The sequence below is a fragment of the Globicephala melas genome, chromosome 4 (assembly GCF_963455315.2).
Source record: "Globicephala melas chromosome 4, mGloMel1.2, whole genome shotgun sequence".
Classification (NCBI taxonomy): Eukaryota; Metazoa; Chordata; class Mammalia; order Artiodactyla; family Delphinidae; genus Globicephala; species Globicephala melas.
In genome coordinates, this window is record NC_083317.1 from 18110450 (window position 1) to 18254628 (window position 144179).

The 144179-nt window shown below is 37.7% G+C and overlaps 1 protein-coding gene across 1 annotated transcript; it reads left to right on the forward strand.

The window, feature by feature from the left end:
- The first annotated feature begins 14311 nt into the window (after positions 1–14311).
- On the forward strand, positions 14312–120040 carry CYYR1 (cysteine and tyrosine rich 1). Its single transcript, XM_030880959.2, has 4 exons — positions 14312–14711; positions 19964–20066; positions 104741–104898; positions 117498–120040. Exons 1-4 carry the CDS (start codon positions 14312–14314, stop codon positions 117620–117622), a joined length of 786 nt encoding a protein of 261 aa, XP_030736819.1. The 3' UTR covers positions 117623–120040.
- The last annotated feature ends 24139 nt before the right edge of the window (positions 120041–144179 follow it).

The window sequence follows — 144179 nt, forward strand, 5'->3', positions numbered from 1 at the left end:
TTCCAGGGTCTCTTACAACTAAATCACAGGCATATGACCATAACCCTGCCCCTCACATGCATTGTTGGTATTAAATGCAAAAGAATATGCCGTGAAGATGAAGGGACACACGGACTCTACATTTTGTGAGGGTTATGTGACATTGCAAAGTCATCCAGGCTAGAGAGGGATCAGTAAGAGAGATTTTTGTATTTGGAACCCAAGATGTAGAGTCCTCAGTTAAGCAGCTTCATGGTCTAATTTGTGCATTTTCTACATTTGTGAGGTCCAATATGGTAGCTAATAGCCATATGTATCTATTGGACTCTTAGACTGTGGCTGGTGTAACCGATAAACAAAATTTTTAAATTAAGATTTCAAAACTGCTGCTTCATTTAGTTATTAGAAAACTTTTACATATATTTGGTATTATACCATATACATTACTTTTTATTTGAAGTCTTCAAAATACTGTGTGTATTTTATGTAACAGTCCATCTCAATCTGGGACATGGGGAGGGGGAAAGCTAAGCTGGGATGAAGTTGAGATAGTGGCATGGAAATACATACACTACCAAATGTAAAATCGATAACTAGTGGGAAGAAGCCACATAGCACAGGGAGATCAGCTCGGTGCTTTGTGACCACCTAGAGGGGTGGGATAGGGAGGGTGGGAGGGAGACGCAAGAGGGAGGAGATATGGGGATATATGTATATGTATAACTGATTCACTTCGTCATACAGCAGAAACTAACACACCATGGTAGAGCAATTATACTCCAATAAAGATGTTAATAAATGAACAAAAATAAAAAGTAACATAAAATATCTCATTAATGATATCTTAATTACATGTTATAATAATATTTTGGATGGATCAAGGTAAATAAAATATATCCTTAAATTAATTTCACCACTTTCATTTTACTTTTTTAACATGGCTATGGAAAACTTTACATACGCGGCTCATGTTATATTTTTATTGGATAGCAATTTTCTAGACCAATTGGTTCTCAAATTTTAATATGCATCTGAATTAACTCGAAGGCATGTTAATCAGTGTTTTAATTGACAGTAACAGAGGGTGAATCAAGGAAGAATCTGAAGAAATAACATTTCAGGTGAGGTCTGAAGTGAAGATTTAGGGAGAAACCTGCTACAGAGTGGTGGAATAGCATGAGCTAGGATTCTGAGGCAAGAAACTGATTGGTATTTCTGGGAAGCCCCAAGAGGCTCTTGAGGCCAGATCATAGCGGGGAAGGAGGAAAAGGTGGTAAGACATTGAGAAAGGCAGATGGGAACCAACCTGTGCATGGTTTCTGTAGGTCTTGGTAAGGAGTCTGAATTTTACTCAAACTGCAAAGGAAATAGATGAAAGAATTTCAGTCAGTGGATTATGGGGATCTGATACAATTTCTAAAAGATTACTCAGGCCAATGCCTGGAAAACTGATTGAATATGAGTAAAGTGGAAATGAAGAGAATAGTAAGAAGTCTATGACAGCAATAAAGGGAGGTCTAAGTAAAATATGCTAAGGCAAGCTAATGGAATTCTAAATCACTACTGACAATAATGATTATGAAGACTGTACAAATACTAAAAAAGTTTAGGACACAGTGTTAACTGAAAAGAGCAGGATAAAAATTGAACAGATATTATGCTTCAATTATGTGAGCTATATATGCATACAAAGTCTTAAATGAGACTACACCCCAACTACGTCAGAAAAGAAAAAAAATATGGATAATATTTTTCCTTTATATTTATATTTTCCTCCAAAATTTTAAATTAATATAATATTACTTTACAACATAAATTGGAAATTTTTCTTTAGTTAACTGGAAGATTTCTCTTGCCTGTCCTCTTAGTAGGGTGAAATATTTTTATCAGCCCAGAAGATAAAATTGTTGATAAGTCAAATTTGCATTTGTGTTTATCATGGTAGAGTGTTTCAGTTTATTTTTTTTAATACAAAGAGGCATTCCATTAGCTTTCCTATATGATTATTTGCATTACAACAACAAAAAAGATATTATCTGCTTGAAGAATTCCTAGTTCTGTTAAAAATAATGCATCAGATCTCCGACTGGAAAACAATGGTGACCATCTGATTTCAAATCTCCCCATATAACCTCTCAGCAACAAAAAGAACATAATATTTTCCAAACAGTTATGATTTATGTACTTAAATGCTTAACAATTGTTATATGCTAATTCTATATCCTCTTACCCTACTACCCTAAAAAAAGAGATCAAAATGTATAGAAACTATACAAGTATGATTATTGAAGGTGAATTCCTCTATAACCTTGGAGTAGAAAAAGGCTTTCTAACTATGACTTCAAAATCCAGATAGCAAAAAATAAAATTTAAAAATTTGACCTCTTAAAAATAAAAATTATTTGCATAGCATAAGCACCACAAGAAAAGCCAAAAGAGAAATGACAAGCTGGGAGAAAATAATTGCAATATATGTCACTTTAAAATATCTAATATATTAATATACAAAGAACTTTAGTTGAGCAAAAGCACACCAAAATCCTACAGAAAAATGGGCAAAGATTTGAACATATAATTAACAAAAAGATGAAAATTAATACCTTATGAAAAGATGTTCAGGGGGGCGCCTTCAAGATAGCAGAGCAATAAGACATGGAGATCACCTTCCTCCCCACAAATACATCAAAACTACATCTACGTGTGGAACAACTCCTACAGAACACCTACTGAATGCTGGCAGAAGACGTCAGACATCCCAAAAGGTGAGAAACTCCCCACGTATCAGGATAGGGTAAAAGAAAAAAGGAAAAACAGAGACAAAAGAATAGGGACAGGACCTGCACCTCTGGGAAGGAGCTGTGAAGCAGGAAAGGTTTCCACACACTAGGAAGCCCCTTCACTGGCGGAGACGGGGGGGTGTGGCAGGGGGGAAGCTTCAGAGCCACGGAGGAGAGCGCAGCAACAGGGGTGCAGAGGGCAAAGCAGAGAGATTCCCACACAGAGGATTGGTGCCGACCAGCACTCACCACCCCAAGAGGCTTGTCTGCTCACCCGCCAAGGCGGGCGAGGCTGGGAGCTGAGACTCAGGCTTCAGAGGTCAGATCCTAGGGAGAGGACTGTGGTTGGCTATGTGAACACAGCCTGAAGGGGGCTAGTATCCACAGCTAGCCAGGAGGGAGTCCAGGGAAAAGTCTGGACATGACTAAGAGGCAAGAGACAATTGTTTTGGTGTGCACAAGGAGAAGGGATTCAGAGCACCGCCTAAATGAGCTCTAGAGATGGGCGCGAGCCATGGCTATCACTGCGGACACCAGAGACAGGCATGAAATGCTAAGGCTGCTGCTACAGCCACCAAGAAGCCTGTGTGCAAGCACAGGTCACTATCCACACCTCCCCTCCCGGGAGCCTGTGCAGCCCACCACTGCCAGGGTTCTGTGATCCAGGGACAACTTCCTCAGGAGAACACACTGTTGCAATGTCATGCAAGCCTCTGCAGCCGCAGGCTCACCCTGAATTCCGTATCCCTCCCTCTCCCCAATCTGAGTGAGCCAGAGCCCCCTAATCAGCTGCTCCTTTAACCCCATCCTGTCTGGGCGGGGAACAGATGCCTGAGGGTGACCTACACTCAGAGGTGGGGCCAAATCCAAAGCTGAACCCCAGGAGCTGTGCAAACAAAGAAGAGAAAGGGAAATCTCTCCTGGCAGCCTCAGGAGCAGTGGATTAAACCTCCACAGTCAATTTGATGTACCCTGAATCTGTGGAATGCCTCAAGAGACAAAGAATCATCCCAAAACTGAGGCAGTGAGTTTGGGAGCAAAGGTAGACTTGGGGTTTGCTTTCTGCATCTAATTTGTTTCTGGTTTTATGTTTAGCTTAGTTTGGTATTTAGAGCTTAATATCATTGGTAGATTTGTTTACTGATTTTGTTGTTCTCTTCCTTTTTTTTATATATATATATTTTTTCCTTTTTCTCTTTTTGTGAGTGTGTATGTGTATGCTTCTTTGTGTGATTTTGTCTGTATAGCTTTGCTTTTGCCATTTGTCCTAGGGTTCTGACAGTCCATTTTACTTATTATTATTATTTTTTTAGTATAGTTTTTAGTGCTTGTTATCATTGGTGGATTTGTTTTTTGCTTTGGTTGCTCTCTTCTTTTTTTCTCTTTCTTTTTCTTTTATTACATTTTAATGTTTTTATTTTTAATTTTTTTCCATTGTAATAACTTTATTTTCTTTTTTTCTTTTTTTCTTTTTTTTCTCCCTTTTCTTCTGAGCTGTGTGGCTGACAGGGCCATGGTACTCTGGACGGGTGTCAGGCCTGAGCCTCTGAGGTGGGAGATCTGAGATCAGGACACTAGTCCTCCAGAGACCTCCAGGTCACACATAATATCAAATGGTGAAAGCTCTCTCAGAGATCTCCATTCCTACGGCAAGACCCAGTTCCACTCAATGACTAGCAAGCTACAGTGCTGGACACCATATGCCAAACAACTGGCAAAACGGGAACACAACCCCACCCATTAGCAGAGAGGCTGCCTACAATCATAATAAGGTCACAGACACCCCAAAACACACCACCGTATGTGTTCCAGCCCACCAGAAAGACAAGATCCAGGCTCATCCACCAAAGCAAAGGCACCAGTCCCCTCCACAAGGAATCCTAGACAACCCACTCAACCAACCTTACCCGCTGGGAGCAGAGACCAAAAACAATAGGAACTGCGAACCTACAGCCTGTGAAAAGGAGACCCTAAATGCAGTAAGTTAAGCAAAATGAGAAGACAGAGAAATACACAGCAGATGAAGGAGCAAGGTAAAAACCCACCAGACCAAACAAATGAAGAGGAAATAGGCAGTCTACCTGAAAAAGAATTCAGAGTAATGATAGTAAAGATGATCCAAAATCTTGGAAATAGAATGGAGAAAATACAAGAAACGTTTAACAAGGAACTAGAAGAACTGAAGAGCAAACAAACAATGATGAACAACACAATAAATGAAATTAAAAATTCTCTAGAAGGAATCAATAGCAGAATAACTGAGGCAGAAGAACGGATAAGTGACCTGGAAGATAAAATAGTGGAAATAACTACTGCACAGCAGAATAAAGAAAAAAGAATGAAAAGAATTGAGGAGAGTCTCAGAGACCTCTGGGACAACATTAAACATACCAACATCTGAATTATAGGGGTCCCAGAAGAGGAAGAGAAATAAAAGGTTCTGAGAAAATATTTGAAGAGATTATAGTTGAAAACTTCCCTAATATGGGTAAGGAAATAGTCAATCAAGTTCAGGAAGTGCAGAGAGTCCCATCCAGGATAAATCCAAAGAGAAACACGACAAGACACATATTAATCAAACTATTGAAAATTAAATACAAAGAAAAGATTTTAAAAGCAGCAAGGGAAAAGCAATAATTAACATACAAGGGAATTCCCAAAAGGTTAACAGCTAATCTTTCAGCAGAAACTCTGCTGGCCAGAAGGGAGTGGCAGGACATATTTAAAGTGATGAAAGGGAAAACCTACAGCCTAGATTACTCTACCCAGCAAGGATCTCACTGAGATTGCACGGAGAAATTAAAACCTTTACAGACAAGCAAAAGCTAAGAGAATTCAGCACCACCAGACCATCTTTACAGCAAATGCTAAAGAAACTTTCTAGGCAGGAAATACAACAGAAGGAAAAGACTTACAATAACAAACCCAAAACAATTTAGAAAATGATAATAGGAACATACATATTGATAACTACCTTAAATGTAAATAGATTAAATGCTCCCACCAAAAATCATGGACTGGCTGAATGGACACAAATAAAAGACCCGTATATATACTTCCTACAAGAGACCCACTTGAGACCTAGGGTCACATACAGACTGAAAGTGAGGGGATGGAAAAAGATATTCCATGCAAATGGAAATCAAAAGAAAGCTGGAGTAACAATTCTCATATCAGACACAATAGACTTTAAAATAAAAATTACCACAAGAGAAAAAGAAGAACATGACATAAGGATCAAGGGATCAATCCAAGAAGAACATATAACAATTGTAAATATTTATGCACCCAACATAGGAACACCACAATACATTAGGCAAATGTTAACAGCCATAAAAGGGGAAATCAGCAGTAACACAATCATAGTGGGGGTCTATAACACCCCACTTTCACCAATGGACAGATCAACCAAACTGAAAATCAATAAGGAAACACAAGTTTTAAATGACATATTAAACAAGGTGGACTTAATTGATATGTATAGGACATTCGATCCAAAAACAACAGAATACACTTTCTTCTCAAGTGCTCATGGAACATTCTCCAGAGTAGATCATATCTTGGGTCACAAATCAAGCCTTGGTAAATTTAAGAAAATTGAAATCATATCAAGTATCTTTTCCAACAACAATACTATGAGATTAGATATCAATTACAGGAAAAAATCTGTAAAACATACAAACACGTGGAGGCTAAACAATACACTACTTAATAACCAAGAGATCACTGAAGAAATCAAAGAGGAAATCAAAAGATACCTAGAAACAAATAACAATGAAAACACGACGACCCAAAACCTATGGGATGCAGCAAAAGCAGTTCTAAGAGGGGAGTTTATAGCAATACAATCCTACCTCAAGAAACAAGAAACATCTCAAATAAACAACCTAATCTTACACCTAAATCAATTAGAGAAAGAAGAACAAAAATACGCCAAAGTTAGCAGAAGGAAAGAAATCATAAAAATCAGATCAGGAATAAATGAAAAAGAAATGAAATAATAGCAAAGATCAATAAAACTAAAAGCTGGTTCTTTGAGAAGATAAACAAAATTGATAAACTGTTAGCCAGATGCATCAAGAAAAAAAGGGGGAAGACTCAAATCAATACAATTAGAAATGAAAAAGGAGAAGTAACAACTGACACTGCAGAAATACAAAGGATCATGAGAGATTATTACAAGCAACTATGTGCCAACAAAATGGACAACCTGGAAGAAATGGACAAATTTTTAGAAAAGCACAACTTTCTGAGACTGAGCCAGGAAGAGACAGAAAATATAAACAGACCAATCACAAGCACTGGAATTCAAACTGTGATTTAAAATCTTCCAACAAACAAAAACCCAGGACCGGATGGCTTCACAGGAGAATTCTATCAAATATTTAGCGATGAGCAAACACCTATCCTTTCCAAACTCTTGTAAAATATAGAGGAGGGAGGAACACAACTAAACTCATTCTATGAGGCCACCATCACCCTGATACCAAAACCACACAAAGATGCCACAAAAAAAGAAAACTACAAACCAATATCACTGATGAACATAGATGCAAAAATCCTCAACAAAATACTTGAAAACAGAATACAACAGCACATTAAAAGGATCATACACCATAATCAAGTGGGTTTTATCCCAGGAATGCACAGATTCTTCAATATACACTATTCAATCAACATCACTAATCATTAGAGAAATGCAAATCAAAACTACAAGGTATCACCTCACACCCATCAGAATGGCCATCATCCAAAAATCTAAAAACAATAAATGCTGGAGAGGGTGTGGAGAAAAGAGAACTCTCTTGCACTGTTGGTGGGAATGTACATTGATACAGCCACTATGGAGAACAGTTTGGAGGTTTCTCAGAAAACTAAAAATAGAACTACCATATGACCCAGCAATCCCACTACTGGGCATATACCTTGAGAACACCATAATCCAAAAAGAGTCATGTGCTACAATGTTCACTGCAGCTCTATTTACAGTAGCCAGGACATGGAAGCAACCTAAGTGTCCATTGACAGATGAATGGATAAAGAAGATGTGGCACATCTATACAACGGAATATTACTCAGCCATAAAAAGAAATGAAATTGAGTTATTTGTAGTGAGGTGGGTGGAGCTAAAGTCTGTCATACAGAGTGAAGTAAGTCAGAAAGAGGAAAACTAATACTGTACGCTAACACATATATATGGAATCTAAAAAAAAAAAATGGTTCTGAAGAACTAGGGGCAGGACAGGAATAAAAACCCAGACGTAGAGAATGGACTTGAGGACACAGGGAGGAAGAAGGGTAATCTGGGATGAAGTGAGAGAATGGCATGGACATATATACACTATCAAATGTAAAATAGATAGCTAGTGGGAAGCAGCCGCATAGCACAGGGAGATCAGCTTGGTGCTCTGTGACCACCTAGAGGGGTGGGATAGGGAGGGTGAGAGGGAGACACAAGAGGGAGGAGATATGGGGATATATGTTTAGCTGATTCACAGTTATACAGCAGAAACTAACACACCATTGTAAAGCAATTATACTCTAATAAAGGTGTTAAAAAAAAAAGAAAGCGTGTTCAATTTCAATCATAATAAGAGGAGTTCAAGAGATACCACCAATCCCATAAAACTGATAAAACAGATAAAATCAAAAGCTTGACAGTATATTTTATTGGCAGAGCTGTGGGCAACAGGCGATCAGATGCATTTCTTGTAGAAATGCGAAATTGTATATTCCCTCTATAAGAGAATTTGGCAATATTTAACAAAACTACACATGCATTTACTGTCTAACCCAGTAATTCCACTTGTGCTTATTTACCCTGAAGATATAGCTGCAACAATAAGAAAATACATATTCTCAAGGTTATTCATGGCAGCATTATTTGCAATTGAAAATACTGGAAACTATCTAAAGATCCAGACATATGAGAAGGCTATACAATGAGATACTACAAAGCATTAAAAAATTAAAGAGGACAATCTTTATGAACTGGTATAGAGTGATTTCCAAAATTCAGTATAAAAAACTGAAGTTCAAAATAGCATGGATGACATGCTACCTTCTGTGTAAGAGAGAAAGGGAAATAAGGACATCTATACCAATAATTCCAATTTCAATCTATCACTCCAGATTTCTCCCTTTCTATTTCCAATTCCACAATCCTATAATACACCTAAAATTTCTTTGCCCACTACAAAAAATAAGCTGCTCCTCTTTACAAACAAAAAGAAACACATGAGAGACAAACTAGAAAATAATGAAGTTGATTCCACTGAAGGCACAGGGAGACTGAGATGAAAGGCATATGGGAAGGACTGACACTTCTCTGAATACATCTTACTGTTTGCTTTTGACTTTCAGAAGCTCTACATATTCAAAAAATAAAATTAAATCAACAAAGATGGGGAAAAAACCCAAAACAAACAACAATGATAACAGCAACAACCTCAAAAAATGAAAACTGAAAACAAATGGAAATAAATGAACCCAACTACATTTCAATTAAATTAAAGTTGGGGCTAGAGAGGGAGAGTTTGACTAATTCAAGTATATTATGAACACACTAATAAATTATATACCCTTAGTCTTGGGTCAAGTAGCGTGGGGGAGTAATGAAAACAATTTCTGAACTCTTTTTAGTGTTGGGTGCTTTTTTTTTTTGCATTATCATTTTTGATAGTGACATAAGCAAAGTAATTCTGAAACAATTTAAAATGTATTATAGGAATGCAAAACTAAGTTAATGTAAAAAGAGAGTTACAGATGTGAAATGGTGGAAATTGAGGAAGAGCCCTATGGTAATGAATTGGAATTGGAGTGTTGGTGTAGACTCATATATAAAACATGCATATATTTCTTATCTCTGTCCACTGGAAGGCCCAAGAAGCAAAGACACTCCAGTAGCAACAAGAACGTCTAGTGATGAGATGTTGATTTCTAATACGATTATCCATTAAAAGGAACCAGGACTCCTCAGAGAAAGACTGATTCCAGGGCTGGGGAAGGTAAGATTCAATATGGACCTGGAACATCTTTTATATCAGGAAGTTAAAAGAAGTGCCTGAAGCAATTATAGGATGTGTCACAAGGACATAGGAGCTAGTTTGAAGGGACTCCACTGGCCAAATACGGGAGATTTTGAGATTAATAAATTATAAACCCTCAAAAATTAGGAATTCATGAGTGCTTATTGATGATCAATCAATCAATCAATAAAGGAGAAACATTCTTGTTTTGAATGCCAAGTGCCAATTGGCCAATGCAGAGACAGATTTGGAGTCTGAAAAATCATCATTCTGCAACCATCACAGTAGAGACTGCTTCAAGCAAAAAACATTCATACGTGTTAAATCTAAGGGGGAGAGGGATTTTGCTGAAGAGCAGGACGTTTGGGAGGTTTAATGCATTCCCACAGATTGCATATTCCTCGGAAAGGAAAAAGCAGCAACTGTATAGTAGAAATTTCCAATAAACTGACCCATACACTAAAGTATTTGGGGGAAAGAGATATGATGTATGCAGCTTACTCTCAAATGGTTCAGTAAAACAATAATGCATACACATATAGAGAAAAAGAGCAAATGATAAACAAATGGGACAAAGTGTTAACTATTGGTGAATCTGAGTAAAGGAAACATGGGTGTCTTTGTACTACTCTTGAAGATTTTCTGTTTGACATTATTTCCAAATAGAAAATTTACAAAAAGCAAAAAATAAATCTACACAAATGCCATTGTTTCATCATCCTCTGAGTAAATGAAAGTGTCACAAATGATAGAACAAACAAGAAAATATCCAAATGGTAAAGTTTCCATCTTGTTCTTTGTCTTTCTTTGAATTAGGGACAGATTGTTGGATATTTTACACAAACTTAAAAAAATGATGAAACATCTGATTTAAATAGTTAAATATAATAGGCTACATTATGTACTTAGTAGCGATACAAGTATATTTCCTCTAAAATGTGAATTTCTTACACTGCAATCTTTTAAGAGCCAAGCATTTAATGCCACACAAGATGGATTACAGAATAAAATTACTTCCCTGTGGATAGACTTTTAAAACTAAATTAATATTTCAAAGCATATGGCTGTTACATGAATTTCTCCCAAATTTCCTTTGAAAAGCTAATATGGTCATATTGAGTGGGAAAAAACCCTCAAACTCAAATCCCACTTTCAATTATGAGATACTTATCAGAAATCCTTGTGAGACGTAAAATTAGAACATTTAAAAGGTGATTTGTAGGGCTGTTAATAGCCGAACTATGGTGAAAATGTGAAGATGAGAAACAGCAGTATACTAAAATGGGTATAAGAGCTAGAAAGAGAAACCTGGATTTAAAACCTGCTTCTTTCTCTTAGAAGTCACTTGAGGCAAGAGGCAAGATTCTCTAAGTCAGAATTTTCTAAACCAGTGGTTTGGTTCTAGTTGTGGTACCCAGCCAGCAGCATCCGCATCAACCAAGAACTTTTTAGAAATGCAAATTCTCGGGTACCACCCTAAACCTACCAAATCGAGTTAGGTCCAGTGACCTGTGTTTTAACAGGCCCTGCAGGTACTTCTGATACACACTAAACTTTCAGAACCATACCGCTAAGCTACAACAAAAATAACAGTAATAAAAAATAGTAATAGTAATGCAATCCATTTTAGGATTATGATGATTAAATGAGATATTACATATGCAGAAATGATTTCTAAACTGTAGCAAAACCCCTCATCATTATTACTGTGTGACATAGAATTGTGAGAGAAAAATCTTAAAACCAATAGTACTTTGTGCTTTTATCAAACTGCCCTTCTACAAAACTTCAAAGAAGGTTAATTCCTTAAAACTTCCCACACTTGGTACTAGGTCTTGAACATAGGATTGCTCATTAAGCTTTATTGATGCTAACTGAAATAAGTTCAGTTGACCAACATCATTGGCAAGTATTTTATCTCTTGTTTTTGATGTGGTCAAACTGGGAATTTTAAACGTCACTGAAACCAACCAAGCTATTAATTTTGAAAGACAATTTAGCTTCTGTGTTTAGGGGCAGATGTTCTGCTTTGGAGTTACACTATTGGGCACCACTCATTGCTGTGTGACTTTGGCAAAGTTATTTACCCACACTGGGCCTCCTGACTTTGCTCATAGAACAAGGGTGATAATAATAATAGTATCCACCTCAATGGGATGTTGAGAGTATTCATTGAAATTTTAAAGAACTTAAAAATGGCCCTGGTACACAGCATTCAATATTCTTTCTACGCCCTGAATGCCATACTTAGTTCATCTCCCTTTTACTGCTTCAGTTTTTCCCTCCTTGCTTTCTTTTGGGTTTTATGCCCATGTCTGCATGAACACTTTCTTTTCTTGGCATCTGCACATCTTTTAATGAAGATGAAGACCAGACACACATAGAAACCTTAAATGTACATAAAATGATGTATATACTCTTATCTCCTATTATGAATTAGCATAGCTTTTGAAATATCAACTTCTTTGAGGTAAAATGTACATACGCTAAAGCATACACATTTTAAGTGTACTGTTAAGTGTACAATTCCATGACTTCAGCACATGTACACACCTGTAGAATAGCCACCATTATCAAGATATAGAACATTTCCATCACTCCAAAACAGTTCCCTCATGACCTTCTGCCATCAATCTCTTCCTACACACACCCTCAGGCAACCATTCATCTGCTTTCTGTCACTATAGATTAATTGTGCCTTTCTAGAATTTCATATAAACAAAATAACACAGTAATTTGTTTGTGTCTGGCTTCTTTGCTCAGCATATTGTTAGCAGAGATTTATCCATGTTGTTGCATGTACTTCAAACTTTCTTTTATTGCTGAGTAGTGTTTCATTGTATGGATATAGCACAATCTGTTTATGCATGGGTTACTTCCAGTTTTCCTTTCCCATTTTTCCTCTTAACTATATATCTTATGGATTTTCCCCATCATTTTAAAGTTCATATATAACGTGCACATATCCTAATTTACTTAATTGTTTTACCTCTGTTGGACATGTAGGCTCTTTACCGTGTTTTAAAATGATAATAAACACTGTTATAAATATCTTCATGAATTCAAATATTAATGGAATCCAATTTGGGAATATGATTCTTGGACTATAGTCTTTATCTTTCAATGGTTTAGAAATATTTTCACTCTCTTTTAAATTCCAAGGTTGCAAATGAGGAGTTTAATGTCTGTCTGATTCTTTTTCTAAGAGACTTTTTAAAAATTATATATGAAAATTTATATGATTTTAATTTATACAAGTTCAAGTAGGTCTCGGGGATATGTATATATGCATGCCTCTTTAAAAAAAAATTTTGGAACTCACCATTTTACATCAGAAAATTCAAATATTATTATAGCTCAGAATTTAAAAAAAATATCATTGCTGTTTGCTTCTTCATTTTTGGTTCTTCAAAAACTGCTTCGAGCCTGCATATTATTCTCATTTGGGGCCTCCTCTCTCTATGTGCCTTGGAGTTTTTTAAAATATTTTTATCCATTATTTCCTCATCTTTATACTTCTTCTCTATGTTACGAATATGTGCTCTGTTTGATTGAACAGTCTAAGTTGTTTTTGAACGTGATCATTTTATAATTTTTCTGTAATTTAAAAAAAAAACAAACTCAAGTCAAACTTTATTTTACTTTCCAGAAACTGTGAGGTTGTAGGACCAAGGGATGAAGTTTCTCAGAAGCCAAGGATTAAATGTTTGGATTCTAACTTAAGGGCAACAGGAAGCCACTGAGTTTTAAACAGGTGAATGAATGTGATTAAATCTGTAGTTTAAGAAGAAATAATCTAGCTTCAGTCTGGCTGATCTCCCTTGAGGCAGGAGAATGGTTATCATGGAGACTACAAGAGCCTATATTAGGGCAGAAATGGAGGCCAAAATGCAAATTCATTTGAGTGGGTATTAGGTGCACAATCAGTGGTACTTGGTGATAGACTGGTTATTGCGGCTGAGGGAGAAGGAGAAATTGACCAGGCTTCTTGTTGGACCTGGTGGATGGTTAGCTCTGCAATGATGCATGAAATACAGTAGGAAGGTCAAGTGATGTTTATTTTGGAGGCGATGTATCCTTGCATCCTCTAATACACATGCAGCAGTATATTTATAAACTCCTAGAGGAGGACTGACTAAAGTGTTTGTGCATTTGAATTTTGATACATATTGCCACAGTGCTCTCCTTAAACCATTCACTGTTTCTGTACTTTCCAATTCTCCTAGGTTTTCCTCACTGGTTTTCTTTGTCTAACATCTTAAACCCTGAAAATTCCCTTCATTTGTGTAAAGATAAAATACAAAGCTTTTCTTCATCCATTACTTCCAAAGGAAAAATTGGAGTGGAGAGCAGAGCGATAAAGGAGCTTATAAAACTCCGTGTCGATAGCCAAAGCAAAGGGTTAGAAAAAGTTCCTTCAGGAGAGGACCAAGCTCCTCGAGTCACTCTATAGAAGGAAGAACTGGAGCGTGGGGAGGAGTCGGGGCCACCCCCGCCCCCAGCCTCGCGTAGGTGCCACCCGCGGAGATGAAATGTGAGCCCGGGTGGCCGAGGACGCTGGATCGGCCGCTTAGCCCGCCGCCCGAGCGCCACGGGGACAGACAAAGAGACCTCCGCCCCAGCGCAGCCCCGCGCGGCGGCCCGGGCTCCCCTCGAAAGCTCCCAGGGCGATGGCCAGGTCTCCGCGCCACCCGGCTCTCCAGAGCGCTGCCCTCTCCATCTGACCGCCCTCCAGCTCCCCCATCCCCTCCCGGTGCCGGGCTCTCCCTTGGCTCCCAGCCCTCTCTACAGACCGGTCTGTCTGTCTCTCTGTCCATCTCTGTCCAGGCGCGCAACCTCCGGCCACCGGCTTGGATGGACGCGCGGAGGGTCCCCGGGTGTCCAGGGGTCTTGCTTCCGAAGTTGGTCCTGCTCTTTGTCTACGCAGGTCAGTGACCTAGGGCGGCGGGAGAGGGGAAGGGGGCTCGGGGCGGCGCTGGGGTCACACTCCGAGCAAACACGGGTTGCGCGGGATGCACGGGACCATGGTGGGAGGTCAGAGACTGTGCGGTCCCCGCAGGCAGGAGCAGAAGCCCGCGCCCGCGCTCTGCAGCCCTGGGCTTGACCTCCACGCGGTTGTTTCGTCCCTTTCCTTACACGTTTCCTTTTTTTTTTTTTTTTTCTTTTCCTTTCTCTCTCTCCACGAAGCAACTACCCCCAACCCCACATTTAGGGGTTATTGTTTTTATTTTCTGGATAGCGTGCATTTTTTCCAGTCGTATGCAGGACTCGGGAATTTGGGGTGAGGGTGGAGACTGAGCTGTGCGAGGAAAGCATGTTTTTTGAAAAGCACCTGAAGTTAGGGAGGCATCGCTGAGGTTTCAAATAAACTAATCTGATGACTTTTCCATTTCAGTAAATGCTACCCACTGGCCCCTCCACCTCCACATTCCGAATATTCCGGATTTTCCCTTTCAGAAATAAAAAAGGCTTAGACCCCTGTTTTTCTTCTTTAGAAGATGATCCTCAAGTGTGGTGGACAGGGTAATTGGAAGCTCTGATTTGAAATATAGGGTTTTCGAGAGGCATAAATTCACCCAGAATCTGATCTGCTTTCGCTGAATTTGTTAAGCGCTTGCTTATAGGTGAAGGGCATCTCATTTCCCTCATCCTAATTATTCTTAGAGAGAATTGCTAATAATTGATGAAGCAAAGCAGTTTTCTTGTTTTGTGACTGATGCTGAGACAAAAATGGCCTTTCATTGGTTATTCATGTATAAAGTTAATTACACATGAGGCTTTGCATCCGCTTCATATTTTAAAAAAACAGGATAAAAGCAGAGTTCTTTGTAAATGTTTTCATGTCTCTAACTTCCTATGACAAACACCACAGGCTTACCTATGACCTTGCAGTAGTAAGTTTATGTATAGCACTGTGCTGGCCTTTTGATACTTACAATGATATTGCAACCAAAATGAAGACGTTCTTCAGCATTCTTACCTGCACATCAGTAGAACTGAATTTCTCATTCAACCTTGCCAGAAATGAATCACAATAACTTCTATAGAAGTTTCCAATCTGTTTATTAAAATGTAAATTAGTGTCTGTCTATAAGTTGTTTTAAAGATATTTTATTGTAGGGGAATAGCTGACCTTCAAATACAGAAATTTATAAAATAGAAAAAGTACTTTCTATTTAATGAGGAGAGTCCACATTATAATGTTTTTCCAGCACTACTTAAGTCATATAATGTTTTTAGAATTTGAGAGTCTAACAGAATCAATTGCATTAATATTTGTGTTATATTAAAATCTTAATGTTAACTTAAAATGTTAAATTAAAATTAGTTCATTTGAAACAATGATAATTCTTTCCACTTCCTCTGTTTACCGAAAGAAAACAAAAATAAGAAAATAGAACACAGCAAATGAAACTTTAATTCCCTTGCTCACCTTATTCACACCACTGAACAACTTTTTCTTGTTCTTTTGTCCATTTTATTCTCTTTGGTGAGCCGAACGCTTTTAATTTGCACTTTTCCTTCCCTTCTTCCTGTTCCCCCAATGTTAAGTGCACAGCACCCCCAGGATTCAGGAAACCCGCCCAGTTGGCCAGCAGCAAGCTTGATCAGTTTAAAAAGTTTTCGTTCCATTCATTTCTTCTCTCCATCCTCATCCCTCCCTAGTACGCTACAAAGTCATTGCAAGCCAATACTAGGTCACGTTATCATCTTTGATAAGAAATGATTAGCTAATGTGCTTTTGATATTAATTCCTGAACTCTATTTCAGAGGCCTTTTTATGCTTGCCGTATTCACTCAACTAATATTTATGCAATGAGAAGTGTTGAATGATACGTAGGACAGAGGCCATGCTTTGAGTCTTGTCTGGGAGATCAGGTGTGCCCTTTACTCTAAGGTATAAAAAGCTGTATTATAGGAGAGATACACCATGTGCTCTAGGTGTTTGAAGGAGACCTTATTGCTGGCTTAGGAGGATATGCTCCATGAAGATGATGTCTATTTTGTTTAGCATAATATTCTCAGAGACTAGTGAAACACCTGGCCCATAAGAGGAACTCAGGAAATATTTGCTCAGAGAAATTAAATTAAGGAGGACATTTTAGGACCTACACCTTTGAATTAGAGGAAGCCTTGGACATAGGAGATATAGTAGGATAGATGTGAACAAAGGCAAAAATCATGAGATTTGTATATGCAAAAACAGATAACACAGTTGGGTTTGAACTAAGAGATAAGGCTGGAAGTGAGGATTGGGATGAGACGGGGGAACACGGAAGACATAGAATTAATCCAGAGATGCTGTTAAATAAATTGCCAGCTTTAATGGGGCAAAAACCTATGCAGATGCACTGTCCGTAACCTGAATTATTTTCTCCAAGGAAAATGCGTTAAATACAGCTTCCATTCGTTAAGGAAAAAACAGCAAGGTTTCTATACCTGAAGCATCATGTCTGACTGTGGAGTCACTTTGGGGAAGGGATTCAATGAAGTGTTTATATTATTAATCCAACTCCCACTGCAGGCTACAAAGACAGGATTCGGCCAAGGTTTTAACCTTCCCAACCCTAGCCAGTGACTTCTGTCTCCTCCTTTTCCTTCCCTTCTGATCCTTAGCTATAGATTACAAGAGCCAATTCTGAGCAAGTGCTTGGAGCCAGATGCTTTCCTGTACTACACATTTCTTAAGATGGGAGTGGGGAAGCTTCTTCCAGATGCTACCTTTAACTAAAGTCATTGATGAAAATTGGAACTAGCTCATTTTCAAGGATGTTAACTTGAATATTAGTAATAATATTATTTATCTTCTGAGGGCCATTGGGATGTTTCATTCTTTCACACGTGAGAAAATGCTTCTGTACTGTCCAAACTGTGATCTTTATAGGATTGTTCTCAAATAGATCGGAGAAAGCAACTAACATATCAAAATAAGTTTGAGGTGTGGTTGACCCCCCAATTTGGAAATGTTGTGATTGTGAATGTATTTGCCATACTATTAAACCTTGCCTTTTCAGTTGTTTAATTCTGGGAAGTAGACAAGAGTGTGGAAAAGGCCATAAAAATAATGAACAATGTGTGGCAGGATCTAGATGTTTGCTGCAGGTATAATCCAGCTTCTTGGCTACAAGATTTGGGGCTTGGTTTCCTGTAACATTGGCTCAAAATATTTTGATAACACCATGTCCTTACAATAGCAGTAATTGAATTTTCGATAATCATGGAGAGCTTAATAAGATGTCACTGTCTTGGGCATTATGCAAAAGGCACCCCATGAAGCTATTTAAAAATCACTTGTCCTGCTCTGACAGAATAAGGCGGGGGTGTCAGCTCTCCCACTATCTGAACGGCTTTTAAGAGCATAAAGCAAAACATCCCAGCTAAGCGCTTGAGATAACTGACTAGTCTAAATATTTGACTTAATTAAACAGTACTAAAAATAAAAGCTATAGAAATTCCCTGGGAAAATGATAAAATAAACTGCAAAAAGCAGACACTGTCAATAAATCATTAGATCGTGTTTTCTGCCCTCAAAATTTTGGATTTAAGTAGAGTTACTGAATCTTACAAAGGTAGTTATTTTTCCCTTTCATGTCTTCTTACCACATCCCAGAAGAAAACATTAAGGTTTGTTCATTTATGAAGTAGAATAAAATTGAGGAAAAGAAAACATGAACTTTTGACTTGTTCCACAGAGGCCATGCATTATTGATAAAGGTGAAAGAACTTTGCTGGGTTTTGATCGCATCAATTTGTAAAGAATCATCTTGTCAGGGAGGTGATTTAAAAGGAAAATCTGTATTTTCCTCTCTAGACAAATCAATTACATGGACGTGTAGGCATATATATAACATTTGCACTTTTATGTTATGACTTTGACAGAAAAGCAAAAGTCTTATATAATTTAGATAGTAGTTATTGCCTTCAGAGATTGAGTTGGAAATGACCTATTTTGTGATTCTTGAACATGTACCTTAAATTATCAGACTGTACTTAATGTTTTCCTACATGTACCTGAAACTCATATATCCATTGTAATTTACACCACTGATTATAACTAAATGATAACCTTAACTTGTTAAACATAAATCATTTAGGAAGAATAAAGAATTTTTTAAAGGTAGGGTAATTTTTATTTAACATTTTGGTATAATTTTCCTTGCCAAAAGCATGGAAAAAAGACAGTAATTTGGTTTTGTCAGCTCTGGTATGTCCTTTTTAATCAGAAAATACATTTCCCTTTTCACATAGTGCTGTTTCATAGCTTATTGATTCTTTTTTTTTTTTTTTTTTTTTTTTTTTTTTTTTTTTTGTGGTACGCGGGCCTCTCACTGTCGTGGCCTCTCCCGTTGTGGAGCACAGGCTCCGGACATGCAGGCTCAGCGGCCATGGCTCACGGGCCCAGACCCTCTGCGGCACGTGGGATCCTCCCGGATCGGGGCCCAAACCCGTGTCCCCTGAATCGGCAGGCGGACTCTCAACCACTGCGCCACCAGGGAAGCCCTCATAGCTTATTGATTCTTAAATCTGGCATCAAATAAACTCTTAATTATTCACCAGTGAATTATCTATAGGAACTTTCCCCCACAGCTAACTAACTCATTATCTTCCAATCCAAATGGATTAACAGGATATGCAGACTCATCTGTGGTACCTTATATATACAAACTGTAATTACGAAGGTAAAAAAATGGTAGGGAAAGGGAAGCATATAATGCATTGTGGTGAAAAATATACATTACTTAAATATTATCTCCAGTTGATATTATTCATGTCAACAACACTTTCCATTAAATGTAGTTGAGAGTAGCACCCTAAAGTCAAAAGACTTTTATCATTTAAAAATTATTGCAAAAACTCTGTTGACGAATTTAATGTCTGATTAGTTGGATCACTCATTCCTCCCTTCAATGTCTCATTCAACCAACTCTGACTACCAATTATGGTGCTCGATGGAGGAGGTTCAAAGACTGGTCTTTGCCTTTTCCAGATTTATGTCTAATAAGGAAGGAAAACTAGTTTAGGTGCTTCCAAATGTTTTAGAATTGTGAGCACGTAAAATGAAAGTCTAAATGTGCTAAAGAGTGGTGGTTGACCGATCAAGATGTGAAATAGAGTGATTTTTCATGAAGGTGGGATTTTCAGAAATGTAACTGCACGGATATGGTTTTTATTTTGTAGAGGATTGCCTTGCTCAGTGTGGCAAAGACTGCAAATCTTACTGCTGTGATGGAACCACGCCCTACTGTTGCTCCTACTATGCCTATATTGGGAATATTCTCTCGTGAGTATTAATCGAATTTGGCCATATTGATACTTTTTCCCTTGCCCGGTTATGTTTTCAAAAAGTACTAAGTTATAGCTATGAGTAGGAAATTCTAAGATTGATTGTTGACATAAAATCTTTACTGGAGACAGTCAACACTCATCACTATCTAGTGTATTGTATTATTTAACTAAATGTGCAAATTAATATACAAAATAAATTGCTTTTGTTAGAAGGGAGTTTAAAGAATATTTTTATTGTCTAATTTGTTTTATGATAATAATAATGTAATAGTAATAATAATGTTTTATCTAGACCATATTCATATATTGATCATTTTTTAACATTGTAAACTATATTTTTTGTCCGTTTTTTGAAGGATTAGTAAGTTAGAATTTGTCATTTAATGATAGCCAGTTTATTTTGCCATGCATATATTTGTCTGCTTCAGCCAGTAGATATCAGGGAAAAGAGACATTATGAATAAAAAACAGTTGAGATATGAAACGTCAGTTTTCTACATGATGCATCTAAAGCAACTTTGGGAAACAAGATTAGATCCCAAGAAATCTAGCCTCAACAGGGTAAAGTGATAACCAACTACAAAAATCAATGAAACATACATGCAGAGAAGGTGTTAAGTATTTCTCTCTAACAAATTAAGGATTTATTTTAGAGATGCTTCTAGGCGAAGGGAAATGGACGAGCAGAAGTTGTCTTCAGGGTTGTATGTCTGAGGACTGTGCAACCCTCTGTTCCTCTACACACACCTTCAAGTTGAGAAATAGAAGGTAGAGAATAGGAACATAAGAATTTCACCCATGGGTGACCATCACCCATGGCTTTCAGGAGTCTGCATTTTGTATTTTTCAAGTGACTGTCAGGATGATTTGAAGGCTGCTCCATTGTGACTTAACTTGTGTTTTATGAAGGCTTACGTGGAGCCAGGAAAGATTAGGCAATAAGTGATGTGTGTCTGGCTATTTTAAGCATATACCCATTGAGATGGCTTATAAGTCATCCTCGGTTTCCTGAGAATAGAAAACCTGGCATCGCATAGACTTTCTAGAATCAAAGTGGGGCTGATCTTAGAGATCATGTCTCCATGAATAAGGCCAGAAAGAATCATACTTCAGGATATTCTTGAAGACTGTCATGGCGATGGAAGAAATGTCAGGCTGTAATAAAGATTGATGAACAGAATTTAAGCATTCTTTGAAATGCAAATAAACTCTAAAATGTTTTAATTTTTTCTCATAGAAGATTTGGTGGAAAAACATTAAGTCCCTTTACATTTAGAAAACAGTCAGAATCAGCTTAGAATATAAATACATAATGATGTTTCTCATTTGTATATCACTTCATACTTTTTAAGTAAATTAAAATACTTCATTACTAAATTCAAATTTGATTCTTCCAATGATCTCCACATGCCAGAGGCTGTTGTTACAGGTAGATGTGTGAGTGGGCCCCAAAGGTGGTATAGATTTGAAGAACCTGGTGTCAGAATGACTCTGATTCTTTGGTTCTGTGGCTCCTGGCCCATTTCTCTGCCCACTAACTACATCACAATGTGTGTGTTGTGCCCTTTTTCTCACCTCATAGATACCTCCAACCTGATAAATATATATAGAAGACATAATTACTTACTAATCAAAATAGTTAAATATTTTTTAATTTACAGTTGTGCTTTTCATGTTTTATATTTGCAATCAGATTCATTTTTTATGGTACCTATTCTTAGAACTAATTTTATCACTTGGTTAAAGTAAAGAGTTTGTTGAGTTATATCTTTATCTGGGTTATTAGGGCCATGTACTTGCTATGTTTGAAAAAAAGAATTGTGTTTTTTGGAGGGCGGAAATAAACACAGATGGCATTATATTTCAGGCAGCTAAACTGAATTTTCTGTTCAAAATAGAAACCACTAAGTAAATCCCTTGCTAAACAATTCTTAGAGAAAAAAAAGAGCTTTAAAGTGTTTTCCCCACTGGATAAAGGAGAATACATTTTCAGGATTTCCAGTTATTGTTTAAGATTTGAAAAGAGTTAACTCCACCCAAAGCTTTTCTCTTTTTTGAGTTAGGGTGGGTGTGTGGGGTAGAGAAAGAGAAAATAATTCCAAGAATGCTTACAAAAGTTCTTTCATACACATGTTTTCAAATATTGCTATTTTGGAACTCATACGCTATGCTTCTTCTCTTCCAAGCATCCAGGCACATTCTTAGTAAAATCATTTTAATCATCTTAACAGAGAACTTAATCTTCATGGTCATCAGTAAGGTAATAGGGAAGAAAGCAATAAACACAGTGGAATGTTTTGTATCCTAAATGAATAATTTTATAAATCTGGCTTCGAGTCTTGTTTATTTTCAAATAGAAAATGTCTTGGCTTAGCCTAAAATGAGCTAAAGAGAGTACAAAACACGATTTGGGTCATTCTAGACTGTGTAAATTGGTAAGGTAAGGCACACTTAATCCTTCTTGCTGAGGCCTCTCTAAAATAATGAGTAGAGGTGTTTAGCCCTTAATTCCATTTACTTCAACTGCTCTTTCTAAACTTCTGCAAATTAATCGTTAAGATTTGTTTTCAAAGATATCACAAGAGCTATCTTTCAATTCACCTTTTATATAGTTGAAAAATATTATTTTACTCAGGTCTCTCCCTTTTACCCCCTTTCTATCAGTTAGGAATCTGAAAATTTATTTGTGTCTTGTGAAAACAATTTAAAAATTAAACTTTAAAAATAACATATATACTTTTTAAAATTGAGATGTAATTGATGTGTAACATTATATTGGTTTCAGATGTACAACATAATGATTTGATATTTGTATATACTGCAAAATGAGCAATACAATAAGTCTATTTGACATAAATCTATTTAAAATGGCATGCCTGCTTTTGCTCATTATGGTCACAGATATTGACTTCCATATAGAAAAGTAACAGTATTATTTTCCAGAATTTAAGAATAATTTTTGCAAAAGTCAGCATATACTATGCAATCAGTTATTTACAAATTCATACTGAGTGCCTGTTACCATGGCAGCATAGGATCCAAAGATGAATAAATGATGTTTCCTGACCTTTACAATCTCACAATCTTGTACGAGAAGAAAATGTAGACAAATAATTCTTCATAGAATTAATCTATGAAGTGTTATTGAAAGGCTGAGAAGAGAGAAAGCAGCTAAATGTGTGTGTGTGTGTTTAGAAAGAGATGTTTAGAGAAAGTCTCATAAATATGAAATTTGAACAGAGTTTTAAAGAAAGAGTAGGTATTTACATAAATGGACAGTGAAGAAAGGGAAGAGCATTCCAGACAGAGACAGTGTCCCCTACAAAGGCAAAGATTTAAGAAAGAAAATGGTCAGTTTGGGAAAACCCATGTTGTTCAGTGTTGCTGGAAGAGGAAGGTTAAACTTTGAATATAACATACAAATAAATAGGTAAGACAAAAGATACATCCTTATTTTACAGACTTTTATTGGTAGACTACATTCTTTTATTGGTCATGTCTAACAAAACTAAAATAAAATAGTTCAGTATTTTTCTGGAAATAAGAGCTGGTTTTATGTAAAATGGACTCACTCTTAGAAACCACTAAGAAAAGGGACAAAGGTGAGAAGGCACCAAATGAACATTATTTTTACTTATTCCATAGAGAAAATATTTAGAGTGAACACTTTGAGATGTTACTCTATTTAATACCATTTATGACAGAATATGTGACTGGAAATTTTTTCTCCATTTTTGATCAGGAGTGTAACTACCTGACAATTAGAAACCTCACTGTGTTTGAAAATGAGAATTGGACCAATTTACAAAGTAAACAATTTCTCATCAAACTGATTCTCAAACATTTCATCCAGCCACTTTTCTCCATGGAAAATAAACATTCTATCATGAATATGGAAATGGGTATTTCAGTTTTGCTGTTGATGAAATTTGACTGACATTTCCTAGAGATAGGATCCAACATAAAGATAAGGTTTATGGAGTATTCTTTAGAACTAGTAGAATTCAAGGGCTCAGAGGATGCAATTGAGTGGCTAATTACCATTAGCAATGGGACAGACTAAAAGCAGGACTTTACTGAAAACGAAGAAAGACTGTTATGTGAATAGGAGAATAATTGTACAATATTGAACATGAACCAAATAATGACTGGGTTGGACGTGGTGAGCCAGATGATAAGATATAAAATTTAATCCCCTCATTCAGAAATAGATTTTTGCTTTTCCATGTTGCTTTCATAGAATGCAGATATGTCTAGGGATCCTTCAGTGTGCCATCTGGCCAACACAAAATTCCCACGGGGAAAAATCAAAAGAAAGAACTAATAATGGAGATGCTGGTGGGATTAAGTTTCTTTTCTTTTCAATGAAATGTAAAAGATGTATTGCCCAAAGTTTTGCAAAGACAGCTAATAAATATCACAACTGTGATGTTAGAACCATGTTATTCATGAAAGCAAAACTGAGTTAAAAGATAAAGGTTTCATATTTCCAAATGGCATTTGAGGTCCCATACTCACTAAGTAGCTGAGCATTCCGAATAAAATAAATGAGGCTGTTCAAATAAGGAGAGAAACGTAATACAGTTTGAAAGGCCTTTGGCATTGGTAAGAACATCATTTAAATTAAATGAATTAAAATGTTCTTAGGACTTAGATATGATAAAACACCTCTAAAAGGTACATTCTGAGCAAATCAAAGTTTGTGGGAGTCTTGTTTTTGTTTTAATAATGACAGAATGATAAATAACTAATATAATGTTAAAATGAATATGAACTTGATTTTAATGTTAATGAGGTGACTTTTGGAAAGCACCTGGGGATGGGGGCTGGTTGCCAGGGAAACCAACCATGTGATTAGGGGGTTGGGACTTTCAATCCCAACCCCTGGACCTCTAGGGAGGGAAGAGGGGCTGGAGATTGATTTCAGTATCAATGGCCAATGATTTAATCAATCATGCCTTTGTAATGAAACCTCCATGAAAATGCAAAAGGACAGGGTTTGAAAACTGCCAGACTGGTGAATACATGGAGATTTGTAGAGAATGGTGTGCTCAGAGAACATTTTTTTTTAGTTTAAGTAATTGAATTAAAAAAAATTAATGTAGTAACAGATAATGTTTGCTATAAGAAGAAAGTCATTGTTTCTCAGAAGACATGTATTTTATGTATTACATAAATACATTTTATGTATTATTAAGAGCAAATATAAAGGTGTAGATATCTAAAATTTTTTGAATCTACTCTATTCAATCATAATTGCCTTTGTAAATTAAGCTTCATTGTTAAGAACATAATTTGTTTTTAGGAAGGGCTAGATAAGTTTCTAGAACATGTTCCCAGCAATTTATTTCTATAATATGTACAGAGATATTCTATGTTCTACAGCTGGTAATGGAGGACATAGCCATGAATCAAACACAGTTCCTGCTCTTGAATTGCTTATAAGCTACTGCGAAACATGAACTTAGAAAACAGACAATTTAGTAGGCTGTGGAAAGGACTAAATGTAGTGGAATCAGAGAGAAGGAGTTTTTAGTCCAACTTTAGGGTGCTAGGAAGACTTCTTGAAGGAGAGCAATTCTAAGAAGATCCTTGAAAGAAACGACAATTGATGAAATCCATCACTCACTTGAGTTAAAAAAACACTTAGCAAACTATGAATATAGGAAATTTTCTTAACTGAATAAAGATCTCAAAAGAAAAAACAAAACCTACCTCAAGAACCATACTCAGTGCTACACTGTTATGACCATTCCCTTTTAAGGCAACTATAAGACAAGCTAGTATCTAGCACCACTCTATTCAGCATCTTACTGGCTTGGTCAGTGTAACCAACAAGACAAATTAAAAAGAAATGATTCCAATTGGAAATGAAAGAACTAAATTGTTATTATTTACCAATGATATGATTGCCTATACTCCTCAGACTATACAAACAAATAAGAGAATTCATCAACGTTGCAAGATGTAAGATCAGTGTACAAAAATTAATGTATCCCTATACATCAACAACACTCAGAAAACGTAATATATATGTGTGTACACAAATCTCACAACACCAGAAACTAAGTACCTAATAAGAAATCCAATAATATGTGCATGGCACTTATGGAGTAATATAAATACATAAAAGTTTCAAGAGATTAAAGGGAGACTTAAAGAAATTAAGAGATACCGAATTGTGGATGGGAATATTGTAAGGTTTTCAATATTGGGATATGTCAATTCTTCCCGAACTATATGTAAAATCAATACAATTCTAATAAAAACCCACAGAACCATTTTTTATTGAGTTTGACAGACTGAGCCTAAAATGTATATGAGCAAGAAAAGGGTGTAGACAAAAGAAAACAGTTATGAAAAACAACAAAGTGAAAAGACATGCCTAGGAGACATCAAGATTTATTATAAAGTTATGGAAAATAAATAGTGTGATACTGGTTCACAGATATATATACTATATATATATAGATATATACACTATATATACTTTATATTCTATATACTGATAGAATATAAAGCTTAGAAGTTGACTCATGTGATAACAGAGATGATTACTGATTACAAACCAGTAGAGGTGGGTGGATTATTTAATAAATGGTGCCAAGACAATTAACTATCTATACAGATAAACGTTAAACTAGATCACTCCATCACACCACACCCCAAAATCTATCCTAATGGGTTAATTACATAAAGGCAAGAAGCAAACATTTACAACATTTTTAAAAAGAGTAGAATGGCATCATAGTATCAGAATAGGAAAGATTTCTAAAATAAAAGCTAGAAAGCACAAACTGTAAAAGAAGAGATATACTAAATCACTGAACTCTACACTTTAAAACAATGAATTTTATGGTATGTGAATTATATATCAATCTTTAAATTTTTAAAAAATATATAAGGCAACAATTCCATAGGCGAAGTGTCAGGCAAATTCCCCACTTGGAGAAGATACTTGCAGTTCATATGATTCACAAAAGATTAGTATCCATAATGCCTCAATAGGAAAATGGGCAATGTGTGTGCTCAAAAGTAGTAGAGAAGAAAACCAGAAGGGCAATAAACACACGGAAGATGCTCCCCCTGGCTAGCTAAAGCAGGGAAATGCATTTCAAAACAGTACAAGACTGTTCAGAGCTGTCAGGCTAGCAGTACTCTGTAAGTCTGATAGCACCAAGCACTGTGGGCCAACGTGAAAGGGAACTCACACTGCTGGTGGGAAAACACAAACCGTTATCAACACTTGGGAGCAATTTGACCACATGCAGAAAAGATGAAGATGGGCATTCTTTAGGATTTGGCAGTTTACCCCTTTTACATATATTCCCTAGAAAATCCTCAAATATGCACAAGGAGACATTGTAATGTTGGTTGATATTATTTAAAATAACATAATATTGGAAGCAACCTAAATTTCTATCAGAGGAGAATGGATAAGTAAATTAGAGTATATTCATACAGTAGAATGGGATATAGCAATTAAATCCATGTATGTTAGTGTATCATTAGAGTAAATCTCAAAACTGTAATGCTGTTTGAAAAAGAGCTAACAGGAAAAGAATGTGCCAAACATGATACTATTTGCATAAAGCTAAACACATAAAATAATTCTGTATATTATAGAAACATGCACATGTGGTAAATGTGTGGTAAATTTGTGGGGGAGGGAAAAGTACAGATGAATTTCAGTATTTCCCAGAACTGAGGGGTTTCCTGGGGTGCAGGACTTTCAGTGCTACAATTTGGGACAGTCCTGGGACAAGTTTGTCACCTTAGGCACAGGAGTAGGAAGGAGACCTTCAACTCTAATATTTTATTACTGAAAAAATACAAATCTGAAACATATTATAAATTATTAACATGCAATAAGTATAGGCAGTGGGTATGTGGGTGTTTTATACTAGTATCTGTAATTCTTATATTTTGGGAAATCCTTATAATTAAAAGAAAGAAAGCAATGGAAATGTTTGATGAAGACAGTAAGAGATCACATGGACACCTAAGATTTTAAGACCAATTTCATTGTGTGGGTTTTCCAACACCACAAGCAATTAACTCAGTTCTGACACTATGTACCTGGAGAGAACATCAGATCCACAGGTTACTGGTCCAGTCCTATAAAACTGCTCCCACCTTCCCCAACTTTAGCCACCAGTTGCAAGTCCATGGTGTCACCTGAGCTTTTGAACTATAAATTAGAGGTTTCAATGACCCTAGGATTCAATAAATTTGCTAGAGCACTCACAGAAGTCAAAGAAACATTTTACTTACTAGAATAAAACATTATAACTAAGAGACAGCCAGATGGAAGAGCTGCATAGGGCAAAGTATGGGGAAAGGTTTGAAGCTTCAATGCTGTCTCCAGTCATGTCTCTCTCCCTAATTTTCCACATGTTCACCAACCCAGGAAGCTCTCTGAACCCTGTCCTTTTGGGGTCTTATGGAGGCTTCATTACATAGACATGATTGATTAAATCATTGACTGTTAATGATTTAACTCAACCTCTAGCCCCTCTTCCCTCCCTGGAGGTCTGGAGGTTGGAATGAAACTTCCAACCCTCTAACCACAAGGTTGGTTTCCCTGGCAGTCAGCCTCCATCCTCAGGTGATTTCTAAAACTCACCTCATTAACATAAACTCAGATGTGGTTGAAAGGGGTTTGTTATGAATATTAAGACACCTTTATTACTCTTATCACTTAGGAAATTCCAGGAATTTTAGGATCTCTGTGCCAGAAATGGGACCAAGATCAAATATTTATTTGTTAATATAAATATCACAGCACCTTGTTAACATGTGGATTCTGATTTGGTTAGGTCTGGTGTGGAACCTGAAATTCTGCATTTTTAACAAACTCCCAGGGGGTCTGATGCTGCCCATGTCTCAGGCATGCTTGTAGAGAGGGCTGGTGCTCTTTGACAATGTCCTGTACTACAGGGCAAAGTGATAAAAGAGACTAAGAATTAGGGCTAAACAAGAGGAACAAGTACAAATCAAGTCTGAAGTTCTGAATGATTGTGTAGATAGTGTGTTCTGGGAACTAATGAGGAACATTCAAGAAGGTTCAGAGAGGGGGATGAATTCCATTTTTAATATGTTGAGTGGTGGGGAGTGGGGGTAATAGGCTTTATAGCCTATAAGACAAATTCAGTGAACCTTTAGTGGGTGGGATGCACCAACTGAACCACATTGGAGAGCCTGGAGCATCACATCTAGATTTGGGAGTAAAAAGCCTAGAGGTGCTGGTTGAAACAGGTGTGGGGGGAGTGAATGGGATGTTCCGAAGAGAAGTGTAAGAAAGAGAACAGCAAGCCCACCATGGAGCCCGTGAAAATTCGGGAATACACTGTATTTCTCCCCTTTCTAGATCTGATCAACCTCCTGAAAAGTGTTCTACATCTATTTCAGCTTCCCTAAAAGTGTTCTCCAGCCCTTCAAAATTCCTTCACTGTTAAAATTGATCTTTCCTTCACTAATCAGCCTGAATATACCTTCCATGGTGGCGGGAACAGTGAATCCCTTAATTCTCTTCTACGTGCTTTTTGTATTTTAAATTATGTAAAAGATAGGATTTGTGGTATTTTGGTTCATTCTGAATTGAATATGTTGCCATAACAAAGCAGTTTATGTGAGGATCCATCTTTATTTATTCATCCATGAGATTGTGCCCCAAACAACTCACAGCTGGTCATATATTCCAGGTTTTAGGGGCTACCTTCATTTGATAGAAGTCAGAGTTGGATATTATAAGGGAAAGAGTGTTTAGCAGTGGCAGAAATTATTAGAGTGAAGGGAACTATCATTTATTTAATGCAATCTCTGTCCCAGATGCTTAAAATATATTAGTTTATTAATCTTCAGAATAGCCCCCATTACCTGGGTATTATTATTCTTCTCTGTACAGATGAGGAAGTTGAGACTCAGAGTTAAGTAATTTGTCTAATTTCACACAGCTATTGTGTAATAAGCTGGCATTTAAAACTATGTGTGCTTGACCTTTTTCTGCTACTCCCCACTGGCTCCTGAAGAACTAATGGTTTCAAGATGGGAAGAATGAAAACTATTTATTGCTATAAGAACTTATGAATATCTAAACATCATATTTTGGGGGGAGCTTTTTCTTAACTTCAATCTGGATTAAATTCCCTCCTATATGTTGCCATATTAGTATCCTTTCTCTGCCCTGCTATTATTTATCACTTTATTCAAGTTCCTAAGTGATCTGTCTGTCCTTCCAAGAGGACAAGAAGCAGGTCTGCCAACCTACTATGGAAGGTACGGGGCCTGACCAACTGAATGATCCAGAGTGGATCATTTAAACACAAGTAATCCTCCATTTAAGGATGAAAAAGCTGACATTTTGTGAGTTCTAAATAAACATGTATCAACTGGGTAAATATTTGCTTAGAAATATCAACTCATAATTCAAATATGTTATTGATTTCAGAGAATTTCTTTCATGGGGTAAAAATCAGGTATGATTACAAAATAAAAGGAGTGATTTCTAGGGAGTCAGCCATCACTTTTGAATCACACTGTTTATAATAAATTATAATCAGATGATAGGAATTAGAACTCAAAAGGCAATTTGATTATAATGATTTAACTTCTTGTCATATTTCATTGTACAGCACATATTTGAATGTGCTCTATCAATGCTCAGTGTTTCAGTGGAAAAAGTTGAAAAATGGCTCCACTACAGAAGATCCAGAACCCAAAGGTAGAAGGTGCTTTGCACTGAAGTTTGCCTCAGGTATATACTAGGAGGCCTAGTTTTGGTCCTACCTACCTCCCATCCAGGTTTTCGCACAATTCACATATTTGAATATGTTCTATCAATGAGACAGTATGATCTGCCAGCCTGTGACTCATCAGGCAACAGACTCCTGTACAACTCCATTCAGTTGCATAATTTTTAGGGATAAAATATTTTATCGATAAAATTGAGGAGGCAAGATTATGCACACACAGTGATTTTTATTCCATTATATTGGAAGAATTCTGATGGACAGCTGCTGGTCAGAGCACACTATCTTCCAGCTGTCTCCCAATTGCCAAATGTTAGGATGAACACACCCATAACTAATGCAAGTTTCAGAGGGAGATGATAACCACATAAAGTATAATAGGATTCCATCATAATGTTCCATGGGTGAAAGCCTTGGCTGTTTAACCCACAGTAGCTCAGAGATAAATAGAATTTGTAGTTTGGATATGCATTCTTAAGGAAAGAGAAAGAAGAAAGAAAATCTTACAGATAACAAAAAGAATGTTTTTTATGCCTTTGGCCAAATCTGACAAAAATAAAGAAAAACATAACAAATTACTTCAAACATACTCTGTATGAATTCACACTGTCAAAAAAGGTAAACAGAATGTTATCTCTCTGTGCTTCATTTTGCAAAAATTGAGTGATACCAGTGCTTGCAAATAACCAACTGTACAGGGAGACCTTCAAGATGGCAGAGGAGTAAGACATGGAGTTCACTTCCTCCCCACAAATACATCAGAAATACATCTACATGTGGACCAACTCCTACAGAACACCTACTGAACACTGGCAGAAGACCTCAGACTTTCCACAAGGCAAGAAAGTCCCCAAGTACCTGGCCATGTGGCTGAAAGTGTCTCGGTGTTCCTGCCAGGTGTTAGGCCTGTGCCTCTGAGGTGGGAGAGCAGAGTTCAGGACATTGGTCCACCAGAGACCTCCCAGCTACATATAATATCAAACGGTGAAAGCTCTCCCAGAGATCTCCATCTCAACACTAAGAGCCAGCTCCACTCAACAACCAGCAAGCTACAGTGCTGGACACCTTATGCCAAACAACTGGCAAGACAGGGACACAACCCCACCCATTAACAGAGAGGCTGCCTAAAATCATAAAAATTTCACAGACACCACAAAACACACCACCAGACGTGGTCCTGCCCACCAGAAAAACAAGATCCAGCCTCATCCACCAGAACACAGGCAACAGTCACCTCCACCAGGAAGCCTCCACAACCCACTGAACCAAACTTAGCCACTGGGGGCAGACACCAAAACCAAGGGGAACTATGAACCTGCAGCCTGCAAAAAGGAGACCCCAAACACAGTAAGTTAAGCAAAATGAGAAGACAGAGAAACACACAGCAGATGAAGGAGCAAGGTAAAAACCCACCAGATCAAACAAATGAAGAGGAAATAGTCAGTCTACCTAAAATAATTCAGAGTAATCATAGAAAAGATAATCCAAAATCTTGGAAATAGAATGGAGAAAATACAAGAAATGTTTAACAAGGACCTAGAAGAACTAAAGAGCAAACAAACAATGATGAACAACACAATAAATGAAATTAAAAATTCTCTAGAAGGAATCAATAGCAGAATAACTGAGGCAGAAGAATGGATAAGTGATCTGGAAGATAAAATAGTGGAAATAACTACTGCAAAGCAGAATAAAGAAAAAAGAATGAAAAGAACTGAAGACAGTCTCAGAGACCTCTGGGACAACATTATATGCACCAACATTCAAATTATAGGTGTCCCAGAAGAAGAAGAAAAAAAAAAAGGGACTGAGAAAATATTTGAAGAGATTATATTTGAAAACTTCCCTAATATGGGAAAGGAAATAGTCAATCAAGGCCAGGAAGAGCAGAGAGTCCCATACAGGATAAATCCAAGGAGAAACACGACAAGACGCATATTAATCAAACTATCAAAAATTAAATATAAAGAAAAAATATTAAAAGCAGCAAGGGAAAAGCAATAATTAACATACAAGGGAATCCCCATAAGGTTAACAGCTGATCTCTCAGAAGAAACTCTGCAAGCCAGAAGGGAGTGGCAAGACATATTTAAAGTGATGAAAGGGAAAAACCTACAACCAAGATTACTCTACCCAAAAAGGATCTCATTCAGATTTGACAGAGAAATTAAAATCTTTACAGACAAGCAAAAGCTAAGAGGATTCAGCAACACCAAACCAGCTTTACAACAAATGCTAAAGGAACTTCTCTAGGCAGGAAACACAAGAGTAGGAAAAGATTTACAGTAACAAACCCAAAACAATTAAGAAAATGGTAATAGGAACATATATATCGATAACTACCTTAAATGTAAATGGATTAAACGTGCCAATCAAAAGACATCAACTAGCTGAATGGATACAAAAACAAGACCCATATATATCCTATATACAAGAGACCAACTTCAGACCCAGGGACACATACAGACTGAAAGTGAGGGGATGGAAAAAGGTACTCCATGCAAATGGAAATCAAAAGAAAGCTAGAGCGGCAATTCTAATATCAGACAAAATAGATTTGAAATAAAGACCATTATCAGAGACAAAGAAGGACACAACATAATGATCAAGGGATCAATCCAAGAAGAAGATATAACAATTGTAAATATTTATGCACCCAACATAGGAACACCACAATACATAAGGCAAATGCTAACAGCCATAAAAGGGGAAATCGACAGTAACACAATCATAGTAGGGGTCTTTAACACCACACTTTCACCAATGGACAGATCAATCAAACTGAAAATCAATAAGGAAACACAAGCTTTAAATGACATGTTAAACAAGATGGACTTAATTGATATTTATAGGACATTCCAGCCAAAAACAACAGAATACACTTTCTTCTTAAGTGGTCATGGAACATTCTCCAGAATAGATCATATCCTCGGTCACAAATCAAGCAAGCCTTGGTAAATTTAAGAAAATTGAAACTGTATCAAGTATCTTTTCCAACCACAATGCTATGAGACTAGATATCAATTAGAGGAAAAAATCTGTAAAAAAATACAAATACATGGAGGCTAAACAATACACAACTAAATAACCAAGAGATCACTGAAGAAAGCAAAGAGGAAATAAAAAAATACGTAGAAACAAATGACAATGAAAACATGATGACCCAAAACCTATGGGATGCAGCAAAAGCAGTTCTAAGAGGGAAGTTTATAGCAATACAATTCTACCTCAAGAAACAGAAAACATCTCAAATAAACAACCTAACCTTACGCCTAAAGCAATTAGAGAAAGAAGAACAAAAAAAAACCCAAATTTATCAGAAGGAAAGAAATCATAAAGTCAGATCAGAAATAAATGAAAAAGAAATGAAGGAAATGATAGCAAAGATCAATCAGACTAAAAGCTGGTTCTCTGAGAAGATAAACAAAATTTAGAAACTATTAGCCAGACTCATCAAGAAAAAAAGGGGGAAGACTCAAATCAATAGAATTAGAAATGAAAAAGGAGAAGTAACAACTGATACTGCAGCAATACAAAGGATCATGACAGATTACAACAAGCAACTATATGCCATTAAAATGGACAACCTGGAAGAAACGGACAAATTCTTAGAAAAGCACAACCTTACGAGACTTAACTAGGAAGAAACAGAAAATATAAACAGACCAATCACAAGCACTGGAATTGAGACTGTGATTAAAAATCTTCCAACAAAAGCCAAGGACCATATTGCTTCACAGGCAAATTCTATCAAACATTTAGAGAAGAGCTAACACTTAACCTTCTCAAACTCTTCCAAAGTATAGCAGAGGGAGGAACACTCCCCAACTCATTCTACAAGGCCACCATCACCCTGATACCAAAACCAGACAAGGATGTCACAAAGAAAGAAAACTACAGGCCAATATCACTGCTGAATATAGATGCAAAAATCCTCAACAGAATACTAGCAAACAGTATCCAACAGCACATTAAAAAGATCATACACCATGATCAAGCAGGGTTTATCCCAGGAGTGCAAGGATTCTTCAATATATGCAAATCAATCAATGTGATAAACCATATTAACAAATTGCAGGGGAAAAACCATATGATCATCGCAATAGATAGTTTTCTACAAAATTCAACACCCATTTATGATAAAAACCCTGCAGAAAGTAGGCATAGAGGGAACTTTCCTCAACATAATAAAGGCCATATATGACAAACCCAGAGCCAACATCGTTCTCAATGGTGAAAAACTAAAACCATTTCCACTAAGATCAGGAAAAAGACAAGGTTGCCCACTCTCACCACTATTATTCAAAATAGTTTTGGAAGTTTTAGCCATAGCAATCAGAGAAGAAAAAGAAATAAAAGGAATCCAAATCAGAAAAGAGAAAGTAAAACTGTCACTGTTTGCAGATGACATAATACAATACATAGGGAATCCTAAAGACGTAACCAGAAAACTACTAGAGCTAATCAATGAATTTGGTAAAGTAGCAGGAAACACAATTAATGTACAGAAATCTCTTTTATTCCTATACATTAATGATGAAAAATCTGAAATAGAAATTAAGGAAACACTCCCATTTACCACTGCAACAAAAGGAACAAAATACCTAGAACGAAACCTACCTAAGGAGACAAAAGACCTGTATGCCGAAAACTATAAGACACTGATGAAGGAAATTAAAGATGATACAAACAGTGGGAGAGATATACCTTGTTCTTGGATTGGAAGAATCAACATTTTGAAAATAACTCCACTACCCAAAGCAATCTACAGATTCCATGCAGTCTCTATCAAACTACCACTGGCATTTTTCACAGAACTTGCACAAAAAAATTCACAATTTGTATGGAAACACAAACCCCAAATAGTCAAAGAAATCTTGAGAAAGAAAAACAGAGCTGGAAGAATCAGTCTCCCTGACTTCAGACTATACTACAAAGCTACAGTAATCAAGAGGGTATGGTACTGGCACAAAAACAGAAATATAGCTCAATTTTACAGGATAGAATGCCCAGAGATAAAGCCATGCACATATGGCCACCTTAGTTTTGATAAAGGATGTAAGAATATACAATGGAGAAAAGACCGCTTCTTCAGTAAGTGGTGCTGGGAAAACTGGACAGCTACATGTAAAAGAATGAAATTAGAACACTCCTTAACACCATACACAAAAATAAACTCAAAATGGATCAAAGACCTAAATGTAAAGCCAGACATTTATAAAACTCTTAGAGGAAAACATAGGCAGAAAACTCTATGACATAAATCACAGCAAGATCCGTTTTGACCCACCTCCTAGAGAAATGGAAATAAAAACAAAAATAAACAGATGGGACCTAATGAAACTTAAAAGATTTTGCACAACAAAGGAAACCATAAACAAGACAAAAAGACAACCCTCAGAATGGGAGAAAATATTTGCAAATGAATCAACGGACAAAGGATTAATCTCCAAAATACATAAACAGCTCATGTAGCTCAATATTAAAGAAACAAAAAACCCAATCCAAAAATGGGCAGAAGACCTAAACAGACATTTCTCCAAATAAGATATACAGATTGCCAACAAACACATGAAAGGATGCTCAGTATCACTAATCATCAGAGAAATACAAATCAAAGTACAATGAGGTGTCACCTCACACTAGTCAGAATGGCCATCATCCTAAACTCTACAAACAATAAATGCTGGAGAGAGTGTTGAGAAAAGGGACCCTCTTGCTCTGTTGGTGGGAATGTAAACTGATACAGCCACTATGGAGAACAGTATGGAGGTTCCTCAAAAAACTAAAAATAGAACTACCATACGACCCAGCAATCCCACTACTGGGCATATATCCTGAGAAAACCATAATTCAAAAAGAGTCATGTACCAAAATGTTCATTGCAGCTCTATTTACAATAGCCAGGACATGGAAGCAATCTAAGTGTCCATTGACAGATGAATGGATAAAGAAGATGTGGCACATATATACAATGGAATATTACTCAGCCATATAAAGAAACAAAATTGAGTTATTTGTAGTGAGGTGGATGGACCTAGCGACTGTCATACAGAGTGAAGTAAGTCAGAAAGAGAAAAATAAATACTGTATGCTAACACATATATATGGAATCTTAAAAAAAAAAAAAAAGTTCTGAAGAACTTAGGGGCAGGGCAGGAATAAAGGCACAGACATAGAACAGACTTGAGGACATGGGGAGGGGGAAGGGTAAGCTGGGACGATGTGAGAGGCGTGGACATATATATACTACCAGATGTAAAATAGATAGCTAGTGGGAAGCAGCCACATAGCACAGGGAGATCAGCTTGATGCCTTGTGACCACCTAAAGCAGTGGAATAGGGAGGGTGGAAGGGAGACGCAAGAGGGAGGAGATATGGGGATATATGTATATGTATAGCTGATTCACTTTGTTATAAAGCAGAAACTGACACACCATTGTAGAGCAATTATACTCTAATAAAGGCATTAAAAAAACATAGCTACCACAAATAATGAAAAAAAAAAGCAACTGTACAATGTTAATACAACATTTTTCCTCTATAAACACCAGGAATAATGCAAGGTCAACTTCCAAAGTATTACATATAGGCAAATATTTGAATTTATATTTATGAAATAAATGGGGAAAACTCTTCTTTATGGTTTCAGTCTCAAGTAATTCCCATCCTCAGATTAAGAAAATAGACCTTCTTGCCCTTTGTCAGGTGAAATTAAACAGGAAACAACTCTCTATGATTCTATTCTTAATTAATAGTTGTTTTAGCAATAGGGGGTGTAGAAGAACAACCAAGTTCACCAAATTGGTCTTGAATTCCTCTTCTTTTTTGCTGTGTAAACTTTATTCTTCTAATATCATTGAGCCTCTTTATTAATTTGTTAAGAGGGTATAAGAGTAACAACTTGCCTATCTCCCAGAATTAGACTGAAGGGTATATTAGCACATAAAAGTACTTAGAAGAGTTTTGAAATATGTTCCTGACATTGGGCTTTGAAAACGTTTGGAGTCTGGGAAAAGAGGAAACAAATGGGGAGCAAAGTGACTTCTCCAAGGTCATTCAGAAAACCTATGACTGAGCTGCAGAGTGCCCCTTCATGTGCGAGGCTCTTTGTCTGGTTCTCTGGGCCAAAACATGGGCATCTCTCCTCAGGAGAGCTTTCTCAGCCTTGAGTGAAATAAACAGCCTTCTTAATCAAATGTGATTGCAGCCTGATAACTGCAAAGGCAGCTAATTAAGTACTGTTTCCTGCTGCTCAGCCATTGCTATAAGCATAATACAGCCAAAAAAGTCATGTGCCTTAAGTAGCAAATCTGCCATGTTGCCCTAGGCTGACCTGTGAATTAGAGAAGCTGACTCAAAAACAGGGTAAACAAGTCTAAATAAAAATATATAAATCAGGTTTATGAAAAAATCATACATGTAATCCCAAAATCAGAGGGCAATGATTTTGCTTTACAAAAGGATTCATTGTAGAGTTCCAATTAAGTTCCTTTTCTTAATTTATTTCATTCACAACTTTTCAGAAATATGTAGTGTGCATATGACTGGTTCATCTCTATTGATGACATGCCAATAATTAATGCAGAAAAAGTATCCTAAGTGCTAGCCATTTCAGTGGAGTGATCCCAGTACGCTATAGAGTTGAGCATGCCTTTGCATATAAAAGTTTAGAATTGCCCTGATTAGACTTTTTTTTTAATTGTTAATCAGCAGTTCTCTCAATATGTCAGTGTTTATGACTTGCAAGAATGAAAAGGGGGATGAGTTTGCCTCCGATGATATCATACCTAACCAACCTTAGCAACAACCGCCAGACAAAGTGTTTTCAGTGCCAGCAAGTAAATGCCAGATGGCATGCTGAATACAGTCATTGATCATAGCACGGGTCAGCTGAGGTCTATCAGTTCTAAAATGAGTTTCCTTTTACTCAGCGTGTTGGCTTTAAACAGCCAGCTTACTATACATGCTATGTGTTTTGCTTAGTGTTTGCTGTAAACTTGTTTTTGTCTCATTACCTTTCTTTGGGATGATTGGCTCCACTTCTGCATAAGACAGAGAGAGCACACTCCACTCTCTGCTCCCCACTGAATGCAGCTATAGAATTTGGATGGAATGAGTGGAACAGCTATTTCAGGTAGATGAAGAGCAATTTTATGCAGATTAAGGAACAAGACCAAAATTCAAAGTACTACCCAACTAGCTATGAGTTTACCAGTTTTTTCCCCTCTGTTTACTCCACTCTGGACCAAACACAGCCCAAAATACATAAGTAGGCTTCAGGACATGGGCAGAGAGAGATACAGGAAAATCTCTCTAGTTATGGCTAAATAAGCAAGATCTCTTCATGCTCAAAGACAGTGGGGGAAGTACCCCCAATAGTTTTCTTTGTTCTCTTGTGTAGCTCCTAAGTGACCTTTTGGTTGCCACAGTAGTGGCAGTGACACTGGCAGCAACAGGAGCTGACAGGAGCCTAGAACTCTGAGAATGGCGAACCTTCCTTTCTGATCAGAATGATGTAATACTAGGAGAATGGGGTGAATCCCCACTGCTCTTTTTAAGCTTTGTCCTCCAACTATTCAACCCTGGAAATGAACCCATTTGAGCAGAGTAAATAAAGCCCCTGTTTCTGACCAGAGAACCACAAAGGGTGGCCCCAGGGAACCAGATCATCAAGATAGAAGAACTTAAGAAAATGACCCCTAAAGTTGCTTGTGAACCCCTGGGCTCATCTCAGGTTGAACATGCATGGATCTGACCCTAAACAGTACACCATAGAACTTAAGAATTGAATACAACATATACAACCACCCAAGTCCTAGATTGGCATTTGAGTGGTGTACGCATGGAACAGATCCAAACATGACTACAGAAGCTTTGAAAATGGAACCTGCATTGAAACCACAACCCACAGAAGTCTGATTGGAATTTGTGGTCTAAATTGAACCTGGCTGGTTGCCAGCTAAAACTAAATTATCAAAATTCCCCATAGACTTAAACAAATCCCAAGGTCTCATAACATAATATTCAAAAAGTTCAAGATATAGTCCAAAAATTACCCAGCATACAGTGAAACAAGGAAATCTCGACTCACAAAGGAAAACACAATCAGGCAACAAAGATGTTGGATTTATCTGATAGAGACTCAGAAGCAGCTCTTATGAAAATGACCCAGAAAGTAAGGGTGAGCACTATTAGTGAAATTAATAGTGAAAAGACTGAATTAGAAAAAAGGAAATAGAAAATATCCAATCTGAACACCATTTTTCCAACAATTGCTCATTTCATATTTCTGTATCATTCTCTCGATATTTAATGTAACTCTTTCAATATTTCAAACCTTTTCATTATTATTATATTTGTTATAGTGATCTGTGATCAATGATCTTTGATGTTACTACTACGACTTACTGAAGGCTCAGATGATGGTTAGCATTTTTCAGCAATAAAACATTTTTTAATTAAGGTAGGTATATTTTAGACATAATGCTATTGCACACTTAATAGACTAGAGTATGGTGTGAATGTAACTTTTATATGCACTTTAAAACTGAAAAATCCATGTGACTTGCTTCATTGTGATATTCACATTATTGCAGTAGTCTGGAACCGAACCCAGTCTCTCTGAGGTATGCCTATAGTCAAAAGAAGGCAGGTAAAGGGAATGAATCAAAGGAGTGAAAAACAGAGAAAATAAGCAGAAATCACTAATAAAATGATGAACCTAAATCCAAACAGATCGATAATTACATTAATGGTCAAAACAACACCAACTGAAGGACGGAGAATGGATTTTTTTTAACTGACAGAAATGTATCCTATCTACATGAAACTCACTCACTTCAACTATAATGATATAAGTAGGTCAAAACTATGGGAGGTGGGGAAAATGGAGTTGGTCAAAGGGTACAAAGTGTCAGTTATGTAAGATGAATAAATTCTGGGGAACTAATGTATAATAATGTGACTACAGTTAACAATACCATACATGTAATTGAAATTTGCTAAGAGGGTAGATCCTACTTTTTCTCAAGACAGGCACAGGCACACACACACAAGAAAAAGGTAACTGCGAGGTGGTCAATATGTTAATTACCTTCATTGCAGTGATCTATTTCACTATATATGTATATAAAGTCATCAAGTTGTACACCTTAAAGGTAAACAATTTTTAATTGTCAATTATACCTTAATAAAGCTGGGGGTGGGGGTGAGCAGAGATGAGCTATCAAGCCAAGAAAAGAAAAATAAATTAAATGGTTGAAAAAAGATTTACCATGCAAACATTAACCAAAAGTAAGAGTGGTTATATTAATATAAGACGAAGTAAAGTCCAGAACAGAGACACCAGAGATAAAAAGTGATATTGCTTAATGAGAAAAGGGTCAATCAACCAAAAAGGCATAACAATCAAAAGGAGAGCTTCAAAATTTTGATATTTGGTTTTTATAAGCAGCAAATAAAGAAACTAATTTTGTTTTTTGAAACTAATCTTCCAAGAGAAAAATAACAATATGTGTATGTTGACTTACATGTAGGATTAAATGAAATTATTTACATTTTCTTTTTCTTTTTCTTCATTTTTAATTATGTCATGTCAGTGAATTGCAGATAATAGCATGGAAGGTTAGATTTACTCTATTCTAATTCTAAACCAACCTAGAACTTAACAATCCCTGGCGTTTTTATGTGTAAACACCTCAACTAGGAAATGAGATCTTTAAGGAAATGGCCCACACATATTGCACCAAAAAGCCATTGGAGTGATGGTAAAAATATTAATTTAACTTACAGCATGGAGAGTATGCCCTGTAGATGACATAGAATAAAGATCAAGACATGAGCAGCAGAAACTTGTATTGATAACTAAATTTTGTGATGAAAATGACTAAAATGATTAATTTCAACTTAGGTTTATTTAGAGAAATATATTGTTTCATGAAATGTGGAAGAGAATTTGGGAAAAGAAAATGTAATATTAAACCCAAGACCCTTTAATCATTGGCAGGATTTCCCAACTATGTTCATACATTTTAAAAAATTCATTAAGCTTTTTAAAAGAATGGTCCTGGCTTTTTTCTTCTAATCTAAGTATTTATGAGAAGAGAGAGCTTACTCAGAACTGCAAGACCCCAAAATTCATTCCTTTCTGGGTGCAGGAAGGAAGTAGTTCATAAGGGAAAAGAGCTTATCCTCAAACAATTTTTCCAAAGCCAGTAAAATCTGTTCTACTTTTTAGATTATGCTATTAGGAAGACTAACCTCCCAGGTGTTTCAATTAATCGATGGTCTGATTTAAAGATCTGCAAAATCTTGTAGTTCTTTTTTTTCCTGTACTGCATCATTTGTTTCAAATAACGCTTTCAAGCCTATATTAGCATACAAGAAACAAAAACATATTTATTCATTTCCTAAATCACATTCAAACTTTTAAATGTCTTGAGATTATAAACACTGGACAATTAGTTATATCTGCTCACTGGAAAGTAAAGTAGAGATTTCACAGCATTTAAATTACTTTAAATTAGGGGTTCCCAAACTTCAGTATGCATTATAATTACCTAGGAGTGCTTGCTAAAAATCCATTTTCTCGGAACCTAATCTAGAAATTCAGATTCAGTAGGTCCAAAATAGGGGCAGAAAACATATTTTTATTAGCCACCTCCCATTAGGAAATTATGGAACAGATGGCCCTTGGACCACACTGGTCTAAATAAACCATACCAGGGCTTCCCTGGTGGGGCAGTGGTTAAGAATCCGCCTGCCAATGCAGGGGACACAGATTCGAGCCCTGGTCCAGGAAGATCCCACATGCCAGAGAGCAACTAAGCCCGTGAGTCACAACTACTGAGCCTGCGTGCCACGACTACTGAAGCCCGAGCACCTAGAGCCCATTCTCTGCAACGAGAAGCCCACGCACCACAATGAAGAGTAGCCCCTGCTCGCCGCAACTAGAGAAAGCCTGTGCGCAGCAACAAAGACCCAACACAGCCAAAAATAAATTAATTAATTAATTTCAAAAAACAAAACCATACGAAAAAACATTTCATTTTGGACTCTTATTATCTTGTTTAGTAATCAAATTAAGAGATATAATCTGTAATTTCATGAACTATGACTTTTTCATACATACATAGACACATAAAGAGTTATATTACTATGGTGAATATATTCAGGAGTCTTGAAAATAAAATCCTATAAAGATTTATTTATGTTTGATCAAAGTAATTGGACGTAGGAGGAGATCAATGAGTTCTCAGTGACCCCATGGACAGTCAAATTTACAAAGCTTTTAGCACTGCCCAAAACAGGGTCGTAAAAGGGTAAGAACATTAGAATTTGTCCCATAGGTGGCTACAAGGAGTAAATTTGTTAATCCTTGAGAACCACTTTAGAACAGCAGCTGGTGCTCAGTAGTCATTAGCTACCGTCTATGTGTGTTTCCATTACATCAGTTATCTCATACGTGATAGGCAAATCAGGGATTGGTATTAGTGTAACAGGAAAGTTATGTTGGTTCAAGCATGATTTTTCCTTGGCAAAGAGAGTCAAAAAAAGTGAGAGTAGAATTACAATCTTCAGCGGGTAAGGACAAGACCTTGAGTTTAAATCAGCAGTCCCCAACCTTTTTGGCACCAGGGACCAACTTCGTGGAAGATAATTTTTCCACGGACCGCTGGGGGCCGGGCGGGGAGGGGAGGGGAGTGGGCGGATACTGGGCGGGGATGGTTCAGACGGTAATGCGGACGCTAGGAGCTATGGGGAACATGAAGCTTTGCTCGCTTGACCACCACTCACCTTCTGCTGTGCGGCCTGGCTCCTAACAGGTTGGGAACCCCTGGTTTAAATGCTGCACAGGCGGGATCCTTTCTTGTACTATTTTAAGCAATATAAAAATGAGTGCTCACATCTGGGGCTCCCTAACCCAAAAAACGCACCCTCAGCCTTACTCAGCCCTTGACTTCTGCCAGATGACATTTCCATCTGCATTGTCTCAGTGCTGGGAAGCTGGCATTTCCACTAGATTGTTTTTGTGCGTTTTTAATATCCTCTGAGGCAGCCTCAGGCCACAATGAGCTTCCTCCTGGAGTTGGGCAAGTTATTTCCTGAGTATCCATCCATTATTGCTGCTGGACTACTCTAAGCCCAGTAGAAGCTATTGTGACATTAATGAAGCGGTCTCTTCAGAGCTCTTATCTTGCAGGGGCCCCTACATTGTATCTAAGAGCGAGTACTCAAATGGTCATGCATTTTTGTACCACTTGCAAAGTACGATATTTTGACTGTCTCTTTTAAGACCACAGTCTCTTTCCACTTCAGTTTCTTCATCATCAGGGGCTTTGGAATGGCTGCACCATTTTGGGGTTCCAGATGGGAGAAGTGGAATTGTGGATGCATTCAGTCTAAGTTTAGTATATATTTAGGTGATTCCTAGTCACTTCCATGTGTAGCTAAATTATTGCAAGTCATTCCACTACGGGAAGGGCTCCCCAAAATCTCCCATTGCGGAGCACAGGCTCCAGACGCGCAGGCTCAGTGGCCATGGCTCACGGGCCTAGCCACTCCGCGGCATGTGGGATCCTACCACACCAGGGCACAAACCCACGTCCCCTGCATCGGCAGGCGGACTCTCAACCACTGTGCCACCAGGGAAGCCCTGCCCAGTGCTCTTGCAGGAAGGGTCAAAGCTGGAGGTCCGGTGGCAACATGAATGTGTAACTGAAGTGTATCTTACAACTATGCAGAATGGAAGTTTATGAGTAGTGATGGAGAAACAAAATTTGACATATAGGAGCCAGAAGAAAGTCTGTGGAAAATTCTTCCAAACACAGTTATACTACTTGTATATGAAAGAAACCGAATAGAAGTTGTCTTAAATTTGATGAGTCCTAAATATTTACACAACATTATCACCAACGAGTTGTGAGGCTAAAGAAAATTTTTACACCAAGAATAACCCCAAGTAAATCTCAATCCCTGCACTAGAATAAAGACTGCGTTATCTTTTTCTTCTCTGTTTGTTGCAAAGTTATTGTCATGTGAAGAAAAGCTGAAAGAATTTGCAGCCAAAAAATATAGTAAAACATATGGGAATTTACCCTGCTGAGCTGTATCAGGCAGTTAGGTAATCTAATGTATTTTCCTTAAAAAGGGTCCTCAAAATTATACAAGTGTCAGACTTCAGGAAACACTGATCCACCACTGGCTTTGATTACCAAGCTGCATAGATCTTAACTGGTCTCTCTCTAGTCTGTTTTTCCCATAAGTCCTATTTTTTTTTTTTTTTTTTTGCGGTACGCGGGCCTCTCACTGTTGTGGCCTCTCCCGTTGCGGAGCACAGGCTCCGGACGCGCAGGCTCAGCGGCCATGGCTCACGGGCCCAGCCACTCCACGGCATGTGGGATCCTCCCGGACCGGGTCACGAACCCATGTCCCCTGCATCGGCAGGTCGACCCTCAACCACTGTGCCACCAGGGAAGCCCAGTCCTATTATTTTTAATTCATGATATTGTAGAATTTTTTTTTCAAGAATGTGTACATCTTGTTATAACAGAAACATCTGTTGTTGCTGTTGTCGTTATTATCATCATCGCTACAATTATTGGACCTTGGGATGAGGAGGGAGGGATACATTTAACCAAACCTCTTCAATAATAGTTTTTAAAGTATGATTTTTGTATTTTACATTTTATTTTGTAGATTAAAAACTTTCCATTTTGTATTTTAAAAATTGCATTTTAAGAAAATATCAAGAGAATGAAAGCCCACAGAAATTTTGTTTTATTTATTTATTTGTTGTATTGAGGTATTGTTGATTTACAATATTATATTAGTTTTAAGTGTACAACATAGTGATTCAAAAATGTCATAGGTTATACTCCATTTAAAGTTATTATAAAATGTTGGCTATATTCCCTGTGCTGTACAATATATCCATGTAGTTTATTTTATACATAGCAGTTTGTACCTCTTAATCCCCTACCCCTAGGAGTCTGTGAGTCTGTTTTGTTATATACATTTGTTCACTTTATTTTTTAGATTCCACATATAAGTGATAACACACATTATTGGCTTTCTCTGTCTGACTTATTTCACTAAGGATAATACCCTCCAGGTCCATTCATGTTGTTGCCAATGGCAGAATTCTTTCTTATGGCTGAGTAATATTCCAGTATATATATGTGTGTGTGTGTGTGTGTGTGTGTGTGTACGCACACACACACACACACACACACACATATATATATATACACACACCATATCTTTTTTATCCATTCATCTGCTGATGGACACTTAGGTGGGTTCCACATCTTGGCTATTGTAAATAATGCTGCTATAAACATTGGAGTGCATGTATCTTTTTGCATTAGTGTTTTCGTTTTCTTCATATATATACCTAGGAATGGAATTGCTGGATCACGTGGTAGTTCTATTTTAAGTCTTTTGAGGAATCCCCATACTGTTTTCCACGGTGATTGCACCAATTTACATTCCCACCCACAGTGTACAAGGGTTCCCTTTTCTCCACACCCTCACCAACATTAGCTAATTGGTAAACCCACAGAAATATTATCCCAACTTTTTCTGAAATTAGAAACTAAGCAGATCATTGTTTGCTTGATATAGTTACTGAACTTGCATTTTGTTTTAAAAGTTACAAACCATTTCTTCCAGCTCTGTTTTATAAATGTCTGATATCTAAAGGTAGCAAGGGCCATGTCCCAACTAAGGAAACACCTTATTTATGGGCTTATTTAAATTATCTGTTTAGTTTTTCATTATTGAGAAGTGAATAAAGTAAACCATCTTTAAGTTTTTTGGGAGTATCATGTTAACCAGAAGATAGAAACTTTACAGGGCTGCTGTTTGCCTGTGTTGTCATTCATTAACTTTCCCATCTTGGAATTAAACTGACAGTTGTTTATTAGCATCTTTCTGTGAAAAAAATAAATAAAGCTGCCTAAAGGAAAGAGAGTGATGTGGGTACCCCTTTAAACTGGATGGTCAGTGATGAGCAGATAAGGGTCCCAAGGAGGTAATATTTGAGCAGAGAACTCATCCAAATGGGAAAACAGCCATGTGAATATTTTGACCAATACCACTTCCCCAGGTGGGAGGCAAATCCAGAGAGTCTAAACAGGATCTGCCAAAGGAGAAAATAGAACTTTAAAAATAAAATATTTCAAAATAGCACAAATATCTTATATCTGTAATGAAATATATTATGTGATTTTAACATAAAATTATTTGCCAAATTAGAAATTTAACACAGACCAGGATTTATAGTAGAGAAATTTTGTCATTTAATGTGTCCTGGAATATTTAACCTGTTCTGAAATGGTTTTGGCATTTAAATTATTTTTTTCATGTCATTTTATAAAGTATAATTTATTTTATTCTCAAAATATTCAAACCCATAAACATTCAAATCTTTGTAATATAAAAAAATAGATTTTTGTTTTAATTATAAACGTATCCTTTAAAATTTACTTAAATAATGTTAAGCAATTTTAATAAAATTATCTTTCCTTCTGACATTGTCATTAATCAGTGTATCCTAAGCATCAGCAGGGTACATCACAATGTGTACCCATCAAGAGTGTCATTAGAGATGTACCATGACTACAAAAGAATTTATAAAATTTAATTTTTTAAGTCAGAAAGGAGATTTATAAACATTGCATTCTTATGGTAGACATTAGGCTAATAAATCCTAAATAAGTCTTGATTTATAAATCCTTTTATTGTCCTTAGGATTCAAGTGACTGATTTATGAGTCAGTATGCTAAAATCTATAATTTGATCAGGCACAAATCTTATTCTGTGATTTCTGTTTTGACATGTAATTCATAAATCCTGGTCAGTGTAGGTTTTTAGTTTTCTAAGTGCTCTGTATTTAGCAGTGTGTCTTATAAGTACATATTTTAGGATGTCGATAATTAAAAGTGATAATTTGCACATAATTCAGTTAAATAAAAACAGCAGCTAAGCAGAACTTTCTCTGAAGTCTACTGGGTGCATTGGTAAAAGTGAGCTCTAAACTTATTGGTGATTTCCAAATACTTTAGCTTTAAGAACAGTAAAATATTATAATTAAAATTATCGTTGACTGTAGCTGCCAGGTTGGGACTGGTGTGTCAAAACCCACTAGATGTCTTCTAATATGCAATCTCTTTTTTTCTGCAATAATATAATTTCCATAGAGCACAATATCTGCCCAAGATAAACACTACATTTGGCAGCCTTCCTTGCAACATGACCATGTGACTAACTTACAGCCAATGGGCTATGAGCAGAGGCAATAGGCACAAACTCAGTACATATACTCTGGTTGGAATGCAAAAGTAGCTCAGGAAAGAGTATGGCCTGTGACATGAGGATACCATCCTTTGAGCCCAGATGCACTTATGCCATGACAGATAGATGAGGGAGAAAACAACTTCTCATATTTTAAGACATTAATTTAAATCTCTGTTATAGCAGATAAATGTTCTTTCATTTTTCAACAAAGTTTATTAAATGTATTCTTTGTCAGCAACTCTGCTAATCATTGTGGATATAAAGGTAAATGTGATTCAATCCCTGCCTTTGTTAAATGTATTCCTAAGCAGTCATTTGTTTCTTAACGCTTGAATACATAAGAATTGTTTTTAATTTTGTTTTCTGTTTGCTGCTATAATATAAAAACATAATCAGTGTTTATATATAAATCCTTATACAATCTTGCTAATTCACTTAGTACTCCTAGTAATTATTTTGTACATTAGTCAGGATTTTCTATGTAAAAAATTGTCTTCTGCAAATAGAGTTATGCTTCTCTCTGATCTGTATGCTTTTTATTTCTTTTTCTTACTTTGTTGCCCTGGAAATATTGAATATAAGTTATTAGAGTAGGCATCTTTGCCTTGTTCTAGAACTTAGGAGTAAAATATTCCATTAAGTTATGATTAATTTAATTTTGTTTGTTGATCCTCTTTGTCAGATCAAGGAAATTCTGTACTGTTCCTAATAATTGGGTGTTGAATTTCATCAAATACTTTTTTGCATGTACTGAAATGATCATATGCTTCGTTCTCTTGTAACGTGAATTATATTGGTTGATTTTCAAATTTTACACCACCCTTGCGGCCCTGGAAGAAACCCTACTTAGTCATGATTTTTAATTTTTTTTAATATATTTCTGAATTTAATTTGGTAGGATTTTGTTATGGATTTTTGCATCTATGTTCATGAGGGAACTTGGTCTATAATTTTACTTCCTTGTAAATATTTTTAGTTTTGTTCTCAGTTACACTAACTTCATACAACTGCCAAGGAAGTGCTCATTCTTCCTCTGTTTTCTGAAAGAAAATGTGTGAAACTGATTTATTTCTGGTTTAAAAGCTGGATGGAATTCATCAGTGAAGCCTCCTGGGTCTGGAGTTCTATTGGGGGAAATATTTTTGATAATGATTTTAATTTTTAATAGGTATGGAACTATTTAGATTTTCTATTCCCACATATATTTTTTTCAAAAATCTTTTTCGTTCCACCTAAGTCTTCAAACTTAATTTTATTAAGTTCATAATATTCCCTTATTGTCCTTTAATATCTCTAAGATCTGTAGTGATAAACCCTCTTTTATTCCCAGTATTGCTAATTTGTATTCTTGTTCGTTCTTTCTTTCTTTTTTAATCAGTCTACCTTATCTAGAGGTTTCTCAATTTTATTACTAGTTTCGAAGAAGCAACTTTGGGCTTTGTTGATGTTCTGTATTTTTTGTTACCTAACTCACTGATATCTGCTCTTTGTTATTTCCTCCTGTTTATTTTATGTTTTCACCGCTCTTCTTTTCCTCTTAAGATGGAAGCTTAGATCATTTAATGTCAGATCTTACTTCTTCTCTAATATAATCATTTAAAGATCATAAGTTTTCTTTTAAGCATTGTATAGTTACATCCCACAAATGTTGCTATGAACTTTCATAATCACTGACATGAAAATTTGTTCTAATTTCCTTTATGATTTCTTTTTTGATTCATCAATTATTTAGAAGTATGTTTCTTAAATTTGAGATATTTGGAGTTTTACTCAATATCTTATTACTATTGATTTCTAATTTATTTCTGTTTTTGTTGAAGAACATACTCTGGGATATTTCAAATTTTGTACTTTAATGGGATTTGTTTGGCCCAGCATATGGCCTCTTTGGTGAATATACGTGTGTACTTGAAAAGAATGTACCTTCTGCATTCCTTAGGTGTAGTGTTCTATAAATGTCAAGTAGTCAAGGTGGTTGACAATGTTCTTCACTTGGTCTGTATCCTTACTGACTTTTTATGTAGTTGTTCTATTAATTGCAAAAAGAAGTTGTTAAAATTCCAACCATAACTGTGAATTTGTCTCTTCATCTCTTTAATTCTACCAATTTTTACCTCATGGATTTTGAAACTCTTTTTGTTCCTAAGTGCAAATGTTCTTCTGAATGTTAAGTCTTCTGATGAATTGACCTTTCAACATTATGAAAATATGTACATATTTTCTTCCCAGTCTTTAAGGGAGTCTTTGAATTCAGGGTGCATCTAACAGAATTTTTGTATTTAAAGTACCTCGGATATACAGAACATATACTTCATGCCTTTTAAGCTATTCTGACAATCCCTGCCTTTTTATTGGAGTATTTAATTTCCATTTGATGTAATTATTGATGTGGTTGGATTCAGGTCTATCGGCTTCCTCTTTGTTTTCTATTTGTCCCTTTTTTTGGGTTCTTCTATCCCACCTCTCCTATCATTTTGAGTTCATTGAAATTACTTTTAGAATTCCGCTTTAATTTATTGTCTTTTTCATTTACCTATTTCTATTATTTTTGTCGTGCTCTACAGATTACAATATATATCCTTAATTTTCAGTATGTTGGAAGTTAAAATATAATAATTTTGCAATCTTTATATATAAAGTGTCTTTTTTCTCTGGATACTTTCAAGATTATCTTTTGTTTTTCACATTTCCAAGGTGGGTTTTGTTTTTTGTTTTTCCTATTTATACTATGTAGGATTCTGAGTTTTTTGAATCTGTTAAATTTTTGAAAATTTTGCCCATTCTTTCTTCAAATGTTGGGTTTACCCAGTTCTGTCTCTTATTTTCTAGAACTCTATATGTATATGACCTTTTGATATAGTCCCACAAATCACTGAGAGTCTGTTATTTTTTTCCTTTTCGTTTTCTCTCTATTCTCCACATTGTATAATTTCAATTGAAAAAAAAATGAAAAAAAATTTCGATTGAGTTGTCTTCAAGTCACTGACTCTTCTTTTACTTGCAATATGCTATTAAGCTCACCCAGTGAATTTTTTGTTTTGGATATTGTATTTTTTTTCCCTAGAATTTCCATTTGGTTCTTTTTTCTTTTCTGGTTTTTTTTTTTTTTTTTTTTTTTAGTTACTATCTTTCTGCTGAGATTTTCTGTTTATCCATTCATTGCAAACATATTTCCTTTGTATCCTTGGGCATAGTTAAAATCCTTATCAGCTAATTCTAGCATCCGGGTCATCTCAGGATCAATGTCTTTAATTGCCTTTCCTCTTGACTATGTATCCAGTAATCTGAGATGTATCCTGAGCACTGTGAAAAATACATGGTAGAAACTGGATTTTGTTATTTCCTCATGTTGATTTTTTGTATGTTTGTTTGATCAGGTAGTTAATGTGGCAAGACTCAAGTCGCAGTCCTTTTCACCTCTGCAATGGATAGTTGCTAAAATCTCTGTTCAGTTCTTTTAGCCTTATCTGACCTGCTGGGAGTTTGCCCCATGCATGTATAGCTCAGAGATGATCCTGAGATTTTCCCACAACTTATGTGCAAAATTTAATGTCTCCTTTCCTCCATCATTTCTCCTTTCCCTGATTTCCACCCTCACTTTCCATTTACTTTGATAGTCCTAAACTCTGTCTTCTGGTTCTTAAAACCAGTACACTACAAGGGTTTCTATCTAAGAGTTAGCTAATTTGCTCAATCTGATTGGGGCATGCCTTTGAACAAAAAGTCTTATCAACAGGAAACACCCAATCCCATTTCCTTGCAAGTTTTGACTCAATTCCAATTTATGTCTGCTTTTGGTTTCTCTCCAGTGACTTCAGGGAGTTGCTTATTTTGGTTTTTTTTTAACATCTTTATTGGAGTATAATTGCTTTACAATGTTGTGTTGATTTCTGCTGTACAACAAAGTGAATCAGCTCTACGTATACATATATCCCCATATCCCCTCCCTCTTGCATCTCCCTCCCACCCTCCCTATCACACCCCTCTAGGTGGTCACAAAGCATGGTGCTTTTTATATTTTGTCAAGAATTCACAGTTGTTTTCTGTGGTAAGGTTGGATCCATAGGAGATACTCTACTTTTACCGTTCTACTGAAAGAAGAAAATGCCCACTCCCTGTTTGTTGCCTTTGAGGAACTCATAGTCTAGTGTTATAAGCAGAGAGATGAAAAGCATCTAGGCAAAGTCTAAGAAAAGTTCTTTAAAGAAATGATTTTCTTAAAACACAAAAGAGATATCTTCCTTAAAGTTGCATTGCCTATAACCTTGTTTTCTCACTTTTATATTAAATAAGAAATAAGGAGATATGCTATTATGAGAGGACAAAAAAGATGTGAATCCCAGACATAATAAAATGCTCTTTATGAATGCATCAAAGCTTCTGATAAAACAGCATTGAATGCAAATGTCTGTTTCTTCCTGAAGCCTCACAAAGCAATGACAGTAAAGAAATTAAGAGAAGAAAAAAAAACCTCACAAGGACAAAGAGAAGATAGCAGACAACAAAACTAACATTTTGAAATCTGGGAAATAGTCTAACTGCTGGCAACTGCTTATACTAGAGAAAGCAATGATCTGAGTGTGTTGCAGCAGAAAGCCAAAAAGCTAGTCATTTCCACACGAAACTACAGAAATCTTCAGGGATTGGAGATAACTGGTGCTTGAAAGGCAGGTGTGCAAAAAAAAAAAAAAAAAAAAGCCTGAAAATTGGAATGTGGACTGAACATCTTTAAAAGAGAAGGTAGACTTCCCATATCCCCTCTCTACCCATGCTTCATCAAGAGAAAACCTGGGGTCGATTTTATCTACAGCCTCTGGATTTGGAGACAGCAAGCACAGTTGAGACTGGAGGGTGAGTTACTGTGCTGAAAACAGAGGGATTATGGGAAAATCTTCCCACTGCAGAGAGATTTGTTCTCCACCTGGCTCCCGAAAGGCCTGCAACCAGGCCCACATACTTGAGGCTGGAGATTGGTGAACTGCCTTCTGCAAAAGAATCGACCCACCCAAAAGTAAAGACCTACAGTAGGGATTTTTTAACCAGAGAGTCTATGAACATGAATGAGAACAATAACTCATTTTTGTTTTCACTAACCTCTGAAAGTTAGCATTTCCGTCATTTCTGAATGTGGGCAAGAAACCATCGTAGTATTAGCAGTATCTGTGACTTTGTCACTAACAGGAATCATAGATATGTTCTTGTCACATTACTCATTGCATATATCTTGAAAGAGTATTTATACTCATCGTTATTTCAACAGTTATTAGACACAACTCTAAAGCTTATTACCTGATACATTAATAAGCACATATTACTGTATCACAGATTTAATTTTTAATATTTGATATAATTGATTTCTTGCATTTAAAAACATTATTCTGAAACAGGCTTCACCAGACTGCTATGGCACCAAAAAAGTTAAGAACCTCTAAACTATGGATACAGGCATTTGGAGATTTCCTCTAACCAAATGAATGATCCCATGATAGCAACCTTACATCGAGACTCACAAAGTGATAAGCCACACTCATGTTTCTGAATAGGGTTTTTCTGGGACTCACTTTTAAATATGATTTGACAGTTAAGGAAGACCAAACATTTGAGGACAACTTCTACTATGAAAGGTAAAGACAGAACAAAACAAAATAGAATCAAATCAGAAACAAAGATGGGAGAGAAACAAAGTGGTGAGAAAATGAACCCATGAAAGTAGAATCATAATTAAATCCTAAGAGAAATAAGAGACTGTATTGTGTTCATAAAAGAAGACCAGGACACTACATACAAAGGAACAAGGAACACGAGGGAGCTCTTAGAAATTCTATTAAGAGAACTTCAGTAAAAAGCTCAACAGACATGCCGAAAATAATATGAAGGACATTTCTGTTTTGCTTCTTCCAGGAAGTAGAGGAAAAAGTCAAAGAGATGGAAATGGTATTTTATCCACCTTACCTATTATCCATTTACAAAACACCTCCTGATCTCCACTTCTGTACACTATCACTGCACTACAATGCCTTCACCCACACCCACCCACCCCTACAGTAGCACATGAGAGAAGGTGAGAAAATGGGTTGGTTGTAGGTAGGGCATCAGTTATTTGCTCTTTCCATAGGCTGCAATATCAGATCAACGTAGGTTCATCTCTGTAGTGATCATTACTGCTGCTCACCAAATACTTCTAATTTTCTACTTACTAGCCTCATGGTAGTAGGATGCTCCCACTGCTGTAGTTTGAAGTTGAGCATTGCTCTGCGACTTGATTTGGCCAGTGAAATGTGCAACACTTCTGGAGAGAAGCTTCCAGAGCTGGTTTACTATTTGGCCTATGTTCTTCTTTGTATTTCAGTGAAGCCTCTGCCAGTCTGGGTCACTGAGTGCAGATACAGGACAAATACCCCTTCCTGCCAACCTCACGTTGGATATAAAGCTTGAGCACTAGATAAACCTTGCTTGGACCAAGCACTGAGAGCTTGAGGTTGTTTGTATTGAGTAAAAACTAGAATCTCTACCGTCTGCCTCCCTGCATAGCTCTTTAAGTGTTCTGAGTTGTGAACCAAAGGGAAATTCCACACAGAAGAATAGGATAAAGAAAGCTGAGTTGGACCCTTTAATAGCCTTGATCTCTTGCGTATGTTACCTGGGTTGCAGTGGTTTCAAGTCAAACACTGCATAGACCCATACCTGATTCCAGCACCACACAGCCACTGAGTCCCTGCACATGCCATTCTTTCTACCTGATGAACTCTCCCTAGACCTTCTCCTATACTCTTCAATCAACTAATTAACTTGTGTTCACCTATCCCAATCCCCTCCAACATCATTTCCCATGAAAACTTCTCTAAACCCAGATGCCATGCAAGGTCCCCAGGCATTATGCTCCTACACTTGTCCTTTTCCTTCACAGTGTTTACAATGATCAGGTTTTACAGTTACAAATTCTTGGCACTTTTGCTTGACTTCATGAGTGCAGCATCTCTGTCTGGGCCTGGCACACAGTAGGTGCTCAATAAATATTTTTTGAATGGAGGAACACATGAAAGTAGCATCCAGAAAGCTGAGAATAAGTCTGGAGAACACAGAAATTATGCGGTATTGGGGAAAATGCAGAAATAAAGGTCAGGGCTGGGATGAAAACAGAACCAGTTCAAGGCCTGCAATTTAGTGGTGCCCCGGTAACATCAAGAAGAAGATCCATTTCCATTCTGGTGCCTCAGGGCTGCTAGTGTTATAAAAATACTGACTAAAAAATCAAAGGGAAAAAGTTATCATTTTCTTTCTACCTAAGTACTGAATTTTAAAAGCAAAGCTTCAGGCCCTTTGTAGTCACATTAGAGTGACTCCTGCCATGCTTTTCTAAAATGAAACTTGAGTATGGAGGAAATGGTGTTTAAAGTGTACTAAGGTGACTTACACAGTCCAAAAAAACGTCTTAAGTTCCTGCCATACCTGATTTTGAAATGTTATAATTTGACATTGCCTTCCTTTGATAATATACACAATTTCCTCATTCACATAGACTATACGTATACCCATACCCATTTGTTAAAAGCATAATAAATCATCATACAGAAAAGCAGGGCTTAATACCTGTAGGGATTTCAAGAATATATCACTTCTGCATTTTTTTTCCCCACATTTCTCTGGCAATTTAAGGCTTATGTGGCGAAGAAGACATACCAACTTACCAGTGGTCTATTGGATAGGCAAGTTGCCAATATCCTCTGGTGGAGATCCCTCAGAGTTCACTCAACTCCTGAACCTGATGGAGAAACTGAGGCAGCCCTTGGAGGGTGGCATCTGAGAGTAGCTACTGAATCACCATGGCATCACATGCAGAGAAAAGAACCCTCACAAAGCAGCCATTGTATGTAAAACAAATGAAATTAGAGAGTCCCCTGGATTTTAGAAAGAACTGTAATAAAACCTGGTTGCAAACTCATTAACTTCACTCCACAGCCACTGAGTGAGGTATTAGTAAAAGTTTCTCATGTCTGCTTGCCACCCACCCCCGCCGTGATCCAACAGAATGAGCAAAACTTCAACAGAACACTTCTTTATAATAGCAAAATTATGCTGAGCTGAGATGCCTCCATTCCTCCTTTCATAGCTTCCCTCCTCCCTCTTTTTGCCATCACTTAGCAAAGAGCACCTTTCAACTGTTTTATTCTTTTATTCAACATGACACCCACTCTGGGCCAGGCTGTCTCTGGGGCCCGTGCTCTGGCAGGGACTACACCTCAGCTGTCACATTGTCAGTAAACAAATTTCCAATGACTTATGGGAAACAAAACGAATGAATGGAAGTAATAAAAGTACTAGGGGTAGAATGTGTTTCTATCACAGTTATTCTGTAAAATGGGAATAGTCTTATTTTCTTTGCCACTGTGTGGAATAAAATTAAATATGTAAGACCTATGCAAGCAGCTGGTACCTGACAAGTTCCCAGAAGGAGACAGCACACTCAAACTGGAAAGTGAAGAGAGTTGAGTAGAAGGACCTTCAATAAAGCTGCAAGCAGGGACTGGAGAAACCAAGAAAAGATGGCGCAGTATTATGGACTGTCAACAGCAGAGAGCTTCTATCATCCCTAACTGGAAAGGGACAAGGGGAGGGAGCAGTAACCAAAATCCAGAGAGACTAGCTCCCATCAGAACTATGGCTGCCTATCGAAGGCAGCCAACTGGCAGGAACTGACTGGATGGGGAGCCAGAACATCATGGGCCCCATTCTCACGCTCCTCTCAGCCTCCAATCTCCCACATCAGGCTTCCATTGGCCAAACCCAAACAGAGGTCAGAGGGCACATTGATCTCTGATGCAGTCATTATGGGTCAGCCTTCCTGATTACTGAGCAAGATGGAGAAGGGTGGAGGGTGGGTCAGAGGGACAAGAAGATAGTATCTAGCACATTGACACATGGTAGAGACTCAGTGTATGGTCACTGATGCTACGGCTGAGAAGTGAGAATCATCGATTCACTCATTTAACATTAACCCTTTGTGAAGCCCTTATTATGTAAAGGAAGTCTGCTAGTTCCTGAGAATACAAAGAAATAAGACATCATTTCTGCCTTGAAAGAGTTGTAATGGAGAAATCAGACATGTAAACAGGCAAAGGACAATAACTCATAGTGATATTAGTGAAATATTGACAGTGTCTTCTTCTAAGGTCATTATTATGAGATTCTGGTTGACAAATTGCTTAAACTGAATTGAAACAAACACTGACAGAGTGCCAGAAATACTGGTGAAGAGCTTACCGCATGTGCTTGAGGCTCCAGGTATGTGGTGCAATGAGAATTTGATCCTGAATTTTACATTATTAGAATCAACCTTGAAGCAAATACATCTGAGTCCTAAATTCTTAACAAAAGCTTGTAGGCCTTTTGCCATGAAAGAATATGTTGGCTGGCTATGTCATGTACGCCAGTGCTGGCTGAAGTTCACTTTTACAGGTCTTTTCACTCTCAGAACCAAGCACTGAACACAAAACACACACACACACACACACACACACACACACACCGCCACCTCCACCACCACCAGCAATGGTAATAGCAACAGCCTGGTCAATGCTTTGTGATAATGTGCTGCCTGTAGTGTGGCCAAAATAACAGGATACTCAACTTTTAGACACCAGTAAAATTTCTCCATTAAAAAAAAGTAATTTTATTATAATGAAACAATCATGCTGGATGATTATGAACAGCTTGGATCCCATAAGCAGTTTTCCAACTCCAGTGACTTCCATAACACACAAATACAGGCAAACTGGCTGACAAATCTAAGCTTCGCAGCACACCCCAAACCCTAGAGCTTGGGTTTGCTCCGGTCTCCAAAGGAAGACCTGGTTATTTACTTACCACGGTTATGGCATTGCTCACCAACACTAGCAAGTCAGCATTCCTGTTGCTAAATATTAGTGTGGCTACACAGTTCATCACTGTCACTGTCACTGGAAATGACGGGTTGAGCACAATAATATAAAATTGTCAAGAAAGAGCTTTCAAAGAACCTTTGTTTCCTTCATTTTGAAGATTCGCTGTTACCATACGTCTAAGGGTTAACTCCTTAGCCACTCCAAATACACCTCTGCCCTTCAGTCTTTCTAGCAAACAAACTTGTTTGTTTTAATAACATAAAATCCAATAGCACTGAACCACAGTGACCTCTGTCAAAAACAATGCTACTTATAGCTGAGATTTTAAATTAAGTGAAATAGAGACTAATGATATTGTTTATGACTATGCAACCCATGTTCCCCTTTGCCTTCAGCATCTGTGTATGGACATGCCATGCTGTTGGTCTATCCATCCTCCAAGCCTGCAGTACTGTGCTCTTGTTCCCAAATTGTGCTAACAGCTGCTGCTAGCTCCAGCAAAACCATGTTTTGTATAGATTTAGGCAAAGCCAAGAGCGATCATTTGTATTTAAAATATATGTATTTAACATATATATATATGTTAATATATGGCTCAATCTATATAAGGTAATTTATATCCAGTTTATCAGAGACTCAATTATTTCACAAAACTCTATATACCTTTTAAAAAATATGTGGAGGGAACATATGTAAGAAAATCTGATGTGATAGACACATGATGGGTTTTGAACTAAGCATACTTCAATTCAAATTGTCAAAAAAAATATTGCCACCTCTGCCACTTGTTAACTAGGTGACCTCAGGCAAGTTAATAAGCCCCTCTGAGCCTTTACTTTAGGTTAAGTGGCAATGACAATATGCATCTATTGTACTGTTGTGAGAAATAAGTTATATATGTGAGGTGTCTTTGTAAAGTGTCATTGAGAAGGACTCAATAATTGTTTTAATCTCACCTATGCCCCTTTGTTTGATCTTAATAGTGGATGAGACGTGTGTGAAATAGATACTAAACCAACAAAACTTTACAGTGTTAGCCTGCCTGCCCCAGAAAAACCTTTGTTGAAAAGGCTCATGAGAGATTTATTTCAATGTTCTTTCTTCTCTTGCACATTTTCTCCTCCAATGGCCACATATAATCAGTAACCGAGCGCCTCAATAACTGTAGGTCAGATTGATTTCTGATCAGGAAATTGCTTCTCTCTGAGTACATAAATAATGGTACCATCCCAACAGACTGAACTGATTCTTAGATTTTACTTACACTTTTTTCTTCATTTTAAAATCTTTCCAAAATTGCATCAACAAATTTCTGGAAAATATTGCTTAACAAGAGATGTCTATAAAGAAACCAAAGGCTTTTAAATGCTAACCTTTGGCTCTGAAAGCAGAAATCTAGCTATTAATCAAAATGATAGTATTTTGGCATAAAATATTCCTATTTCTATTATGTCAAAATGGCTTTTCTGTAATGATATTTGTTTCTTTTTGATTGACACTTGACCAGATTTCTAACAGAACATTTCTGGATTTTTACTCATTTTAAGTGTTGCTGAATTTTTTCCTTGCTCCTTTCTTTATAGGATTACTAGAGTTTATTTCTTGAGCTTTCTATGTGCTGTTTTTATAAAACAATTTACTCTATAATTAGAGCTTTTTTCCCCAAAAGGTAATAATAATGCCTTAACCTTCAGTACCTCTGACTTTGTTGAGTATCGTACTTCTGGAGACCCAACAGGTGAACAGAACTTCTGATCACTGAGCTATTATATTATTTGAACAAAATATTCTCCTGGGACCTGTAAAAGATTCTGATCCCTCAAACCTGAATTTAGTTTTGAAGTTGGCAGCAGAACTCTTTGTAAAATAACAGTGTTCTGGAGGAGCTGAGCTTTCTTTGTATATGATTCATCTGGCCATATTCATGCAAAATAAAAGAAATGTACAGAAGCAGCAATCAAACAGTATATTCATCCCAACTTAGGCCATTTTTACCTCATGATGAAAACAGATCTATTCAACTATCAGCAATTGTTATAAAATGAAAGATTCCTAAATTTAGGGAGAATATAAAAAGCTACTTATTAGATCTTCTTTTTCAGTTGGCCTTCTAAACTTCGAGGTTTATAAAACATTCATTGGGAAAAAATCAGTGATTTGACTTCATGTGGTTATGTAGACTGGATTATTTTACATAATTAAAATATGCTGAGTTTACACAACTTCATGCCTGCAAAAACAAAACAAAATAGAAAGCCATAAAATTTCAGAATTTGGTTAATTCCAAATTCTAAGCCCCAGTTTAATGACAGGACTACTTATTTTGGTAGTATTTTGACCTGTGGAGAAAGAAAAGAGGAAAACTGGCAGTGCTTCTGGCCTTTACTCCGGCTCTAGTTTGCTCTAAATGTACTATTATATGTTTCCTTGGCAGAATAGAGTTATTTAAGGGCAGCTACTCCCTGATCCTTCATGTTATGAACACACTGCTATATTTGCAAGAAAAAAACCTAGAAGAGTCCAGAGCTTCTTCACCTTTAGGGTCAACTTACTTTATTGTCTAATTCATTACGAGTGATTGACCTGAACGCTTGGCTTCTTTTATACAGGGATAGGAATGCTTGGCAGAGGACAAGAGGGCAGAGTTTGAGAATTAACAAGGCCATAGTGTTTGGAGGACATGTGATATGTTCCTAAGTGGGGTTCTTGGATTTTAAAACATGTTCACCTTGCTTATTTCCTTTAATACCTAGAACCCTGAAGTAAGGGCAGGAATTATTCTACCACATCAAATATGAAAACAAATAAAAACCAAGAGCCAAAGAGGTAAAGAACCTTACAGAGGATTTACACAGTCCATCAGCTAATAGAAAGTTGTAGTAGGTCTCAAAAAGAAGATAAATATCTCCACAGACAAAAAAAAAAAAGGAATAGAAAATCACAGGTGTTTGGGCTGAAGCCTCTGGAGAGGACACAGGCAGAGATGGCTAGATTGCTGATCTGAGATGGAAACTTGGTTTTCTGAACTTAACACTAGGATACCAAAGTGGAATATATGTTCGTGGAATCCTGAAGTTGGAACTGGAATTCATTTTTTCATTTAAACACTTATAAATTATTTTAAGTATAGTGGGGATTATCATATTCATCAAATAAATTACAATTAAAAATGGCTGTCATAGTTTCAGGTGCACAGCAAAGCGACTCAGTCATATGTATACATGCATCCATTCTCCCCAAACTCCCCTCCCGGAAACTATCACAACATTGTTAATCAGCTATACTCCAATATAAAATAAAAAGTTTAAAAAAATTTTTTAAATGATGATAGTTTAAAAACATGGCTGTCATGATCTGAACATGGAAGTAGCTTTTACATTACAATAAGAGGTTAAAATGTAACTTTTGTAAAACGGTTTAGCAATAAATTAGCAGCTGCCTATAGTTAACTTTCAGCAAGGTAATAAAACACCTACAAAGTTAGCAGAGTGAAATGGTTTTAAACTGTAGGCAATGATTATAGAGGTTCACAGGGGTCAGAGAGCCTAGAATAGCTTTAATGAATAAGTGGATTTCTTCAAAGAAAGGAATTAATATAGTGCTATAAATCACTCATTAAATATTCCACATACACACTAGAATAACATTTTTTAAATTTAAAAGTTGTTATAGGGCTCAGAAATAAAATAAATAGCTCCCCGGATAAAAAATGAATAGAAATACACAGATCTTTAGTCAGGGCTGAAAACTTTCAGGAGGGAAGCAGGCAAGGATGTCTAGGAATTAGTTTCCAAAGTTCTGTACTCATTGGGGGGACCACAGAGCTGGGGGCTGAAACCAGACTAACTTCTTGAACCTGCAGGCTATTACGAAGCTAAGGTCAGCTCACCCACCTATCAGAGAGGCTGAAATAGCTGCAATAAAATAACATGATAGAGCCGTTGAAAATGGTTCAGAATAAATATTATTTTAGAGTCTCAAAGACATGAGGAAAGCCATTAAAAAATTTGGAAGAGGAACAAATACAAACAGACAGAAACAGAAAGAAAAGTGAAGAAGGTGAAGGAGGAGGAGGAGGAGGAGGAAGAGAGGGAGGAGGGTAGGGGAAAGAAGAAATAATTAGAAATCCTGCAAGTTAATAATGTGGCATTGTCATAAAAGAAAAATTTCATAGAATAAGCTCTGTGTAGAATAAGATCTGTGTAGAATAAGATTCTGTGTAGAATAAGATCTGTGTATGGTTGAAGAGAGATTTAGTGAATTGGAAGATGGTCTGGAGGAATTTATAAGGGACACCAGAAAGGAGATGACAGAGGGAATATTCTAAAATCTTCCAATGTTGGTTATCAATTTATTGTTTCTTAGCTCCAAGTTCACCCTTCAATATATTCTCTGTGAGAACAGGTGGCATTCCTTTAAGCTTTGCCCTTATAAAGTGAGTGTGATGTTAAGCCATCTCAGTAGAGGGCACTAGAAGTACATGGAAGTGGGAGGAGGTCAGCAGTGTGGGTGTGAGGACATAAGGTGGAGCTCTGCTCCAGCCAGCCACCCAGAATGCAAGATCACTCAATACCTCTGCAGCTTTGGCCTGACAATAACCTCTCTCTTGGAGCCTTTAACCACAGAAACCAGAGCCCTGAGAGCTTTCTGCCTGCACAAAAGTTCTCTTGCCCACACAGGTACGTGGATTTCTTCTGCAGGCTCCCTACTTGGCAGAGCATTCCCACCCATCCTCCACTCTCTCTGCAGATGCCCATGCAGTCCACCAGCACCCATAGAATTCCCACTTGCTCTACAAGCCCAGCCCCTGGTTTCTGATCATCTGGCCCAGTCTGCTCTCCAGAGGCGGCCTCCTCATTGCCCAGTGACTGCAGACCACCTCTGGCCAAATTACAAACTTCTCTGCTGTCCAGGGACTGAACTACACCTCCAGCAAGTGAAACTTTCCCAGTCTGTCCTTCCTGGGTACCCTCCCTCAGCCCTAGCATACCATATAGAATTTCCATATATTTTATAGCTATTATTTTATCAACCTTAATAATTCTTTATGTATATACTTCCCCTGTTTAAAACACTGTGTGGTCTCTATATCCGAATACAATCTCTGCACAGTTTTTAAAGTGAACGGAGACACGAATTAACTTTAGACTTACTTATGCCAGCTCTACATGTTAAACCCACTGAAAGAATAAAAATAGAATTTCTGAACTAGCACAAAGAAAAAGGCAATACATTGAATCAATTTAACCAACCTATGAGAAGATAAAAAGGAGGGGGAAAAGCAAAGGGGAACCATGATTATAAACACACACACACACATACGTACACAATAATGCAATAGAAAGGTCCCAAATTATCATAATCACAATAAAGGTGAATTGACTAACTCACATATTAAAGGACAGAGATGTTTAGGTTGGACTTTTTTCATTTAATCCAATGATTGGATTGTTACAAGAGAAAAAATGACCAAAAAATATTTGCATATAAAGGAAGGAAAAAGATACATCATGCAAGTGTTAATTAAAAGAAAGCTTAGCATTATAATTTTAATCAGTAAAAAATCTTTAAAGCAAAGAGCACTGTTAAACAAACTTGAAAGCAAAAGGCTCCATTTTATAAAGAGACTTATGGAAAAAAGGAACAGTGCACCACTTCAGTTATCATGAGGAAGATACACAATCCTACTCCTATGTATCTATCAACATAGGCTTAAATTATATAAAACTAAGGGTGACGGAACTACAAAGAGAAACTGATAATGCCCTATAATGACAATGGGAGATTTTAACACCCTTCTCAGAAACTAGTAGACTTTTCAGACATATAATATATAAAGATCTAGAAGATTAGAATACAGGTGAATATGTTAGAAAACAGAAAATTTACTTTCCCTTGAAGAATATATGTGAGATTTACAAAGCATGAGTACAAAGAAAATTTAAACATATATCAAGAAATAATGTCATACAAACCACTCAAAGTACAATTAAAGTTAACTATCAAGCACATAAAGGTAGTTAAAATACAGCAACCTAAGTTTAGCATCACTCCTAAATAAATTTTGGGTTAAAGAGAGAATCTTACTGGAGATTATAAAATGATTTGTACTTAATAGCATTAAAGGTACTACAGAGTTTTCTGAAATGCAAACTAAACTACTTAGAAAAAATATATAATCTTAAAAAGATTAAAAATAATTGAGTTAAGCACTCATCTCAGGAGGTCTTAAAACAGAAATAGAGGTTCAAATAAAGTAGAAGAAAGGAAATAATAAAAAAACATCTTTTCTGCACCACTAATTGGAATATAAATTGGTAGAACCTTTGACACATGGTGAAAGGGGCATATTCAAAGATGTTTCTTGGAGTCCTATTGTCATGAGAGAAAAAAACAACTAAATAAACCCCAAAATGTTCATCAAGGAGGGAAAAAGTAAATAAATTGTGGGATATTCAGGCAATGCAATAAGCACAGTGGTTAAGAGGAAACGATTTTGAGTAAAAGAAAATAACTTGTAGAAAGATACGCATAAGTAAATTTTTAACAATGAAACACTCTATTATTTATGGATACATATCTTTTAAAAAGTATAAAATGTGAAAATCTGGCCCAGCTAGAGCCCAACCTCATAGCAAGGGATGTCTTTGGAGAAAAACATAAAGAAATAAGACTGTGGAAGGATATATCATAGACATTATCTGCAATTATTTATTTTCTCAGAAAACTGGCTGAGGCAAAATGACAAAATGTTCATGGCATTTTATTCTGGGTGATGGGTGCATGGTTGTTTGTTGAGTGACCCTCTGTATGTTTATGCAGAATGTTAAATTGGCAAAATTTTTAAAATTACAGAAAATAAGAAGGGGAGAGGGGAAGGATTGGGGGAGTGGGAAGGGGAGAATGGGAGGCAAAGAGAGAGACAGAGGGAGACAGAGGGAGACAAAGAGAGTGAGAGAAAGAGAGGGAGGTGGGGAGGAGCAAGGCATCACTGGGCTGCCGACTTCCAGGTTGATGGCCAGGCACCATAAGTTTCTAGGCATCTGGATCCAACAGAACTGCCTAAACCTCAGTTAAGCCTTTATTTCTCCACCACACAGTGCTTTGTTTCAGAATGTCTTGTAGAGTTTGTTGCTGAGGAAAGGAGACAAGGATTTTATATACATAGGCCAAATATCTTTCTGCTTTCCACAACATCAGCTAATGACTGGAGGGACCAAAACATTGAATGCAAGTTGTCTGTGAAATTGTTGGGTTAAATTCAAGAGTAGCAAATTTGAATACCCTCTTGGATTCAAGTTGAGTGTACTCACTTTTTAATGATACTGAGTTGCATTTAATTTCTGTCCAAACTTACATTTTAAGAAATAAAATGGCTAAAGAATAAGAATGTCAAACGGACTATATACAGATACATACATTGTTTGAGGTCTAAGAATACCCAAAACACAAAGGAACCCTCAGTATATGAAATGTTAAAACATAACAAGTATAGGAAACCCCTAACCTCCAAGTGGAATACAAATGTATGTGCATTTATTTGTCTTACTGTCTAATCTGGATCTTAGAACTAAGACACCAACACACAAAGTTTTTGCCAACATTCATTGCTTTGAGGCCCTGCTAACCAAAGCAACAAATGTTGGTGAAAACTTTGTGTGTTGATGTCTTAATAAGCTTGAGTTTTTCTAATAAAATATCATAGCCCAGCTCACTTAAACAACAAACATTATTTCTCACAGTTCTGGAGGTTGGGAAGTCCAAGATCAAGGTGCTGGCAGATTTGGTTCTTGGTTAAGGACATCCTCCCTGTCTTGCAGAGGGCTATCTTCCCACTGTATCCTCACATGGCAGAGAGAGGAAGCTCTGATATCTCTTCCTCTTATAAGCACACTAATTCCATCATGGAGACCCCACCCTCCTAACCTCATCTAAACCTAATTACTTCCCAAAGGTCCTTCCTCCAGATACCATCGCATTGGGGGTTAGGGTTTCAACAAATGAATTTTGGGGAAACACGAGCATTCAGTCCCTGACAGTTGGATATTTATATATTAAAGGTAACAATACTAGAATCTTACAGAATTTTTCTTATTTGAGTAAGATACAGAGTTTTGATTAGTTTCTATGAAATGAGTAGCCACTTACAATGAGGTCAAGTTGAGCAGGTGCTAGTACTTTGCATTTCCCATTCAACAATGTGTTCTTTCCACAAATATTTACTGGTTCTTTTGCAATGGTGGAGATGTTCTGTCTCTGCTCTGTCCAATATGATAAGCACATGTGGTTCTTGAGCACTTGAAATGTTGCTAGTGCAAATGAGGGACTGAATTTTTAATTGTATTTAATTTTAATTAATTTTAACTAATATTTAAACACCACAGGTAGCTGGTGGTTACTGGATTGGACAGAACCACACTAGACACTCTGCCAGAAACAGAGCAAGAAATAATCCAATCAAGATTCCCTGCTTGCTATGGAGCATTTATGGGTGGGGGCACAGAGGGAGAAGAGTAGAGATATCAAACATGCAAATGAATGCACAAAAACATTTATTAAAGGCAGAAGGCTGTAAAGAGATTGGCAACTTCCTTAGAATGAGGGTCAGCAAGACTTTTCTGACAAGAGAACATTTGGTCTGGAACCTGGAAAGTCAGCCATGCAGAGGTGAAGGGCAAGAGCATTTCAGGAAGAGGATTCAGGCAGAAAAAGGTTTGGAATGGTCCAGGAATGGGAAGAATATGGGTGTGGCTGGATCATCGTGACACAATGCAGGTGTCCTAGGGAATGAGAAGGAGATGCAGAGCATGTTGACATGGGTCCAATCACGTAGAGCCTGGCAGACCACAGTCAGAAGTTTGGATGTGACTCCTAAGTGTAGTGGGGATTTTACATAAGGGAATTAAATGATTTCATTTGTATTTTATTTTAAAGGTCATTTGCTGCCATGTGAAGAATTGTGAGGGACAAGAGAGAAAGCAGAGACACAACTCTGGAGCTATCTCAGGGGCAGAGGAGAGAAAGAATGGGGGCTTTTCCTCAGATAATGGCGCGGGAATAAAGAGAGGTGGACAGATTCCGTATATGTTTTGGAGGTAGAATCAATGTAATTGGGAAGGAAGTTAGAAAAAGAAAGCTTCTAGCTAGAAAAAGAAAATTTCTGGATTTCTAAAATAGAGGCAGGAACAACTGTATTATTTTATTAATTTAACAAATTATCTTTTTTTCCCACCAACTTCCTATTTTCTTTTTTCTTTTATTTATTAAACTATAGTTGATACACGATGTTGTGTTAGTTTCAAGTGTACAGCTTCATATTCTTTTCCATTATAGGTTATTACAAGATATTGAATATAGTTCCATGTGCTATATAGTATATTCTTGTTGTTTATTTATTTTATATATAGTGGTATGTATCTATTAATCTCTTACTCCTAATTTAACCCTGTACCATCCCTTTCCCTTTTGGTTACCATAATTTTTCTGTCTGTGAGTCTGTTTCTGCTTTGTAAATAAGTTCATTTGTATTGTTTTTTTAGATTCCACATATAAGTTTATATCATGTAATATTTGTCTTTCTCTGCGTGACTTACCTCACTTAGTATGATAATGTCTAGGTCCATCCATGTTGCTGCAAATGGCAATATTTCATTCTTTTTATGGCTGAGTAATATTCCACTGTATATATAATACCACATCTTCTTTATCCATTCTTCTGTCGATGGACATTTAGGTTGCTTCCATGTCTCGGCTAAGCAGCTTCCTATTTTCAATCTGTCTTTATTTCATCCACCAGAGTGAGACTTCTAAAATAATCCAGATTATAGCTCTCTTTTTTCTTACCCTTTAAATACTTCCTCATCACATTACATAGACAGGTCTAGACACTTATGATGGTCCCAAGCTCTTTGCAGTCTGGTCTGACCTTCCCAGACTTCCCCTCAGCCAAGTCCCTTCCCAGCCTGTGTTCCCACCAAACTGAACATCTATACCTTCATGCCTGTTGTTCTTTGCGCCCAGGACAGTCTAGTGCTCCTCATATACCTAGAAAAATTTACTCATCTTTCCAGTCCCAGTAATCCCTGGCAGAATTCAGTATCCCAGGGATAACACTGCCCTTGAATTCATTTCCCGAATGATGTTTTTCACCATATATGATCATTAGCTGTGTCTATTATGTCTCTCCTGATAGACTGTGAGCTTCTCGTGGTCTTTTTATCTTTTTTCATCATTATATCTCCCAATGTATAATGGATACCCAAAAATATTGGCTGAAATAAATTAAGGTCTATTCCAGTATGAAAAATTATAACAGGTAAAATATTTTCTTCAGAAAATCAAGATGTGGAAGCAAAAGGTCCATTTCAATCAAAGCAGAACTGATTTTCTGAGTAAATTGTTCACGAATTGGGAGAGCGTTCTCCTGATATATCAATAACCCTTAAAAAACACGATTTGTGCATTTTTCTAAGTCAGTGTGTCTTAAGTTCTTTTTTTTTTTTTTTTTTCCTGAGGGGGAGTGACATCACAGGTGCTTTGAAATTGTGATCAAAACTGTTGGATCATCTAACAGATTCATATTAATATACAACTTTGCAAATAATTTTAGAGGCTTCCAGGCCAACTAAATTATGCTCTTCTGTGAGCTTTTTAAACATAATATACAGTAAATATTCTCAATAGTTGGAATATTGCCCATATTGTCAATTATTACACTACAATTCTCATAGTGTGTATGTCTAATACTACAGTTGGTTTAAATGTGCTTTGTTCTCGATGGCATAGAGCTTTGACAGAAGACCACACAGGACAATACAACATCAATGTGAAACTGTTGGTGAATTTCACGTCAGATAGAATTCATTTGTACAATAATGACAGGGTACCTTTTCAATCCACACCACCACAGATCCTTTCCTGAAGGACAAAACAGCTAACAAGGAGCTCTGTTAAAGAGGAAAAACATTATATATGCTACCATAGCCCACTAAAGAAATGGATATAACTTATTCCTAAACATGAGCAAATATTTTATTCTGTCTCTTCATGTTTTCTTCTTTGAAATATGATGGTCCTGTTTTTGACTCCGAGGTGATGTCAGATGAGATGTGGGTAGGTATATTGAAAAGTATAGCACATATCCCTCATCCGATGAGAAAATATTTTGTTGATTATTCTCTTTGGAATGAGATAAACTCAAGAGTTCAACAGAGGCAGCAGTCCATCAGAAATTCTTTTTAAAAAAATAGATGGAAATTCCATTACTTGGTCAAAATTAAAACAAATTGAAGGAGGCCATTATTTGCTATTATTGATTGATGTGAATTTGAATGTTCCTTTCAGATAAGTTAGTCCTGATGGCTTTTATTGGAAATTGTTATTGAATTCAGTGTCCATTCAGTGTACCACTGATTTACAAAATTTAAGAATTAAGAAAATACCTGAGCATATCTCCAGGTGAAAATTTATTGGCGGAGCTGTATCTATGTAACTAGATTTCATTAGTATATGTATAAAGTACTTTGAGTCTAAGCTACAGAGAATGATAGGTTAAGTCCCTCTTAACTTCATCTCCCTACTAGATCCTCACTCCTGGCAGTCTCTTCTCAATCCAGCAACCAGACTGATTCCCTTGAAAAACCTAAGGTTGAATCATGTCACTTCTCTGCTCAAAACCCTTCAGCAGCTCCCCATTTTCATGCAGAATAACAGCCAAAGTCCTTAAATTGCATACAAGTCGCTCCATGACCTGACCGGCCTCTTGACGTCTGACCTTGCTCCTACCATTTTTCAACTTTAGCTACCTTGACTTCCTTGCCTGAGATGTGCTTTAGGCTCCTGCTCTGGCTGTGCCATCTGCCCGGAATGCTCTTGCCCAGGTGTCTTGGCTCACTCCTTCACCACCTTCAAGTCTCTGTATCTCAATTCACCTGCATCCTTTCTCTTGATTCTCCTTATCCTGCTGACTTATTCTTTTATTCCTTGTAGAATTTAATACATTCTGACAATATTTATACTTTATTTATTTATTATGCTTATTGTCTTTCCCTCACTCCTTCCAGAATGTAATATCTTCAAGGATGAGTATCTTATTTGATAATACATTCCAAACATCTAAAATAGGGCTTGATATATGGTAGGGTCTCAATAAATTCTTGTTGAATCAAACAAATGAACGATTGGCTGTACAGCCTAAGTTTTACATATTAATTTATTCTGAGGGTACAAAAATGAATAAGAAGACATGATCCCGCTCAAAAGCTAACTGACTACCTCTAACATTTGGAACTCTATTAAAATGTTTGCCATTGATCACAAGCCTGAGTGATAGAGCAGGGATGGTTCTACCAAGTCTATTCAACTTTGGGAGAAAAGACATCTGTTACAAGGATTTCAGGGATACTCCAAAAATGTACATTACTGCCTATATTTTTTTTAACTCAGAGTGATATCCTCTTCTTGGGCCCTTTACTTTTCTTAAGGTAATCACTTGGCAAGAAGTAAATTGAACCACTGGTTTGTGTATCAGAAAGCTAAACTTTAGGCAGATGTGCTATCTGGGAGCATCGTAAAGTATGGAGCTACAAAGAATAAAATAGCATAATTTCTGCAGAAATTAAAGCAGTAGGTTCAAGAAGTTATTGTTCTGGACAAAAATGTCAGGTGTCTAAGTCTGGATCTCAGATGGCTGCAGTTACATAGGAGCTGATTTCTGCTTTCATGACCCAGACACTGTCTCAGCATTGCCCTTCCAAATGCTCAGGGAGTGGCTCCACCCCATTTGAAGTCAGACCTTCCTTATTAAGGATCCAATGTCTTCATCATGGCTGTGTAGGTACTGAGACACAAATATTCAGTGATGTTGTGGGCCAAGACCTCAGGGCCATGTGAGAGGAATACTGATATACCTTCAGGTCGCAGTCTGTTCAGGCTGCTATAGCACAATACCATAGACTGGGTGGCTTAAACACCAATATTTCTCACAGTTTTGGAAAATGGGAAGTCAAAGATCAGTCAGCATGGTTGGGCTCTTGGTCAGGGATCTCTTCCTGGTTTACAGACAGCTGCCTTCTTGCTGCAAAGATGGAGGGCATGGCAGAGAGAGAGCCGGATCTCTGGTCTTTTTTATAAGGGCACTAATCCCATCATGGGGGCTTCATCCTCATGACCTCATCTAAACCTAATTACCTCCTAAAGGCTCCACCTCCAAATATCATCACATTGGGATTAGGGATTCAACATCTGAATCTTGAGGCGACACAAATATTAGTCCATAGCAGTACCCAAGAAATACCTGTATGTGCCTGTTTGGAAATCTTCTGGGGTCTCTTAGATGTTTAATGAAGAATTGTCTGGGCTCCCCCTTTCCCACACCCTCCAACCTCCAACATCTGTCAATATATCTGATTCCTCATCTCTCTGAATCTTCTCATTTTAGAAAAAAGAATAAAGAGAAAAATATTTTATATAAACTAAATATACCTCATGGATGAATACATTTTTCTGCTGCATTTTTCTTCCAGTTGTAAGCCACTTCTGGGAAATAATTAGGTTTATCTGACAGCAGTACTTGAAAGATTAGACATAATACTGTATTAAAACTGTATATAATAACATGAAAAGTAAAAAAAAAAATGGATTCTTGAAGGAATATGTTCAGATAATCCTAGTATAGGGTGTTCTGTTTCTTCCTTGTATATCACTTTATTCATAGGTACATATTTTTAGCCTTCATCATAATCAAAATTATAATTGGATAGACTATCCTAGTGAATTTTTAAATCCTGGCTAAACATTTATTTTATTATTCCCTAAAATCCCTTCATTACTTACTAGCTTGTAGAATAATTTTAATTTAAGCAAAGAATTTTGAAGCAAATATCCCCTAAAATATATAACATATTCTAGAGGCCAGTAAGTGGCTTTATGCTTAACCATTATCATACAGAATAGACACAGCTACTATTGTCTATTTGCAGAGATAATTAAGACTAATTATATTTGGGGAAGCCTCTGTAAATCTATCAAAACTAGGGAACTTATCATCCAGCAGTCCATTAGTTTGGTGTCCTGACATCAATATTTTTAAGATGCAATTTTCAAAAGATATGTATTTCATGCTTTTAGCCTCAATAATGGTGAATTTTCTTGTAATCACTGCAAACTCAAGATTATTTCTTCATAATTTAGTACCCTTTGGTCATCCATTAATAAATGCATTAATATTTATCAAATGAGAAGAAAAAAAGTCTCTCTTAATATGCTTGTTAAATGCCTTAAATATACGTTTTGCCCTCCAATCCAAATCAGTTGTCAAAGGGCCCTTGTGAACTATCAGAGTGTCAGAATTATATAAATTACGTAGTAAAAGAAATCATGCAGTTATTTAAGTAGAACTTCTTGGAAGTATGTGATCGTAAGATGCAAATCAGTGTATGTCATTAAAGACTTTGAAAAACAGATTGCATACCATAGGCCTGTACATACTATTGGTAGTGGAAAGTATTTTTAGAATCAGATCCTCACATTGGCTTTGCAAGTGGTATAAAACAAAATTTACTGTAAACCCATAGTTTACCTTCAGTACCAACTTCTTCTATTTCATACAACTGCTTCATTCTAAAGAATTCCAGTGACCAGAAAGGACTGTATTAGCTGGAAAGAACCAAGTCAAAAATAAGGGGGCGAGAGAAAGTTCTGAGGGGAAAATTACCTACACAGAGGAGCCTAAGAACATGAAATTTCACTTACACATTATTTTTTAGTACTTACAGTTTTTTAAACACCTCTTTTGTATGACTGACACTATCAGGCACTGTGGGGAATAAAAAGATTTGTATAAACTCTAAAGTTCATAGAATTTATAGTAGGCACACAAGTATTATTTCAGATCAAATATAGAATCACATAAGTGGTATAGAAAGAAATGTAAGAGTGGGAGAGAGAGCGTGCGAGATCATTTCTGAATAAATAAATCAAGGCAGATTTTATTGGGGAGGTAATGTTTAACATAGAGGGCACAAGGTGTACAGTGGTTGATCAGAAGACAGTAAGTAGCCCAAGAGGACTGAACAAAATAAAGTAATCACGGAAAGGAAATATATACTGGTTTGTGAAAGGCTTGGAAGGCCAGAAATCTAAAGCAACCAGAAACCTAGAGCAACCAGCATGTTCTTAGATTACTGTATGTACCTGTTTGTACATGGGACACAGAAAATCCATGAGTTGTAAGTCCAATGGGCCAGTAATAAAAGAGACAAAAGCTGTGTAACTTACAAGGAAAAAAAACTAGAGAAAACATGGGAAAAAAGATTAGTACTATCATACTTACCATGTTGAACTGTAAAAAAGACTGTCCATTCATAATTTTTCTATCTTCATTATACATTTAGTAAATATTTATTTGAGAGGCATGACGTAGTGGTGGGGAGCAGAGGGAATTGGTTTGGGTTCACTTAGATGTGCCTTCAAATCTCAGCTCCACTAATTACTTATTTTTCTGAGCCACAGTTTCCTCATCTGTAAAATGGGGATAATGCTGCTTCCTTGCAGAGCTCCTGTGCATGTTAAATGAGATATTGTAAGCAAAAGCCTTATCATCACAGGGCCTGGGGCATGGTTAGTATTAAAGAAAAGTTAGTTCCCTCCCACCATGGCCCCTTCCAGGCTCTGTTCTGTTCCTTCCTCTGTGTCTCTTGCCTTCCCCCAGAGCTAGGGCCACTTAATCCTTCTTTATAGGCTTTCCTGCTCTATAGATCCTAGAATTAAAGCTAAACCTTGGCTTCCCTGGTGGCACAGTGGTTAAGAATCGGCCTGCCAATGCAGGGGACATGGGTTCGAGCCCTGGTCCGCGAAGATCCCACATGCCACGGAGCAACTAAGCCTGTGCGCCACAACTACTGAGCCTGCACTCTAGAGCCCACAAGCCCACAACTACTGAGCCCGCACACCAGAACTACTGAAGCCTGGGTGCCTAGAGCCCATGCTCTGCAACAAGAGAAGCCACCGCAAGGAGAAGCCCGCACCACGACGAAGAGTAGCTACTGCTCGCCACAACTAGAGAAAGCCCATGTGCAACAACGAAGACCCAATGCAGCCAAAAATAATATAAATAAAATAAATATATTTTTAAAAAATAATAATAAGATGGAGCAATTCCCTAAAAAAAAAAAAAAAAAAAAAAACCTAAGCAGGACTAATGTAAGGAGCCCTTACCCAATATTTGGGACTCAGCTCGGTCACCCTATTAGTAGGAGTTCAGCTCTGATCTTGAGTGTTGTTTCTGTCTTTGGCCTTTGGCCCAGTCACCTCCTCGGAACCCCAGTCTTTCTAAGACCAAGTCTCTATCTTCTTGCCAAACTCCACAGCCCCCACTTTATTCTCTTTTCTGTTGTCTCTACTGCCCTGGACCCTGTTCTGGTTAATAGAATCTTGCTATTTATAATGAACATCACCCAAGTTTAGGGCCTGACTGGTCTTCAGCGTGAGAATGCCTGCTTCTGGATTGGGTCTTCGGCTTGTGCCCTTCAAAACTCTTGTTTGTTTTTTATGGAACTGAGCCACCCCTCCCCGCAGAAGCTTTTTTAGAGCACTGACTAGGGTCTTTTGCCATGCCACTGGAATTTCCCTTGGACCCTGCAACTAAGGAAGTATGTGATTGCACGTGTACTCAGCCCTGGCGTGGTTCCTGGCACTAGTCCCTTGGTCTACAGGGATCTGTACCAGGCCTGTCCACTTCCACACATTTTTAAAGGTACAAAGATGAGCACAAGTCTTATACTTAAGAATCATATAATAGAGTAGGGAAAATGAGACAAGTGCATGACGAAGCACAGTGCAAGGCAGGATATGGTAAGTGTGTCAGAGAAGCGAGAATTCATAGAAGAAATCACATTAGGTTGACACATTTCTGAACTGCCATGTTGAAAACATGGGTTCTAAGTGTTAGATATCAAAAAGGAGCATGCAGCTAGAACAAAGAAGCAACATAAACAGACAAAAGTTATCAAGGAAAGGGTAAGTAGTGATGTGAAGGCTAGAGAGATCTGGTCTGGAACTAGTATTAGAGATCCAGGCTGTAGTATACAGCCATACAGGCTATGCACTGCCCAACTCCACAGGGTTCCATTCTTACACATTGGGAATTGACAAACGTTTTCTGTTTTATCTGGCCAGATAGGAAATATTTTAGGCTTTGCAGGCCATGTAGTCTTTGTTGTAACTACTCAACTCTGCCTCTGTAGCTCAAGAGAAGGCAAAGATAATATGTAAACAAAGGAGCGTGGATGTGCTCCAATAAAACTTTATTTATGGACACTGAAATTTGAATTTCACAAAATTATTCTTTTGATTTTTTTCAGCCATTTAAAAATGTAAAAAAAAAAAAACTGTTCTTAGTTAATAGGCTATACAAAAATAGGCAGCAGGCCAGATTTGGCCCTCAGGTTATAGTTTGCCAACCCTGAGATAGACTCAATGCGAATGATACTCCTGGATTGTAAGACACAGTGGCCATGTGGAAAGCCATTGGTGGTGTTTATTAAAGGCAAGCATAATATTGTCAAAGCTAGATAAGAGACAGATGTGAGATAGAAAACCAATTCTTTTCTTTCGTTTTTTTCTTTTTTTTTGAGGAGGCTAGTTCTGAGACTGCTGTCATAGTTCAAGCTGTGCGTGTGGGTGTGTGTGTGTGCATGCGTGTGCATGCACTATTTTTGACACATTTTTGAACTGCTATGTAGAAAGTGACTTTTGACCTAGACTTTGTTTTTCTACACTCTCTATTCCAAAATGACTATACGGTGTATGACCTGGCACTGTGACCAGCTCTCTGAATGTCTTTTATAAAAGAGAATGGCAGAAGTGTCTAAAGAGAATAAAAGGAGAAAAGCAGTCATTCTCAAGGTTGTAACAGTGGAGGAGGGGGGGGGACCCAAACCCTTGAGTCAAAGCAGTAGTGTAAGTTGTCAGCAAGAGGAAACAAAGGAGCATTCACTTTACAATAACCTGGTCCTATTTTATCACAGCGTCACATAAAACATCTTACAAAATTCACCATGCTTTCTGTTACTCTCCATTTGAAAAGCCAGCACTTCAGCAGGTGTCAGAAATCTTGGTTCAGTTACCTTCTGCTTCAGAAAGCTTTATCTCGTTGTAGATATGCTGTCTGCATTCCAGCACGTGGCCATGGGTATCTATTTGTGGCTGGCCTTATTGGATCCATCTTCTCTTGCTCATTACAGCAGAGTTATGTGGGCCAGTGACTAGGCAGGGAAATCTCCACGACAAGTTTCAATTAGAAAATTCTCATAGGGATTTTTATATGTTAGTTACCCTAATACCGACTGGTTTACAGTCTTTAACATTTCAGGCTAGCAAGCTGTAATCTTTAAAAAATAGTAAAGATGTTCCTAAAAATGTTTAGTATCTGTGTGTGCAGTACTGTTACTAGCAGGAAGAAACAGCTTCTAAACTACAATAATGGGTGGAGGTCATACCTAGGCAAATATATGCTTAATATGGGAAATGCTTTTCTATTAGATATAGATACATACAAATGGAATGAACTTTCTCGTAGATAGAAAACGGGATGCTAAGTCAATAAGAAATTCTCCTTAAGGACAATGTGTTAATTTGGTAGGATACTGGAACAGGTGACTTGGACTCCCCTTATCATAATGTTGTAGGAGTCCACTGACTTTTCCAGAGAACCCAAAGCATATTTTAATAGTAGAAGCTACATCTTTGAGTATTTTGCATTAAATGTATTTAAAATATTACATTTGTTATTTAAAACATTTCTTTGAATAGAGGAGATGGACAAATAGGTATCATTATTAACATTTTATCATCATCAATGATCTTGAGGTACTAACAAAATAATAGTGTATAAATTCAGTATCTTTTTGAAGTCTGACAACACAAGTACTCATGAATTACCCAAATCTAAAAAAACCTACTAAAAGATTTTGATAACTTCCTAAATACATTCCAATGCGATGTTTCAAATAGCTGACAGTTGGCCAGTATTACACCTGATCCTCAATACACATCAGTCCTTGGAACATAGGGTTGATGTCGTCGCCCAATAGCTGATCCAAGTGTGGAGGCCATATGTGGAGACCGTGGAGCCATAAGATGCAAAGGGGCTGGATTACTTAGTCACTACATAGAGGAGAGCCGTCGTGGTGAGTCACCTAACTTAAGCAGACTTCAGTTAAGGAAGAAATAAACTTTCTCATTTAGTCACTGAAATTTGGGGGCTTGTCACAACGGCACAAACTCAGCCTATACTAACGTAATTCATCTAGATCTTTTCTGCAGCTCCTATCAGCACTTTACCATTATGTCCTAATACGCCATAATCTCTAATTAAGAAGTTTAAGAAAGTACAAAAACTGCTCTTTGGTGCTATGGAGAAAATAAGGCAGGAGAAGGTGATAGGGATTGGTTAAGGTTTCAGTGCCTTTAGGTGTTTACACTGAGTGGTCAAGGAAGGACTCACTTAAGAGAGAACTTTTGACCAGTGACTCAAAGCCATGCAGATATCTGCAGGAAATTCATTCTAGGCAAAAGGGAATATTCAATCATCTGATGTTTTAGGAGAAACAAAGAGACCAGTGTAGCTGAAAGGCAGTGATTGGAGGAGGAGGAGAGTAATGAGAAATGAAGTTAGAGGGGGGGAAAAGGCACATTATAGAGGGCATCGTGGGCTGTTATAAGGACTTTGGCTCTTACTCTGAGTGAAATTGGAAGCCACTGGAAAGTGTGGTGCTGTGTCGTGACATGGTTTGATTTCTATTTTTAAAGAATTGTCTTCTAAAAGCATATTTATGACACTAAAATGTTATTTACAATGGATGATGTTGTTGCAATATAATCCTGGCTTCACACATGTGTCGTTACAATCCTTGACTAATTCTCACCAGTCCAATACTGGTGGGACTAACTTACAGTGCAGACTATATTGATGACAATCAGACTTCCATCTAAGTTTCCCAATGATACCCTAGGCTGCAGTGACCTGATCTGAAACACTGCCATAAAGCTATCAAAGAAATCTTTGCAAGAGTCTTTAGTCTCCTGAACCTCCACTGTAAATTGTCAAAAAGAGTTGGATATAATTTCATAGCATATGAAACCAGCACTTGGAGTATCCTAGACAGAGATGCATTGATCTCACAAACTGATTACTTCGTCATTTCCACCTGGATACCCAAAAGACGTCTTTTGGCTCAGTATATCCAAAAATAAAATCATTCCCCACTCCCATCTACCTACTCCAGACATTACGTTCACTGTATTCCTGTTTTTAGTTCAGAAAAACCCCATTACCACAGTAGTTCAAGTCAGAAAACCCAAAGATTGGTAACCATTTCTAAAAGTTCCTTCTCCTACACACCTTTCAAATTTACCCCTTCCCCTTTCTTTCCCCAACACACCTTCAAATCTAGCCCTATTCCCTCTCTTGTGAACTGCTGAATCAGCCCCTAATACGTCTCTCAGGCTCCATCCTCTCATTGGACACTGCTAAAGGGGCATCTTTCTAAAATACAAATCTGGTTGTGGCACCCTCCTCCTTGTAAAGAATGAGCTAAACTCTTTGGACTTAAAGATCCCTGACCATCAAGTTCTTTCCTGCATTTTACCACATCTAGATTGCAATTTTTGCTGCGCCACACAAAACTGCTTGTTGTTTTCCAAACATCACAAGCAGTTTCACACATCTGTGACTTTGCGTATGCCCTCTGCTGGAATATTTCTTCACCTTGTCTAACTGCAAAATTGCTCCTGCTTTCAGCCTCTGCTTATATGCTATATCATTTGTGAAGTCTTCCCTGATGTCTCCTCCAAGGACCGTCATGTGTAACTTTATTTCAATGGTGACTTTGAGCTTACATCTGTCACCCCCATGAGACAACTCTTTGTATGTCGAGCCCCTAAGACAGAGGCATAGTAGATACATAGTAAGTGCTCAGTCCATGTTGAATGAATTAATACTCCAAAATACCAATCTGGCTCTGTTGCCTGGTGCATAAGGAAGAGGATGTCATGTCTGTACCCCAACATTCTATGATGCTCAATGGGTAGAAAGTGGCATTATGCTGTCACATTGTTTGTGAAGGAAAATGTAGTAATTTCTTTCAGCAGTTTTTTGGATAAGTTGAACGTAAATGATATTTTAATATTGAACTTGTCCTTACTGTTTTTTTTTTTTTCTGGCATTTTATTGCTCCAGATTGATTTATCTTTGTAACTCTTCTTTGGCTTGCAGCCAGTGTTATTAAATGATTACCATTCTCCTTAGGGCTGACCTCATTTTCTTGTTTACTGGATACTTTGGCTATGAAAGGGAAACGTGTTGAGAAAAATCAGCCTTTGGTTTCTTGGTTCATATGGGGATCTGAATTCTGAAATTTGTGTCAAAATAGATTTTATTTAAGAGAGCAGCTATCTAAAACTAATAATCTTTTTGATGCAATGGTAAATGGGATTGTTCCCTTTATCTCTCTTTCTCATCTTTCATTGTTAGTGTATAGGAATGCAAGCAAATAATGGAAAAACTAAAGATGCCCGATTTTCTTAAGAAATTACATTTCAGTAATACAGCATTTTTCAGTGTTTGTATTTGTCTCTTTTATTCTTATTACAGGACAGCATATGTTCTGAGTTGGGACATTGCTGTTCTTGCCTGATCAACTTGAAAGCCCTCTCTAGTTGGCATAAGGCATGTTTGGTTGAATACTGCAATAATATGCTGATATAACTGGTGGCTGAGTCATCCGTTTTTACAGGATTGGTACTGTAAAGAGCTGAGTCATATGTCTTGTGTCAAAATTAAGTGTGAATTTTAAAGCCAAAAGTAAAATGAACGCTTGAGCGTACTCCAGTGAAAAATCACAGCAACTTGTGGGCTGAGGGTTTTCATAGCTACTATTTGATTTTTTTTTCCAAGCTGCATTATTTTAGTCTTTGTATTTTCATGCAGCAAGTGGAAAAATCCAAGCTCAGAGCTCACTGTTATTGTTATGAAAAGGATTATGCTAGAAATGAGTCTAGTTCTCTGTGATTAGCTATAAACCTTGATCCCCTGCTTATCATGAGCTTCAATTGCTTATAGAGTTTCCAGTGGCCAAGTGCTCAAATGAGGGGCCAGGGTTATTTTTGCAAGTGGGCAACCACTGAGATTAGGTAGAGAGCCAACAGAGGTCTCAGAACTTATTTTCAGATAAATACCCAGAAGTGGAATTGCTGGAACTTATGGTAGTTCTATTTTTAACTTTTAGCGAAGCCTCCATACTGTTTTCCATAGGGGCTGCACCAATTTACAATCCCACCAACAGTGGACAAATGTTCCCTTTTCTCCACATTCTCACCAGCTTTTGTTAGCTCGTCTTTTTGATGCCAGCCATTCTAACAGGCATGAAGTGATATCTCATGATGGTTTTAATTTGTGTTTCCCTGATGATTAGTGATGTTGAGCACCTTTTCATGTACCCATTGGCAATTTGAATATCTTCTTTGGAAAAATGTCTCTTCAGGCCCTTTTTTTATTGGAGATATATATGTGTGTATACATATATATATATATATATATATATTGCTGTTGAGTTGTATGAGTTCTTTATATATTTTGGATATTAACCTATTATCAGATATATTATTTGCAAATATTTTCTCTGATTCTATAGATTGCCTTTCCATTTTGTTGAGGTGTGTGTGTGTGTGTGTGTGTGTGTGTGTGTGTGTGTGATATGGAATTCTTATAGCCACATTTACTGTTCCTTTATTGTTGACTTTTTTTGCAGTTGTCTTCATGCCATTTCGCTGAACTTGCTGTTCAAAAGTCCTCTAGACGAAAGAGAATGTTAATAGACAAACAAGAGCTAAAAAATACAAATATTAGAGCCTTTTAGAATAATTTTGAAAATTAATATAGATAAGCAATGGGGGGGCCTGAAAATTTCTCTTTTTTTAAAAGAAAGTGGACTTTTAATTTTTTTGCCCCATCTCCCTTTGGCATGGATTTGTAAAATTTAGAATTTTCCAAAGTTGTTTTTTTTTTGTCCTTTGCACCCTACACTTTAGCTGTTATGATCATCTGAATGGGTAATATCCAGACAAGTGTTTTATTGTGACTTTAAAAAAATGTTACTTGATCGGGCGCAAGCTGATGATTTCTGTCAACTCCTTATTAGAAGTCTTAAATCTCCAAGAGGCCACGGCAGTGAATGTTCTTCAAGAGTGGTCTCTAGGCAACAGGATTACAAGAAGATACTGCAGAGGACACAAAAGTGAACAGAAATAAGATGAGACAGTGACTTTGTAAAAAGGAAGAATTCATAGAAAATATAGATGTATTTGAGAGATACATATCAGAACATTCTAGTGTCTTGGAGAGAGGAGTTAAAATGAAAAAATATAAGCCATAATTCATTTCTTAAATTAGAACATGGGATTTTTTAGTTATTGATTCAGGACTTGTTTAATAACATTTGAATTTTTGTCAATAAAATGTAAAGCTCATTAACATACTCTTAAAATATAATTTTGGTTCAATTTTGATAGTATACCTCACATTACTGATATAAGTGGTTAAGGAAAGCAGGACTCAAATACCTGAAAGTCAAGAACAGACTCTAAGTTTTCTCACTAATATCCTAAATAAATGAGGTCTCCGAATATTCTCTCCATTATAATAGTATCTCCCAGTGCTTTTTTTTTTTTTTGCGGTACGCGGGCCTCTCACCGCTGCGGCCTCTCCCATTGCGGAGCACAGGCTCCGGACGCGCAGGCCCAGCGGCCATGGCTCACGGGCCCAGCCGCTGCGTGGCATGTGGGATCTTCCCGGACCGGGGCACGAACCCGCGTCCCTTGCATCGGCAGGCAGACTCTCAAACACTGCGCCACCAGGGAAGCCCTCCCAGTGCTTTTAATGGTGATGAAATTACCCTACTGAAATTAGAATTAATGTCATAGAGACTGTTTTTGTGAACTCCAGTGTAGCTCTAAAATTGAACCTTGTGAAAAAAAGAAAAAGTAAGGTTAAGTCTGTTATGAGTTCCACCTACTTTTATCTTCCTTGTCCCACCTGCCTCCAGAATCAAGTATAAAACAGACACTTTTGACTACAGCAAATACACTCAGACCATATCTCTATGGAAGAATAAACATTTGGGCAAAAATAAACAAGCACATGGGAATCAGGAATAAAAAGAAAAAATCATCATCAAAAATATTCATCTATAGGAACAGAGCACCAGCTGTTTCACATATGGTATTAAAGATAAGAAGAACTTAAATAAAATGCCTTAGCTTTAACATTAGCAACAGCTGACTGGTGTATTACAACATAAACAATATGAAATAGAAAATATATTTGGAGTTAAATATGTTATAAATAGACTTATGACACCTGTTTTATGTGTACAAGGAATCAGAGCCTTCTAAAAAGAAGAGACAGACACTGTAATGTCTTGTCCTTGTGGATACAAAGACCAAGAGAAATTGAAAGGGCCAAAATAATGTAACTATTCCCTATATGCTGGAAGGTTTACAGCCTGAAATAATTAGTATACAGGAAGGAAACAGTGACTTTAACTTTCTCTAAAAATATTTAAATTCATAAATAACTTGTTCTTTTCTTATTGCTTTACAAATGTAACTTACTCTTCTTATCAAACTTGCTATGCATTTTCATCTGCTCCCTGAATATCCTTCAAAGCAAGCAACATTCAGATCCCCATTTCATCTCTATTTGCAAGACCGAAAAAAAAAGCAGTTATCAAATTTATACATAGAGAATGAATTCTGCCCCATGCTGCATTTTGAATTGGGGAGGAAAGTATCCTTGATCTCTTTGCTTTGGCTTTATTTCTGAACATTTCTGTCTTTAGTCCTTTGCCTTCCTATATAGACTATTCTAAATTTCCGAGACATGCTGCTTGATTTCATTACATCCCGGGTGCGTAAATCAATGCTTTATTTTAAAAATTTAGCAGGATGTTTTAGAATGAAAAGAATATTTCACTATCAATGGGTTTATGGTCTTGGAATGTCAGGTTTTGTTATTGCTTTTATTTTTCTACTCAGATATTATGCATATTCCTTTCTACCCTAAGGCCTTGAGGTACTAGGGCAAGCAAGCCAAGCTCCTATGCTGGATGTTTTTTCCATATTCATTAAAATATACTTATCCGTTGACACTTAATAATCAGCTCTCTCTCAGGATGTGCTCTTCATCCTCAGTACATTTTCCTGACCATCATTAATTCTTACAACACTTCAGAGAGGTAGCTAAGTGGGCATGACTGGTCAGATTTTCATTCAGTCTAACTGGGAATCCTTCCATCAAGGTGACAAAATGAAAGTGGGACTCATTATCTCCACTGTACAGATGAAGGAAACGAGCACAAAAGATTAAGTGGTGAAGCAAGGGGAAAGAGAGAGAGGCTGTGTGAACAGAGTGGAAATGCCTTTTCAATCCCAGCTCCCAATCCTAGCTCATTTGTGTTTGATCTTGTTACAAACCTCTCTCTCGACTGGGGAAAACAGATGGAACCAGATGGGATGCTTTAGAAACTTCTGTATAAACCTTTCTCCAAGAATTAATAAGAAGTGATACAATTAAAGGAAAACAAATAATCACACCATGATTTGTTATTCTCAACTGAGCACTAGGGAATTGGTTAGCATCTATTCAGAACGGGCTTTTGCCACCTTACTGATATGGTTCTGCGGGAAAAATTGATTACTAGGATTTCTTAGAAGAAATATCCATCGTTGTTTTTGAATGTCTAAACAGTACATTGAACAAGCACAGTCCCACTGCCATTTTACAGGAAGCTTTCCCCTCTGATGGCTGAAACTTTGGCACATCTGTGGCTTTCCCGCTCACAGGTAGTCCTTAAATCTTCTAAGTCTCAAAACACTCTCATTTGGAAAGGTTCAATGTCTAATTTGAGATGTCTGTAAGCACTTCAGACTTCATGCCAGACTTCTCCCCATCTTCTAGCTGAGAACAGTCATTGGTGGGTCACCTGTCTTCAGGGAGAGGGGCATGGCCACCTCTGGCCTTCCATCATCCACTCCACACACAGACTCAGCAGTCTCCCCTGTTGCAGCCCTGCTGCCCCCTGGGGGTTCTCTTAGGATCTAGAACAGCTCCCAGCTGACTCTATCCCACATAGCCCACATCTAGTCCATAGATAGGTAGTCACATTCCTTGCCTGTTCTGGACTGAATGTTTGTCCCCTACCTCCAATTCATATGTTAAGCTCTAGTCCCCAGTGTAATGGTATTTGGAGTTGGGGCTTTGGGAGGTAATTAGGGTTAGATGAGGTCATGAGCCTGGAGACCCCATGGTAGGATTAGTGCCCTTCGAAGAAGAGGAAGAGACACTAGAGCTTTCTCTCTCTGCCATGTGAGGACACAGTGAGAAGGCAGTCATCTGTAAGACAGGAAAGGGCTCCTTGATCTTGGACTTCCCAGCCTCCAGAATTGTGGGAAAATAAATGTCTGTTGTTTAAGTCACCCAATCTATGGTACTTCTTACAGCAGCCCGAGCTGACTAAGACACTGCCCTGTGTTTGGCTGGGGTATAAATTCCCCAGACCCAGCCCTTTTACCCCTTTTCCCTTCACTGCCATAGACCCCTCCTCTAACCAGAAAATACTGCATTCTGTTCATTTTTCCTCCCTTTCCAATTTTCCTTCAAATTGCTCAAGACCATAATTCTTCTCCTTCAGCCAGTCTGGTCCATTCACTGGTATTTTGGCATTCCGTGTGCATTCAGACCAAGCAGCTTTTCACTAATATAACTTCCTGCCTGTCTGCCCAACTTCATTCCCGGTTTCACTCATGAATGCCCTTAGATCCTGCTCTACTGGACTTCTGCAGTGTCCCAAATGCCCTGTGTTCTCTCCCTCCTCCAGTGTCTTTCTCTTGCTTTAATGCATTTGTTTCCTATGGCAGCTGTTACAGATTACCAAAAACTGTAGCTTAAAACAATAGAAATTTGTGCTCATAGTTCTGGGAGCAGAAGTCTCAAATCAAGGTGTCAGCAGGGCTGTGTTTCCTCTAGAGGCTTTAGGGAAAGGTTTTTTTCTCACCTTGTCCAGTGTCTAGTGTTTGTTGACATTCCTTGGCTTGTGTTCAGACTTCTGCCTCCGTGGTCACATTGCATTCTTCTCTTCCGCCTGTCAAATCTTCCCAGTGTGTCCTTCATAAGATGTTTGTCATTGGAGTTAGAGTCCACACAGATAATCCAGGATGATCCCTTGATCTCAAGATCCTTAATTTAATTACATCTGCAAAGGCCCTTTCCAAATAAGGCAATGTTCACAGGGTCTGGGAATTAGGACATGGACATATCTTTTGGAGGACCACCATTCAACCCACTATGCTTGGCAGTGCCTTTTCTCACCTCCCAACTGGTGTCTGGCCTTCCAGACACCACTTCCAACTGTCTCCACTCTTGTCTCAGGCAATCCCTTTGTCATTGTCCCTGACATCCTCCTGCAACACAACTGTCTTCTTGCCACTGATGCCCCTGCTTTATGGTCTCCCTTTTACCATGGTTTTCAGGGCCCTTCATGACCTCATTGCTGTTTTGCTCCCCAAGCCTATCTTCAGCCGTTAGTCAAACACCTTCCTACCATCAAAGCTGTAGACAGTACTTGCTCTACGGATCTTCTCTCTCTTAAAATGTGCCCTACTCTCTCCCGATTTCCCACAGGTTGTTGCCTCTTCATGAATCCTTTGTTTTCTTTCTTGACTAATTCACCTTTCAAATCTCATTTTAATTACAACTTCCTTAATATTCCTAAATATCTTATTATCTAACTGTCTTTCTTCCATGGTAGAGGTCAAAGCAGATGTTTTCTGGATCACTGTTGTGCCCACAGCTCCTAGACAAACAGATGAATAGGTACTTCATCCATAGCTGATGAATATATGAAGAGATACGTTCCTCTCTCTATTTTCAATAACTTATCAAATGTAAAAGATGGGAATCTTGTCAAACTGATGCCAAATTTAGCTGCTTGGAGTTTAAAACCAAATGAAAATATATGATATAAATGAAATGGGAACTCAACTTGAGATCCAGTTTAGACATTTTAATTAGGCGGAGGGCATAAAATCAATATTTACACGTGGGTCTCCTGAAAGACCCATGTTTTGTTTGTCTTTCAGTGTAGAAAAGAATGTCTGTTTCTTAGGCATTTTGAAACATGTTTAGGAGCCTTGATCTTAAATTTATGAATTCCCCCAAAAGCAATTAGTTTCACATTATCATGTTGTCAGAGGGAGTATGTACGATGCTTTCTGAGGTTGGTCTTATGGACGTAAGCCACACTTCACTGAGTCCATGGCATTTAAATAACTTGAACTTAAAATAGTAAAAGATCAAATTATATTTCTTAGCCCCATGTGATACTAGAATTTCCCTAATGGAATAGTAAAGGAAGCAAAGTAGTAGCAGAAGGGAAAAATAAAGGTCAAGGTTTATAGAATAGAGCCCAAAGTTTCTGTGACCATTTTTCTTTGTACACATGCTTCTGATAGCCCTCTTGCTAGCTGATTTGCTTTTAAAAAATGACCTTGTCTTTCTTACAGAATCAAATCCAAATTCTTGTTAAAGGGTCTATTTTATGTTCTATGAATTGAGTAATACAAGATTGATTAAACAATCTTTGAAATCATGAACTAGTGAATTGATTGGCATAATTCCAAACAGTTTACATAAAATAAGTTATTGGTGTTGTTCCCCGGAATTTTTATGATTTAGATTTCCTGATGAGGGTCCATTGGTTAGGAAAGGCTCATTTGCAAATTAACGCTGAGCAAATGTGAGAATATTTTAAGGACCAGTCAAAATTATTAAGACTGTTGGCTTTGATTTCAAGTAAAGAAGAAAAAAACAAAAAGCCTTGATGCCAGTAAACTGAGTACTTTTAGTAACCTTCCTACATCATCAAAACCAAGTAATTAATATGCTAGTGTCCAACAAATGCCTTTCATTACTAGTAGATATTTTCAAGTTTGTCATTCCACTGGACCTTAGCGGTCCAAAAACAGGAGAAATTTGAGGAATAGTTATAGATGACTAAAGGAAATTAAGGTACACATTGCCATTAAGATTCACTCACATCTGAAAGGAAATTAATCTTTCTTGCTGAATGTGGGGTAGGTCAACAATAGAAAAGGGCATTGGATAAATAAGAGGTCTGAACCAACTGGCAATTTCTAGGCTGCTGAACTAAATTTTCTCCCCATTTGGGAAGCACTGATCTGCGTATTTTCACAGAATCAAACATGTATCAGTTGTTCAGTTTCTTTATTTCTATAACGTTTTGTTAATATTTTACTAGTTTTGTATATTACCAATCAGAAATATTTTTCTATGCTGAATATTCATGTGTACACCCATGATTTCTTCCTTTATTTTAAGTGCATTTAGTAGATTGAGAATATGATATGGAATGAGGACTGAAAAGAAATAACAGTAATATTCATAATGATATTTATTCTGTGTAAGTGCTGTAGATGGAAATGTTTAAATGTTTAAATCACTATCTCTTTTTTGTTGAGAAATTGCTGCTAAAATCCCTTCTTTTGCCAATTCCACGTATCTGAGTCCACTTGGTGTTTCTTGCCCCTGAGCTCTATCCTTCGCCTCCTGAACCAATTTCAACGGAAACAGAAAGCTTTTAGGCAGCTCTAGGTCTCTTTGTTACTCCAACTCATTGATTCCTAATTCTGGCTCTATATTAGCACAACCAGGGTAACTTAAAAAATATAATATCTGGATCTCATCCCCAGAGATTCTAATTTCATTGATTTGGTTTACAGGTGTCAATATTGTTGTGTGACTTAATTTCAATCTAACATGAAGCCAGAGTTGGGGACCAGCCTTCACTCTGAGGCTCTCAACATATGACAGCCAACATGGGATTGGCTCTCATATTCTTTACCAAATCAGGTGCCTTGTGGGGCCCATTCAGCTCTGTTACTCGAGGAGCCTGAGACCCACACCTGATTCCTTACAAGTTTCATCTGTTTTAGGAGGCAGTATTTCCAGGGCCCACCACGGGACTTATATTTTGTTGCCTGAGTTGAAACCACTTATGATGTCTCATCCTGATAACAAAATTCTTGCGCTCAAAACTGAAGCTCAGAGACGTCAGGTCACAGAGGTCATCAGTGGTGGAAACAAGATTTATACATTGGTATGCTGAATCCACATCCTGTGCTCTGAGTCACAACACCAATGCCTTAGTCAGGATAGCTAGGCTATGATGCAGAAACAGATAAACCCTGAAATCTCAGGGGCTCAACCCAACGCCATATTATATTTTGATCACATCAGCAGCTCACCTGTGTGGCTCTCCCTGACGCCATGGCTCAGGGACTCTGCCTCCTTCCATATTGTGGACTCACCATCCCAGAATCCTTTGCTTCCAGGCACCCAGGCTGGGGTAGTGAAAGGAGGTGAGGAAGGAACACCACCTCTTCACCGATCTTGACAGGAAGTGACACATCTCTTCCTTCAGTATTCTGTTGGGGAGAATTAGTCACACAGCCCCTCCCTTCCAAGATGCATGGACAGCTGGGAAATGTAGAGGAGCAGGTAGCTCTTACTGTCTCCACAGCAATGCTGCTGCCAGCACTCACCTGCCTTAGATGGACCTGTGGAACTAAAGATTATGACCCCCTTAATTCTGTTTCTGTGTTTCTTCTTGTTGGATCCACCTCTCTGCCCACTCTGCAGTAATTTGGTCAGAAGAATCTTGACTTTATGGTGATGACCCACACTGTAATTTGCTCTTCTGCCCATCCACACAGGTAATATAAGTTACTTAAATAACTACTGTTTACCTCATCCCACCAGACTACACAGCTTATGTTGGCTAGTTATCTTCTCCCCAGTAAGAGAACTGTCATTTTGGTGGCCACTCCTCCTAAAATTTAACTGTACTATTAGATGCAACAGGATGAAGTCTGCCTAAAGAGACAATACTGATATAATACCACTCTAGTGGTTCAAACCAGGCATAATTCCCTCCCTGTATGTTGCATGGCTATAAGAGTGGGTAGCTCCCTGGCCCACTGGAATTTCAAAGAATACAGTGAAACATTCAAGCACATTATAATAGCTGCTCCTAAAATTGCAAGAATCCATCTGATTTTTTAATCTTTTATTCTCTCTATTTAAAAAAAAATCAAGTAAAATATCTTCCAAACCAACTGTTGTGTCATGGTATAGCTATTTTTGCCAAGATCTTTGAGACAAAACTATGACTTTCCAAAGTAGAAATAATTAATAAAGAGTTGCCTTGATAATATGCATGCGTGCATGCATTTATAATTACTCACTTAAATTACTGAATACTACCTTGATGATTTTTACACCTCCACAGACTTGAGATTGTTGCTTATATTGACAATAAATGAGATAAGAATTATTGAGAAGAGGTATTCTCTTTCTATCTCAGAATTGGAGGTGATGTTGCAGAAGAGACTTGCATGAATAAATATAGCTTAAATTACAGTTAGCCAATATTCATTTTCTTGGACTGTAATTAATTATCACACTGAATTTTAACTTGCTTCTAATCTTTCTTCAGTGTTCATTAGGTTGAGATTTCCACCTCTGTTTTGCTTTCCTTTCTTTAACTGCAGCAGCTGTATTATTAAAGTGGAATTTCTGCTAATTAGCTGTGGTACTGGGGAGCTGGAGGGGACATCGGGCATCAGGTGATCCAATTAAGATTCTAACTGCACAAAGACTTGGATCGGAAGATCAGACTGCATGAAGCAATCTAAGAATAACTCAAAGACTATTATTTTTAATTTATGTTTTACAGAGGTTTAAGGACATGCATTTCAGAGAAGGGCAATTAAGAGTTCATTGATTATACAAATAAAACAAACCTCCTATCTATGCATGCTCACTATACTAAAAGTTTATGTAATACAATATTAAAGAGTACATATGTTTTTTATAAACATACTTATCTTTGGAAAACACACTTGGTTGAAATCAGACCAGTAGACAACAAGGGTAAGCAAAGTTTATCTCCTGCCCTCTGACACCTTCTGGGCCTGACATTTCCCTTCTTTCCTATGAAAGGTCAGAGCTTTCCCTCTGCAGAGGTCCCTTCTTTGAGAGAGATAAGAGATCTGGTGAACTAAATCTACTGAAGTGTCCCACAGTTACAGGGAATTATTCAGGAATGGAAAAGATGCCTCCAGACTTAGTGACTTTTAAGGGCTGGGAGTGTCCAAGAGCTTTGCCTGCCTGCAGATAGCACAGAGTTATAATAATCTTTTAGGAATTTGAATTTGATGACATGAAGGCACCGCTAACTTTACCTTCCATGTTATATGTTCTGAGTTTTTGAACTCCCTCCTCCCCACCTTCTTCCCTGCCCCACTTTCATTGTCAGGTTCAGTCACCACGGTTTGCCCGGATAATTACAATGGTCTTTCAATAGGACCACTTGGGTACGGCCTGGTACCCATTAAATCCACTCTTCACATTACTCTTAGATTGATCCATGCTTGCAGGTTTTCACTTATTTTTCCATTAACTCCAGTAAAAAGGTCAAGTTCTTTACAGTGTTATTGAAGAACCTCCTAATTGCCACCCCCAAACCCCTGCTTTTACTCCAGCCTCATCTGCATCTTTTCTATTTCAGCAACTCTCAATTTTTCATGGTCCCTTAAACATGTCACAGTATCTTACATTCCTATGGCATTTATACCTTGTTCCTTTGATCTTAAATGTGTTTCTGCTCCAATCTCCTCAATCTCCATTGATTAATTCCTCATCTTCCTTTAAGATTCAGAAGGAGTTACCTCCTTTAGGAATCCACCCATCCTCAAGCACTCCCCAAACATGCATATACACCTGCACCTTCTTTCAGTGATGTACATTCTCACACACACCCATCTCTACTCACACACACACTCGCACATTTTCTATCCTCTGCTGTCATAGAACCTACTCCATGCTTCCCCTGTTTGCAATCAATGCTGTGCATTATAATTATTTACATACGTGCAAATGTGTCTTCCCCAGGCTCTATCTTCCTTGAAACACTAACATATATCTAGGAAATACTCAAATATGTTTAGTGTTATATAATTTAAGATTCTTTGAAATAAGGTCTTTCAAAACATGGCCACTAGAAATCCTTATAGTCCCAAACCTCTGTATTTGTCTAAAGTTACTTTTCTGACTTTCTGGTAACACGTATATATTTAGGTGAAGGATGAACAGAACTGAGATTTGTCTCTATCTGTCCTTCATTCTTTTTTTTTTTATTGGAGTATGATTGCTTTACAATGGTGTGTTAGTTTCTGTTGTATAACAAAATGAATCAGCTATACGTATACATATATCCCCATATCTCCTCCCTCTTGCGTCTCCCTCCCACCCTCCCTATCTCACCCCTCTAGGTGGTCACACAGCACCGAGCTGATCTCTCTGTGCTATGTGGCTGCTTCCCACTAGCTATCTATTTTACATTTGGGAGTGTATACCAAATGTGTATAAGTCCTTGTTACTCTCTCACTTCGTCCCAGCTTACCCTTCCCCTCCCCGTGTCCTCAAGTGCATTCTCTACATCTGCATCTTTATTCCTGTCCTGCCCCTAGGTTCCTCAGACCTTTTTTTTTTTTCTTAGATTCCATATATATGCATTCGCATACGGTATTTTTTTTTTCTCTTTCTGACTTACTTCACTCTGTATGACAGACTCTAGGTCCATCCACCTCACTACAAATAACCCAATTTCATTTCTTTTTATGGCTGAGTAATATTCCATTGTATATATGTGCCACATCTTCTTTACCCATTCATCTGTCAATGGACACTTAGGTTGCTTCCATGTCCTGGCTATTGTAAATAGAGCTGCAATGAACATTGTGGTACGTAACTCTTTTTGAATTATGTTTTTCTTCATTCTTTATAATCCTAGCTTACAGCCGTAAACTCAGACTTGGGCTTGGAATCCTAATGTCAACTATACAAAGTTATCTTGTGTGTGAATGACTGTGTCATTTTTTGCCAAATTCTTGCCTCTGCTTGACCAACTCTATTTCCCCCACGTGTTTCTGCATTGGTTACATAGAGCAGGTCTGGGGACAGGCATTTGACCCAAGCTGGGCTAATTGTGGTATTCTTGGCCTTGGCCAAGTGGACTGTTCTATAGGAGGGTCCCCAACTCCACCTGAGCTATTCACATTCCTTCTCTGGAATTGAATCTACTGTAATGAGACATGATTGAAATCAGTTTTCCTCTCATGGATAATTATACGGCATAAAACTCAGAAACTGTTTGTAGCTATTTGATTGATGAAGAAAGCAAGAATAACTCAAGCCAAAAAGTACCCTTTGAGAACTGGTTGGTTTGCAATTATCTCCACTGATCAAATTTTCTGAACAAATGCCCAATTCCTATGTTAGATTCGTAAAATGAGTTCAGTGAAGATCAAATGCATATAATAATAGTAATATTAATAGTAGCAATTAAATGATTTTTCCAGATATATATGATCATATATGAACATATTTAAGTTTAATTTAGGAAAACAAGAATCTGAGTGAAGATTCCCTGAACTATCTTACTTGACATACTCTGTATACTGGGTGGATTCCAAATGTCATGATCTGATTAGCTGTGATGAGGATATATTGCTTGTTAATGACTTTAAGAACCATTAAAGTGAGTGTGAGGCTAGATTCTCTGAGGCAGCCAAAGTGTAACAGCTCTGATCAACCACATTAGGCTGGTGCAGGTGAGGTTGTGAACAAGACTTTCAGAGAGGTGAGATCAGGCAGCCTCCCTTGGGTCTGAGCAGCCCCAGCCTGAGGGAGTTGTGTGCAGATAGTAAACGTCAGATCTGAGCAAATCATTGGCAGAACTAGAATGGAGACCTACCCGCAGATGGTGATCAGTTGCAGGTTTTTCTCGGCAGAGGATGGGGACTTTCTAGGGTCCAGGAAGGGACCACAGTTGTCTGAGTGGGCTGGCTACCTTGTAATGTATAGACTAGCAGTTGACGGAGCCACATGTGAAAATACTGTATTTGGTGGCCCATGGTCTCACTGCCAGGGGTCCATTACATCATCAAGGTCTGTTACCTGTTTCAGCAGTTAATCTGGAAAGGTTTACAACCTCCACCCCAGTCCTATGGGAACCTTATTAAATTTTCAAATGTCTAGGCCTGAAAGGTAGTTGCTGTTCTGCTAGATCAATAATTATATAAGCCTCCATATTTATTTGAAACTCTCCATGCTGGTGTCAATGGAAAGGAAATCGGATTATCCTGAGGGTTCTGATTTTCATAATCAGATTCAGTCTCTTAAATCTTACATGCTCTCAGGACTTAAATCTCAACAAATGGATTTTTAATAGAAATCTTTAGAGTTAGTGTTAAAAAAAAACGGGTTCGTGATTCTTTTCTACTTAAAATATGATAAAAAGGTACAGGAAGAAAATGAAGAAAGTCCTGTCTAAAGTAAACATCATAAGCAAGTTAAGGTAATTAGCTCAGTGTGAAGTTTCAGCAAAGGTCACTTCAAAGGGTGAACTGTGCCAAACCATTATAAACGTAAGTCTAGAAGTAATTGAGAAATTTTTAGGTTTAGAAGGCAGAAGGCAAGGAAACCTGTGTGGCTTGCCTTCTGCCTGTATCTACTTAAATCTAGTTTATGATTCCCTGTCTCATTTATTCTTCATTTCAAGACATTTTTAGGGACTGTATATGGTACAGCAAGGGGCAGTCATCCACATGGAAGATATTCCACACTCCTGCCTCTCATTTACTACCCAATTCAGTCAGTCATCAGGTCTCAAGGTTTCAATTTCCCAAACATTCCAGGAATCCTTTCTCTCCTCTTCTTCTCTGCTTCCTAAGGAGACTTTGTTCATCTTTATATGTCTAGTGCTCACTAGAGTATCTGGCACAGCAGACAGACTCTATAAATGTTTGGTGAGTGGATGAAAGAATATGAGCAGGGCAGTCCACTGCCATATAAACAGCTCTGGGGTGAAAATTAGGATCGCTGAGCTCTATTCTTTACCACGAAACTAACTAGAAGATCGTTATTTTAGCCTCCCATGGATTTGATTTTTTCACCCACAAAACAAGTGGGTTGAATTCTATTTCACAAAAGCATCCTCTGGGTCAAAAAATTATTATATGCAAGTAAGAAGTATTAAGAAGTCGCTACTATTCTCTTGAGTTTATTACATTCATTAAAAAAAATGTTCTCTTTTGCGGAGTATGATCAAATTTTTAAATTATTTTATTGACTTAGTCTTCTATGCCTGGAGATAGTGGCCTTTCAAAATCTCTCTTTTTGTTTAGTATCTCGTACATGCCTCTAAAATCCTTGAAGATAGATACCATGTATCATTCAACTTTGCATCCCAGCACCCAGAATAGTGCCTAGCACATGGTAGATAACCGATATATATTTCATCAATAAAGTGATGACTGTTAATTATCTAGCGATAGCTGTTTAAAATTACAGGCATAATGACTGTGGAATAAATCAAACATCTCAAGGCCATGACTGGAAAATTCAACCAGTGTTAAGTGTGGGTCAATACTACTTTTCCAAATATTGTTGTTAAATAAACAATGAAATGAATCACATTTGTGAATATTGTGCAAAACGTTTCTGGAAACTTCTGTAACCATGAATGACTGAATTTAAATTTTGACTTACACTATGTTATGCTGTGCTATCTCACGGCTCTACTGACAGCTAATCAGATCATGACATTTGGAATGCACACAGTATACAGAATATGTCAAGTAATATACTTCAGGGAATCTTCACTCAGATTCCTGTTTTTCTAAATTGCAGTTAAATATGTCCATATATGATCATATATATATGGAAAAACATTTAATTGATATTATTAATATTTAAATTATTTTATTATATGCATTTGATCTTCATTGAACTCACTTTACGAATCTAACATAACTTGTTCAGAAAATTTGATCAGTGGAGATAAGGGCAAACCAACCAATTCTCAAAGGGTACTCTTTGGCTTTAGTTATTCTTGCTTTCTTCATCAATCAAATTATTTACTATCGCACTCCAGTGATAAAGCGCTATTGTGCAGGTCACCCTAGCGTTCACAGCACATTCAAGACCATTTTTTATTCTCATTTTGTATACCTCTTTGACATCTAGGCAACGTAGGGATTTTTTGAAGGTCTTTCACTGAATCATACAAGTTTAACTCTACCTAAGATGGAAGATAAGTGATCCCAATTTAATAGAAGTTGAATGCAGTCTCATGCTTTCTTGGTTCTGGTATGCTTTTTTTTTTTTTTTTTTTTTTTTTTTGCGGTAAGCGGGCCTCTCACTGCTGTGGCCTCTCCCTTTGCGGAGCACAGGCTCCGGACGCGCAGACTCAGCGGCCATGGCTCACGGGCCCAGCCGCTCCGCGGCCCGTGGGATCCTCCCGGACCGGGGCACGAACCCGTGTCCCCTGCGTTGGCAGGCGGACTCCCTACCACTATGCCACCAGGGAAGCCCCCTGGTATGCTTTTTTGGAACCTTTACCCGGGGATCTCAGAGTACCTGTGTGCTCCTTAGAACTATTTCCACGTGAAATATTTCTTTTTGTTTACCCAGTGTGCTTATTGTAGCAAAGAAGTTGTATTAGGTAAGATTAGGTCAAGCAGTGTAGCTCTCTCTCACACACACACTTAAACTAAAATAATAGAGGTTTTAATAATTTTTTTAAAAAACAGTGTGTTTCTGTCTCATGTAAAGGAAACCTAGAGATAGGCAACTTGGGAGTGATATAGCATCTCCATGTAGCTGTTAGGGATGCATACTCCATCAAATTCATACCTCCTGCATCTTTAGGTTAACTATCCTCATGGTCCAACATGGACACGAGAGCTCAGCCACCACACCCACATTTCAGAAAGCAGGATGGAGGGTAAGATAAGGAGGAAGGGACAAAAAACCCATCCCAGCCATCTTTCAAGGAGGTTTCTTGAGCAATAACACAAAACATTTTATTTACAACTTATTTTCTAGAACTTTACTGCTAGGTTTAAGGGTATCTAGAAAAAATAGTATTTATTTCAAGTAGTCATGTACCCAGTTAACCATCAAGAGTTCTTTTATCAAGGAAAATGTAGAGAATAGATACTGAGGTAGACAATTGTCTACCACAGGGACTGAGTCGGTAAATGAAGTAAATTTAGAACATTTAGAGAAAAATTAGTTTCTAATTTTATTATTCTGAGGACTACAGAAAAGTTACCTATAAAGCCCCAAGAAGGAAGATATGTTGAATGATGTTATTAGAGAGAAGGACTAAAATGAAAAAAAAAAGGCAAAATAAACATCTTTAACGTATCTGAATTTTACAGGATTTTTATGCAAGTAATATAGACTTATTTGGAAAATTACATGGATTGGTGTTTCTACTCTTCATAAGCATTTAACATGTCGAATTGTAACAATATTTAGCAATAATTTAACCACTTGAAGTTATAGTCATCGTATTTGATATATATATAAATGTATATGTATATAAATAGGTAGAGATAGATACAGATTCAAATATAGATACAGATATAGATATACTTAGCTCTGGGGACCTACTATTATTCATTAAAGTGACGGAACTAAATACTCTCCATATTGAAAACCATACTCCATTGAGCTTGTTTTTCTATTCTTACTCTTCTGTATTGATTTATTAAAGCAACAACGAGGAAAATGCATCATTTTTAAATTAAGCCAGTAAGAGTTTTGCTAAAGTTGTAGACTTTATAAATTGTGAATAGGTGTAGAATAAAATATGGGTTTTGAAGATTTTGAGCATGAAAATATTGTATTACATATTTTAATGCACTGGCTGAAAGAACAATTATTGAGCTAATGAAAGAGTCTGAAGAAGAATTTTGCCAAGTTTTATTTTTCTCATGTGTGCTTTTTCCTTTCAGCCCTACAGTTGAAATGATATTTTTTCATTGCTTTAATTAATCACTTATGGATTATTATAAATATATAGAATTATTTAATATTTCCTCTTTAATAGAAAGATAAAATGCTTTTGCTGTATTTATGACTTATTTTTCATTCTAATAATAAATGAACTCATTTTAAGTTTATTCTTTTGAAATTGTAGGCAGTTATTCCAGAAAATTCTCTTCTAAAGGTTTTCTCACTTAATGTACTTCTTAAAAACTCTTATGTTCATTTGAAAAGTTTCTCCTAATGGAAATATTCTATAATTCTTCCTGCATCTTATGTAGGCATCAAATATCTCTGTGGCCCTTTTTTCTATTTAACAGAGATATGTTATTAAATTATTGCATGGAATATTCATAAGTCCTTTGTATAAAATGCATTTATAAATTGGTCATGTCAGAGAAAGAACAGAAATAATCTAATGGCATTCTTTGCATATTTACTCTTTACCTTAAACATCAATTAATAGTAAAACCATGTCAAGGTATCTGTATTTTTAAGTTGCTGTATAGCAGTACCAAGGTTAAAATGTTTTGTAAATATTATTGTAAAAATTGCAACATTATCAGAATCGTTTTTACTTATGAAAAGCTATTTATGGAATGAAAAATATTGTCTCTGAGCCTTGTTATAAACCCCGGTTTCATTGTATATTAAAGCCACTACAAGTACATTTAATATCTTGATTATAAAGTCTCATTTTGGTACACATTTCAATCCATAATTTTGTTCCAAATTTTTTTATTATCTGCAAATGGTCAAAAACCATCCATGGAGCTAAACCATACACACTGATACTTAGATGTGTCCACAAAGACTTTTGGAGAACAGAGAAGAAAGCCTGTGGGGTGTCTTTCCTCTTGACACCAACCAATTCTCATATCAGCTGGGTGTCCTACAGTTCAATTTAATTCTGATGCACACTACCTGGAGTGAGTGTCAGACTCCACAGGTGTAACGGTTCGGTCCCATAAGCCTGCCCTTATTTAGGATGCCAGTCACAAGTACTGAGTCCCCAGGTTATACACACGTCCATGCAACTTGACTACAAAGTCAGGGATCCCCCCAACCCCTTCCTTCAGGTTTGACTAATTGTTAGAACAACTCATAGGACTCAGAAAAATGCTTTACTTACTATTACCAGTTGATTATAAAGGATACAACTCAGGAACAGTCAAGTAGAAGCGATACATAGGCCAATGTATGTGGGGAGGGGCATGGAGCTTTCAGACCTGCTATGCCCTCTCCATGCTCTACTCTATGCTCCCTCTCTATGCTCCACTCTCCGGGCACCATGATGTGTCCATCAACCTGGAAGTTCTCTGAACTCCATCATGTAGGTGTTTTTACGGTGCTATCCTTGTGTAGGCATGATTGATTAAATAACTGACCATTGATGATTAACTCACTGACCATTGGTGATTAACTCAGCCTCCAGCCCTGCCCCCATCTCTGGAGGTCAGAAGTGGGAAAAGTTCCAACCCTCTAATTATGCTTTGGTCTTTCTGGAGACCAGTGCCCCTGTTAAAGTTATCTAGGGCCCCCCAACCACCAGTCATCTCATTAGCATACAAAAGACACTTTAATCACTTCAGAGATTCTTAGGGTTTTAAAAGCTTTGTGCCAGGATCTTGGGGCAAAGACTAAATATTTATTTTCACTATACCACAAAACATGAGTAATTTTTGTATTGAAATAGCATCAGAAATGTACTAGAGTAAACAACATTAGTAGTGGTAATCAAAAAGAATATTCAGACCTTGCAACTCTTGTGAGTTTCTGATCAATGGAATTAAAAGAGCTTCCAAATACCATTAAATGTTAGATTTTTCAGTACAAATTGTCTGGCCTGTGCTACCACTTGCTTTGTTACAATATCATTACTGACATCATGTTTTAGAAAACGTCATCTAGGGAAAGGCAGCATTAATTTATTCACAAGTGAAATAAATCAGAGTTCAGTACTTTTTCTACAAAGAGCAAGATGGTAAATATTTTAGGCTTTGTGACCATGTGGTCTCTGTCACAGCTACTCATCTTTGACATTATAGCACCAAAGCAGTCAAACAACAGGTAAACAAATGTGTTTGGCTTTGTTCCGATTAAACCTTATTTACTGAAACAACTTGTGGGCCCCATTTGGCCCATGGCCATAGACTGCCTACTCTTGGACTAAAAATTGATCGAAAAAAGTCATTCACTATAATAAATAATTATAATGGATAGTTTAAAAGAATAATTTGTTTATATAACCTTGGATTTTTTTGTCTGGTGATTCTTGTATGTAACCAAAAAACTAAATGCTTTTGTTTAGAACTGAGCTCACACAAAATTATTAAAGGCACGAAAAGATAATTACTTGTGAAATTGTAGAATTCATAAAACGTGTTGCAGTAGCCTCCTGAAAACAGAAATTTCTCTTTGCATATACATTTACATGAATTATGCTTTATAGTCCAAAATATCAGAAGTTAAAAAAGAAAGAATTAACAACACCAAAAAAGAAGTTATATTTTGTTCTTCTCCCAACGGAAATGCCCTTTCAGGTTTCATTTGAATACACATGCCTTTAGGAAATACTTTCATTACAGAGGAAGAATTTTGTGCGTGATAGTTCCTAACAGTTTAATAATTGTGGGTAAGGTTAGCTTAATTTGTGTATTTATTAAAGATTTTTGAGCACTTTTAATATGTATAGGAAAAGGTTCAAAATCATAGGAGATATATATAGATGTAGATCAATGGCAATGTTTTTCCCTAAAAACCCAACTATATTTTTAAGGATATTCATCACATTTTTTATCTCTTCTATAAAAATGTTTTTATATTATGCTTTAAAAAATCACTTTACAATTTTAAACAATACCATTTATTGCAATATTTTATTTTTTCAGAGTAGATGTACATTTCCCTATTCCTCCCTCTGTGTACAACTTTAAAACCCTAAATATTATCTATAAAACAAACAAGAAAATTCTGAAAGGTGAAGAGAAGAAGGCAGAGCAGCTAGGAACTTCGTGGGCTGAAGAACAACATGACATGACAGTGAGCTCCCTGGGTTTTCTTTTTGCCTCATTTCCCCCAGGTTTGTAGATAAAGAAGCTGGCAACCCATAAGCACCAATAGGAGCAGACAATAAAAACCCCAACAAAGGCCTGATCTCTGCAGCCAAAGTCCCCAGAAAGAGACAGCCTAGCAAAACAGAAAACTTTGAGACAGTAACAATTTAACTAATTTGAATATAACCAAACACCATAAGAAAAAAAAAAAAATACAGCCTCATCCCAATGCCTATCAGCACAGGTCAAGTGCAGAGCCTAGACAGAACAGAAAAGCTGCAAAATATATGGAACAAAACTGATAGAACTGAAAGAAGAAACAAACAAATCCAAAATTATAGTTGGAAACTTCAGCATCCCTCACCAACAATTAGTAAAACTAGATAGAAAATCAACAGGATATAGCAGAACTGAACAATATCATCAACCAACAGAATCTACTCAACATTTATAAAACACCCTATCCAACAACAAGAAAATATACAGAATCCAAAAATACTCCCAGACAGCATGGCCAACTGATTTTTGACAAAGGTGCAAAAGCAGTGCAATGAAAGAAGGATAGTGTCTTCAATAAATGTGCCAGAGCAGTTGGCTATCAATGGGCAAAATAAATGAAACTCGATCTAAACCTGACACCATATACAAAATTAAGTCAAAATGGATGATAGATTTAAATGTCAAACATAAAACTATAAATCTTTTAGAAGGAAACATAGGAGAAAACCTTCAGAAACTAGGGGTTGGTGAAGAGTTCTCAGACATGACAACAAAAGCACAATTCATAAAAGAAAAAATTGATAAGTTGGACTTCATTAAAATGAAAAACTTTTACTCTTGCAAAAGACTGTTAAGAGGATGAAAAGACAAGCTACAGGCTGGGAGAAAATATTTACAAACTACTTATATGATAAGGGAGTCATATCTAGAATTTACAAAGAACTCTCAAAAGTTCAACAGTAAAAACACAAATAATTCAATTAGAACATGAGTAAAAGATATGAGACATTTCACTGAAGAAGACATATAAACGGCAAATCAGTTCATGAAAAATGTTCACTAGCTTAAGGTAAATGTAAATTAATATTACAAAGTGAAATCACTGTGCACCCATTAAAACAGCTAAAATAAACAATAATGACAATATCAAATGTTGACAAGGATGTATAGAAACTGGATCTCTCCTATACTGCTGGTGGGAATGTAAAATAGTACAGTCACTCTGGAAAATAGTTTGGCAATTTCTTTTAAAATAGAACATATGCTCATATATCCTAGCAATCCTACTCCTGGGCATTTATTCCAGAGAAATGAATACTTATGTCCACATAAAAACCAGTACATGATTGTTCATCGCAGCTTTATAAATGGAAAAACCAAAACTGGAAGTAAACAGAATGTCCTATAAGAAGTAATAGTTAAAAAAAGAAAAAAAAGATTTATCAAAGGTGGTAACTTGAAATTAAAAAAACTGAAAGTAATCTGGAAACTTCTTTTTTTATTGTAATTTTCAGGTCTGGTGTTATATCTATATCATGGAATACTACACAGTAATAAAAAGGAATGTATTGCTATACAGAAAAGCCAGTATAGCTTCCAAGGACATAATGCTGAGTGAAAAAAGAGCATTTCAGAAAGTCATGTACTATGTGATTCCATTTGTATAACATTCTTGAAATGACAAAGTTATAGAAATGGAGAACAGATGAATGGTGTCAGGGGTTATTAATGGTGGTAGAGGTTGGATATGACTGTAAAGGAGGAGCCCAGGGAAATATTTTGGGGTGATGGTATGGTACCTTGCTTGCTGAACTGGTTGCATGGATCTATGTACGTGTTAAAATGACATAGAACTGTACACACACTTTATACCAATGCCAATTTCCTGGTTTTAATGTTGTACTTTAGTTACCTAAGATGTAACCATTGGGGGAAACTGGATGAAGGATACACAGGACCTCTCTGAATCTATAATTATTTCAAAATAGAAGTTTAGAGAAGAGAAAATATGCAAACCTTGTAATGCATTCTTTCAAAAAAAATACATTCCCTAAATAAATCTTTTCAAGGATTTTATGATGCCAAATTTCTCAACTTAATAGCTTCTCTCTTTCCAACAGTTGACTAAACCAAATTATTTATATACTGGAAGATGACTACTTATTTTTTAAATTAATAACAGGCTAAATAATGTTATAAATTTTATACTTGCCATGTCTTAAATAACTAATTTACAATTGCTAATGGGTATCAAAGGATCAAGGACATGAAAATCATGATTTAATCAAAAACCTCATTTAACACAATAGTTGCAACCTCGTTATTGACCTCAAGGGCAGGCACTTTTGCTGAAGCTGCCAACAGGAAAACAAAATGTGACTGATTTTTTACTTTTCTCTATTTAAAAATGAATTAATGAATATAAATATGTCCCAAATTGATAACTTCCATAACACATACTTTGGAAACTCTACACCTGAATAATTAGACCATTGATTATTTCTGGAACATAAATTAAGTCCTCCAATTTAGTCTTATTTAGACCTGAAAATTACAATAAAAAAAGAAGTTTCCAGATTACTTTTAGTTCTTTTTAATTTCAAGTTACCACCTTTGATAAATCTTTTTTCTTGAAAAGACATATTTATTGAACTGCTAGACTCTGCCATTCTTTAATTGCTAATAGCAGCCCGTCCAAATATGTCTCACGTTCTACTTTCATAATTTACTAACAAAGTTAAAATGCATGTGGGAATATTTTAAAGGAGTCTATTGGAATGCATAATGGTATTCTGTTTTTTTAAGTGAGTAGGGAAAAGTCAGAGAGAGAAGATTTCTTCTGAATTGTATAAATATACGTTCACAGTCCCTTATCTGCAATTCTGAAGTCCTCAAAAACTCTGAAAAGTAAAGGTTTTATACAACTCAATTGGTGGCAGGACTGAACCTGAACGAACCTGGGGCTTTTTTTATAGCTTCTATGTAATACATGAGTGTTAATATTCCTACCTTTACTGCAGAAATGTACATGTGTTATGCTCAGGATGTTGGCCCTGGGAATATCATATAATATACAGTATATGCATGTTCCCTTTTCAAAATCTGAACATTCCGGACTTACAAGACACATCTAGTCCCAAGGCCTTGGGATGAGAGATTATGAACCTGTCCTAGAAAAGTACACGATAGATGTTCATATAGCACTTGAGAACAGGAACTTATTTATGTGGCAAATGAATCTAGGAGCACAGTTATTTCATAACATTAAATTTGGGAGGAGAGTCAGATAAGCACCAAGCTGACCTTTATTTCATTAAGAAGCAAACTGGGGCATTGAGCAACTTGCCCGAGGTTACCCAGCTACAGTTGGAACCATGGCAGTCTGGCTTTAGAAGTCATGCTTTTAAACCACAAAGATTTTGTTACTGAAGACTTAACCTGAAAGCCTCCTCTGTCACAGCAGAATGAGACTGAGTCTCTGAGCTGAAAGCAGGAGGATTTTGTGAAAGTCCATACCCTTATGGATAAAACCCCAGGCTCCAGGAAACTGGCAGCCCAGTTCATATTCCCCAAGTATGAAACTGGAGGATCCTTTTAAGGAGTAAAAATGAACAGCTACAAAGAAAAACAAAACTATGCGAACTGGCCTCAGTTGATCCTCTACTGCAGGGTTCACCTGTCCAATGCTAGCTTTGCACACTGAACTCCCAACCAGCTGTTACTAAATAGCAGCTTATTACATAGGAATAGATTCAGGGATCACCAGACATTTAAGGAAAATGTCAAACATGAAACAGATTAAAGTAAACAATCAATAAGAAGGAGCCTAGACAGGACAGAGGAAACACAAAAAACAGATAAAGTTTCAAAGAATATGTCATGAGTACTGTTAGAGATTAATAGAAGAAATTACATCCATAAAAGCAGAAAAAGGACACTATAAAACAGGTGTTGCAATAAAGGATAAGATAGAGCACGTGGAAGTTAAAAAAATGATAGCTGAAATTTAAAAGTTCAATAAAAGTTTGGAAGATAAAGTCAATGAAGTTCCCTGGAAAGTAGTTCAAGAAAACAGAGACAGGAAAAATTAGAGAAGTTATCCAGGAGGCTCAGAGGTTTATTTCAGAATAGGCTTTCAGAAAGAGAAACAGAGAAAATGTTGCAAAGGAAATTATTAACTTATGGAATGGTTTCAAGAACTGAAAAACATGAGTCTTTTTTTTTTATACAAATTTATTTATTTATTTTTGGCTGTGTTGGGTCTTCGTTTCTGTGCGAGGGCTTTCTCTATTTGTGGCAAGCGGGGGCCACTCTTCATCACGGTGCGCGGGTCTCTTACTGTCACGGCCTCTCTTGTTGCAGAGCACAGGCTCCAGACGCGCAGGCTCAGTAGTTGTGGCTGACAGGCCCAGTTGCTCTGCAGCATGTGGGATCTTCCCGGACCAGGGCTCGAACCTGTATCCCCTGCATTGGCAAGCAGATTCTCAACCACTGCGCCACCAGGGAAGCCCAACATGAGTCTTTTTTAACATTATCCTTCAGAACATATTTAAAGGGGCACTTGTCATGTAGTCATGGAACTATAGTTGAAAGGCTGAGGAATCTTTATGAGCCTTTTCAATAAATGTACTTTCGCTTTTCCTTTTTAGGGGCACAGCAATTGCTGGCATAGTATTTGGAATCGTATTCATCATGGGGGTCATTGCTGGAATTGCCATATGTATCTGCATGTGCATGAAAAACAACCGTGGGACACGGGTGGGTGTCATCAGGACCACCCACATCAATGCCATCTCCTCCTACCCTGGTAAGCAAAACTGCTTACTCTTTCTGAAGGAAGAGTCAGATTTGTTAGTTATGCTGTCCTCCTGGGGTAGAAGACTCTCACTGGAATAATCTCCAAGTATGTAGGATATTTCTAAATTAATGTAGATTGAAGCTCTAACTTTCAATGGAGATTACTTAGATCCACATAATAAAATCTACCTCCTATTTGAATACATTCATATTTTCAGTGGTTGTCTTATTGACTACAGTTGCCAATCAGCCATAGTGAAGAGGAATAGACAATTCACACCCACTGTGTCTATTTCCTAGTGAGTTCTGACAAATAATTATAGAGAAAGAATAAGTTACATGGCTGAATTAACTGGCATCTGATTCAATAGGTATGTATGTCTTGAGAAAAAGTATTGAAGAAAGTTTTTACGTGTCCCCCTTATTCAAAGAAAACAGTCTTAACATAATAGTAAAATTATCAGCAAAAAGGTAATTTATTAATAATTTGACAAGTATTTCTTGAGAATTTACTAGAAGTTCCACATATAAATATATTGAACACATAAACAAAGTGCTGCATTTTGCCTTGATTTCAATAGCATTTTAAGTCAACCTGTATATATATATAATTTGATATATAAAAAGGAGTCAAGTTCTAAATTTAACAAATCCTTAGGAAGATAATTTTCTATCCATACTCATGTCCTCTCTCTCAGCCCCTATAGGAAAGGAATAAGGTAGCTTCTACATCCAGTCTGCCCTGAGTATCAATTCCCTAGTAATGTCTCTCCTCTCTTAACTTTTTCCCTACCATCTTCAGCTTGAGGGAGCAAATTTCAGATGAGTGTGAGCATGGTCATTTTCCCCGTCCTCTTTTGTCCATTCTCCCTCTTCTCCAATATCTCCATGTTAGACTGCTTCCAGGCTCACTCTTGTGTCTTCTTCCATCCTGTATCAACGCTCACTTCTTTGGTTCTATCATTTGGCCTCATGGTATTAAGTACCCTTTACATGCTAAATGCCTTCCAACGTTATATATCTCCTTTCCAAACCTCTTTCCTGAATTTCAGACTCATTTGATCCCACTGCCAGTTGAACATCTACACTCGGATGTCTAACTGATATATCTCAAATTTCACATGTCTAAAGCTGTACTTCCGAACATCCCCCCAAAGCCTCCTCCACTCACCATTCACCATCTCAGTTGGTGGCATCTCCAGCCTCCCAGCAGCTCAGGCCAAAGACCTTGGCGTCATCCTGGACTCCTCTCTTTCCCTGACATCTACATGCAATCTAACAGGAACACTTCTCAGCTCTATCTTCAAAATATAAGAGTATCTGACTACTTCCCACTGTTCCTTCTCTGGTGGGAGCCACCATCAGCTCTCCTACTCATTCCTGTGAAAACATCCTAACTGCTCTGCCAGCATCCACTCGTGCCTCCCAGGGGTCTATTCCAAACACAGTAGCAAACTGAACACATTTAAGATGATTAAATGTCAAATCATATCACTTCTCTGCTCAAAATTTTCCAGCGGCTCCCCATTTCCCCCAGGGGAAGACTTAAAGCCAGTGGTTTCTCATTTTATCCAAAGTAAAAGACAAATTCTATACCAAGGCCTGCAAGGCAATGCATGAATTGGTCCCTCTTTTTCATTTCTCTGACCTCACTTCCTTCTACTCACCCTCTTGCCACCTGGCTCCACTCAGACTTTTTCCTTGCTGTGCTGTGAAGATACAGGGCACACTCCCATCTAGGTTTGCCTAGAACACTGACTCCCTCACTTAATTCAAGTCTTTGTCAAAGGTCACTTTCTGAATGAGGCCTTCCCTGATCACCCTACTTAAGATTGTAATGTGTCCCTCCCCCATAGCATCCCAATCCTCCTTACTCTACTTTTTGTCCAGAGTGCTTCTTTTAATCTTCTAAGATACCACATTGTTCACCTAGTGGTTAAGTTTATTATTTATTGTCTATCCCCACTTTCTGGAACATTAGCTCCGTGAGGCAGGGATTGTTGTCAATTTTATTCACCACTCAATCCTAAGCATACAAGACTGGAACTGGCATGTAACAGGCACTCAGCAGACATGGCTGAACGAATGAATATCATGACAAAATCTGATTTAATTATATCAATGCCTAGAAATTTTACCTTCAATTCCACCCTGGAATGTATAGCTTTTACTCACTACAAAAGCAATTCACTATTTTGAATCTTTCCAACTTACCAAGAATATCGTTAGGGTTAGTATAACAATGTTAAAACTATGGTATAAGGAAAAATTAGGGGGAGTTATTTTTTATTCTCCTGATCTCCCTATTTTCACCTGGCCAATCCATAACCCAGGAGAAGAAGAGGAGAGTCTGACAGAGACATTAATTGGAGAGAAGATAAGGAGAAGCAATCTGTACATAATGCTCCAGATTCACTTTTCTTGATCAAAAAGTGTAGTTAAAATTAATTTTTTAAATATTTTTATAAAACTAGACTAGAAAATGCAAAATATTTTAATGTTTTCTGGAGTCTGAGGTTTCTATTTCATGCATGTAAACAGGTTTTCAAAAACTTTATTCTAGTAACATTATTATTATTATTATTATTATTATTTTGTGGTACGCGGGCCTCTCACTGTTGCGGAGCACAGGCTCCACGGCCATGGCTCATGGGCCCAGCCGCTCCACGGCCTGTGGAATCTTCCCGGACCAGGGCACGAACCCGTGTCCCCTGCATCAGCAGGCAGACTCTCAACCACTGAGCCACCAGGGGAGCCCTAGTAGCATTATTTATACTGGCAGATCACAGCACCATGTTGCATTTTCAGTAAATGCATTGTTCTGGGAACTGAATAATGCAAAAACATCATAAACCTTATGATGGAAACATTTTCACTGCAAAAGACTAGGTCGTTGAAAACATGATTTGCTTGATTCTCATTTCCTTCTCAAAGTCCCTAATTAAGCTTTTACTTAAAGGATCAGGAAATAACACAGAGTAGTACTGACTGCTTTTCAAAATCTTTCATCTATGGAAATAAAAAATAATTTTACCCACATTAATTAATTAACCCTGTGTTAATTGAATAATCACTCAAGTTATTGAATAGTCCTACAGCCTGAAGGCCACATAAATGGGTAGAAAATAATTTAGTCAAGGTTATCTCATCCCTTGGTGAAAGCACTCAGTGGGGAACCCTACAGCAAAAATGACTCTGCACTGAGAGTAGATTACCAAGAACAGGTAATATGCCACACCCAACCTAGTGTTGGACAGTGACCATCTGAAATAGTTTTTTACTCCTGCCATGTTGGGTGGCATGAACTGTGTCCTGTTTATTGACAACTATTTTTAAAACCATCAGTGTGAAAACAATAATTATTTGTCAAGTCTTACGTTTCCCCTACTTTCCAGAACTTCAGTATAAACAAAAGAAAGTAACTATATTAACTCATTTTTAAAAATGGGTTTGGATGACACACATCTGAAGGAAAATAACGCAGAAAGAACAGAAGAAAAGGCCTGGCAAAGATATAAAAATCAAATGCCATGAAGTACATTACTGAGTCCCTAATGGTAGGTAGGTAGGTAGGTAGATGATAGATTGATTGATTGATAGATGATAGATAGACAATATAGATGGGCAAATAGACAGATAGATGATGATGATGAATTTAGATAGACAGACAGGTAGATAAACAATGAAGAAGGATCTGAGTTTCTTGATAACAGAAAAATGCCAAAAGATGCAGGTAGAAAGAAGTTGTGGAACTGTAAAAAAAATCATCATTTAAAACCATCATAAGAAAAATTTAGAACAAGATTCATCAATTGATGCTAAATTTGGGGGACACATTGCTGAGGAACAGGATATTTGCATACTCTCAACCTGTCTACCTCTAGATTTCTCATTAGTTACAAGGAGAATAATAGTAACTACATAGTGGGGAAACCAGACAACATCTTGACGAAGAAGTAAAAATTAATATCAACAAAGAGGGACAGATGTACATCTTGCACCTTTGGGTGTTACTTTGAAGATCATACAATTTCACGTGTGTAGTGTTCTGGCTGGAAGCTCATAGCCTGAATCTTAACATGAGAAATTATCTGACAAACCCAAGCTGAGGAACATTCTATAAAATAGCTGGCTTGTATTCTTTAAAATCTCTTGGAAATATTTCATTAAGAAACCAAGGGGCTTCCCTGGTGGCACAGTAGTTAAGAATCCCCCTGCCAATGCAGGGGACACGGGTTCAAGCCCTGGGCCAGGAAGACCCCACATGCACGGAGAAATTAAGCCCTTGCACCACAAATACTGAGCCTGTGCTCTACAGCCCACGAGCCACAAATACTGAGCACCTAGAGCCCATGCTCTGCAACAAGAGAAGCCACTGCAATGGGAAGCCTGCACACCACAACGAAGAGTAGCCCCCGCTCACCAGAACTAGAGAAAGCCCGCGTGCAGCAATGAAGACCCAACACAGGCAAAAGTAAATAAATAAATAAATAAATTTATTTATTTAAAAAAAAAAAAGGAATCCAATCTCCATTTGCATAATTGAATTCACAATTGAGGGCAACCACATTGAACATGAAAAGACTCATGCACTCAAAGGATTTGGTGATATGAGGATGGTCTCTTCTGATTGTATCTATTTTTTAGTGAAATAAGAAGCAAGTCTTAGGCTGCAAGTGGCTTGAGGAGGTGTTTGTAGCTAAGGAGAAAGAAAAAAACATGAAACAGTAATCTCAGAGAATGGAGGGGTGGTGAAATGCCTAATGCGCAATTTCCAAGCAATGCCAAGGGCCTCCACACTTAAGAATATGGTCATGCATTTGAAGTGAAATGAGTCAGCATGACTGTGCATTTTGCTCTAAGCATATTAAGCTCCTAGATACAGATCTGGGGTAGCCAAAATGCTGGACTGGAGCTTTGTGAAGCAATGGGGAGAGAAAGAGTTGAGAAAGTTGATGATAGATGCACAGGAATAATTTTTGTGATGGACCATAAATCTAAGCTGAATGAAGAAAGACATGAAGACAGGAAAGAGGTGACATCAGTTTAAATTAATTTTTTTAATGCCATCAGTAAATCAGAAATCCAGGTGAGGTCCAAGATGTATTGGGATGTATATTCTAGAAAGATAAGTGGGTGGTCATATTTACAAAATGGTACCATAATTGCTTACAGTAAGGGTGAGAAAAAGATTTTTGAAGGCAAAAGGCTCAAAGGACTGAGAGGCAGGGTTACATGTGTTAAAAATGGATTAAAGAAGACAATTTAGGTGATGCAAACTTCATGAATCAAAAAGTCTTCATGGGGAGAACAGTAAAATGGACAGAAGGCAGGAAGCTTTTATAAGGTGAAGAATAAAGAACGAAGAAGAGAAAAATAGAAACTATCTGATTGGCTGGGGCCACAGAGGCAGCCTTGTTTGGGGTGAGAAGGAACCAGGAAGTTAAGTATAGAGTCCACGGTCGGCTTGGCATTTGGGGATTAGTTGACTGGATATACTGAGTTTCTCTTTAAGCAGAGCTTTTCAATGACGTGAAAGTTACCTAAGCTTCAGTTTGCTGAGGTGGCAACCCAGGCAGTAGTGGCTCCATCCTGGAGCTAGAAATTTATTTCAGCAAGTGGATGTTGAAATCACCTAGAATGATAACAGAAGTCGTGATGCAGAGAAGAGTAATGGGCTTGATACTAAAACTTCAATAACTGAGGGCTTCCCTGGTGGCGCAGTGGTTGAGAGTCCGCCTGCCAATGCAGGGGACACGGGTTCGTGCTCCGGTCCTCGAAGATCCCACATGCTGCGGAGCGGCTGGGCCCATGAGCCATGGCCGCTGAGCCTGCGCGTCCGGAGCCTGTGCTCTGCAACGCGAGAGGCCACAACAGTGAGAGGCCCGCGTACCGCACTTCAATAAGTGAGATTTGGGGATAGAGAGAAGCACAGCTATGGATAACAAGGAGGAGCAGAAAGTAGCAGAATCTCATGGCATATGCTACAAAAGAGCTCAGGTTTTTGTTTTTGTTTTTTAACTTTATATTGGAATATAGTTGATTAACAATATGTTAGTTTCAGGTGTACAGCAAAGTGATTCAGTTATACATATACATGTATCTATTCTTTTTCAAATTCTTTTCCCATTTAGGTTGTTACAGAACACTGAGCAGAGTTTCCTGTGCTATACAGTAGGTCATTGTTGGTTCTCTATTTTAAATATAGCAGTGTGTGCATGTCAATCCCAAACTCCCTGTCTATCCCTTCCCCCCACCCTTCCCCCCTGGTAACCATAAGTTCTTTTGGATGGACCTAGAGATTGTCATACTGATTGAAGTAAGTCAGAGAAAGAGAAATATCACATGATATCGCTGATATGTGGAATCTAAAAAGAAATGGTACAAATAAACTTATTTGCAAAACAGAAACAGACTTACAGACTTCAAGCTCAGGTTTTTAAAGAGGGAAATTAGTTGTTTAAAAATGGCTGAATCACAGGGAACACCCTGCATACCTCCTGGTCCCATAAAATGTAGGATGTGGGAGAAAAAGGATAGCTCTGATTTAATAGTGCTGCAGAGGAAGCTGTCCTCTCATGGAAAACCAGATTTTAATTAAATTAGAAAGGTGAAGCAAATGCTCCCTTTCACTTCCTGAGATAACTGTCTCATGTATTCTCTCTTCTCAAAGCTCGAAAAAAACCCAACCCTCAGCCTTTCTCTCTCTCAGCCTTTCTCTCTCTCAGCCGACGTTACTTCTCTGAGAAAACAGACACAATTGGAGAAGAACTTCCTTATATTCCGAGCTGGGGTAACATGTAAAGGGATGAAAAGAGGGTGAGGGTACAAAGGGCTCTTCTGATGACAGACTTTGTGTTCCACTGAGCACAGTGAAGGCGGTGGGGAAACTTGGGAAAATTAATTAGATTAGATATGTAAAGCCTTCTAGAGCTAAAGATCTACACTGAAGGGTGCTCTAGGAGCTTGTCCTTCTCACGCTAACAGAGGGATGTAAACGTGACAGGACGTGTCCTGATGTTATCTGAGAGGAAGGGGGATGCTAGGTTCTAATGATGTCACCCTTTCCGGAGGTGCATCTCGGGCCATTGTAGAGGAAGAGACGGGCAGGGCTGTACTGTGTGGTGAGGGGCAGGCAGTGGAGGACCTGCCAGGAGCTCTGTGGGCCTCTGCTCTGAGTGGGGTTCAGGTGAATTGTGAGTAGTGGGGTTTGGGGGAGGGTGACGAGAAGGTTTGCTCCTAGTAATAATGTTAGAAGTTGTCCTTTTTTTTTTTTTTCTGGAGTATAATTGCTTTACAATGCTGTGTTAGTTTCTGCTGCACAGTGAACTGAATCAGCCATACGCATACACACATCCCCTCCCTCTTGGACCTCCCTCCTCCACCCTCCATCCCCCCCATCTAGGTCATCACGGAGCACCGAGCTGAGCTCCTTGTGCTATACAGCAGGTTCCCACTAGCTATCTATTTTACACATGGCAGTGTATTTATGTCAAACCTAATCTCCCAATTCATTCCACCCTCCCCTCTCCCCACTGTGTCCACATGTCCATTCTCTATGTCTACGTCTCTATTCCTGCCCTACAAACACGTTCATCTGTACCATTTTCCTAGATTCCACATATATGCGTTAGTGTACGATATTTGTTTTTCTCTTTCTGACTTAACTTCACTCTGTATGATAGACTCTAGGTTCATCCACATCAGGTTCCTTAAAAAACTAAAAATAGAACTATCATAGGACCCAGCAATCCCACTACTGGGCATATACCCTGAGAAAACCATAATTCCAAAATATACATGCACCCCAATGTTCATTGCAGCACTATTTACAATAGCCAGGACATGGAATCAACTTAAATGTCCATTGACAGATGAATGGATATAGAAGACGTGGTACATATATACAATGGAATATTACCCAGCCATAAAAAGAAATGAAATTGGGTCATTCGTAGAAGTTGTCTTTTAAAATAAGTCATGAGTGATAGAAGTGCCAGCTAATGCTAAGATGTGTTAAAAGATAAACTAAGGCATATTAAAATCTTGAAGAGTTTATTTGAGCAAAAATGGGGCAGCACCAAACCCAAAGTGGTTAGGGGGACCCTGCCTTATACAGAGGAAGCATGGAAGCAACAAAAGGAAATTATTTGATTTCCTTTAACTTAAAGCCTAGTTGGCTGTTTGTGATCGGTTGTCCTTAGTATTTTGATTTCATAACTTTGAGGCACTTGCAGCTTAGATTTTGGTTTGCTTACATAGACACCATGGCATTAGAGCCACCTCAGTCTAATAACCTCCTTGTTTAATTAATTTAACAGGTGGTAATCATATTGAAATATATAAATGTATCAAATCAATACATTGTACCCCTTGAACTTACACAATGTTATGTCAGTTGTATCTCAACTGAAAAAATAAATTTAAAAAGTGTTAAAAAATAAGTCATGAATTTCACCTGTTCTATCAGATAGTAAAATCATTGAAAATCAATAATAATTAAAATCAGGTGTTTCTGGTAAAAAAAAAAAGATATGCCTTGGTAATTGAACAGAACAAGTGATTAAAATTTCACAAACTCTAAACGCGAGATAACAAAACAATGTGAAAAGTGAGGATTAAGAGGCAACGCTTCAATACTTTGGCTTAATCAAAATTTAAAACTTAGAAAAAATAAACTCTGATGTAAAATAACAGATGTAAGGAAGCACCAAATATATAAATTTACATGGAAAAACTCAAAAATAGATTGGTTATGAACCAGATATCTGAAAGACAAATGTTTAAACTTGGAAACAATACAGAAGAGATAAAAAGGATGAAAAGCCCACATATATTTTCTTAGATACAAGTTTTAAACTTCAGGATGTCAATAAGGTAAAAATACCATAGCTAATCATTTTGACAAAGTTATTTTTAGAAAGGCATAGAAAAGATAAATAACTTTGTATACATATTTATATCTCGTTATCTTAATTGTATCTTAATTCTAATTAAGATCCCAGTTTGTAAATTATCAGCTCAAAACAAACAAAAAAATCACACAATATGAATTACAAATAATAAACAAGACGTAAAACTGTCAAAGAAATGTAAAATTAAGGGATATTTTAATAGTGAGAGTTTTTCAGTATTAAATTACCAAAATATTAAATGATAGCCAGCTAGTTGATTCCTGGAATTTTATTCTAAAAAACTAAATCAAAGTAATAAAAAGTCTATATGTAGAAAGATATTTGTCACTCCACTATTTATAATAATAAAAAATTGCTAATCTCAAAATAAGTGAATGGTAAGTGGAATAATGTACAGCTGTTAACAATAGAGTTCATGAAGAATACGTAGCAGAATGAAGAAGATTGTTACAATACAGAGTGAAAAAGCATAGACTATTTTACATAACTACAAGGATATAAAAACACAAGTGGCTAGAAGGGAGTATATAAAGATATTGTTCGTTAAACTGTGGTGACAGAATTATGGATGATTTTCCTCTGTTTCCACATTTTCTAATATAATGTTGTACAATTTTTATTAACACCATGCACCTTCCCTTTATATTTGTTTTAGAGATGTTATCCTGAGTGGGTAAAAAAACATTAACTTCCTCCTATGAATTTCATAGCATCCCTAAATTTTGCAAAATTCTACACAACTACATTGACATACATGATAAATGACATATTTGCCCTACTTAAGTCAGAGAATTAGAATTATTGGTTATGAAAGAATTTCAAAAGCACCATATCTCCAGCTGCATCCATGTATCTTTTAAAGATGATTTGACCTTTAAGAGAGAACAAAACCTCTTAGGGTTAATCAAGAATTCTAAAATTGATACCCTGAAAAGTTTACTCCCTAGTGAAACATTTTTATCTGTAAGAAAGAAAGATAGCACAGTCCACAGTTATACCATTATTATTTCAAAATGTCTTCCCGCAGCTGGTACTATAAAAGATGTGCCGTGTTTATTTCATGATGGATATAGTCCTCCAAATACCACTCTTCAGCATTATATTATCACCTTATCAAAATAACAAAGGCTACATGAATGAAAGAACACTGTTTCATATGTTAGATTTTCATGCTCAACATGCAGCTGTATAAACCATAGGGAATCTCCCTGAAATGTCCTCCAGCAGTTTATATGCAGATGGAAAAATATAAATGCTTTGTTACTGAAGCATAAAGACACACCACAGCTTCATGACAGAGAAGGATGCAGAGTCGATCTGTAGAATCATCTGGTGTGTGCTTCTCAAGTGGGAGGCAAGGAAAAGCTTCATCATAAAAACAGCTTAGAACCCACATGCTTATAAGAAACAGTTCAATGGGAACCCAGCTGTAACTTCCTGTTTTACATGGAGGCTGCATTTCTTGCCTTGCATAAAGTTTATTATAAATCTCTTTGTCTCAGTCCTCTTGGATATAACGAAGCAAAGGAGTAGGCATAATGCAGAGGGAATGTGTGTTTAGACTCTGGCAGGAGTTATTCCATTTTGTTGTAGAAAACAAAGCTTGGAATAGGCCAGCCTCCCCAGGTCTAAAGCAGCCGTGGAGAAGCTGCCTTCTCCACAGATCTGTGTCCTCTGCTCTGAGCCCTTGGCCTGCTCAGCCCACGAGAGACTTGCAAAGCCTTTGCTCACCAGAGCATCCCTCAGAGGACATCCCACCCAGTTCTGTGTCTCCATCTTTCTCTTGTGTCAGATGCCTCAATTCTGCTTCTTCACATCCCTAAGTACAGGCAGATCAGTAATTGGTTTAAATCATCAAGCTCCTGGTAGAGAGAGCCAAGTTAACGAGATACAGATGGGAAAAGAATCTAAAAAAGAGTGGGTATATGTATAACTGATTCACTTTGCTGTACAGCAGAAACCAACACAGCACTGTAAATCAACTATACTCCAATACAAATTAATTAAATGGTTTTTTTAAATAAAGAGATTCAGAAGAAACTTTGTGTTTGCATATAGGGTGAGGCCCTATGTTTATACATGCATATTGATCAGAATACCGTCATAATCTTATTGTAAGAGTACAATTTAGAAGACGTTTTAGAAATAAGTTTGTTGAAATGTTGCTTGTTCTTTTCTTCCATTCTAGAAGTAAAAGCTTGGCTGTTTATTTGCATTATTATAACACTAGTCTTGTGGTTTAGGCTACATTCACAGTAAGCAATTAAGACATGTCAATTTCCAACTAGAATCACAATCTTGATGATAAATCAATTACTGGAAAATCATCAGAGGGGTTGCTGAGAGGTTGCTCAGATGTTGTCGAGTGATTTGGTTCTTAAAGACATGGAGTGCTCAAGGAGTACCTCTCTTCCAGCCCTGGAGACGGGGTGGAGAGCACTACAAAATAGATGTCTATATACAGTCATAACAAATGTATTAAATGTGATTTTAAAACACACTGTCCTATAATAGTACAATAAAAAATTAAAGACACTTTTTCTAATAAGATTTAGAAAACTAAATTCTCCATCCCCATTTCTAAACCTGCTTGTCCTCCTTTTTTTTTCTTATTTCTGTAATGGCTCCATGACCCTCCAAGTTACAGGAGCCCAGAACCAGGTACCCAATACCTCGACACCTTCTTACCCTCGACCCCTTTTCCACCTACCCAGTCATCACTTAAGCACTCAGCTGCTCAAGGGCTCCTATAATCCCCACCCCCAACTTCCATGAGTCCTTTATCATCCCTCACATATGCTACTACATCATCTCACCTGTTCTTTGCTCCACCTGAATCCATACTGCCGAAAGAGTCACCTTCCTAAAGCATACTCACTAGCATATTCAAAAAATCTCTGATGCCTGCATATCACACACTCCTTATGTGATATTCAAAGTGCAATGTCCATGTAGCCTATCTTACATCCAATAGTCTGTACCCCCCACTCCCCTGACCCCTATGTTATACAACATGGGAATATAGCCAATATTTTGTAATAAGTGTAAATGGAGTGTAACCTTTAAAAATTATATGAAAAAACATTTTTTTGGTTGTGCCACACAGCATGAAGGATCTTAGTTCCCTGACCAGGGGTGGAACCCATGCCCTCTGCATTGGAAGCATGGAGTCTTAACCACTGGACTGCTAGGGAAGTCCATAAAATTGTATGAAATTTAAAAAAAAAATAAATTAGATGTTTTTTTGAATTTTATTTTATTTATTTTATACAGCAGGTTCTTATTAGTTATCCATTTAAATTAGAATTTTGTAAAAGCCCACCATGATGGTGATACAATCAGATTCCTCAACATCTTTTCTCCTCCATGTATCTTTTGCTTTGAACAAAAGTTCTCTCTTGCTTTGGTGCTTTTGCTCAAATTGAATCATCCTTTAGCCCCTTCTCTATCTGCCCCTTCTATATCATCTTTCCAAGAAACTTGCCCTAAGCCACCAATTCTAAATACTTTGGCCAACGGCACCACTTTTTATAGCACTTGCCCTTCCATACATGTGTGTCGCCAGTCTGATAAAACTATAATTATTGAAAGCAAAACTTATGTCCTCCCCCAAAGTACCCAGCCTAGTGGCTCAAATATAGTGGACATTCAATTATTGCTAAATGCCTGATGCCCTTCTCCTTTTCTTTTCCAGTGGCACCACCCCCCTACAGTTACGACCATGAGATGGAACACTGTGCAGACTTGCCCCCTCCGTACTCCCCGACCCCAGCACAGCGTTCTCCACCCCCTCCATATCCTGGAAATTCAAGGAAGTAATCCTTCCCCCAGAACAGAATATGTGCCAATCAGAGATCTTGCCCGGGATAAAATGTCTCTACCCAGAAACAGACAGGAAAGGATTGCCCTAAGGAATACCTTTTTGGGTTAGACGATATGTCAAGTGGAATGTCCAGGCTAAAAGAAGAGATTCAGGGTTTCTACCCTACTCAGAGCTGATCCCATATGGGGTATTATGTTGGGTTCAATGGGACCACGTTTGAAGAGTTCTACTGATCAACATAAGCACACTCAGAGAAGAGTAATGGATAGACAAAACATCGGAAATTCATGTTGCTTAAGGAACAAATGAAGGAAATTGCAATATTGATCCTGAAAAGGAGAAGATTTACGTAAGACAAGAGGATAACCTGGACTACGTAAGGAAACAACTATACTCTGTAGCTTTAAAAGTCAGAACTAGAATTGTTCAGTCTTTTTGTTCATCAACAAATGCAGATCGAGTGCCTGAAAGCCTACTCTGTGCCTTATATTGTTGGAAACACTAGATGGAAGTTACAGGAAGAGAACTTTGGTTTTAGTATACGAAAGGGCTGCTGAAGCTTTCATATTGACTAGATTGCTTTGTGAAGCTCCCTATCACCAAGACTCCAAACAGAACCTGGCTGACTACCCGGTAGAGACATGCTCGAGAAGGGAGAGCTAAATTAAACTGTAGATGGGTTCAACGGGCCCCAAAAGCTCTGCTCATGTTTTAGGTAGATGTGAGGTGAATTTCTATGCCATCAAGAATGAAAATAACAGAGATAGTTGAATCTATCTAATTTGAGACTTAAAACAATCAAAAGGACTTAACAGCTGCTTGAAGCCAAGAACTTGTCAATGCTAGATACTGCCACCTAAAAATCATCTGATTTTATTTAGTGTATTATGATAAAGGTTACTCCAACTGTGAAAAAAAATTTACCAAGTTCCACAAGCAACAAATACTTCATTTCAGATTAAAAGATGAGAAGACAGAATCCCATGGGATTTTACATCAGGGAGTATAATTTCAGAACCCGACCAGGAAGATATACAAAAGTTTACAAAAAGAAGAGGGAAAAATGAAGTTTGGATTCTGTTCTGTGTAACTCCACTCACATGCAGCTTAGACAAATTTCTGTTTTTCTTGTAATATTAATAATCTATTCTCTTGAAAAAGTTATACAGTTAATGGAAAAGTAAGATATTGACATCAAACTGTTGCCTTTTGCCAAAATCCATATTTTATGCCAATTTTATGCCTTTTGCCAAAATCCATATTTTATGAAGTTTTATGAAACTTTAGGTGTAAAAGTTTTTAATAAACAATTCTAATATGCCATACTTTGCTGCCAGTGACCTAAATTAACATTTCTATTTTTATGAGGGTCCTTTCATGTATTTAAAATTGTACATTGAGAAACTATTGGGAATAGATGATTATATTTGTTTGTCACTTTTCAATTAAATCTAAAATGTTTAATCCAATATCATCAGCACAATTCAGTGAAATCCCAAAATGATGCTAAGGATTTTGCTGGACAAATCAACCAAAAGAAATGTCTTAAAGTAAAAGTTACAGTTCAGGAACTCAGTAGTTGTAGTTGGGAAACTCAGTAGCTCATATAAGTAGCATATTTTACTTTCAAATACATTGATCTGACTGAAATACAGTCTAACTGCCAGTGAAATCTAGAAGCTAGATTTGTTTGGAATGACTTGCTTGATTTTTAGGCACTGGTGATTTTCTTGCTTATGAAGCCAGAAAGCATTCAAGCATTCTAGTCCATCCAAGTAACTGAGATTTTAGCACAATTTTAACAGTGCATATGCTTTAATTTATCTCCCTTCTGCAAGTGCGATCAGACCCAATTACACTGTAGCTACACAACTCAAAGTGCCAGAGCCTCTGTGACATTCAGAATGATGTTTCCCAATGCACTTAAGAAAAAATGGAGAGGGAGAGTCCAGCAGAAATTGAATTCTCATCATCTTCACTGTCAATAAATGTTTACTGTGCATACCTTCTCTGTCAATAAATGTTTACTGTGCATACCTTCTATGTTCTGCAAACATGACCCACATAGGCGCTATTACAATCCACACCATCTCTCTTCTTTGAGTTTTTTTATGGCCTCCCTTAAAGCATATCACAAAACCACACACGTACAACAGATGAGTATTTTTACTATTTGTATTTAGTGTCACGATCGCGTAAATGTGCACAATATCAGTATAGCCTTTTGGAGTTCACTGATTATTTTCATAGATCACACATCTTGGGGGGAAATAGTATATGATATGAAAGCTTTGAATTATGGTTATTTAAAAACTAATGTATTTGCTATGTCCAAAGTGTTTATAATAAGCAATAAAATGAAATAACCAATTATAACAGGAGTCATATTTTAAATTGTCTTGGGTCTATTTTGTTTCACCCTCCATCTCTGCCGGTTTAGCCTCGTTCTTCCGTACAGGAAACACGGGACTGGAGCCAGATAAACTTTGTTTTGAATCCTGTCTCCTGCCTGTATGATGATTTGAGGCAGGCCACTTCATCTCTCTAAAATTCAACTTTCTGCTCTGGAAAATGTAAATAATAGAATCGACTTCATCAGGTTTTGTGAAAATTGGATGACTACACATAACATTCTACATATTGTGCCTGGCATGTAGAAAATGTTGTATAAATATTAGCCAAAAATAAATTAACAAAAGAATAACATAAGGATGACAGCCTCTAGAACTGAGCTATCTAACACATTAGCCACCAGCTACATATGATTATTTCAATTTAAATGAGTTTAAATTAAACTAAAGGAAAAATTTAATTCCTCAGTCTCACTAGCCACATTTCAAATGCTACATAATCTCATGAGGTCAGTGGCTACCTTATTGGGCAGTGCTGCTCTAGAAAATCTTACCTATAGGGCTTCCCTGGTGGCGCAGTGGTTGAGAGTCCACCTGCCGATGCAGGGGACATGGGTTCGTGCCCCGGTCCGGGAGGATCCCACATGCCACGGAGCGGCTGGGCCCGTGAGCCATGGCCGCTGAGCCTGCGCGTCCAGAGCCTGTGCTCCGCAACAGGAGAGGCCACAGCAGTGACAGGCCCGCGTACCGTAAAAAAAATAATAATAATAATAAATAAATAAAAGTAGAGGTAGGACATCGGTCATAAAGACTCTATCTAGGTCAGTGACACAAATATACATACCTAATTCTCTTTCCAACCTTTGTGCCCCCAATCCCAGGCCTTACCACTTCTATAAGCAGGTGTAACAGTTATCCATCACTGTGTAACAGATTACCCCAAAACTTGGTGGCTTGAAACAACAACATTTATTATCTCGGTTTCTATAGGTCCAGAATCTGGACGTCGCTTAGCTGGTCCTCCAGCTCAGGGACTGTCACAGGCTGCAGTCATGTCAGTGTGTAACAGAGGAAAGATCAATCTCCAAGCTCACTCACATGCGTGGTCATTGACAGGAGTCTGTTCCTTGCAGGCTTTTGGACTGAGGGCCTCAATGACTCACTGGCTGTTGGTTACCCCTATTCTTCACCATATGGGCCTCTCCTTAGGGCAACTCAAAAATATGTCAGCTTGCTTCCCCAGTGCAAGACAGCAAGAAGAGCCATAGAGTGAAAGAACCTGGTAGCAAAACATAGTGCTAGCCAGAGGGGAGTCATAGACTTAAAACCTAATCTTGGAAGTGATATCCCATCACTTTTGCCATGTCCTATTCCTTAGAATCAGGTCCCTAGGTCCACTCTGTACAAAAGAGGAGGGGATTACACGAAGGTGTAAATACCAGGAGGTGAGAGCATTCTTGGTAGTCAGCCTAGCAGAGCAAGGATAGTTCATCTCATTCCCTTTAAATTCATTATTTGAAATTCAGGCAATCTTGCCTCAACCAAGAATGTGCCAACTCAGCAGCTGAAAGAATACCAGGGCCATGCTTGGCTGTGATCAAATTGCTTTTAGTGACCTAGCAGGGCTAGAATAGAGCCAGCAACAGAGGCCCATGCTAACTGGGTAAGTGCTGCATTCCTAAGGAATATTGAAAGGAGACACTACATTTGCATTTTTCATGAACTTCATTTACAAGCTGTACTAAAGTCTATCACATTTTGACAGGGAATGAAGTACAACACATACCACATACCTTCTGGACAAGTCTTAACGTGGTCCCGGTTCTAACCTCTGTTTCAACTTTGTTCCAAAATATTTAATCTTCATCAAGAAAAGAATTCCAAGACAAGTTTCCAGATGAGTGTTCAGTGGATCAAGTTGCTACCTAACCTAATCCTGAATACCTTCACTAAAAATGGAAAACAAACCCAACAAATGTTTGGGACTGCAGAAACATGTGCTGGGAATGTTTGCCTTCTCTGGATGCATTAAGGAATAACTGGTTTAAAACAATGATGCACAGGGGCTTCCCTGATGGCGCAGTGGTTGAGGGTCCGCCTAACGATGCAGGGGACACTGGTTCGTGCCCCGGTCTGGGAAGATCTCACATGCCGTGGAGCGGCTGGGCCCGTGAGCCATGGCCACTGAGCCTGTGCGTCCGGAGGCTGTGCTCCGCAACAGGAGAGGCCACAGCAGTGAGAGGCCTGCATACTGAAAAAAAAAAAAAAACAAACAAACAAACAATGGTGCACAGTTAGACTCTTCGATTCCTATTTCTGCTCTGTTCCCCCTCTGATACCCGAGTCGTGAGGAGCTTTTGAGTGTCTACCACTTGCCATTTCTTAGAGAAGAGGCAGAGGAATCACCTTCTGAATCACATTTAGTAGTGAGTGATAAGTGAATAAGAGATCTCATATTGTTTCCACGGCCTGAAAGATCGATAATTTTTTCTGATTAAAATCCAAAGAGAACCAAGTGATCTGATTTCCCCATTTTTGTACCTTGAAGTCAATGTCTTCACTATCACACATCTTGCATATTATCTTCTCTGTTAACTGGGAACAACTTGAAAGCAGTTCAGAAGAATGAAACTGTTGAAGTTCAAGTTCTGTTTTGCCTGTGAAAATGCACTTGGAGACCCACCCCCTGGGTCTCACCACCACCTGAACACACAAGACAAACTCCCTCACTTCCTTGCCTGGGAATAGGCCTCTCACTTCTGTAAAACCCCTGCTCTTCTTTCCAGATGTATCTAAAGGGCTTATACTCTGAGAATTCTGATCATTCCTCCAATCAGAAATAATTGAGTCCCACCTCTGCCCCTTTTTGTACCTATCTTTGTACTCCAAGGACTATCTCTTGGACATCTGTCATCCCCAGGTGGTCACTCTACGATATTTGAAATGTGAACTAGATGATTGAATATATTAGGTCAGCAAATAATATTTGGCATTAAAGAAAGTTAAAATAACTTTAAGAATGAAAGGAAGAGAGTTTATAGTGAGTAGCATATTCTAAAAGGGGTCCATAATCCAAGATATGGGTCAGGGAACTGGGAAAAAGGCTATATAGTTTTGTGGTTTTTAATTATGATGCATGTCAATCCAGATAAAGCTGGATTGTGTTTTTAAGCACAAGTTAACACATGTTGGCTAAGGTAAATGCACACGCTAATCGTCACTGACTCAGTCAAAACAAGACAACATGCTAGGTTGGGAGAGGCACTTTCATAATTCTTCAGATTAAAATTGAGCTTCTCATTTTTTCCATAAGAAAAATACCAACCAAATATCAGAAAAGAATTACCTCATAAATCACATTTCCATAGAATGGATCCTAATGTAATGTAGATTTCAGAAGCATTGTCCAAAGGATCCACTAAGGGCAGTTTTACTAAACTATGATGCCATTGTTTTCATATTACCATTCCTTCAAGGTATGTTGGAAGACCACTGAGTATTCTGAAATGACACAAAAAAGACCAAAACTGCTGGAAATGGGTAATAAAATAGCTACCAGCTTTTGTGCTATTACTATTTTAATATGTACAGAGAGCAATAGATCGTGTATCCAAGTCCTGAAAAGCAATAATACCATTGTAAAAAAGATTGATTCTCAATGGAATCCTCCCTAAAAATATCTAACTTTAAATCATAATAATAACAATAGTTTGGGGGGGTGTTGGTGCCAGGCACTGTTGTAAGCACTTTACATTTAATTACATTTAATCTTCCAGTCCCATGGTCTAGGTATTAAAATTATCCCCATTTTGCAGGAACTGTAGATACATCACTTCACAGTCCTAAAAAATATCTTTCAGTGACAATAAACCTTTAATGCTGCAAAGAAATATATCCATATTTACACTTTGCTTGTAAGAGCTACCCATGGCAATCTTGGAGCTGATCATAGAAGCTGCCTTTTCATGGCTTGAGTTCCAAGTGGATGATTGTACATGTGTGAACAATCGTGATGACTCATATCCTTCACTTGGTCCATCTGTTGCAATTCATCATTTAGTCTCCATCGGTTCCAGTTCTTACATACACTGTGGCTGAAATAGAGAGCAACAGGACCCTTTCATTTCTGATACAGCACCTGGTCCCAGCAGATACTTTCACTCAGTTATCTCCCAGGTCATGACTTTTCACCTGTACAGAAACCACTATGAATTTTCAGTGGATGCTCTATATTTTCTTTTGACCAGACAAGTAATGAGTCAATATTTATGGAAAAGGGATAAAGGAAGGAGACATCTGCAAAACGATGTGAACTTTTAACTAATTTTGAAGGGATAGTCATAAATATTGGTAAGAATGAATAAAAACTATAAAAATTGGCGTCTACATTGTACACATCTCATATTGTTATGGAATTGGTTGTTGGTTTTCTGTTGTGCATTTTTTTTAGAAACTCGAGAGGTCTACAGAATTTTAAAAGAAAAAATACATATAAGCAAGAAAATATTAAAGGACATTAATAATATGTTAGAATAGTGAGGGAAGGATTTTTAAATGAGAAAAAGGCAATAGTAGCCTTCCAGATAATTCTGCATAAACAGCAGAGTTCTATACCAATCAAAAAATACAACAAGTTTTGCCCAGCACACAGCTGTCTATACATGAATGTCAAAATTAAAATATTTATGAAGTCTGTGCTTCTCCAGGCCATACTAATCTAATAAATGATATTTCTCCATCTTGGGCCTCATTTGCTACTGTAGGACTTCCACACTCCTGCAAAGTACAACTTATAATTATATTTGGGAGTCCCCAGAGGTTATTTCTTATGGCCTTTCAGTTACCAGGTTGCATCTCCCAGTTTCTTTTTCTCCAGCTTCCTTTTACAGATGTAATTGGCTAGACATTTGCCAACCACTAGATTACATGAAGGTCACGTGGCACTGCCATGCTGCTGACAACCCCTGTTAAGATCTGTGAATTGGTTTGCTGTGCCCAGACACCAGGATTCCTTCCAGGAGCTGCTATGTCGCAGTATCACTGCCCACTATTGCAGTGGCTATCATGAAGAATAACCCCAGGGGCTGTGTCCACCTCCAGATGTTGTTGAAAGCTATTGGCCTCAGGTGCCATTAGAGTTAGGACACACACATCCTGAGGCCTGGGCCACTAAAAGCGTAGAGAATCCAGTATGCTAGAGTTTCCTCTGTTCTCTCCCTCCCTCAACAAGCCAAGAAAATGTTGCACTATGAGATAAATGGGAAAACACTTCTTTTTCTTTTACTGAAGACTTTAGGCTCAAAGCAGCAATATTTCATGTTCCCAATATCTCAGGGGTTATTTTGTGAAAACAGATCTTTCAGTTTTGACCTCACATCTTCTCCTCTCCCTCAAACTTAGACATGGATCAATAAGGAAAGGATAAATTTTAGACAAATTCTAGTGATAGACACAGTGATATTATTATTAAAAAACATTCCACTCTCCTCTGAAGACTGAGACATTTTTGGGGAATATAACTCTGGCTCTTTCCTCCTTTAAGATGAACCTTACCCAGGAGACTTCATAATCTCTCATGGAAGTAAACTCTTCGTGGACACGCTCTACCACTCAGTCCTTCGGACATGTCGGAGTGAACAGTTTAAGCTCAATATGGGCAACTGCCTTCTGCACTACTTACAAAATCCTATGATGTCAATGACTAGCCCATTTCTCCCAGGAAAGAATAAGTGGCCAACAAGTAGCACTTACCTGAAACTATTGTTTGGCTGAATTCAAATGAATTGAGGGAATAATTTTATCAAACTATTTAGATGGACTCATTATTTATTTCAATTTTTTATATGAATTGACTATCATTTTGGATATCTGTAGACAAGTTCTTAAAGATATATCAGTAGAAACCAAAATAAGGGCCAAATGCAAAGGTCTTTTCGTCGAATAATGATTTTTGAGCAAATGTATGGTACATGCCGCAACAAAGATCCTGCGTGCCGCAACTAAAAAAAAAAAAGATCCCACATGCTGCAACAAAGATCCCGCATGCAGCAACAAAGACCCCACGTGCTGCAACTAAGACCCAGCATAGCCAAATAAATGAATTTTAAAAAAAAGAAAAGGTACCTTTTGGGTATCTTCAGTGTTGGATGAACAAAGTATTGAATAGAAACAAAAGGTAAAAGAACCTTTTGCATTAAACCTTTCTGTACTGCCTACCTTCCCCCTTGCCCCTCTGGATCCAGTCTCTACCCCTCTCCCCTCTATCTCTGCCCCAGGAGTATACACTGCATGACTGCATCAATGAGCTTCCTTGCCTGCTAGGCTTCTGGTTGAGTCTGGTCAACAAGGAGCCCACTCAGAATATCATAGGGCTGTATCTCTCAAACAAAAGTCTCAATTCCCATGGGATGCCTTGTCCAAACAGCTATTTCTGTTAGCTCCCTCCTCTGGCCCATTCAGGACTAGGGCTAATAAAGCTTCCCCTCTGATACTAGCCCAGGTGTCCTGCATTATCCCTTGTTGCTTCCCTACACTTACTTACGCATTTCACTAAACTCTCTTCAAATTACCCTGTTTGAGTGTGCCATTAGTTTCTTGCCCTGACTGAAACACTCATTCTTAAACAACAATAACAACAAATCTACACATGAGTCATTTAATACATTAAAATAGACAAGAGTCTCTTCTCAACTGCTCTAGGTTTCATCATATATTTATTTGTGAAAGCAGGCAGGAGATCTGGGTTCCAGTCTCAGCTCTACCACTAACTAGCTTCAGGACAGTGAAGAATTCTCCAGGGCCACCATTGTCTTAAAAACAAAATGAAGGTGTTAGACTAAATGATCTTTAAGATCATTTTTAGCTTTCTGTCCTTTGAGGGACTAATAAATTACTATGTGGCAGCTCTCAAGAATGAAAAAGCCAATAAAAAGAATTGCATAGACTCAGAGCTATAAGGCACCATAGGAATATTTTTATGTAACAGCTTTATTTCTTAGGTGAGGAAACAGACACAGAAAAGAGAAGAGACATATTCAAAGTCACTGGTGATGAACCAACTTGTTGGTGGCAACTAATAGGATCCCAAAGTCCTTGCTCTTATCCACTGCACAATGCCACTTCTCTACACAGCTGTTGGTTCAGGTTGTTATTTCCATTCTCTTTCCAACCTCAGGGCCTTTGCACATGCTGATCCCGGTTTTTCTCATTGTTCAGATCTCAGTTTAAATACCAAACCATCAGATAAGGCTTCCCTGACAACCTGGTCCAAGTAAGTCTCCAACTACCCCTTACCATTACTCTGCATCACTATTTCCTGTGTGATGCCTTCATATCACTTATTCCAAAATGTAATTAAATGTTGTTTGTTTCAATTCTGTCCCCTTTCTCCACTAGAATGTAAGCTCCCTGAGACCAGGGGCATGTCTGCTGGATGCATAACTCTATATGTGCCCCCCTAGTAAAATGCCTGGGGCAGTATAGGCATTCAAAAGAAAGTATATATTGAATTCACTATTGAATGTCTTTTACAAAACAACAAACTAGGGTATAGACTGTAGTTGCCCAAATGCTCTCATATGAGAAGAGTAAAGTTAGGTGTAAGCCCTAAATTCTCAAATTTCAAGGGATCATCTCAGGAAATTATCTCCCTCCCTCTCTACTCCTTTTCTATACTGCCTCCCCTAAGGGGCTCGATTCACAGTGAGGTCTGGTGGAAGAGGAAACAGCAGGCCAGAGGCTCACAACTCTTAGCTAGATGAAGTAGATGAGATCTTAATCTACACATAAGGGCTCACAGGACCAATAAAGGGCAAAACGTAGCTGTGTATGTGCTTTATCTAAGGTCAGGCTTATAGCTGACATCATTACCACCGCAACCCAGGCCCAGGGGTTCTCTGGAACAACATGGTAGCATTTGAGTTGACACAACACCTAAGGAGATGCTACTGGCATTTAGTGTAGCACAAAAGACAATCCTGTAAAACAAAGAATTTTCCCACCCCAAAGGCCACAGGGGCCAACATTTTTCCCCAGATTTTGTTTCCTCAAGCACCTCAGAGTAAACCCAATAGGTAAAAATGCACAATTACATGAAGTATCATTAATTTAGAAAGGTTTCAGATAGTTAATGACCCCAAGACACGCCGTTAGCAGTGAATTGCTCTACTGACTGTGCTGGTCTGAGGAACAAGGGAGTATTAATAAATCTTCTACCTTCATTCTCTTCTTCAAACTTCAAAGACAGGTGGTTAAATAGCAAAAATAGCTCAAGTAGTGTTTTGGTCTCTCTGGGTGAAGTTTTGCTTCGACAGCTATGTTTCACCCAAGTCATGGACATGTGTTCCGGACTCCCAGTGATGGATGCAAATATCCATTGTTCAAGTCAGAATATACTTCTGCCTGACAGCAAACTGTATTCTGTTCAGAATGAAGCTGCTGTGTTTTACTGTTGGTGAAGAGGCGAGTGGTAACTTGTATAAGTGTAAGTTGTTGGAGTATGAATAATTGATGTTGGACATAAGTCCTTTCTTTCATGGACTCCATTCATTAGGGAAAATCCAACCAGGAAGCATGGTTTTCATGACACCAGGCTTAAGGTATGTCTTTGGAAATAAAAACATTGGCTTTTTATATGTCCTGGGGGATTGGATTTAAATAAATCAGGTCCTGTAACTGTGAGAGACGATTGAAATTAAAATATTAGAGGCCACTTTTCTACTTATAAAAGAACAAAACAGAAAATTACTAAATGGGTCAATTGATCTAATGACATCTCCAGGCCTAGGTTTAAAAATAAAATAAAGTTGGTAGATTTCAAAGGAAGGATATGATAACCTCTTTCCAGCAAGTTACCAAAAGTAAGCCTGGAACATTTGTGGACACCCTCTTTAGAATTACTTTCATTCACTTATGCATTTGGGTATTTTTTTCAATCAATAGATTTTTTCTTTAATTGCAAACATCTTTTATGTCAGGCACTAAATGCTGGGTTGATAGCAATGAAGAAAATGGACAAGGTCCCTTGACTTACAGAGATTACAGCAGTCTCTGCTTACTGTATATGAAAAATACCAGTCACTACAAAAGCCATTTATTGGATCCAATTGTAGGAAGTGCTGTGAAGACATATCAGTCCAAGATGCAACCTTAGAAGTCATTAAGCTTGACCCCATTATCTCAAAGGTGGGAAGCATGAAGCAGAAGGAGAAGTGACTTAAGTGAGTGTATACAGGGGAAGCAGCATGCCAGCAGCTCACACCAGTGAAGTGATTTTCTTCTGAGCATAAGGCGGATAGGACCACTAATAGGCAAAATATAGCTGTGTATGTGCTTTAGCTATAATCAGGCTCATAGCTCATGTCATCTAAAGATTCTTCCTTAAAAACATTTGTCTTCTAAACATTTGTCTGAGAGTTCTTTTTTTATTGTTTTAATGTGATCAACACTGACTGTTTTCATTTAGTTTTGTTTATTAAGCCTATATGTTATATCTATCTATGATTTGTTTGCTTGTCAGTTGGTTGGTGGGCTAGTTTTAGCAAGCCTTAACTACTTCACAGTTGTAAAAAGCCCTTTGTACAAGCCAATCAGAAAAGGCTACCTATTGATGACTTCAATTATAGGGTATTCTGGAAACAACAAAACTACGGTGACAGTAAAAGGATCAGTGATTGGCAAGGGTTAAGTGGCAGGGAAGGAAGAACAGGCAGAACACAGAGGACTTTTAGGGCAGTGAAACACTCTATGATACCATAATGATGGTTACATGTCATTATACATTTGTCAAAGCCCATAAATGTACAACATCAAGAGTGAACCCTAAGGTAAAGTACGGACTCTGAGTGACAATGATGTGTCAACACAAGCAACAAATGTACAATTTTGGTGTGGGATTTTGATAGTGGGAGAGGCTGTGCTTGTCTAAGGGCTGGGAATATATGGGAAATCTCAGTACCTCCCCCTTGATTTTGCTGTGAACCTAAAACTGCTCTAAAAAATAGTCTATATTCTTTAAAGCCCTTTATAAAGAGACAAATCAACAATTCAGTAAACAAGGAAGAGACAAGTACTGCTATCTAGGCCTACCTTTACTGATAGGCCTTCATTCGTTCAACAGACGTTGACTGTACCACCTACTATGTGACAGTCACAACTCTAGGTGCTGGGGATTTAGCAGGGAACAAAAACTCCCTGGAGCTTCATTATAATGGGGGAAAAGGAAAGAATAAATAAATACATAAGTAAATAGTGTGTCAACTGTGGAAAAGCTCCGAAGAAAATAAGCAAGGTCAAAGAAGAGAGGACAGAGTTGGGAGCAAAAGGTTTTTTTTCTGGTAGGAAGATCAGGGGACCCTTGATTCAATGCCATTTAAGTAGAAAATGTAAAGTAGTGAGGGACTGAGGCTTGCAAATATCTAGGGCAAGCGTGTACCAGGAAAAGGGAACAGCAAAAGCTAAGAGTCTGGGATGGGAGAACACTCAACCCATTTGTGGCAGAGCCAGGAGGCCATTGTGGCCGGAACAGAAGGAACAAAAAGGAGATGAGGTTACATGAGTATCAGAACAGATAGGGGAAAGCCTTGTCAGCCATGCTAAAGATTCTGGATTTCATTCTGCGTGAAATGGGAAGTCACTGGAAGACTCTGAGGCATATAAGGTTACTAGAATGTGAGTGTTTAATTCAAATGGCAAAATGGTATGATATACGTTCGCTGTAATATTTAACACTTGTATATTGTTCTTCAGATTTCAAAGTGCTTTCATCTGCATGACTGCATTTGTATCCTCCTAGGGGTGTTTAACAGGAAAGTGTGAGGAAGAGCTGTGAAATAAAGATGCATGTGGGTTAAGGCAAATATGGAAATACCCAGCCTGAGACCGTTTGGAATTGGGCCATGGTTATCTGTCCCATCGTAGCATGGTTTCCTTTATCAGGACAGCCCTTCCTTTAGCACATCCTTAATGGATATTTGTAGACTGTAGAAGATAAAGAAAATTTTGGGAATGGGGTCACTGCCGTGGATCTTGAGGGGGCGGGGAGCAGAGCTGGGTTGTTGGGTAGCAGTTGGGAGTAGCTTATAGACAGGTGGTACTGGAATAAAATTAGGAGTACTTCAAAGTGGGGAGTTATGGTTCCCTGAAATTTTTTCGACCCCAAAATGTCCCCTAATGCCTGGAGAATACTGGTCAAGCTCTATCCAGCCCTTCTTAGCCTATCCACAAGAGGCACATCCAGAAATAAAACTTCCCAGCGCAAGATGAGGTGTGAAAAGTTCATTTTCATTTTAAAAAGGCTGTAGGTCTTCCCTCTGAAATGTTCTGTTGCCCCGTTTGTAGTTTCCTGGACTGGAGAATCTGGTTCTTCGTGTGGTTCTGCCTATACTTCCTGATGTTTATTATCTCTATAGTACACAAAAATACACAGCCAATTTCATTCTTTTTTGGCTGGTGGGTGTGTACAAGAAGGGTTGTGTCAGATAATTAGAAGTATGAGGACGGGTAAGTCCTTGGTTTTTGTAAATGTTCTTATGGACAGTTTTACCACTTTTTTTTTCTGACAGAACTGGCATGTAACATAGGGCCTTTTACTTCCTAAAGGTATTGTAATTTATGAAGTGTATTTAATATCTTTTATGCATGCTTTGGGCAGATATGAAGTAAGAATGGGAAATATTATTTTACTGTACTTCCTCTCTAAAATGAATTTAAGAAGTGTGTATACTTCTGAAAGTAGAAAATTTTAGTTTATTGCTATGAATATTTAATAGTCTACATTTCCTATGATGAGTAATTTGATGTGTGTGTGTGTGATGCTCATTTAAGCATGGCTAATAGCAAATGGATATGGAGGTGATGTCCAAATCCAGAGAATCCATCATATATTTATAATATAAATCATTTTTTTCATCCCCCAATTAGTCCATTACAAAATAAAAATTACAAACCAAGCAAATGTTTCCCATGTCAATTACCAGATTTTAATCCCTTACCTACATAAAACATTCAAAGGAGGACCTCAAATTTGGAAATAGCTACCGTGTTTTTCATTATAAGATTAACATTTTCCTTGAGTCAATAATTCATGACATCTTCCAGCTTTCTCTCAAAGCTATTCTTACAAGATGAATCAAACGAGAGAAGATAAATGTGGACATTTTAAAGAAAACTGCTATCTCTGCCATCAAACTTCTTTTTTCTGAAATAATGATGCCGCCTCCCAACTCAGAGCCAAAACATGACGATTTAGGGGTTGAACGATTATATTCTAAGGAAGTAATGCTATTTTATTTCTGACTTTTTAAATTTCTCATTTTCTATTTCTGAGTGGCATGAAGGAATGCACAAGGAATGCACAAGCTTTTTGGTACCTACAGAATAAAAATTAACTGAACTGAATATTGAAATTACCAAAGCACTCAATTTCTTAAGATGTAGCTGATCAAAAATAGAATATTCTAATTTCCTTAGAAATTAGGAAAGAGGGGAAGAGGGTGAGGAGTTTAAAAAGCTCTAAAATGTATAAATTGTATCTATATACACACAGACATACAACCTATGGTTCTGTTTTCTGGAGAACACTGACCAATACACTATCTCACGGTGTTTTTCTGAGGGTGAAAGCACAAGTTCCATATGGTGCTAGAATATCGTAGGTGTTTAATAAGTTTTCATTTCTTTCCCCATTACTCACACCCGCCCCCCAAAAAAAGTTACAGGGAGTCCACTCATAAGACAAGTTCTGCAAGCAAATGGGCTTTGTCCTCTGGGCTTTGTAGGAGAATTAGGGAAGGGGGTAGAAGGAGAGAAAGTCACAAGGGATGGACTCTCCCACAAGAAGGAGCTGCCTAAGACACAAAAATTAAAGTCCAGTGTGTCATTAGCTGTCACTTGGCCCAGATCCCAGATCCAACCCTAGGCTGGGTGTGATTCCACCGGAGGAGAACACTCTATGCCCAGCCGGAGTCATTTTAAATGAGAGCTGTAGGCCTGGTTTCTGGAAACCATCTCACATCAAACCCAGAACCAAACTGTGTTTCACTTGAGCTCTGGCATCTAAGAAGCATGTGGAGAAAAAGAATTCAAAAATAACTCCATCAGAAGCAGCACTATAAAATGAGGCTAAGGTTTTTCTCTGTCACTGAATGTGATAAAAATAATGCAATACCTTAAATACCATCACTGCTTTCTATCAGAATTTCCAAGGGAGAAACTTAAGCCAAAGTCAGGTAAGTGAAAAAGTTGACACTAGTCTCATATGGTAAACTGATCATATTTCTCAACAACCAGACATATAATTCACTCTCATCTCTCTCTCTGGACTCCCTGACTACCTTCTGCTATGGGTTGGACTGATTTCACCTGGGAAGATGTTGAATTTTATGGTCATTGCTTAAGCAGACACAATCAAAAACTTCCACAGTCGAACTAAACTGTTACAAGACTAAAATTTTGGTGGTCTTCAAAATGCATTGATAAAAACTATTTTCAAAGATATGTGTCTAGTAAAGATGTGGGGTACAGGTACACTCATACCCTATGAGAATGTAAACTGGACAGCAGTTTGGCAAATTCTGGAGAGCACTTTGGCAACATACACCAAAATGCCAAAGGTGCATATCTTTTTTTTCTAATTAATTTTTATTGGAGTATAGTTGCTTTACAATTTGTATTTCTACTGTACAGCAAAATGAATCATCTATTCATATACATATATCCCCTCTTTTTTGGATTTCCTTCCCATTTAGGTCACCACAGTGCATCAAGTAGAGTTCCCTGTGCTATAGAGTATGCCCTCATGAGTTGTCTATTTTATACACAGTATCAATAGTGTATATGCCAATCCCAATCTCCCAATTTCTCCCACCCCACCCCTTTCCCCCTTTGTATCCATACATTTGTTCTCTACATCTGTGTCTCTATTTCTGCTTTGCAAATAAGATCATCTATACCCTTTTTCTAGATTCCACATATAAGCATTAATATATGATATTTCTTTTACTCTTTCTGACTTCACTCTGTATGACACTCTCTAGGTCTATCCACATCATATGTTTTTTTTTTTTTTTCGGTACGCGGGCCTCTCACTGTTGTGGCCTCTCCCGTTGCGAAGCACAGGCTCCGGACGCGCAGGCTCAGCGGCCATGGCTCACGGGCCCAGCCGCTCCACGGCACATGGGATCCTCCCGGACTGGGGCACGAACCCATGTCCCCTGCATCGGCAGGCAGACTCTCAACCACTGCGCCACCAGGGAAGCCCCACATCATATCTTTTGATTTCATGTTTTCACTCTGAGGAAATGATCGAAAAGAAATAATTGGACAAATACACAAAGGATGTATACATGAGAATCATAATAGCAATGTTGACTCTAAACATAAAATAATATCAATATAATTATGAATCAAGGCTAAATGCATGACGATCATTCACACAGGAAATACTCTACAACTACCACAAGTGAATCATGTAAAGCTATTTTATGTCTACATTGTATTAGGCAAAAAAAGGAAGATTTAGAGTGTGCTGCCATTTTGCTTTTAACAAAAATACTATATGTACATAAAGTCCAGAAGAATATATACAAAAAGATGAAAAATTGTTATCTTTGGATTGTTAGATGAAAGGGTAGTACTATTTTTTTCTTTCTTTTCTTTTTTTTTACTTTCAGGATGAATAGCCCACTGATTTTTATAATCAGGAAACAATAGTAATTTAAAATTCTAACTAGATACAAATTAATATAAAAATTTGTTTTCACATATTTTAAGGAGTTTTAATATATGGAGTTTCAGAAAATTGGTCAATAATTCTTAATGTAAGGCAGAAGCAGAAGTGGATATTTTCAGATTCAAACAAAACAGAATTCTCTGAAAGCCAAGGAAAACACAAGACAATAGTTAAATGCTCAATAATCCTGCAAATAAGAGTGTAGGCTGAGATCCATGGTAACTACTGAATAAATATGTTTGTCAGTGTCTCTAAATCTGTGGTGCAGCACGAGAGGCTTGTCAATAAATGACTTATTGATGGTATCGTGAAGATGAATTCCAAGCACTATCATTGACTCTATTATGAGCAAGTTGACAAAGCTTTTGTTATCTTCTCAGCTGGAGCGATTTTCACATTGTAAGTTTGTGTAGCAATTTCTCTCTGGGTATTCAAGCCCATCTTAAAATGAAACTTCAGCCAGAATATGGTTTAACATGCATTCAGTGATAAAGAGAGATCAATCATTTTTGAGGAGGGATGATGTGTAGAACAGGGAAACATACAGTATTTGTCTGTCAAGACAACAAAATAAAGGGAGTAAACTGACTTTCTGTTCAAGGACTCAACTGTGAATAGAGAGTTGTGATCAGTCTAGTTTCTTCTAATTTATATGAAAAGGGTGCCAATAAAATAAATATAAGTAATAAAATTAATAAATAATCATAGATAATACAATTTAATAATAGATAAGGCTGATCCTGGAGTCCTCTGGTTACGCCAGTTTTAATCCTTGAGTTTCTGCCTAGTGGGGAGGTGGGAAATGTGTCCTGTGGAGGAGAAAGTGCAGAGTGGGAGAATTTGGAGGACTCAGAAAAGCACCTATTTAGCAACTGGTATAAATTATTTCCATATTTTACCCATGCTGCAGCCCTCTGTATCTTTGATTCATGCAACTGGCATTGAGACTAGCTCTAGAAATGATGCCCTAAATCAGGATTTCCCTACATGTACTCCCTTAAGCCAGTGGTTCTAAAATGTGGGCATTTTTTCCATCCCCCGCCCACCAGGACATTTGGCGATTTCTGGGGACATTTTTGGTTGTCACAACTGGGGGAGGGGGCTACCAGCATTTAGCAGGTAGCGGCCAGGAACACTGCTAACCATCCTATAGCCTCACAACAAACAATTATCTGACCCGAAATGTCAATAGTGCCAAAGTCGAGAAACACTGCCTCAAGCATTGAATATAAAAGTTATAATGAAGTTTTCTAATAATATTCTTTGAATGGGTTGTTTGATACTTCAAAATTTGGCACTTCTCAAAACAATGAGTAAAATAATGGCCATTTCCAATTATTTTTGCTCCTGGAAATTTTCAGCCATTTCTGGAGTTCTAGACATCCAGACATGACACCACCTTTTAGTGATTTTCATTCTATGGACCTGCAGAAGGCAAATTCACAGAAAGACTTCAAAATCTTTTGATACAGCGGGGGTCTAAGTGAAAAGTCAGGCATGAAACGGCAACTTTCAACATAAGCAAACATTTGAAAATTTCTACCATGCGTTTCTTCTACAAAAGCTTATGAGGTTGCACAACAATGTGAATGTACTTAATGCTATTGAATTGCACACTTAAAAACGGTTAATATGGTAAACAGAAAATGTAGAACACAAATTTATGGTTACCAAAGGGGGAAGGGGGGGCATAAATTAGGAGTTTGGGATAAACATATTCACACTACTATGTATATAATAGATAAACAACAAGGACCTACTGTATAGCACAGGGAACTACACTCAATATTTTTTAATAGCCTATAAGGGAAAAGAATCTGAAAAAAAGTAGATACATATGTATGTGTAACTGAATCACTTTGCTGTACAACTGAAACTAACACAACATTGTAAATCAACTATACTTCAATTTAACAAAAAAGAAATAACAAGAACTTATGTTTCTTTTTTTCTTCTTTCTCAGGAAATCTCATTCTTGGGATCTGTTGTGTTACTACCACTGTTTACTGGTCCACAGAAATAGATCTTCTGAATTTCTAAAATAGATCTGCACCAATTATTCACTAATGACCTGTGATTATATGTGTGTATGTGTGTGTGTGTCTTGTATTTTTTTAAAAAAATGTTAAATTTTATGTTGTGTATATTTTGCCACACACAAGCCTACGAGGAAAGCCTAGTAGGCCATGGAGTGAAAATTCTCCAGATGAGTCTCTTTCTAGAATTACAGGAATATATTAAAATTGAATCCATGCTAGAATCTCAGTATCACCTGTTTCTTGACCTCTCTTTAAGTGTGACGGGCTGTGCATACGCATACAGAAATGGTCTGTGTGTTGGATATCTTTAGTGCCTTTTCCCCTGTCCTCTTGGTTCAACTGTTTTACTGCAAGCTGTTGCTCAGGGACGACCTCAGGTAGCCTCCCAGCCCCTCTCCTCAGGTGTGCCACCCACTTATCACTTTCTGCCCTAGGGCTTCTCTGCTGCTACTGCCTGGGACACCTTTGGGAAACCCACTCAGCGATTCTGATGCGTGCACAATGTAGAAGTAGGAGGGTGTTAACACCACATGGGAAATCGGGCAACTCTGAGTCACATTCTACACAGCTCATTAGAGGGTTCCCAGCATACAGTATATCTATAGATGTATATTCTTGTATATTCAGCATAGAATCTCTCTGGAAGAATACCCAAAGAACTAGTGTCATTCTTGTTTCCAGAAAATGAAACTGAGTGGCTGAAAGACAAGGGTGAAGAGAGAATTTTCAATGATTATTCTCTTATGCCTTTAGAATTTTGAACCATGTGAATATACTGCTTATTTAAGAATTAAATAAAATTAACATTTAAATAAATGAAATTATCCTTCATTAAAGTTAGAAACTCTGGGACTTCCCTGGTGGCACAGTGGTTAAGAATTCTCCTGCCAATTCAGGGGACACAGGTTCGAGCCCTGGTCCGGGAAGATCCCACATGCCGCGGAACAACTAAGCCCGTGCATCGCAACTGCTGAGCCTGCACTCTAGAGCCCACGAGCCACAACTACTGAGCCCGCATCCACAACTACTGAAGCCCGTGCGCCTAGAGCCCGTGCTCCGCAACAAGAGAAGCCACCGCAAGGAGAAGCCCGCGCACCACAACGAAGAGTAGCCCCCGCTCGCCACAACTAGAGAAAGCCCGCACAAAGCAACAAAGACCCAGTGCAGCCAAAAATAAATAAATAAATACATTTATTTTAAAAAAAGAGTTAGAACATCTTATTTGATGTGAGAAGACCTAATTATTCAGATTGATTCTAGTCCTATACATTGGGGAAAAAAATAGATTAGATATGGCAAGGTTGTCAGGTTGAGAAATTACCTAGAAAAATCAAGCTTGTCACAGATTATCTGCCCATAAAGGAGGCTTTTTATAGAGGAAATGGCATTTGTAGTTCGGAAAGCAATCATCATATTATTTTGGTCATATTTTAAACAGTAAATGTCAGAAATGTTGGAATGAAACTTGGTTAGAAGATATTTCTGGTGACTTCACATTGATTACATATCAAAAGTAGTGGAAAGGTGTGTCTCACACATCAGACTACTAAGCTAACTGACAAAGGCATTTTACTGTTCTGTGACATTTTAGTAGAAGCCTTGGTCTAGAAGCACAATCAGGTGAATCCAGATAAATTCTGTGCGATCATTTCAGAGGAAGAATTCCTTGATTTGGGTAGACTTCTTCTCAAAATAGCCCCACCTGCTTCTAGTGTCATATCAAACTTTGGCTACAAAACAGATTTTCTTATCCTAAAATATGGAAACTCTGTATACTTTCATTACTTCTATTATAAACACAGTGGCTTGCTTTATTGTTGGTCTCTGCTATGTTTTAAACAAGGATGAGATATGAAAATCTGTTTTATAGGAAGGTTAATCAATGAAATTTCAAATAATCAGTTTTCTATTCACATAATCTAGATTTACAATGAAAACTTTCAGGAATATTTTTATGCATAAAACATTGTTATAATATTTTATATTACCTTAGATAAACTTCTTCCTAACTACAATTTTTCCATTTTTATACATGGGAAACCTGAGGCTAGGAGATGGATCTGGCTTGCCTACCTCACACAGAGAGACAACACAAGAAAATATATACAAGTTCCAAACCTCTATCTGTCTACACAAAGAGGGTGCTTCTCATTTGCACAGGCCAAACCATAAGCTGTGTTTCCCCAACTTTCTTTCTGTGCTTTACTGATTAGCTAGGAATTTATTCTTGATAAGGTTACAAAATCAAATATGAGTTGGATCAAACTAAGGAAAATGATAAAACTATGATTAAACTAGGCATTAAGCACAACAGCAAAGCAAAAGAACTACCATGCCATATGACTACCTTAAAAATTACACTATTGGTTGCAGTCCCAAGTGTTTGCTCACAATAATTCATGGGAAATACTATCACATGCTAGGAGAAAGCATAATTAAGTTTGCCTGCTGGCATTGCCCTACGTAATATAATCTGTTTATTCAGAAGCACCACTCTGTCTTCCAAAGGTTGATTCAGGAGCTTCTTAATCTGACAAGATAAGTTTTATTATGTTTTCCTTTGTAATGAATATTGGAATAGTTAATGTAGGGGATGCTTCTTTATTAAAAACCATATATTATAAGAAAAACTCTTACTCTGTCTGGGAAAACAATCTCCCTGTTCCAGTGTGGGCTTATTAACCATCTAAATTTGATCTTCTCATGAAGCTAACTTTTACTTGTCATCAACAAATACATGCAAGGTCTTATATGAGGAAAAAAAAGGTAACTGTTTTAAGCTAAACACTTATTAAGTAGCAAAAGCAATGAACCTCACTTAGTTTGTATTTATTAGGCCTTATATTTACTGAAGCCTGAAACTCTGGTTATTACTACTTATATAACATTGAACTTGGTGCTTGTGTAAAAGCATGATAAAGGTGACATTAACCAAATTAAAAAAAAAAAGAAAACTCCCTATGAGAAATTATCTGCTCCTCATCAAGGGACATTTTAGAACTACCTAGAGATTTTAAATACTAAAGTCAGCTTCTAGGGTAGTTCAGAAAAATATTCCCTAGAATTCTGAGGATGAACCATTCAGTTTTGAAACATTAGTTTCCCTTCCTATAACTGAGGTTATTATGGAAGAATACATTTTTAGTCTCACATATGTAGTTTCTGGACCCCTGGTAACAAACGTTTTCTTTCTTCACTCCATAGTTTTCCTGGGAACAATAAGTGATTTTTTGGTTTTATTTTGTTTTGTTTTGTTACAAAAATAGTGTCTTTTAAATTCCAAAGTAGTCAAGGCATTGCTTGGGCAAATAAATTAGCCAATTCAACCCAAATTAAATCAATGATATCATGTAAACAAAAACAAAATCGTTGGTGATATTTATTTAACCTGTCATTTGGTAATTTTATAGGTTTGAGAGCAAAAATATAAATTTATATTTTCAACTTTAACCCAGATGGAATTTATTCTCAATCCAACCTTGAACAGGCCCAGCTGAAATACCAAGGAGATACTTCAAGGCTAGTCTTCTAGTGTACATTTTAAGGAATGAAGAATCTGGACTTTTTTTTTCTCCCAAACTCACCTGAAGCACCTTTAAAGTATGAACACATCTTATCCATGAACTTGTTCAAAAAACATCCTTCTGTTTGTGACTCTCAGTAGCAGACAACCCCCACCCCCGACCCCGGAGCTACTCTGGGCATGTTCGACATGATGCCCGACAATATATCGAATGAGAAATGACAGGCTGACCCTCCAGTTGGAATCGACCTGTCCTCTAAACTTCGAAGCTTGAAAAGTTATTTGTCATTTTCACTCAATCGGCAAGTATGGAATTCTGTCGTAACAGTTTATGGGGTTGAAGCTTTGGTGGCTGTGCAGGACTCGATTTCTTTTCCTACTGCAGGGATGCAAGGCCCCCACCCATCCCATCGGGTGAGCAGACAAGCCTCTCAGGTTGGTGAGTGCTGGTCGGCCCCGATCCTCTGTGTGGGAATCTCTCCGCTTTGCCTTCTGCACCCCTGTTGCTGCGCTCTCCTCCGCGGCTCCGAAGCTTCCCCACTCCGCCACCCGCAGCCTCCTCCCGCGAAGGGGCTTCCTAGTGTGTGGGAAACCTTTCCTCCTTCACAGCTCCCTCCCACTGCTGCAGGTCCCGTCCCTATCCTTTTGTCTCTGTTTTTTCTTTTTTCTTTTGCCCTACCCAGGTACGTGGGGAGTTTCTTGCCTTTTGGGAAGTCTGAGGTCTTTTGCCAGCATTCAGTAGGTGTTCTGTAGGAGTTGTTCCACATGTAGATGTATTTTTGATGTATTTGTGGGGCGGAAGGTGATCTCCAGGTTTTACTCCTCCGCCATCTTGAAGGTCCCCTCAGGCTCTTTTTTTTTTTTTTTTTTTGGTCCAGTTTTATTGTGATATAATTGACATACAGCACTGTGTAAGTTTAAAGTATACAGCATAATGATTTGACCTTCATATATTGTGAAATGATTTCCACAAGTAATTTAGTTAACATCCATCATCTTATACAGACATAAAAAACAGGAGAAAAGTGTTATTTTCCTTTTAATGAGAACTCTTCAGATCTTTCTTAAAGGCTCTTGACAAGAGGAAAAAGAAAGAATCTTTAGGTGATGCAGAAAAAAATTGATGAGGCCAAGCAAAGAATTTGGACTCAAGAAAAATGTATACTCTTAAGGAACTATACAGACTTGAGTTATTCTAACCTCCCTTGCTCTCAGTTTTATCACTCACACAATGAGAGACTAAATGACATCTAATTTCCATTCAATTTTGAAATTCTAAGATTCTATTATGAAATTTGTCAAAGTGAATATTAGTTTCTTACCAAAATTACTTTAAAAATCACCACATTTTATAAAATTACCACATTAAACATTTTGTATAAAGATTTTTTTTTCATATTTAACCCTAAGCAACTCTTGAGGAGGCATTTGACCAAGACTATCAAATACATTTCTTCATAGGGTGACCAGCAGTTAAAACAGGACTGTCTCAGTTTTACAATTCAGAGGGCTGTGTCCCAGGACTCCCCTTGGTCACAGGCTCATCACCCTACATCACCACAACACTATACTAGTCACTCCCTTCCACCACCTCCATAGCTCCCTTCTCCTCCAGGGATTAGTTGCTTCCATTGTCAGATTCAGTCCCAGCCAGTTACTGATTCAATCTCAACCAAGAAAGACCTTCTATAAGGAACTATAATCTAGAATTGTCTTGGTTCTATTTATCAGCTGCCATTTAATGAGCCTGGGAGAACCTTGGCCAGCTGCTTGCCCACTGAGAACTTGGTCCTGTATTGGTGGGAAATCCTGCTATAACAGCCTGACCTCTCATCTATGGCCTTGACAACTTGCCATGCCCTTCTCCCACTCCCATGTGGGAGCTGTACCTGCCATTTGTATTCCTTGATGAACGTCTGAACCTTGAAATTTGAACAATTCAACTTTCCACCTGGTAGTAATAGACGTGAATCTCACTTCTACTCCTTTCATTTCTACACAAAAACTCCCAGACTGGGCTGCCCTATCACTATCCCAAACCACCCAAACACTCCTGAAAGAGAATCTAGGCCAGCCCAAATCTAGCTAGATGGCCATATCCCTATGAGCACCATAATTTGTGCCAATGGCCATCTTTGCAACCATCCTTGGTTCCTCTCAATCCTAGCTTCCCTGTTCTCCCACTAGCTTGCGTTGTTGGAGGTTCCAGTATGAGGTATGGGGGTTCCAGTCCAAATCATGGCCAAGCTCACCCACAATGGGATATGGCCCTGTTATTCTAAATGAGTCGAATTTCTCATATTCGACTCCTTCAGCTTGAATTTACTGTTGAAGGGACAGGTGATGCTAAAGCTTGAGGCTCTGCTCCTTGCCCACACTGGTACCAACTCTGTCTCAGGTTCGCTGGAGCACAGCTACAGAATGGATGAAGTCAGTAGGAGAATGAGCATGCTAACCCATCTCAGTCTCTTCAAATAATTGATGGCCAACTAGAACTTCATGCAATCTTTTTAATATACGTGGATTATATTATTTCAACACAGAAGAGTGTTCCTCAGAAAGAAATCAGGATCTTCAGCTTTAAATGATGTCTTCAGAGGATACTGGGGAGGAATCAGATCTGCTGTCAGCTGTCAATCAATAAGCCAACCAGGAGTATTGTCTGAGTCTAATTCACTCTTCCTGTGGGAGCTCTTCAGTCCTTAGTGGCAAGACCCAGGAATAATGAGCACAAGCTGAGTGAGAAATTAAGGCCCCTCCCCCCACCACTCCCACCCTACGGTTAAGGTGGTGGCCATCTTCCAACCTTTGGGAAAGTAAGATCCTCACTCTAAGCTGAGACATGGACCCCACAAAAGGCCCAGTCAGATGTGGGAAGGAGAGGAAAAGCATGATAGTAAGTATTGTTCACTGGCCCTTTCCCCAAGAGTAGTTTCAGAGGATGGGATTCAAGTGCCTCAGAAAAGGGACAAATCTGACGTTAAATAGTGCAGAAGACCTGTGCATACTACCTGCAGGTAGGGAACGTCATACAGCTTGGGAAATCTGGGGTAGAACAGAAAACAGACACAGGAACAAATTAAGTAGCAACAGGGAAGTGAGCGATCATGGGGCAGGAGGCCAAGAGCCACTGGAGCTGGAAACTGCTGGAGAGGCAGCAACTCTGGAAAAGGGCAGCAGAGCAGAAGGAAGAGACAAATGGAACTAACCAAGTCAGAGCAGCAGCAGCTGAATCAGGGCAAAGCCTAGTTCTGTCTGGACAAGACAAAGCCAGACTGAGACCAAAAGAGGTGTCATAGAGGTGACTCATGAATGCAACAGGTGGGAAACCATGGAGATGGGAATCAGTGAGTTGGCTTGCCCATTATGACTTCATTGTTAAAACTCTTGACAAAAGGCACACCTTGTTAAGTTCTTGTTCCAGCTTTTCTTCACTGTAATCATTGCTTTCCAAATGCCAGAAGAATCAGTGTGTGAAAACACGTGACCAACCAGATATTTAAGTAGTCAACTAATGCACATCCAAGACTTGTATAGTCAGGGACCATGGAGGAAGAAAGTGATTACAATGACCTGCACCTACTGAAAATTTATACAGAATCTGAGAGTGATGAAATTGGCCAAACTCACTTTGCTCAATAGCACTCACCACTGCCATTGGATTTTGGGTGTGCGAGATGGAGTACAGGACAGGCAATTGCCTTAGAAAGAGACAGTGTGTTTCTCTACTAATCCTCCAATTACCTACCCACCCATCACCCCTGCCCCCCCCCGCCAAAAAAAAATCTACATTGGAGTAAGAAACCCTGAATCAATAGTTAAGAAACCAAAGGTCAAGATAAGAATATGCCACTCATAAATTATAAAATCGTAGACATTCATTACCTAAATGTTCAGGAACTCAACTGCTTT

Excerpts from the sequence above, each read along its gene's own strand:
- CYYR1 (XM_030880959.2), top strand. The coding sequence starts at position 14,312 with ATGAAATGTGAGCCCGGGTGGCCGAGGACGCTGGATCGGCCGCTTAGC. Across the intron at positions 14,712-19,963 it reads CCTGCTCTTTGTCTACGCAG|AGGATTGCCTTGCTCAGTGT; the intron begins GTCAGTGACCTA and ends TTTATTTTGTAG. Across the intron at positions 20,067-104,740 it reads TATATTGGGAATATTCTCTC|GGGCACAGCAATTGCTGGCA; the intron begins GTGAGTATTAAT and ends TTTCCTTTTTAG.